At 37.7% G+C, this 132,515-nt stretch overlaps 12 protein-coding genes and 10 non-coding genes across 24 annotated transcripts; 7 read left to right on the top strand and 15 right to left on the bottom strand.

The window, feature by feature from the left end:
- The first annotated feature begins 32,237 nt into the window (after positions 1-32,237).
- Positions 32,238-34,899, top strand: LOC141656646 (small ribosomal subunit protein eS10z-like). The gene is made up of 5 exons (XM_074463607.1): positions 32,238-32,347; positions 32,443-32,491; positions 33,495-33,771; positions 33,899-34,031; positions 34,531-34,899. Exons 1-5 carry the CDS (start codon positions 32,345-32,347, stop codon positions 34,630-34,632), a joined length of 564 nt encoding a protein of 187 aa, XP_074319708.1. The 5' UTR covers positions 32,238-32,344; the 3' UTR covers positions 34,633-34,899.
- Positions 34,900-36,729: 1,830 nt separating this feature from the next.
- On the top strand, positions 36,730-39,559 carry LOC141654772 (F-box/kelch-repeat protein At3g06240-like). Its single transcript, XM_074461888.1, has 3 exons — positions 36,730-37,524; positions 38,281-38,356; positions 39,266-39,559. The coding sequence occupies exons 1-2, from the start codon at positions 36,730-36,732 to the stop codon at positions 38,314-38,316; spliced, it is 831 nt and encodes a 276-aa protein (XP_074317989.1). The 3' UTR covers positions 38,317-38,356; positions 39,266-39,559.
- Positions 39,560-41,033: 1,474 nt separating this feature from the next.
- Positions 41,034-44,524, bottom strand: LOC141654771 (putative polygalacturonase). Its single transcript, XM_074461887.1, has 5 exons — positions 44,507-44,524; positions 43,527-43,847; positions 42,398-42,518; positions 42,123-42,297; positions 41,034-41,906 (listed from the first exon to the last, which is right to left on the bottom strand). The coding sequence occupies exons 1-5, from the start codon at positions 44,522-44,524 to the stop codon at positions 41,120-41,122; spliced, it is 1,422 nt and encodes a 473-aa protein (XP_074317988.1). The 3' UTR covers positions 41,034-41,119.
- A 2,197-nt stretch (positions 44,525-46,721) lies between these two features.
- On the bottom strand, positions 46,722-46,806 carry LOC141658346 (small nucleolar RNA Z122). Its single transcript, XR_012549237.1, has one exon. It is a non-coding gene; the product is annotated as a small nucleolar RNA Z122 (small nucleolar RNA).
- Positions 46,807-46,939: 133 nt separating this feature from the next.
- LOC141658144 (small nucleolar RNA SNORD14) lies at positions 46,940-47,062 on the bottom strand. Its single transcript, XR_012549047.1, has one exon. It is a non-coding gene; the product is annotated as a small nucleolar RNA SNORD14 (small nucleolar RNA).
- Positions 47,063-47,159: 97 nt separating this feature from the next.
- On the bottom strand, positions 47,160-47,282 carry LOC141658133 (small nucleolar RNA SNORD14). Its single transcript, XR_012549037.1, has one exon. It is a non-coding gene; the product is annotated as a small nucleolar RNA SNORD14 (small nucleolar RNA).
- A 32-nt stretch (positions 47,283-47,314) lies between these two features.
- On the bottom strand, positions 47,315-47,397 carry LOC141658354 (small nucleolar RNA snoR77Y). Its single transcript, XR_012549245.1, has one exon. It is a non-coding gene; the product is annotated as a small nucleolar RNA snoR77Y (small nucleolar RNA).
- Positions 47,398-47,423: 26 nt separating this feature from the next.
- LOC141658356 (small nucleolar RNA snoR80) lies at positions 47,424-47,560 on the bottom strand. Its single transcript, XR_012549247.1, has one exon. It is a non-coding gene; the product is annotated as a small nucleolar RNA snoR80 (small nucleolar RNA).
- Positions 47,561-47,630: 70 nt separating this feature from the next.
- LOC141658348 (small nucleolar RNA Z152/R70/R12) lies at positions 47,631-47,738 on the bottom strand. The gene has a single exon (XR_012549239.1). It is a non-coding gene; the product is annotated as a small nucleolar RNA Z152/R70/R12 (small nucleolar RNA).
- Positions 47,739-47,802: 64 nt separating this feature from the next.
- On the bottom strand, positions 47,803-47,888 carry LOC141658347 (small nucleolar RNA R11/Z151). Its single transcript, XR_012549238.1, has one exon. It is a non-coding gene; the product is annotated as a small nucleolar RNA R11/Z151 (small nucleolar RNA).
- Positions 47,889-47,934: 46 nt separating this feature from the next.
- Positions 47,935-48,017, bottom strand: LOC141658343 (small nucleolar RNA Z157/R69/R10). The gene has a single exon (XR_012549234.1). It is a non-coding gene; the product is annotated as a small nucleolar RNA Z157/R69/R10 (small nucleolar RNA).
- Positions 48,018-56,334: 8,317 nt separating this feature from the next.
- On the top strand, positions 56,335-59,289 carry LOC141656645 (uncharacterized). The gene is made up of 2 exons (XM_074463606.1): positions 56,335-56,480; positions 58,028-59,289. The coding sequence occupies exon 2, from the start codon at positions 58,517-58,519 to the stop codon at positions 59,114-59,116; it is 600 nt and encodes a 199-aa protein (XP_074319707.1). The 5' UTR covers positions 56,335-56,480; positions 58,028-58,516; the 3' UTR covers positions 59,117-59,289.
- A 466-nt stretch (positions 59,290-59,755) lies between these two features.
- LOC141656643 (deSI-like protein At4g17486) lies at positions 59,756-64,652 on the bottom strand. Its single transcript, XM_074463605.1, has 4 exons — positions 64,190-64,652; positions 62,151-62,412; positions 60,778-60,845; positions 59,756-60,339 (listed from the first exon to the last, which is right to left on the bottom strand). The coding sequence occupies exons 1-4, from the start codon at positions 64,322-64,324 to the stop codon at positions 60,046-60,048; spliced, it is 759 nt and encodes a 252-aa protein (XP_074319706.1). The 5' UTR covers positions 64,325-64,652; the 3' UTR covers positions 59,756-60,045.
- Positions 64,653-66,638: 1,986 nt separating this feature from the next.
- On the bottom strand, positions 66,639-66,710 carry TRNAG-UCC (transfer RNA glycine (anticodon UCC)). Its single transcript has one exon. It is a non-coding gene; the product is annotated as a tRNA-Gly (tRNA).
- Positions 66,711-67,759: 1,049 nt separating this feature from the next.
- On the bottom strand, positions 67,760-70,606 carry LOC141656642 (putative receptor-like protein kinase At5g24010). The gene has a single exon (XM_074463604.1). It carries the CDS (start codon positions 70,426-70,428, stop codon positions 67,930-67,932), a length of 2,499 nt encoding a protein of 832 aa, XP_074319705.1. The 5' UTR covers positions 70,429-70,606; the 3' UTR covers positions 67,760-67,929.
- A 16,552-nt stretch (positions 70,607-87,158) lies between these two features.
- Positions 87,159-87,265, top strand: LOC141658126 (small nucleolar RNA R71). The gene has a single exon (XR_012549030.1). It is a non-coding gene; the product is annotated as a small nucleolar RNA R71 (small nucleolar RNA).
- A 10,892-nt stretch (positions 87,266-98,157) lies between these two features.
- Positions 98,158-103,618, top strand: LOC141656641 (uncharacterized). Its single transcript, XM_074463603.1, has 6 exons — positions 98,158-98,636; positions 99,936-100,162; positions 101,192-101,302; positions 101,612-101,767; positions 102,010-102,251; positions 102,999-103,618. The coding sequence occupies exons 1-6, from the start codon at positions 98,302-98,304 to the stop codon at positions 103,320-103,322; spliced, it is 1,395 nt and encodes a 464-aa protein (XP_074319704.1). The 5' UTR covers positions 98,158-98,301; the 3' UTR covers positions 103,323-103,618.
- Positions 103,619-104,067: 449 nt separating this feature from the next.
- LOC141656639 (uncharacterized) lies at positions 104,068-107,534 on the top strand. Of its 2 annotated transcripts, none has more exons than XM_074463600.1 (6): positions 104,068-104,452; positions 105,707-105,933; positions 106,039-106,149; positions 106,242-106,397; positions 106,696-106,937; positions 107,139-107,534. In XM_074463600.1, the coding sequence occupies exons 1-6, from the start codon at positions 104,160-104,162 to the stop codon at positions 107,460-107,462; spliced, it is 1,353 nt and encodes a 450-aa protein (XP_074319701.1). In that variant the 5' UTR covers positions 104,068-104,159; the 3' UTR covers positions 107,463-107,534. The 2 variants fall into 2 exon arrangements, with proteins under 2 accessions (XP_074319701.1, XP_074319702.1); XM_074463601.1 differs by having other exon boundaries at positions 104,122-104,452; positions 105,641-105,933.
- Positions 107,535-107,886: 352 nt separating this feature from the next.
- LOC141656640 (uncharacterized) lies at positions 107,887-110,100 on the bottom strand. Its single transcript, XM_074463602.1, has 4 exons — positions 109,854-110,100; positions 108,653-109,091; positions 108,495-108,556; positions 107,887-108,296 (listed from the first exon to the last, which is right to left on the bottom strand). Exons 2-4 carry the CDS (start codon positions 109,044-109,046, stop codon positions 108,135-108,137), a joined length of 618 nt encoding a protein of 205 aa, XP_074319703.1. The 5' UTR covers positions 109,047-109,091; positions 109,854-110,100; the 3' UTR covers positions 107,887-108,134.
- Positions 110,101-112,047: 1,947 nt separating this feature from the next.
- Positions 112,048-115,298, top strand: LOC141656638 (uncharacterized). The gene is made up of 2 exons (XM_074463599.1): positions 112,048-114,219; positions 114,970-115,298. The coding sequence occupies exon 1, from the start codon at positions 112,472-112,474 to the stop codon at positions 113,957-113,959; it is 1,488 nt and encodes a 495-aa protein (XP_074319700.1). The 5' UTR covers positions 112,048-112,471; the 3' UTR covers positions 113,960-114,219; positions 114,970-115,298.
- Positions 115,299-117,434: 2,136 nt separating this feature from the next.
- LOC141656637 (heavy metal-associated isoprenylated plant protein 39) lies at positions 117,435-119,489 on the bottom strand. Its single transcript, XM_074463598.1, has 3 exons — positions 119,396-119,489; positions 119,049-119,127; positions 117,435-118,044 (listed from the first exon to the last, which is right to left on the bottom strand). Exons 1-3 carry the CDS (start codon positions 119,402-119,404, stop codon positions 117,827-117,829), a joined length of 306 nt encoding a protein of 101 aa, XP_074319699.1. The 5' UTR covers positions 119,405-119,489; the 3' UTR covers positions 117,435-117,826.
- A 3,971-nt stretch (positions 119,490-123,460) lies between these two features.
- LOC141656636 (heavy metal-associated isoprenylated plant protein 31) lies at positions 123,461-128,980 on the bottom strand. Of its 2 annotated transcripts, none has more exons than XM_074463596.1 (3): positions 128,870-128,980; positions 128,070-128,148; positions 123,461-123,846 (listed from the first exon to the last, which is right to left on the bottom strand). In XM_074463596.1, exons 1-3 carry the CDS (start codon positions 128,873-128,875, stop codon positions 123,524-123,526), a joined length of 408 nt encoding a protein of 135 aa, XP_074319697.1. In that variant the 5' UTR covers positions 128,876-128,980; the 3' UTR covers positions 123,461-123,523. The 2 variants fall into 2 exon arrangements, with proteins under 2 accessions (XP_074319697.1, XP_074319698.1); XM_074463597.1 differs by lacking the exon at positions 128,870-128,980 and adding an exon at positions 128,699-128,844 and having other exon boundaries at positions 128,070-128,641.
- Positions 128,981-132,515: the final 3,535 nt, after the last annotated feature.

Here is a 132,515-nt window from a genome sequence, read left to right as displayed (position 1 = left end):
AGATGGAAACGGTTTGTATGAGTTGCGACTTGCTATTCACCAATTATTGTTTAAGATGATTATTATATTATACGAGTTTCTCTTATAAATTTAAAACGGGTGAAATAAGATTAGATGAAATAAAAATAAAGTTCTAGTAATTTTTAAAAAAAATGAACATCTATTAAATTGTGGTTTTATTACGCTCGTTTTAATAGTGAAGCAGATATAATCGTTTTAACAAGATTAAGGGTGGCTCATCAATATTCTCAAAAAATATCATGCATACTCCCGTATAATAATGTGTTACAAATATATACAGTATTATACAACTCTTTCATACAAAGGCACTAAGAAATTTGTGATTTCCGTTTTGAGATGCGAACTTGTAATGTCACCCACCTATAATAGGGAATAGAATCCTCTCTATTTTCTAAAAAAAATGGAGAAATGATTTCCTCTCAACGGCTTTATATATATATATATATATATATATATATATATATATATATATATATATATATATATATATATGCATAAAAATAAAAGAATAATGAAGTATAAAAGACAATATACTCAATATTATTATTATATGATTGTTAGATGGGAAATGAACCGTGAAACGTAGAGAATCCTGTTTACTATAATAAAATATGTTTTAAATAAGGCCAACTAAATAACAAACAAATTACGCGTTTTCTGCCCGTCTTACTTTTTTGCAATCTTTTTTTACTTTTTGATTTTTATACGTGCTTGGATAAAAAATCATGTTTTTCGTGTTTGAACTTTGGAAGGACCAAATTATATTAGTGACAAAGCATGACAAGTGAAAGTGATTTAGTGATGAAGGTAAACGCAGATTAGTGTCCGAATATTTGAGTGTAGCAAAACATGCGTGTAATGTGAGTATATGTCACATAAGAAGGCGTACAAGTGTCCATTGTCCAACCAATACGGCAATACACATTATAAACTTTCTTTAATATGACAAATTTTTAACAAATGTTCACATACTTTCTGTATTAGGACAATTTTTTAACAAATGTTCATAATTCAATTGGGTAGGAGTTCAACATTATAAACTAGGTTTGTGAATCCTAGTGTGGGAGCATAGATGTTCTAAATCTTAACAGTATTTCACTTTCAAAATCAATATCATAGTGCTAGAGAATAAAAAAAAATTGAGAGGTGGAGGGATAATAAGGTGAATTTATAAAAAACTAGTTTAGATCTCGCGTAATAAATGCGCGATATTTATAGAGTTTTTATTTTTTATTACTTTATCATGCTAAATTAACACCTCATTAATTTTTCATATTTCATATCATTTTATTTTGATATGAGGAAAAAAAAACATGAACTGTAAAATTATTCAAAAAACTGAGTAAAATTGAACTATAAGATAATAATGGTATCTCATTAATTGTTCATTTTTCTCATTATTGTATTTTGTTTCAGGCAAAAAAAAAAATTAACTAAAACTGAAAATTAATCCAAGAGAATTGAATAATGTGCTAAAATGTATTTTTATTAAATTATTTTTTATACCACAAAGCTAATGATAATTTATAAATTCTCTCAATTTTTTTTGTAATGAAAGTAATGAAAACGATTTATAGTTTATAGTCTTATACTTCGTATTATTTATACTTTAGTTAAAATATTATAGTTAGTATTTAGTGAAAATTATATAGTTAAAAAAAACTCATTTTTCTTTAAAAAAAACTTGCTCTGAGCTAGAGATGCCACGGACAGTTAGGTTGGGCTCATCCTGATCGATTATGATTTATGAACTGGTGCTTACGGTGGGGCCGGCTGGTCGAGTCGTGTTGGTTCTAGGATAGCGGACCTTGCACCGACCTTTTTGCGGGGCATGACCACGAGTCTAGTCCAATATTATTTTTTTGGCTCGGTTTGTAAACATCGTCGACATTTTCTGTGACACCCTTAAAAATAGCGTTAATTAAACACGTAAAATCTACGGAAAAACTGACAGGATATGTTTGTAATTGGTTCAACTAGACAAAACCTGTAATTTTTTAAATTTTTTCCTAAACCATTCACAAACATCTCCAACTTAAGAGTGCCAAAAACCTGCAAAAGCTAATAAACTAATTTACATAATCACGCTAAAGACACGGGGATATAATGATACAAACCAAAATAGAAGAGGGAGACATATGTCCCTTCAAAATATATACAAAACCAAAAGTTAAAGGTTTCTACAAAATAAAAATCAAACTAAGTCCAAGGTTCTCTTGCTCACTAGCTCGTCCGTGAACCCCAACTAAGCATCATCAACCTGTCAATCGCATTTTATACAAACACGAAAGCCACAATTTTTCTAAAACAAAGTGAGTACCCTAAGGAGTCCACCAAAGGGTTGGCTAGTACTTAAGCTGACCACTTACTATCAAAATAAGTAACGAGGTCATGCCCCAACTTGGATATAATCCCACCAAGTCGAAACAAAAGGCTATTAAGCGGTGAACATATACTCGTCAAAGACTATAAAGACCTATCTATGACAAACACAACAACCTGCAAGAAGTATTCAATACCAATTCTAACAATATTAACAATATTAAAGGCTTCAGGGAATCTAGGGCCGTTTCTACAATATAAGAAACTATTAAATTCAACCAACTATACATGTGAACTTAAAAACTTGATAAATGGCCTAAAACAAGAAAAAGGCTGATTATCCAATTCATATAAAATTTCATCCAACCGAATTTTTACCCGCAACCCTGACCTGCGGCAGTGCACGTTAAATTGCGGTGACCAATCACTCAATTAATCGACATCGAATCGATCAAAGGGACTAAGGCTCGATTTTTCGACAATCATCAAAACATTACAATTATCGCTATAAAATTCATTTTGAGCCTAATCATTACAATTTCATTTTATAATCTACCCTAACATGTGCAACTACCAATATAAACATAATTTTACCAAACTCATTATCTTTACTACTAACCTTATTCATTTCAAAGGTTTAACCATATGTTACTTATTCTAACTATAACATTAATGAACCTAAAACGATGAACAAAGCATGAAAAACCGCGAAACAAGCGACGGACCAACCCGGGCCAACCCCACGGCAGCCGTGGGCTGCCGCCCCTGCTGGCCGCCACTCCCACACCTCCATTTCTCCATTTTTGTTCGATAACACCGTCTCAAACATAATTAATCGTTCCCATACTAATATGTTAACTTAAACTAACCAAAAGACATGAATTAGCCATGCATGCAACCATATTATCATGTGGAATTAACTACTTAAATAAAAATCACAAAAACATACAAAAACAACAAAGAATGTGATTTATTATTCGTCGAAAGTAACTCGAAATATGTTACCTTAAGCTAGAAAATGAGCAATTAGCACCTTGAAAATCAAACCCTAACAAGCAACTAGCCACTATCTTCGACAATATACGAGTCCCCAAACTCGTCCTCCAATTCTTCACCTAAATAAACAATAAAAACACAATAATAAGTAAAAAAAACCGAAACTACCCAAAATTCGTCTTAAAATAACTTAATGAAAACTGAAATTAAAACATACTAGGTTGTAGATCTCGACGAGAGGATTCCGGAAATATAAATTTTGTGAAAATCCGACAAGAAATGAGGAAGTTACGGCGAATTTTGCTTAGAAAAGCTTAAGTTGGTATAAAAATGGTGTTTTTCTTTTGATAGAATGCTTTAGAGTAGATGGGAAAAGAAAAATCAGAAAAAGGAAGGGGAAAGGGGAGGTGTCCGCGGGAAAGGAAAGGAAGAAAGGAAGGAGCGGGTTTAAGTCGGGATTTTAAATAGGTTTTGCTTCGTTTCGATAATAATTAAACCGCCACAATCAAATTCGACAAGACCAAAGTTCTTAAACACGAGATTACAAGAAAATTGAATACTCATACGACCCATTTCCAAAATCGTTTACCCAATTTTCAAAAGAGTTGTAATTTTTTTCCCGATATGCCCATTTTTCGAAATAAAAAGTTTTTACACGGTTTAAACTATTTTTAAACGTTTCGAAACTATCAAAATAAATACTTTACTTCAAAATATAATAAAATTATATTTCTTTGAATTATTTTTACTTGAAATACATTAATATCAAATTTTATTTGATTAATAAATTATTTCCGCAAAATAATAATGGTTCGAAATTACGGGGTGTTACAATCACCCCTCCTTTTAAAAAGTTTCGTCCTCGAAACTTAGAAGGAGAAATTATAGTAAACAACATCTTAATAATATAGTTATAAGAAAATATAGGTATCTTTTCAATGAAACGGTGATACTCGTTGATCGACAAGAACATCCACATTCATATCAAGATATAAAAATATTTCTACACCAATAAATGAGAAAACCCATTATTGGGACGTCTCCAACAACGAGATTTAACACTCATTAATGTTAAAACCATTAAAAATCATAAAAGCATTTTCAAATTTTAGTTTAAAGTTCTATAATAAGAATAATATCTTTACTAATTATAATTAAACACGGCTTAGTAACTCGGAAAAAGAGTAAGAAAAGGAATACCTTACGAGAATAATTCAGGATATTTAGCTAACATAGAAGCTTGATCTCCCAAGTCTCCTCTTTGACATTTCCACAACGCCAAAGAACACGGACTAAAGGTACAACTTTGCTCCTAAGTTGCTTGTTGGCTTTTTCAAGAATCCGAATTGGCCTTTCTTCAACCGCCAAGTTAGGCTCCAATTCAAGAATCTCTTCTTGGATGATATGGCTAGGGTCACTAATGTACTTCCTCAATTGAGAAACATGGAAAACATTGTGAACCTTGCTCGATTGGGGGCAATTCTAAACGATAAGCGATGGACCAATCTTTTCAATCACCCGGAAAGGTCCAATATATTTAGGGCTCAGCTTCCCTTTTACGCCAAACCGTTTCACCCCTTTCATAGGTGACACTTTAAGGAATACTTGATCATCAACCTCAAAAGAAAGGGGTCGACGTCGGACATCAGCATATGATTTTTGACGGTCCTGAGCGGCCTTCATCCGCTCCCGAATGATCTTAACTTGTTCAATGGAGTCGGTCACCAAATCAGGTCCTAACATTGGAACATTTTGGGTTTGATCCCAACAGACTGGAGTACGGCATTTTCTACCGTACAGAGCTTCATACGGTGCCATTTTAATGGAGGCTTGATAGCTGTTGTTGTAAGAGAATTCAACCAGAGGTAAACATTTCTCCCAAGAAGTTTGGAAATCTAAGGCACAGGCACGAAGAAGATCCTCTAAAGTTTGAATTGTCCTCTCGGTTTGACCATCAGTGGCGGCGTGAAAAGCAGTGCTCATCAGTAGTTTACTACCCAAGGCTCTCTGTAATGCAGTCCAGAAACGAGAACAAAATCGAGGGTCTCGATCTGAAACTATATCTTTAGGAACCCCATGATAGCGCACTACTTCATTCACATAGGCACCAGCTAGAACTTCTAAACCCCAGGTCTCTCTAATGGGAATAAACCGAGCACACTTAGTCAATCGGTCCACAACCACCCAAACAGCATTCTTCCCAAAGGGAAGTTCTGGTAAAGCCATCACAAAATCCATGGAAATAGACTCCCATTTCAAAGAGGAACATCCAAGGGTTGAAGCAAACCCCGGCTTCGATGCTCTATCTTTACTTTCTGGCAGGTGAGGCATTTACTGACATATTCTATAACTTCAATCTTCATCCTAGGCCACCAGAATTGCAATCTCAAATCTTTATACATTTTGGTACCTCCCGGATGAACGGAGTAAGGAGAGAGGTGTGCTTCATCAAGAATTCTTTTTCTCAAATCAAATTTTCGAACATAGATTCTACCATGATAACGAAGATACCCATCATCATCAATCTTACAATCCTTAGCTTGCCCAAGTTGAATTTTAGCTCGAATGGATTTGAAAGTAGGATCATCGGGAAGACAAGCACGGATCTCACGGTAGAAGTCGAGTTGGTGACATGGCATCAAGATGATGAGAGCCCCTTTTTACAAGGCTTATTCCTAATTTTTGAAGTTCTAAAGCAAGTTCGGAGGTAATTCCTGAAAAGAATTCAAAGAATGACAGATTTTCTACGCTAAGAGCATCAGCCACCACATTAGATTTTCCTTCGTGATAAATTAGATCGGCATCATAGTCATTCACCAATTCTAACCATCTTCTTTGTCTCATGTTCAGCTCTTTTTGAGTAAAGAGATATTTCAGGCTTTTGTGGTCGGTGTAGATGTTGCAATGGACTCCAATGAGGTAGTGTCTCCAAATTTTCAAAGCATGCACCACCGCAGCTAATTCAAGATCATGAGTCGGGTAGTTAACTTCATGAACTCTAAGCTGTCGAGAGGCATACGCAATGACTTTCCCTTTTTGCATCAAGACACAACCTATACCATGCTTAGAAGCATCACAGTAAACATCAAAGTCCACTCCTTCTTCAGGTAAGGTCAACACCGGAGCGGTAGTCAACCTCTTTTTCAATTTCTGGAAGGCATTTTCACACTCCTCAGACCACACAAACTTAGACTCTTTCTTCAGCAATTGAGTCATTGGCCTAGCAATCTTTGAAAAATCCTTCACAAATCGCCGATAGTAACCCGCCAAGCCAAGGAAACTACGGATTTCAGAAACATTGGTCGGACTTTTCCAATCAACAACGGCTTCAATTTTGGCAGGATCTACCATAACGCCCTCTTTTGAAATGACGTGCCCAAGGAAGGTCACTTTAGGTAACCAGAATTCACATTTAGAGAATTTAGCATACCATTTTTCACGGCGTAGAATCTCTAAAATAGCACGAAGGTGTTGGACATGTTCTTCTTCAGATTTAGAATAGATCAGGATGTCATCAATGAACACTACAACGCATTTGTCGAGGTGTTCTCTGAAAGTGCGGTTCATCTGATCCATGAATACTGCTGGAGCATTGGTCAATCCGAATGGCATCACTGTAAACTCGAAATGACCATATCTCGTACTGAAGGCGGTTTTAGGAATGTCAGCTTCTCGGACTGGAATTTGATGATAGCCCGAACGAAGGTCAATTTTAGAAAAAGTAGAAGCACCACGGAGTTGGTCGAAAAGATCATCAATTCTAGGAAGAGGATATTTATTCTTAATAGTAACCCGGTTAAGTTCACGATAATCTATGCATAATCGCATAGATCCATCCTTCTTTCTTACAAAGAGAACAGGAGCACCCCAAGGTGAAGAGCTAGGTCGGATAAAACCTTTGGCAATCAAATCATCCAAATTGAGCCTTGACTCTTTTCATTCAGACGGTGCCAGCCTATAAGGAGCTTTAGCAATAGGGCCGGTACCAGGAATAAGGTCAATAGTAAATTCAACTTCCCTTTCAGGAGGAATTCTCGGTAGCTCATCAGGAAAAACATCGAGAAATTCACATATTACAGGAATGTTCTCTTTAGGAGGCAGAGAGGAAGAATTTGAAGGAGTCACCATACACAAAAAGGCTTGATGACCCTTTTTCATCGCATTGACAAACTTCATAGCAGAAATTAATTTAGTACCGGTTTGTCTTTTAACCATTTGATAAGACACACGGTGACCTGAAGGGCTTGTAAGAATTATTTTCTGATCTCGACATTCAAATCGGGCATGATAAGTATGTAACCAATCCATGCCCAAAATGACATCAAATTCTTCAAGCGGAAATTGGAAAAGATTTGCTGGAAATATAGATCCCACAATAGAAATAGGGACTTCCGGATAGATTTTAGAACAGGAAAAGACATCACCAGAGGGTAAGGATATAGATGTGCTTTCTTCATGTGATGATTCAAGTGATAATTTATCGGAGAGTTTCATTGAAATAAAAGATAAAGAGGCACCCGTATCAAATAGTACCAAACAAGGAACATCAAAAATAGAAAATGTACTAGTAATGATATCAGGATGTGTCTCAGCTTCTGCTCGGCTCATGACAAAAATCCGACCCTTCGGCCTCACTTTAGCCTCACTGGGCGGGGGAGTAGTAGGAGCCGTCACCTTCCTCTCCGGGCAAACATTGGCCTTGTGGCCCGGTTTGTTACATGAAAAGCATATGATAGGATCAACGAAGCATTTACCAGGGTGTGCTGGTTTCTTGCAGTTATAGCACACTCGGTCTTTAGTACCTTTATTGTCATTAAAAGTCAAGATTGACCACCCCTAATTAACTTGCACAAGTAGAAACAAATCTCCTCTTGTTTGGGTCAGAGGGAGAAGAGATGAACCTAGGTGAAGGAGTAAAGGGCCTAGAAGATGGATATAAAGGCCTCTTGCCAAGATTAGAACTGGTTGCACGAGCTTCATTTTCAATCTCTTTCAGAGAATTCTCAGCCCATAAAGCATCATTGTAAATTGAAACAAAGCTAGTGGAGTCTCGGCGGACCATGCTTTTGATTTTAGGAGAGAGCTTTTCAAGATAAAAGAAGGCTTTTTCATTGTCATCCTTCACCAATCTAGTTGCATAATGAGCCAACTCGTTGAATTTATCGGTGAAGGTCCGAGCAGGGAAGGCTTCCTTGCTTTAATTCCATGAATCCCTTCAACTTGCCGCTTAAGTTCTTGCGGATAGAATCGGGCCTCCACTAACTCCTTGAAACGTTCCCGGTCAAATCCGGTTCGGATGAAACGGTAGGCCCGATCATGGACCACCATCGATCTGCTTCTCGTACTAGGAAGTGAGATGCCAGCTTCACCTTATGTTCCTTCTTGACATCATACAACGTAAAGCTTTTCTCCAACTCCAAAACCACCCCATGAGAGCAAATGGATCAATCTCTCCACCATAAGTGGGAGTGTTGATTCGGGTTAATTGATTAGCCACCCAAGTATAGGTGTCTGGAGTACCCTCAGGAGGCGGAGGAGGAGGAGGAGCTTGTTGATTCTGCTGATTTTGTTGGTTTTGGAGAATTTGAGTAAGAACTAGTATGATAGCATCATCAATTCTTCTTGGCGGAGCCATCTTACAAAAGAGAAAATTAATTAGTACCTAACAATTAGCAATCACAAACAGACTATCACATAAAATCCTAAATCTACCCATCCTACCCATCTCTCTAGTTTATTATTTAAAGGTCAAGTGATTTTAAGTGGGGTGCACAAACGTGCGTCGGGAGCAACAAGCTCTGATACCAACTGTGACACCCTTAAAAATAGCGTTAATTAAACACGTAAAATCTACGGAAAAACTGACAGGATATGTTTGTAATTGGTTCAACTAGACAAAACCTGTAATTTTTTAAAATTTTTCCTAAACCATTCACAAACATCTCCAACTTAAGAGTGCCAAAAATCTGCAAAAGCTAATAAACTAATTTACATAACCACGCTAAAGACACGGGGATATAATGATACAAATCAAAATAGAAGAGGGAGACATATGTCCCTTCAAAATATATACAAAACCAAAAGTTAAAGGTTTCTACAAAATAAAAATCAAACTAAGTCCAAGGTTCTCTTGCTCACTAGCTCGTCCGTGAACCCCAACTAAGCATCATCAACCTGTCAATCGCATTTTATACAAACACGAAAGCCACAATTTTTCTAAAACAAAGTGAGTACCTGTGGACAGCGGGCCGCCCACGGGGGCGCTTGGGAGTGAAGGGGCTCGAAAACAAGCGTTTGCATTTTGTATGGAGTCGCCACCAATTTTTATGGGAAATTGGAACCGTTCGAATACCTCGTGTCATGTCAAGACACAAAGTAGTGACATGAACACTAAGAAATCGTTACCCTTAGCATTCTATGTCTAGAATGACTCTCGTGGATGCCAATGAACACGGGTGCTCACGGAGATCTGGAGTAAGGGGTGAGGGTACGTATTAGGAAGCTCTTTTGATCGAACACCTAATCCCGCCCGCCTCGATAGCGGCCTCTACTAATGATTAGGGAAGTTATTCGTACTTGATATATCGTCGGCTATATGCATGCAATGCAACATCCAATAGATTAATCCTAACATGTGAGAATTAGACTAAGTCGGTGAAACACGTAATTAGCATACAATTAGGGTCGAAGTAGGATTTAATATTGAATTACATGTGGAAGCATACAAAACAATGAAATAAATAAAATAAATTACAATAATGGAAATTACATTAATTACATTGGATTAGGCGGTTTATGTCGAAAATACCTTTAAAACGGATAATTTGATAAAAAGGAACAAAAGAATAAAATAACAAATTAACGAACAGGAATTAGCGATATTACGAATATTAGTTAATTGATACGTAAACTAATTAATCTAGGTCAAGGCGAAAAAGGAGTTCGGGGACGAAGTCGTCCTGGACAAAGCGGCCCAGAACATCGCCCCTTTGGAAGAGGCGCAGCAATCGCTGCGTCTGTTCCAAGGACGAACTCTGACTGTGAAGCCGGAACTGCAATTGTTAACGTTAATTGGTGAATTTAATGGATTGATTTAGATTATGTACTCGGATGAAAGTGATTTACAGATTATTTACATATGATTGAGGTCATAAAAACAATAAACATGGTTAAGACGGAATTAAAGACAGATTAAACATGTGAAGGGTCGATGTTAATGAACGAACCAAACAAGCGAATAATTAACTAAACATGATGAATTGATGGCGGATTAACAATGAACACGATGAAAAATATATCAACAATGAATCCCAGAAACTCAACATGAACGAATTGAATCCCTAGAACTCGAATTGAATATTAGTGACGAAAACCCGCAAATATGAATTACTTGGGATTTAAGTCAGATTAGGTGAATTAAACATGTGAATGAATGATGAAATATATGATACAATATACATGCTAATTATTATGATTTTATGACGGAGAATTAACAGACGAACAAACAAAACAAATAAATTTGATACGAATGCGAGAGGACGGAGGAAGAAGAAAAGAAGCGAGAATCTGCGGCGGCCTCAAAAGAGGCGCGGCGTGTCTTTGCGCTCCTTTGAAGAGCGCAGCGATTCTGCGTCTTTTCTCGATTGTCATCTCATCGAAATCCGCAAAAGCAGTTTTAAAGACGGTTTTAGAAATCGGTTTTAATGAGATACTTTCGACATAAACCTTACAATTGTTATACTGATAATTAAATGCATAAATAAAAGAGAGATTTACACCTCGGACTTACATGTTGACGGAACTAGAAGAACTAAGAAGATCGATTAGTGAATGCTCGACGCGAATGCAAGGAAAGAGTGCCCTCGAAAGAGGAAAACGATTTAACAAGTTGATTAATTAGATTGATTGAGTGTAGTGGTCAAATTGGTCGGTCATGCAACGGAGAGGCTGGTACCCGGAAAGATCCGAGCTTACGTGGTCGGAAGTCCAAGCACGTAGGCGCCAATTAGTAAGAACGAAGTCTAGAATGCAAAGGGAGAAGAGAAGGGCGGACACTCGCGTGAGAAATATGAGGAACGAAAGCTCCTATTTATACTAATCACGTGAAGGAATAGGGTTTCGGAGACTCTTTGGAAGTGAATCTCGGAAAGATATAAAAAGATACGTAAATCATGCAAAGAAGGGCACTGGGAAGAGCGCAGCAGCCCACTGCGTCTCTTGGAAGAGCGCAGACTGCTTTGCGTCTGTTCCCAGGAGGTTTCCTCCTGCTTAAGAAAGATTTCCGTGTTTTAGTTATGGTAGGACGGATTTAATTTGATTATCTTTTGAATATTACGGGATATTATTTGCCAAAAGATAAAATTTGATGAATAAGGAATAGAAATATCCGGAACTTTCCAGAACATTCCGACTCGGGATTTAACAGCTATCAGAAAATGGAGACGGTTTTTGACCCGGACTCCGAATGTACTCTAATTACTGCCAAAACGACCGTATCGGCACGTAGATGACAACTAAGAGGTTGACATTTATATTTGAGCAATCACTTGACGATAAACTTACGAATCATCACTAATCGTTCCGCGAATCAAACATGCGGCCCAATCATCACTTTGGGTGGCTTGCGAGGGTGCGAAACGAGGTGTCTCTGAGCCCCCACTTTGACGAGGCTTGGACAAGGCGAAAGTCAAAGTATAGCCATCAGGTCAATCGAAGATTACAACTCGACGACTATGGCGACGCGAGGCGCTCAAGGGTGCAGAGCCAAGGACTGTCGTCGGGAACATTTTAGAGTCTGTCGACTATCGGGGAGGGTCGTTTAAAGTCCATTAGACTACGTAAGGAGGCTCGCCACCATAAGAAGAGACCATACCGAGACTTAATCGAACTTCGCGGGGAATAAGAGATATTGAAAACAGCAGGACGTCGGTAGAAAGCTGGGGAAAATCCGCTTGCGTCGATCTCTCGAGCGAATTCTCAAAATTTGGAAGTTGAATCTGCTTGCGTCGGTCTCAAGCGAACTCTTGTTGGGGACATATCGACGACGAGGAACATCTTGATCGTCGTAGGGAAACTTCGAATGAGCAGCGATCGCAAAATACTACTGCGTCGGATAAAATGATTTGACGACTAGGAACATCGAATCGTCATGAAAGAAAGTCTCGAGTGAGCGATCTTTTGCAAAATACTCTGCGCCCATACAAAATGGTTGAGCAATATGCGAAATCTGCTGTGCGGGGATAAAATGAACTCGGACAATCTGCGAAATATTGTCGCCTTTGGATAAAATGCGGGTCGGAACGAAAGGAAATCGTCGAAACGGACCAAAGTGATAAAATGTCATCGAGGAAGAGGCGCACCAAAGATGGGCCCACGAGTAACGAACTCATAACGGATTTTTGAAAATCCATCAGGAGGGAAACAAAGGAAGAGGCGCAGCAAGAGCTGCGTCCCTTGGAAGAGGCGCGGCGCTGCTGCGTCTGTTCCCATTCAAACAATTCCGCGTAAAAACGCGAAATCGAAAAAGGTTTTATTTCATTTCATTTGAAACACAAATCCTTCAATTTCTCTCTCAAATCTTCACCATTTCTATCAAGGTTGGATTTAAAAGCTTGCTTAAAAAAATGACTAATCGAGGTATGTGCTTTAATCTTGCATTAATCTTCCATATTTGTCGAATTTTGAGCTGCAAACATTAGGGTTTTCGACCCAATTGATCGAAAATTTGGGGCTTTTCCCCCAAATGAATTTTTCATGCCAAATTGATACTAGAAATGAGTAGTAGGCAATGTTAGGAACATAACCACGTATTTACTTCGAATTTTCATCAAGTTTTGAGCCCTTGAGCGAATTTTGAGACTAGTTTCACGACTAGATCGAAAATTGCTTCGAAAATGGCCTTAGGATTGCCCATTTGTGATGAAATTTGATAGTAGGGACCCTTGGATGATGGGTAAACTTCCCGTCATCTCGGAAGTTTGGTTTGTGACAACTTTTGCAGGACACCTTTTAGGGCATAATCGTCGTTATAGCGAAATGCTGTCGAATTTTCGACTCGAACTCGGAACTAGGTTTTGACTTGGGCTTGACTTGACCCTATCCATCACATGAGTGATTGATTTGGTGGGAACATGGCCAAGGATGGCCGGAAAGGGGCGATTTCTGGGCCTTGAAGGCTCGAAAACTACTTAACAAGGGCTTGTCGTCATGTGACGCGGCCTGGATTTGCTTTAATCGTTGCAGGTGACGATGCTTCTACTTCCGGGCGAGATCCTATGGACGTAGACGCCGCTGTTGTTGAGGAGGCTTTAGAGCAAGCCTTCACCGCCGCGGTGATGGCTCTGCTGGAGAGGTCCCCGAGGAGGAGGTGGCGCGACGAGGAGGAGATTCCGAGACGGGCCCACCTCGGACGAGGGGGTCGCCAGCTGAGAGGTGCTCCTGCGTGGGCTGAGACTTGGGAGAGTAGGCACCTTGTGTGGGCTGCAGAGAGTCACTTGTCCTACAGGACGGTGAAGAGCTTGGTAAATAGGAATTCCCTAACTCATTACCTATCCTTTTCCATTTTTGTTCAAATCTCTTCTAAACTTATTCCAAAACTAAAGATAGCTTTGTTTCAAATTTTAATAGGAGGCCGGGAACATCCGGTCGTTCTCGGGGTATACGACGGCGATGGAGCATTACGAGCGGCTGTCGGAGGAGGAGAGGGCCATGATTGAGCGCGGAGCGTTTGGTCCTTTGGTTCAGGTTTGGAGGGATATCGTGAAGAGGAAGTTGCGGGCCAACCTTAGCTTGGTCCGCGCTTTCTTGGATCGATTCTGGGATACGACTTCCACATTTCACCTGCCTTTTGGTGAGGTGGGAGTCACCTTGGAGGACTACGACATGATTTCTGGTCTGCCGTGCGGGACTGAGAAGATGGTGTGGCCGGAGGCTGGCATGAGGGCGGACTCGGCCGAGGCGAGGAGGTTGATCGGCTGGAACTTGTCGCCGAAGGCTGTTGCGGTGCCGGGTTTGGTACCCAGTACCTATGTTCGAGATTACTTTGCGGGGAAGACCCCGGCATCGGTGGTGATCGATGGGAGGGAGACGGCTCCTCCTCCTTGCAGTAGAGCGGAGGGCTCGTCGTGGCTTTGGTGGTTCTTGTCTTGATTTACCTCGGAGACAAGGGTGAGAGGTCATTCGACGAAGCTTCTCCCCTTTCTTTCGACACGAGTTCCTTAGGGCGTTGGGGCTGGGTCATCTGCTGGTTTGCGGTCCTCATCCGCTTTATGAGGGCCATGGTTCGCCCGGAGTCGATGGAGAAGGGGACTTCTCCTGGCGCCGCGGACTGGACTCTGTTGGAGGTATGAACCTTCCTTTAGATCAACGTAAATTCCTTTCTTTTATCAAAGATCGTCATTGACCATTTCGCTTTACGGGCGTGGGTGTACTCCTACTTTCCGACCTCGCGCCCAAAGAGGACGGAGCCGTTGGAGAGGGCCTACCCGTGGTGAGGATTGGGTCATGTGCCGGACGAAGAGCAAGCGTTCTTCTCACAACGTTTCTGGCGGGATGTGAACGCCCTTCACCGAAAGCGCGTGAGTATCCCATTTGTATTCATTCACACCTTCTCATATTTTGTTTTCAATTGATCATAGGAATGACCTTTGCCTTCATATTGTCACGGTGGGTGCCCGGACCTTGGGCGGAGTATCTTTGGAGCGCCTCCCTTTGTTCTTGAGACCCTTCGTCCTAGGAGCTCGAGTCGGCTGCTGCTTTGTGGACGTCGATGGGTCTGTATGGTATCTGGGCGAGCGGTTAGCTCGTCGGTGCTTTCGGGGTGCGTTGACGGTTCCGTCGATCCTCCTAGGACGATGTTCGAGGGAGCCCTCCGAGGCCGAGAGGGGAGGCGGACTTGGCCGGTGTCGGTGGCGACGACCTTCTTCTCCCCGAGGAGGATTACTCGGCGTTCCTTTACGGGAGGTTGGCCTATTGGCCGGTAGTGGTGAGTATCGTTTGTTTTCTTGTTGATTTGATTTTCGAGACTTGCGACGAAAGATCGTCGATTGATGAGCTATTTGTCTTTTCGGGAGGTTGAGGCGGCGGGCATCGAGCCCCCGCAGTACCCCGAGACCCTCGAGTACACACCGACGCCACCGGGAGGACGACGATCTCCGAGCCGCGTGATTTTGACGTAGGCGTGACGGATCTTGGCCTAGATGACTGGCGATCGATTCGGAGGGTGAGCTCCCATTTTGCATGGTTTTCGTGTAAGAACACGTTTGATCGAATTTGTTTAATTTGCTGAGAATTTCCTTTTGAAATGCAGGTCGCGCCATCTCGGTTCGTGGCACTATGGAGGGTGGCCAACCGGCTACGAGCTACGGCCATTGAGGCACTCGTCGGCGGTCGAGGTCGTCAGGTATGAACCTTTATATCCATTTTTCGATCTTCTTTTTTTTGATTTTTGATTTTCCAATTGGGTTGATTGACATGAGCCAATTCGTTCTTTTTTGCGGGGTGACCGCGAGTCGGGGCGAGAGTTGGCCCCAGCTCGGGAGGAGACGGCTCGCTTGTCGAGGGAGCTCGAGTTTCGGGATGCCGAGATCGCCGCTCTACGATGGCGAGAGTTCTTTGAGTTGGAGGGTGCCAATGATGGCCGTGTAGTTTTGTAGATTTGTACATTTTGATTTTGAAACATTTTTGGACTTGGTTCGGGGCGCGAGCCCCCAGCCTTCTTGGATTTTGGATTTGGTCGGGGCGCAAGCCCCCAGTTTGCTTGTGCATCTGGACTCGTTCGGGGCGCGAGCCCCCAGTTTGCTTGTATATTTGCTTTTTGTTGTACATATGATGGCCTGAGTGCCTTTCTTTCTTTGGGTTGTTTGTTTGTACTGCGAGTTAGTTCTTTGAACAGGTTTTGGTAGATAACGGTTTATGCCGTTATGCTGCCGAAATTTACATGGAAAATCACGCGATTCATACATTTTATATACATATAAGGCCTTAATTAGCGCACAATGAGACTCAAAAGAAACGCAAAAATGCAAAAATTTTGCCGGAAATGAACGGAAATGACCGGACGGTAGGGAGGGTTACCCCCGAAAAAAAAAAAGAAAAATAGAAATTTATAAGTTAGAAAATGTAGAAAAAGAATTTAAGAAAATGAAATAAATATATAAATTTTTGAATAAAAAGAATTAAATGGACAATTAAATACACAAATGTGATAAAATGGCGAAAATGTCAATGTCGCCTCGAAATGCGTGCCCGCGAAATTAGGAAATTCCAAAACATGGTAAACTTCCGTAGTTTACCAAAATAAAATCCCATAGGAATAGGAAATCACGCGTGTTATAGAATTAGGAAAGATCCAAACGCGGAAATCTCAGGAGTGAGCATGGGGAAGAGGCGCAGCACCAGCTGCGTCCCTTTGAAGAGGCGCAGTGCCGCGCTTTGTTCCCGAGAGGGGTTTGTTCGACGGATTTTGGAAACAAACAAATTAGTATAAATAGAAAAGCGCTGCGAAGCTTTGAATCATATAATTCTTCCGTCTTTTCTTCGTCGCTTCTCCTAAAACTCCTAAAATAAATTTTCAAGAGAAAATTATCATCATGAATACCTTGGAGGTTCGCTTGAAGGAATGGACTAATGAGTTTTCGAACACGGAAAAGCACGACATGGGTGCTTATAATCTTGGGTCTTTATTGAGTTTGAAACTCATCAAGGTGGTGAAACCGTTCTTGGATGCTTGCCTTGATTATTGGGATCCAAATTATCATGTATTCGCCTTTCCAGGAGGTGATATTTGTCCTTTTCCGGAGGAAATTGCTGCTATTGGCGGGTGGGACCCCGAACACTTACCTGCCATCCCTTCTACTGCTCAAGGGTATAAGAGCAAGTTTAGAGATTTGCTTGGACTGACTAGACTCGAGGTAGATCGTCTTGTTACCCCGAAAGGCGTGCGGATGTTGGATTTTATAGACCGATTCATCAACAGGGCCGACCCTACTGTCTCTTATGTTGCTAGAAGGAGAGCATTTGGCTTCTGTTTGTTGCATGTGTATGTCTTTCAGGGACATGTTGATGAGGACTTGAGAGGTGATCCTCGCCTTTTGAGCCTTATTGAGCAAATGGAGTCAGCAGAGCCCGGCTTGTTTGTGCTTAGGGAGATCATTTTGGGTTTGGATAATAGGAAATCCAACCGCGATCTGCCGTTCTTGGGAAGTCCGTTATCCTACGGGTAAGAGACACCTTTTTTTTTTTTTTTTTTTTTTTTTTTTTTTTTTTTTTTTTTTTTTTTTTTTTTTTTTTTTTCTTTTTTTTTTTTTTTTTTTTTTTTTTTTTTTTTTTTTTTTTTTTTTTGGTGTCTAATACTGTCTTGGTAGGTTTGGCTCATGGAACAGCTCCGGTGCTTGAGCCCCGGTTCATGCACTTTCCTATCATGCCCGTATGATTTCGATGAGGACGCTACTGTACATGGTGGACTTCACCCGGTCTGCGACTATTGGAAGAACAAGCTAAAGACGATGATGACCCTTTGATCGGGTGGGTTGTACCGTGGTGGCACCTCAAGTCATCGCAGGGTGTCTTCTTTAGATCCCACTAGGTCCGTGCGCATCCCCGGATTGGAGTTTATGGTGTGCATCTTCCCCCGAGAGAGATTGATGAGGCAAGTTGGGTTGAAGCAGATGATCCCTAGGCTTGACACCGTCCCGCAGACTGCTATGGCGTTGACTACCGAGAGCCGAAGAGAGTGGGCTATGAAATGGGCCCAGAGAAACATGTGGTTCCTGAGCTTCTCCTCCAATGCCTTGTGGGTGTCGGACTCTTATCTGAAGTGGAGGAAGGCTGCAACTTCGGAAGAGCGCGAAAGACTGAGGAAGCGCGAGCCCGTTGATTACAAGGTGCGCGAGGGAGAAAAGAGAAAGAGAAGCATCGTAGAAGGAGAAGAAGAAGCCGGCTTTCAAGTCATTCCTCCTTCGAAGAAATCAAAGACTACTCTGCCGAGATGGTGGTTGACAAGAACGGAGAGTCAGGCCTCGAGAAAGACCGTTGGTGATTAGGTCTGAAGTGGTGCAAGAGCGCCCGGCTCGAGGTCGTGACAAGAAATATGACAAGAACGACAAGGGCAAGGGAAAGATGGAGGAATAGCCCAAGTCTTAGTTATTTTTATTTGATTATTATTATTATTGTTGTAATAAAAAGGAGGGATTTTTAGAATCCTAGCATATCTATTTTTATTATTTGTCGTACTATTATTATTAGAAAGTGGATGGATAAATAAAAAAGGTTAAATGGTTTATGAAACCGTTGGCATTTTCATTAATTATTCTTGTCGAATTTCAAATGCAATGCAAATGTCCTTCTATTTACATTTATTTTATATATAATGGCGGGTTGAATCCCGTGAAGGATTGCCTACGTATTCACTGAAAGAAAGCGAAATCAAACCCTTGCGCGTAGTTCGAGTAAATGTAAAAGAATAATTGTTCGAAGCAAGAGCTTGTAATGAACATAGAAAACAAGCATGAGCTTTACTTACTCTGGAGGTGCGAATTCAGTTTGTTTGATGATATGAGGATGACAAGTTTGCCAAGATGCAAGAGCATAGTGACATTCAAATAGGCCAGGGGCCGTTTATTTAGTGCCACAATAGCGACACGTGGGTTTACGCGAGGCGCGCGTTTATTCTATCTTAGGCATAGTACCGTTTGATTGGTCGAGATTTGTGGGGTTTGAAAACTCATTTCCATCCAGTGTGTGATTCTAACCGCACCCCACAGGAGTATGGATTTGACTAGATATGGTCCGGCCCAATTAGGTTTGAATTTCCCTCTCGGGTCGACAGGTAAAAGAGCTCTAACCGATTTGAGTACTAAGTCTCCTTCTTTGATGTTTCTTGGCCTAACCCTCTTGTTGAAAGCTCGTTTGATACGTGCTTGATATGTTTGGACATTATGTAAGGCACGTAGCCTACGTTCATCCAAGAGGATGAGTTCTTCGTATCTATCCCTTTTCCAATCGGCCTCCGGGATTTGACTTTCTAGCAGAATACGCAAGGATGGTATTTCTAGCTCAACTGGTTGTACGGCTTCCATGCCGTAGGTCAAATAGAAAGGAGTAGCCCCGGTGGGCGTCTGATGATGTACGATACCCCCACAAAGCGAAGGGTATTTTGCTTGGCCAATCTCTATAATTGTCGGTCATTTTCTTGAGGATCGTGACGACATTTTTGTTAGCCGCCTCTACCGCGCCGTTAGTCTGTGGTCGATAGGGCGAGGAGTGATGATGCTTGATCTTGTACTTGGCTAGCAATTGTTCGGTTTCGGCTTGGAAGTGGGACCCATTATCGCTGATGATCTCATGCGGGCAACCATACCGACAGATGATGTTGTTTTGTATGAAATTTGCCACATTTTTAGCCGTAAGAGCGGTGTAGGAAGCCGCTTCTACCCACTTGGTGAAGTAGTCAATCGCTACTAGGATGAAACAGTGACCTCTGTTCCGGTGGGGTTATTTTCCCAATTATATCAATTCCCCATGCGGAGAATGGCCAAGGAGATGTCATTGTATAGAGCAACGAAGGAGGGACGTGTTGTACGTTCCCGAAGATTTGACAGTTGTGGCAATGCCTCACATATTTGATGCAATCGGATTCCATTGTGGTCCAATAGTACCCTAGACGTGTGATTTTCTTTGCCATCATAGGTCCACTCATGTGAGGACCGCATTCTCCGTCGTGGACTTCTTCCATTACTTTTCGTGCCTGTGAATGATCAAGGCAACGTAGGACTACACCAAGAGGTGTTCTTTTGTACAATTCTCCTTGCATTAGGATGTATTGGGAAGCTAGTAGGCGTATAGCTCGTTGTCCCCTTTTGTCCATTTCTGGCGGATAGGTACCGTTAAGCTTGAAGTTTAGGATTGCTTGGAACCAGGGGTTCTTGTGCGATTTCTTCTTCATCGGTAATCGATGGACATACGCCGCTCCGACCGTCGTTCGATACACAAAGGCATTTCCATCATGTAATCCGGCATGTTTATCAAAGATGCAAGTTTCGCAAGAGCGTCTGCAAATTGATTTTCCTCTCGAGGTAGGTGTAAGTAGGTTACATGATCAAAGAATTGAGCCACTTGGTCTATCCTGGCCGATAGGGTGCAAGGCTTTCACTTCGGGTTTTCCAGGATCCCGTAACTTGGTTGATGATCAGTGACGAATCCCCATGCACTCGTAGGTTTTTGATACCTAAGCTAACTGCCGCTTGTAGTCCAATGAGACAAGCTTCATACTCTGCAGCGTTGTTTGTCACCTCGAAGTCGAGTTTGACAAAGAATCGGTGTATGCTCACCTTCAGGAGAAATGAGCAACACTCCTATCCCAAATCCTCTTAGGTTTGATGCTCCATCAAAGTATAGATCCCAAGAGTCCACATCTGTTTGAAGTATATCCTCGTCTGGAAATGACCAAGTATCTATGGTTTGTGCGTCGTTGATGGGATTTTCTGCGAAGAATTCGGCGACGGCGCGACCCTTTATTACTTTCAGTGGCACGTATTTGAGGTCAAATTCGGAGAGCATCATGGTCCATCTTGCCAGGCGTCCGTTGAGAACGGGTTTCTCGAAGAGGTATTTGGATGGATCCATTTTGGAGAATATCTTGTGAGTAGCTAAGCATGTAATGACGTAGCTTCTTTGTTGCCCACACAAGAGCGAGGCATGTCTTTTCGAGTTGTGAATATTTGCACTCATATTCCAAGAACTTCTTACTTAGATAGTAAATAGCTCTTTCTTCACTTCCTACAGATTTGAGCTAGCATAGCACCCATGGCGTTTTCGATTCTTGTGAGATATAAACCAAGAGGTTGATCTCGTTGTGGTGGCATGAGCACCGGTGGTTTAGCCAATATCTCCTTGATTCTGTCGAATGCCTTTTGACAATCGTCGTCCCACATGGTGTGATCTGTTTTCTTGAGCTTCTTGAAGATAGGCTCGCAAATCATCGTAAGTTTCGATATGAATCGACTTATGTATTGCACTTTTCCCAGGAATCCTCGACTTCTTTTTCTGTTTGAGGTTGTGGCATTTCGATCAGAGCTTTGATTTTGGAAGGATCTATTTCTATGCCTCGTTGGCTAACGACGTACCCTAGGAGTTTGCCGGATGTCACCCCGAATGTGCATTTTTGAGGTTGAGTCTCATATTGTACTTAGTAGCCTTGCGAAGAACTTGCGAAGGTTCGCAATATGTCCCTCTCTTTCCTTGGATTTGACAATCATGTCGTCTACATATACCTCGACTTCTTTATGCATCATGTCATGTAGGAGTGTAGTCGCGGTGCGTTGGTATGTAGCTCGGCGTTGATCAATCCGAACGGCATTCTTGTATAGCAATAGGTTCCCGTTGGGTGACGAACGCGGTTTTATGCATGTCTTCCATGGCCATTTTGATTTGGTTGTAACCCGCATATCCATCCATGAAGGATAGTAATGCGTGGTCTGCATTATTGTCTACCAATATGTCGATGTGAGGTAGAGGGAAGTCGTCTTTTGGGCTTGCTTTGTTCAAATCCCTAAAGTCAACACAAACTCGGATTCTCCCATCCTTTTTGGGCACGGGTACTATGTTAGCTACCCAGTCAGAATACTCGGAAACTTTGATGAACCCGGCTTTGAATTGTTTGTCAACTTCTTCCTTAATCTTGAGCCCACTCTCTGTTCTCATTAAATCGTCGAAGCTTACATTTCACGAGTTTGAAACACAGCTTAATCGGAATCCTATGTTCGGCGATATCCCCGTCGATCCCTGGCATGTCTTTGTAGGACCAAGCGAAAACGTCTTTGAATTCATTTAGGAGGTCTATGAAATCGGTTCTTTCGGTTGAGCTCAAGGTAGTCCCTATCCTAAGTTCTTTGGGTTCTATTTCGGTTCCCACGTTGATGGGTTCGGTGTCCTCAATTACAGGTCCCATTTCCCCTTCCTGTAGTATTTCTTTGGCTACGTAGGGAGGTATTTCGGTCAAGTCTGGGTCTTGGTCATCCTCGGTATCATCATAAACAAATGCACTCAAGATAACGCAAAGAGTAAGCGAAACTCGATTTATTCATATTAAGATTTGAGTAAAGTTGAAACAAAGAAGCCAACCGATCCAAGGATAGTGGCGGCAAAGGGACGATAATTGGGGCATTTCCCGAACTACGTGACTACTCGAAAATAAGCTAGGAGAAACAGAGGGAGTGGGGATGACGACAGGAGTAGACTCTCTAATGACTCCTCTGAGACTCGACTCGACTCCGACTCCGACTCTGATTCGAATTCGTCGTCTTCTGGTTCTTCTTTGAACATCTCTCCTTCTCCAGTGGTGAGCTTGAAGAGTCTTCCTTGACTGTTGGTCCATTTGATTGATTTTCTCCACCCTTTCTGCTGCTTGGTGTCGATTTCTGTGATCAATGCGGTGGGGTTGAAGCGATCGTCTTGAAGTATCGTAGTAATGATCTCATCCTGCGCGGCCCTAACAAATCGGTCCTCTCCAAACAGGAGGCTAACAGCTTGTTCGTCTAAGCAAGGTGCTTGACGGGCTTTGACGGTAGGAACCGTTTCTGGAGGGATGAAGTAGCAATCGTGAAAGATCTCGATTCCGGCTAACTTCCTTTCGAGGTAATGCCAAGGTTCGGGAAATCCATGAAAGAGTTCCGAACTTCCTTCTTGAACGAAGTATCCATTGAGGGTAGGAAGATATGGCCTCATTTGGACTCCTACATACTTGCGGTTTTGGACTTGGGCGAGCATTTCGAGAACTTCTACATTGTGGGTTTGTACCTAGTCCAAGTGGTATTCTCGATGAGTTGCCTTTCTTGTATGGCGCGAAGGTGTTTTTCCGAACTGGGTTCAAAGGCATTCCAGGGAAGTATCCCTGGTTTTTGAGAATGTGGTTGACCACCAAGTTGGAGTAGGGATTATAGTATAAGGGTGCCAACTCACTTTCTATGACATTTATACTTTGGAAGCCTCCAAGTTCGTATATGGGATCCGCAAGGACTTGATTATTTGATTGCTTCTCGATTATGGCCTTAATGGGTGACGAAGTGATTGTCACAACTTTGCCATTTAGTGGGATCTTGATCTTTTGATGAAGGGTGGATATTCTTGCTTTAGAAGCATGAATCCAAGGCCTTCCCATAAGTATGTTGAATGAAGCTTCGATGTCCACTATTTGGAAGTTAACCTTTCGTTCGATTGGTCCCGTTGCTATGGTTAGGTTAGCAAGTCCTACCACTTTTCGTCGTGTACCGTCATATGCACGTACACCTTGATTTGTAGGAGTCCAGTCCGACTCTATCATGCCTAGTTTGCGTGCCGTTTTGAGGGGTATGACGTTGACCGCGGAGCCATCATCTACCAAGGTCATTGGCACATTCTTCTTTAGACAGGATGACGGTGATGTATAGAGCAAGGTTGTGGATCGGCGCCAAAAGGTGGCAAGTCTTCATCCGAAAAAAAGTAACTGGGATTACTTAGTTTCGGGGATTCTTGGAAGACCAAGTTGACTACATCTTCGGGAGTAGAGTTATGTGCCACATTCAATTTGGCCAAAGCTTGCGATAAAGCTTGGCGGTGTGGAAATGAGCTTGTCACTAGTTGCCAGACCGAAAGATCAGCCTTGGTTTTTTGTAATTGCTTGAGCAAATGATCGGTGGGGAAGGGTGCGTCTTCGTTGTCATTTGGTGTGATGACATTGGTGGGACCGTTTTGAGTAGTGCTTTGGTATGGACGACCCGAGCGAGTTAGGTGATCCACATCTTGGTCTTCGCCATTTTGGACTATTTCTTTGACTAAAGAGTTTTCAATGAGATATTCGTCTTCATCGTCATCGGCCCAAACTCCATTGATCGCGGCTAGTTCCCTCATCCTCATGATGTCACTTTCTAGTTGTATGATTTGATCGACTAGTTTATCGACCATGGTGATGACTTCTTGCATAGTAGCATTTTGAGAGAAGATCAATGGTACGCGTTCTTTAGGTGTTGCATTGGGATCGCGCAAGATCATTACCATGCTTTCTAATTCCCACACTTGTCTATCTACACTCCTTGCCCAGGCGATGAAGTCGGAAATGGTAGGGGAGATGGTAGAGTAGAGTCTTTCTTTCTCAATTGCATGAATTTCATCCTCGGCGGGAGAAATGAGATGTGAGCAATCTAAGGTAGATTCATCACTTGTAATCACTAGAACTCCAAGAGGATTATGAGTGTTATTAGGCTTACCTCCTGGTGGAATTGGAAGTCGACCATCTTCGATCATATCTTGAAGCACGTGTTTCAACTTGTAGCATTTTTCGGTGTCGTGCCCCTTACCCCTATGGTATTCACAGTAGGAATTTTCGTCCCAGAATTTGGACTTCCTTTCGGGCTCGGGAGTAGGTCCAATGGGTTGGAGCTTGCCTTGCTTCACTAGCCTTTTTAGAGCATTGGAGTATGTATCCCCAAGGTTTGTGAACTTCCTTGGTGGGCTAGTTTTCTTGGATGGTTCGAGAAGGTTAACTTCGTCGGTCTTGCTAGTAGAGCCGTATGAACGACTTGTGGACCCTTGATATCCTCGACCTACCGTTTTGGACAAGAGTCCTTTGCGGATGTCATCTTCAATTCGTGTCCCTAACACGGTTAAGTCTTTGAAAGTCTTGATGTTTTGATATCTCAAATGGTTGGCATATATGGGCTTGAGATTGTCCACGAATTTCTCCACAAGAGTGGCCTCATCCGGGCGTTCTACTAGTTGAGTACTAGTCTTCCTCCACCTACTTAGAAAGTCGGTGAATCCTTCTTTGTCATTCTGGGTAAGAACCTCTAGAGTGCGCATATTGACTTGGATCTCGGCATTATCCGCGTATTGTTTTGAGAATTCGATCGCGGCGTCCTCCCAAGTAGCGACCTTTTTGTGATCTAAAGTGTAGAACCATTGCTTTGGGATGGTGTCGAGAGATGAAGGAAAGATCCTTAAGAACATCTCGGGTTTGATGCCTTTGATAGACATGTAATCCTTGAAGGCACGGATGTGGTTCAAAGGGTTCTCATGTCCCTTGAACTTAGGGATATCCGTCATGCTAAAGTTAGTGGGCAATTTGGAATTGACGGCTTCATACTTACGATTGTTCTCCCTATAAATGTCATCTCCTTTAAGGTACATCAATTGCTCCTCTAGGTATTGGAGCCTTTTCTCAGCTGCGGTCGTCCCCATGAGAGGATTCTCATCCTTAGACTCGTCATCGGAAAATTGTAGTACTTCACCTTTAATGGGAGGCAACCTTCCCTCTACGTCAAAGATACGGCCTTCGATGAGCTCGAGGCGGTCATAGGTTTGGTTTTGGGTAACTTGCATTTGGGCTAGCGCGGCTAGGATTCGATCATTACTTTCTTGAATTTGCTGGAGGTTCGTATCATCACTTGACCCAGGCATCTTGAAAACTGAGTAAGAGATCGGCGACGAATCAAAACACAATCGACCATTCTATCACACTTGCTAAAAGAGGAAAAGTTTTGACTCGTGAAGTGGGTGTGTGCCACTTGTGTTGAGTGAGTTTTGAAGAAAGACAAGGTCTTTGAAAATGTGTGTCCTAGCCAACTGTAGTGTAGTTGTAGGAGTGGACTCGAAGTGAGGTTTTGAAATGGGCTTGTGGCCCGAATTTTGACACGACAAACGGACAGAGTTTTGACCGGATTTTGCGCTAATTGAAGGCCTTTATTTCGAAATTCTTGATTTGAAATTGGGTTTTGATTTTTGAAAATTTGTCATGGTTTTGTTTAGAAATGGTGATCATGTAGAGTTTTACACATTTATACAAGCATTATAACGGGATCTTTGAGTGCTTTTAGAAGGGTTTTGGTTTAAAGGGTGGGTTGCCATACCGAACCATCAAACCCGAAGTCCGTGGAGAGGCTCGTGCCAAACAAGAGTAAGGCCGATTCCTAGTCCATTTCCTCAAGTAGTGAAGGCCCTTGATACAAACAAGAGTAAGCACCATGGTATGGATGACGTCAACCGCTATCCATCCTTAGCCCCAAATAAGAATTAGGACCGTTTAGACGGGACGATTGGTCGAATAGGTTGGGTTGGGCCTAGGAAGGCCGAATTAAACGGTCTAGGAAGACCGAGTTATGAAAACCGACAATTGTCTTGCACAAATTTATTCCCTAACCTTGTTCAAGTTTCACCCTAGCTACACGTAAGTGTATGATCCCCAGCAGAGTCGCCAAACTGTGGACAGCGGGCCGCCCACGGGGGCGCTTGGGAGTGAAGGGGCTCGAAAACAAGCGTTTGCATTTTGTATGGAGTCGCCACCAATTTTTATGGGAAATTGGAACCGTTCGAATACCTCGTGTCATGTCAAGACACAAAGTAGTGACATGAACACTAAGCAATCGTTACCCTTAGCATTCTATGTCTAGAATGACTCTCGTGGATGCCAATGAACACGGGTGCTCACGGAGATCTGGAGTAAGGGGTGAGGGTACGTATTAGGAAGCTCTTTTGATCGAACACCTAATCCCGCCCGCCTCGATAGCGGCCTCTACTAATGATTAGGGAAGTTATTCGTACTTGATATATCGTCGGCTATATGCATGCAATGCAACATCCAATAGATTAATCCTAACATGTGAGAATTAGACTAAGTCGGTGAAACACGTAATTAGCATACAATTAGGGTCGAAGTAGGATTTAATATTGAATTACATGTGGAAGCATACAAAACAATGAAATAAATAAAATAAATTACAATAATGGAAATTACATTAATTACATTGGATTAGGCGGTTTATGTCGAAAATACCTTTAAAACGGATAATTTGATAAAAAGGAACAAAAGAATAAAATAACAAATTAACGAACAGGAATTAGCGATATTACGAATATTAGTTAATTGATACGTAAACTAATTAATCTAGGTCAAGGCAGAAAAGGAGTTCGGGGACGAAGTCGTCCTGGAACAGCGCGGAAGACATTTGCGCCCTTTGGAAGAGGCGCGAGCAATCGGCTGCGTCATTCCAAGGACGAACTCTCCGACCGTGAAGCCGAACGCAATTGTTAACGTTAATTGGTGAATTTAATGGATTGATTTAGATTATGTACTCGGATGAAAGTGATTTACAGATTATTTACATATGATTGAGGTCATAAAAACAATAAACATGGTTAAGACGGAATTAAAGACAGATTAAACATGTGAAGGGTCGATGTTAATGAACGAACCAAACAAGCGAATAATTAACTAAACATGATGAATTGATGGCGGATTAACAATGAACACGATGAAAAATATATCAACAATGAATCCCAGAAACTCAACATGAACGAATTGAATCCCTAGAACTCGAATTGAATATTAGTGACGAAAACCCGCAAATATGAATTACTTGGGATTTAAGTCAGATTAGGTGAATTAAACATGTGAATGAATGATGAAATATATGATACAATATACATGCTAATTATTATGATTTTATGACGGAGAATTAACAGACGAACAAACAAAACAAATAAATTTGATACGAATTGCAGAGGACGGAGGAAGAAGAAAAGAAGCGAGAATCTGCGCGGCCTCACAAAGAGGCGCGGCAGTCTTCTGCGCTCCTTTGAAGAGGCGCGGCGATTCTTTGCGTCTTTTCTCGATCGTCTCTCTCACTGGAAATCCATAAAACGTTTTTAAAGACGGTTTTAGAAATCGGTTTTAATGAGATACTTTCGACATAAACCTTACAATTGTTATACAGTAATTAAATGCAATAAATAAAAGAGAGATTTACACCCTCAGACTTACATGTTGACGGAACGAGAAGAACTAAGAAGATCGATTAGTGAATGCTCGACGCGAATGCAAGGAAAGAGTGCCCTCGAAAGAGGAAAACGATTTAACAAGTTGATTAATTAGATTGATTGAGTGTAGTGGTCAAATTGGTCGGTCATGCAACGGAGAGGCTGGTACCCGGAAAGATCCGAGCTTACGTGGTCGGAAGTCCAAGCACGTAGGCGCCAATTAGTAAGAACGAAGTCTAGAATGCAAAGGGAGAAGAGAAGGGCGGACACTCGCGTGAGAAATATGAGGAACGAAAGCTCCTATTTATACTAATCACGTGAAGGAATAGGGTTTCGGAGACTCTTTGGAAGTGAATCTCGGAAAGATATAAAAAGATACGTAAATCATGCAAAGAAGGGCACTGGGAAGAGGCGCAGCGAGCCACCGCGTCTCTTGGAAGAGGCGCAAAGACTGCTTTGCGTCTGTTCCCCTGTGGAGGTTTCCTCCTGCTTAAGAAAGATTTCCGTGTTTTAGTTATGGTAGGACGGATTTAATTTGATTATCTTTTGAATATTACGGGATATTATTTGCCAAAAGATAAAATTTGATGAATAAGGAATAGAAATATCCGGAACTTTCCAGAACATTCCGACTCGGGATTTAACAAACATCGAGAAAATGGAGACGGTTTTTGACCCGGACTCCGAATGTACTCTAATTACTGCCAAAACGACCGTATCGGCACGTAGATGACAACTAAGAGGTTGACATTTATATTTGAGCAATCACTTGACGATAAACTTACGAACTGTCACTAATCGTTCCGCGAATCAAACATGCGGCCCAATCATCACTGGGTGGCTTGCGAGGGGTGCAGAAACGAGGTGTCTACAGTACCCTAAGGAGTCCACCAAAGGGTTGACTAGTACTTAAGCTGACCACTTACTATCAAAATAAGTAACGAGGTCATGCCCCAACTTGGATATAATCCCACCAAGTCAGGAACACAAAGGCTATTAAGCAGTGAACATATACTCGTCAAAGACTATAAAGACCTATCTATGACAAACACAACAACCTGCAAGAAGTATTCAATACCAATTCTAACAATATTAACAATATTAAAGGCTTCAGGGAATCTAGGGCCGTTTCTACAATATAAGAAACTATTAAATTCAACCAACTATACATGTGAACTTAAAAACTTGATAAATGGCCTAAAACAAGAAAAAGGCCGATTATCCAATTCATATAAAATTTCATCCAACCGAATTTTTACCCGCAACCCCACCTGCGGCAGTGCGGGTTAAATTGCGGTGACCAATCACTCAATTAATCGACATCGAATCGATCAAAGGGACTAAGGCTCGGTTTTTCGACAATCATCAAAACATTACAATTATCGCTATAAAATTCATTTTGAGCCTAATCATTACAATTTCATTTTATAATCTACCCTAACATGTGCAACTACCAATATAAACATAATTTTACCAAACTCATTATCTTTACTACTAACCTTATTCATTTCAAAGGTTTAACCATATGTTACTTATTCTAACTATAACATTAATGAACCTAAAACGATGAACAAAGCATGAAAAACCGCGAAACAAGCGACAGACCAACCCGGGCCAACCCCACGGCAAGCGCGTGGGCTGCTGTGGCGCCACTCCCACACCTCCATTTCTCCATTTTTGTTCAAGATAACACCGTCTCGAAACATAATTAATCGTTCCCATACTAATATGTTAACTTAAACTAACCAAAAGACATGAATTAGCCATGCATGCAACCATATTATCATGTGGAATTAACTACTTAAATAAAAATCACAAAAACATACAAAAACAACAAAGAATGTGACGATTATTCGTCGAGTAACTCGAAATATGTTACCTTAAGCTAGAAAATGAGCAATTAGCACCTTGAAAATCAAACCCTAACAAGCAACTAGCCACTATCTTCGACAATATACGAGTCCCCAAACTCGTCCTCCAATTCTTCACCTAAATAAACAATAAAAACACAATAATAAGTAAAAAAAACCGAAACTACCCAAAATTCGTCTTAAAACAACTTAATGAAAACTGAAATTAAAACATACTAGGTTGTAGATCTCGACGAGAGGATTCCGGAAATATAAATTTTGTGAAAATCCGACAAGAAATGAGGAAGTTACGGCGAAATTTGCTTAGAAAAGCTTAAGTTGGTATAAAAATGGTGTTTTTCTTTTGATAGAATGCTTTAGAGTAGATGGGAAAAGAAAAATCAGAAAAAAGGAAGGGGAAAGGGGAGGTGTCCGCGGGAAAGGAAAGGAAGAAAGGAAGGAGCGGGTTTAAGTCGGGATTTTACGAGTCGGTTTTGGCTCGTTTCGATAATAATTAGAACCATTTGTCAATCGAAATTCGAAAGACCAAAATTCTTAAACACGAGATTACAAGAAAATTGAATACTCATACGACCCATTTCCAAAATCGTTTACCCAATTTTCAAAAGAGTTGTAATTTTTTTCCCGATATGCCCATTTTTCGAAATAAAAAGTTTTTACACGGTTTAAACTATTTTTAAACGTTTCGAAACTATCAAAATAAATACTTTACTTCAAAATATAATAAAATTATATTTCTTTGAATTATTTTTACTTGAAATACATTAATATCAAATTTTATTTGATTAATAAATTATTTCCGCAAAATAATAATGGTTCGAAATTACGGGGTGTTACATTTTCATTCCAAAAGACGATAATGCCCTTTGCACATTTACACGCATTTATCTCTCTAGACACTTTTCTCTCAAATTTTACTAAAAAACAACTACATTTTGATCTCCCATTTGCATTAAACCACTTAAAAAATGTTAGAAATTAACGTACATCGACTAGAAAACTTAAATAATTTTAAAAAATCGGCAAATAAACGTATTAAACACGGTTTTTTTTTAAAAAAATGAACTGACTCATGGACCAAATGTTGAGATTCAACAATCGACCATGGACCAAACGTGGGAACCCAACGCGAGCCATGGTCCAAACGTGGGAATCCAATGTTTGGCCACGGTGAACGTTTTTTTTTTTTCACCATGGCAAACGTTGGATTCCCACGTTTGGACCATGGTAAACGTTGGTTTCCAACGTTTGGTCCATGGCTGAACGTTGGATCTCAACGTTTGGTTCATGGTTCAACCTTGGGGGCACAAATCTCAGATTTCATAGAAAAATCGCAATGTTTGCTACTACTAAGTCAATAAGTAAATCAATTATCGAATATATTTAACGGTGCGCAAAAAAAAAAAAAAATTAACCAAATAATAAAGCGATTAAGTTGTTTAAGTACCGGTGATTCGGGATCCGTCATGTTAATTAAACTTGTTAATTGTTGTTTTTTTTTTTTTTTTTTTTAATTTAGTTGATTTTTAGTAGAATTTGAGAGGAAATTTTTTAGAGAGAGAAAGTGGTGTGTGAGTGCAAGGGTAGTTATCGTATTTTTTTTTTTTAAAAAAACGTCGTCGATGAAAATCAGCCCCCTTTTTTGGGGGGGTGAGAGGCGGTTTTTTAAGCGGATTTGAATTTGATTTCTAGGCCTACTCGATCAGATAAACAAAACAGGCTATTACGGGGCTAAGGCGGTCTAGTCTTGCTTGGGCCGACTCAAGAGTGACCAACTCAAAACAACTCAATCCAAGCTAACACATACTTAAGGAGTTAAGGTGACCTATGTGGATATGGTAAACGGGTCAATCAGGTTGGATTGAGTCGGGTCGGGTCGGGTCGGGTCATTCAGGTTTGTAGAGTTCGGGTCGGGTCATTTCGGGTTCAGGGCATTTTCGGGTCAACTACTATCATGTTATTCATGGATAGTAATCAATCTGCAACAATAAACATTCAAGTCAGGTTATACAGGGTTGAGTCAACTCGGGCTCGAATCTAGTTCAGATCTTGAATTCAGATGTCGAGTTGGGTTCGAATCTACATGTTAAATAACAACCTGATCCGTAACGACCCGACTCGAAATGCTCAAAATGGAAGACACAATCCAAAGAAACGGCAATTCAAAACAATAGCCAATACTCAATAGGCCCATACAAAAGAGCCCAATGTAAGAACCGGAGATTCACGGATTCAGCATATAAACCTCCATTCATTTTAGGGTTTCTCCACCTCTCTCTATTTCTCTATCACACTAGCAGCAGCAGCTTCTTCTTCATTTTTGTGCGCATCAATCACCTTAAGCCGCAACCATGGTATTTCTTCTCCTCTCTTTAATCAATCATTTTTTCACCTCCATTGATGACATCATCAATGTCTAATTCTTTTCGTCGTCGTTGTTTTATCACAGATTATGACTGAGAAGAACCGCAAGGAGATTTGCAAGTACATCTTCAAAGGTTCTTTTCTCTTCAATTTTTTTAAATTGATTTCGTTTTAGTTTGTTAGATTACAATTATCTGACATTTTAGATGTAAAGTTTACGATTTAGCCAATTTGTAGGTCTTATGTTTAAGAATTTTGCCTATGAAATGCTAATAGAAATGTATATTTATTGGCGTGGGTTAATTTTGTAAAGATCGTATTATCCGTCCGTCTCAATCAATTGTTTACCTCATTGAGATGTATTTTAATCAAAAGAAATAATTGGGGTAAAGGAACTATTTATTACTGTAGTTGTCGTTATTACTGTAGTTGTCGAAACGGAGAAATGTATCCTTCATCCATTCGTCTCAATCATTTGTTTGCAATTGATTAAATACTCTTCAAAAGGGATTAAAAAGTAAACAAATTATTGGGACGGAGGAAGTATATTTTTTGTGAGGTTTTTTGTAATGTTGTGGTGGAATGAAGAATTGTAAACTTTCGTAAATACTGTATTCATGTTAATATAGGGGTCGAAATTGAGAATCGGACGTTGTGTTGCGTTCAAATTCATTTCTGTGTTGCTTGAGTTAGTGTCATACTCCCTTTTATCTGAAAAATGGTGAAATATCGGGAACATTTCCTGAACCTCGTATTTTTGCCTGAAATTGAATCAACTGTGTATTGCAACTATATAATCTAGTTTTTGGGATTGGTTGAAATAATAGAATATCATATTTTTTTCTAACAAAAGCTTATTATGAATTTGTTCTGTTCTCCTCTTTTTATTTATCTACAAAAACCAAAGCATATTTAATTTTCATTTCACACTTGCGACTTTATTAAACTAGTCTTTAAACTTATTTAGCAAACCCAAATCTATCTAGAATTGCGAATTGTGACAATGCTGTATTATGTTGCTTTGTATGCTCTTCTGCGAAGGAAGCACCTAATCATGTTTTGTTTGTTGTTGTGAATGTATGTGATTGGTGCATCATTTGACCTAATCCGTAACTCTTTGTAATGTCTTTATTGCAGAGGGTGTATGCTATGCCAAGAAGGATTACAACCTTGCAAAGCACCCCGATATTGATGTCCCAAACTTGCAAGTGATCAAGCTCATGCAGAGCTTCAAGTCAAAGGAGTATGTCCGTGAGACCTTTGCATGGATGCACTACTACTGGTACCTGACCAATGATGGTATCGAGTTCCTAAGGACTTACCTCAATCTGCCATCTGAGATTGTCCCTGCTACCCTCAAGAAGCAAATGAAGCCAGGTGGTCGCCCAATGGGTCCCTCTGGTGATCGCCCACGGTATATTATTCTTCTCATTTTCTAATCCTCTAAATTCTATTATATGTTTCATTATCATTTGATTAAATTGTTGTTCTGTATTGTTCTCATGCTGAGTAATTCGTATTTGCCTACGTGATCATTACAGTGGTCCACCCAGAGATGGCGATAGGCCAAGATACGGTGACAGAGATTCATACCGTGGTGGTCCTCGTGCACCAACTGGTGAATTTGGGGGAGAGAAGGGTGGAGCTCCAGCTGACTACCAGCCTTCATTCAGCGTAAGTTCCTATTGCCTGCCAGTATTGATAGTGATCTGGATAAATAGAGTCTTATTGCCACCATTAGATGTTTCTGGTGTGGTCAAGTGATAGTTCTCGGTTTAATTAGAATCCATTGCTTTTGCTGTGATATACTACCTCCTTCGCCGTTTATGTTCCCATTTCACTTTAAAGGGAAAATGATCTATATTTTCTCACAACCTACATTTTCCGTATATGTTGGAACATTACGAATATTGTGTTTTGGTTGTATATCTCCCGTATATTTAGAGAAATAACTAGTCGAGATTGGCATGGAAGTAGTAAAACAAACCATCTGTAGTTACATACTGTGGCACCCACTACCCAGATGCTCTAGGCTGTTGATCAGGATCATGCTATATCTTTATGTTTTTCACATGAGTGCTACAAAGTTGTTTAGATGTTGGCACACCGCTGTGACTGAGAGTCCTGTACATTTTATGTCCTGTTAATGATGAATTCACCTGTGATTATGCAGAGCCGAAGGGGTGGATTTGGTCGTGGTTCTGGAGGTTATGGTGGCGGTGCTGCTCCCGGTGATGCACCTGGTGCTCCTGCTGCCTCAGGATCTTTTGCTTAAGTGTCTAATTTCACAATGAGTACAACAAGGCATGTAGTGGCACAAAAAGACTTTATTGTTATAGTAGCTTCGTAGCAAAGCAACAATCCCGGGCCGTTTCTTGGGTTCAAGACTCGTGTTTTGTATCGTGTTTTTGAAATTGTAGTGGACAGGAAGAGCAGCTACAAGTAGTTTTGGGAGTTTCTCATGAACTCATCGACTCTTCTGTGTTATTTTTATATTGTTGTGCAATTAACGCTATTAATCAGATTGTTTTCTTTGTCTCAACCCTCAACGCAGCGTCCTTTTACTCTCTTATCTAAACATCGTAGGATTATAATGTCGTGTTGTACTTGAAGACGGTACTTGCTGAATTTTATGTTCAGTTAAAAATGATCCCACTTATACACCAGGAGTGAAATATTTGGTTGCGGAGGGAAATTTCTTGTTAGATCTGACAATGTTAATGATAATCTGCAGCAGGTTGATCTCTGGTTGGAACGACAATGTTTCTGTGTTGCCCATTAATTTGTCCCTCATTGATGTTGATCATGAAAGGGAATCCTAGATCAAAATTGAAGAGAGGTAAATTTGAAGATTGCAGTGGTTTGCGTTTATAATTGACATGGTAAATTTGTCTTGAATTTGTGATCGATCAAAGAAATTTTGACTATTGAACTATTGTGTTCAATAAAAGAATGAGTTAGTCTTGCTGAAGACGGGTCGGAGCAAGTGACAGGTAATGCCACTCACAAAACGGATAGAGGGGATAAGGTGGGGGCACCCCCATGTGCTTCCCTCTCTCCTCTATTTGGGTCATTTGTGAGAGGAAATGGTATCCGTCACTCTAAAGTGAAAGGGACACTTGGAAACTAGAACTGGTTGCGGGGCTTGGGAAACTATACACACATTCTCATTGTAGACGACACTATCCGTCACAAAATGTTCCTCTCACAAAATGTAATAGAATATTGCAAGTGGAGCGAAATGGATACCCCCATTTGTCCATCCACTTCCATTTTGTGAGAAAGTCACTATCCGTCTTCAGCTTGTGACGGATAGTGACCGTCTTCAATGAGACGGACTGAGCTATAAAAGTTTCATGTTAAGATAAATTGTTTTTCTTAAAAATATTATTTAAGAAACATTGTAGGCCTACTCAATTCGGTTCAATCGGTTAGATCCGCCCAATATGTCCGGATTTTTGGACCGGAATTTGAAAAAGTAGTAATGTAAAAATAATCCTGGTTCGATCTTGGATCGGAATTTTTTAACCCGATCCGGGTTTTTTGTCGATTTCGGTCCCGGCCGATTTTGGACCGGTGCAGAGGCACGACCCCTGGATCAAATCAGTTCGGGTCGGGTCACTTTTGGATTTGCAAGTATTTGGGTCAAATCGAGATAATAGAGGATGTGCAACAATAAACTTTTGGCTTAGGTCATACTGTATTAATCAAGACAATTCAGGTTACGAGTTAAACTCGAGTCCCGGGTAGAGTTAGTTAGGTCGGGTTATTTGAGCCGAGTCGATTTAACCCGGTCTATGCTCTTAACACCATTTTCTAATTTGCTCTGAAGATAATTTAGAGAACTTGTTGCCGTCTCTCATTCGTACTTCCCCTGAATTGCGCTCATTCTCCATCTCAGTCTCAATCAGTAGCTACTTTTCCAAGCAGTAAGTTTTCTTCAATCTTTAATTTACTGCAAAAATGTGGGATAATTTACCGATTGAAATCAGCACTAGTATATTACACAGATTGCCAGTCAAAACCCTAATTAAATGCACAATTTTGTCAAAATCATTCCTGTCTTTAATCACTAGTCAGCCATTTATCTCCGATCACATTACACAACATGCCAATTCTAATTCTCACTTATTACTTCGTTATTTCACACACGGCAAACAAGAAATGTATCATTTTGAACCTGACGATCACAATTTTACCGGTTTCCAAACTGACGGATTGCTTGTCCCTTTCTCTAATAATAAGGAAGAATGTTTTAATGTTGTGGGTTGCGTAAACGGTGTTATTTGCTTATGATTTTAGCACTTGGGATACTCTTATTATACTTTGGAACCCCTCTATAAGGAAGTTTGTTCACGTTCCGCGACCTATAATGGTTTTACCAACTTATTTTCCGTTTAATTCTGTTTGTGGGTTCGGGTTTGATCCTATTTCGGATGATTACAAGGTGGTTCGCCTCATAGAATTGGATATTTGTTATGAGGCTAGCTCGGAAGTGCAAGTTGAGGTCTTTAGTTTGAAATCTGGGTGCTGGAGGGTTATCGGTGTTGGTCCTTGCTTCGGAATTAAACCGTACTACAACGGGTATACCCCTCGTTTCTTTAATGGTTCTGTTTATTGGGTTGTTTCTTCTTATAGTCCAGATGAATATGTGCTCAGATTTGATATGTCTACAGAGATTTTTGAGACCATACAACTCCCGGAAGTCTTAAAATTGAGCGAGTCAGGATATATACAAGGTTTATATATTCAGGCGAGTGAGCGAATGTTGACCTTGATTAAGAGTAACTACAGTGATTATGAAAGCAGGATTTGTAGCACATGTAGCGCATGGATTCTGAAAGAAGATGGGGTTGGTAAATCTTGGACGAAGATTTTTGATTTTGATATTGCTAAGTTACGTCCACGTGGCATGCCAATGGCTTTTAGTTTTAGAAAAAATGGTGAAATTATCATGGTGAAGAGTAATCATCAAAGTTATGTCGAAGAGGAGAATGTGGTTTTTTCAATTGATCCAGTAACACAAAGTGAGGCAACATTAAGGAACGTAAACGCAAAACATCATTCATTTTACTTGTCTACTTATGTAGAGAGCATGGTGTTGTTTAAGGAAGGAAAAGGAATTGAAGAACAAAACACGCCGTTGAAGTTCTTTCCAATTGAGAAGGTAATGAACGATTTAATGTGGGAAAAAGAAATCCTGGATTGGACATGCTAAGTTACTGGAAATCGTTTACTATACTGTTAGCTTCAGTTTTTCATAAGTTATCGTTTTTCATAAGTTCTCCTCGTGCTCGTCAGCTTTTCATGTGCTTACTTTCTCGAAGTTGTTTACTATGGTGTTCCGGGTCCTAATTGTCATAAGTTGTTTAATCCTTTTGAAGACTTAACCGTAATCAAACTATCTAAAATTCTGCTTTTACCATACCCTCTTACGTGTCACTCGTATGTGCTTTTTTGTAAGTTCTTCTTATTGATTGTCTTACTAGCAAACTTATGCATTTACTCTATCTTCAACCCCTGGCATTGTCAACTCAACAGTTTTCTAACAACTTCTAGTTTAGCATCTGTTTGAATTCGAGGTCGTAACTATTGTAGCCTATCATTAGAAGCCTAGGTTGTGCATTGTGTGGTACATGCATGTTTGTTTGGAACACAACCACAACAATATCTCTGTCATTTAGGAGTGTAGAACCCCGCTAAAATATGTTAGTCAACCTGGCTCTCAAAAGTATCGAGTAGTTGTCTTTTGTATCATAGATTCATAGTGAAGAACTGTTGTCGCTCATGATTTTAAGTGATGATATTGCTCATTATTGGTCTTCAGTGTCTTCCGTTAGCTTCTTTCCGCTAGCATTTTAGTAAGATTATCTGTGTTTAAAGCAGACGTTTGGTATATCATTCGGTTGATATATCTGTGCAGAGATTCAGATTTCGTAGAGGAACTTGTCGAACTTGACGCAATTCTCTTGGAAACACAATGCTAATGTCATGTTCATGTGAGTCCCTTATTTCACCCATTGACAGGCTCCTTTTAAGAAATTGGGTTAATATTATAGTATGTTGTTGCTGAAATTGCGGAAATGAAGTGATTCAAGATTTGTGTTATACCTTTTTGAAAACTACAACTAAATAAATCGAGAACCGAACTCTTCCGGATCTCCTTTTATTCTTCATTGAAGTTGTTCAACCACTCTGGTGTTTTTTTTTTGTCGATTTGTGATTTTTTTCTTACCTAAAATTTTTCCGAGACGAATGTGCTTCTGCTAGTGCAGTAGAGTGGTTTTTTCATGGGTCATGGGTGAAGGAGAGAATATTGATTATGGGTGAAGGACACATAACTTCTCATTTCTCAGTCATCTAAATTAAGACAAATTGTGTTAAGACTTATAGCAGATTATAATAGTTCTCTGTTTAATTAGGATCCATTGCTTTTGCTGTGATATTAATACCTCCTTCCCCGTTTATGTTTTTTTTTTTTTTTTTTTTTTTTTTTGATGACGAGGAGGTTGGATCCTCCCCGGATACAGGACCCCACCCTGCTAGGCGCCTGTACCATGTGAGTTCTTTCCCGCGGGGATTATTCCCTCTCCGGGCGTCAGGTCCCCAGGAAAGTGTTCATCTAGGGAATCGAACCCAGGACCTCGCAATTCCTCCTTAGGAGGCTTTGAGGTTACCCTGGAATTCCACTAGACTCACACATCTTGGGTCCGTTTATGTTGTTTCCTTTTCACTTTAAAGCGAAAATTACGTATAGTTTATTGCAACCTACATTTTCCAGATATGTAAAATATTCCGATTATTTAGTGTTGGTTGTTTACATTTAAAAAAAAGTTGGCTCACCAGCATATCCGAGTGTCCTTTACATTTTATGTGTGTTAATGATGTATTCAACTTTGATTGTGCAGACCAGAAGAGGTGGTTTTGGTCGTGGTGCTGGAGGTTATGATGGTGGTGCTGCTCCCGGCGATGCACCTGGTGCTCCTGGTGCCTCAGCATCTTTTGCTTAAGTTGTCATATCTTGTGAGAATGTAAACCACGCCTAGTCTGTTTTTAAGTGCAGTTTACACACTGTTTTTGGTACATTTAGTTTTACTCTGTTAAGAGTAAAAGGCTGTGTAATACGGTGACATAAATTTCGTTATGAAAATGTACGTCAGGAGTTAATTAAGTTTTGTTTGCAGAAGAAAATTTTCATGTCAGATCGACAGTGTTGATAATGAGACTTCGCAACTAGTTGATCTCAGGTTGATCGTAAAGGCAATCCTAGATCGAAAGCGAAGAGAGGAAAATGTGGAGATTTTGATTGGTTTGTGTTGATGATGGGCATGGGGAATCCGTTGTGATTGATCAAAGAAGTTGGTGACTATTGTGTTCAATAAAAGAAATTGGAAGGGAAACTTGGAAACTAGATCTGTTTGAGGGACTAGGGAAAACTATAAAAGTTTACATGTCAAGATCACAAAATTTGACATTTTGGACTTACTAAATGTGAACTAAAATGAATAAAGATATACTTATAAAATTGAACTGATGTAAAAATAAACATGAATTCTCATTGAATATGGAGATATTCGTCATAAGCTGAAGACGGGTCAAGTAATACCCAAGTCGGTAGATAAGACAAAAAGAGAATGTTACTCCCTAGGCATTCTGCTTTTGTCTTATCTACCACCCACTTGGTATTACTTGACTCGTCTTCAGCTTGTGACGGATATCTCTGTCTTCAATGAGACTTGCTGAAAAATAAAATAGAACTCAAGTTTGTAATGTATCAAGTACTATCCGTGTGGGTAGATAAGACAAAAACAGAGTGACATTCTGTTTTGTTACACTGTTTTTGTTTTATCTACCCAGAGTAGGATTTGACCTGTCGCAAACTTGCGACAGAAATGTCTGTCACAAATAAAAATTTGTGAAATATAAAAGAACAGGGTCTAAATGTATGGAGACCAAAATTTCTACAATAAAAGTTTACTCTTTCATCATAACAAAAGCACTGCTAAAAACTACGACTAGAGAAGGCAATGGGTTGTGCCGTCCCGACCCGTTGTGCCTAGCCATAATTTTGGTCGGGCCCAGGCACGGGTAATTGTGCTTTCGGGCTGTGCCGTGCCGGCCCTCTTTTCCCACCCCCACCGCGGCCCACCCCTTGGCCCGGGAAAGTCATGCCGAACTCGTGCCGCCATCGTGCTTGGGGTATTTTTATTGATTTTTTAATTATTTACCCCTAAAACCGTCGTGTATGGCCCATAATGCCTCGTGCCGGCCGTGCCTAGGCACGAGTTTTTTGAAATTTTGGCGTCGCGGCCCGCCTTTTACCCGATCATGCCAGACCCGCGCCACCTCGTTTTCTTCACCGTGCCGGAATCATGCCAACGTCGTACAGCCCGCCTTAGCCTGGCCCAAAATGCCTACTCTAACTACAACAAACAAATGGATCAAAATGCTCCAGCAAAAAATATGGGTACTATGTCTTAACAAAGAATTTTGATTTTGATCAAAAATCAAAATGCTCCAGCAAATAAAATTATGACAAAACCAAATAGAGTCGAGTTCGAGTTGAGCTCGAGCTTTTACCAGCCGGTTTCTATCTTCAACATTCAATGGTCAACGAGACTCGAGCCAAGCCCAAGCTGTATCCCAAATTCCAATAAAATATTAAGTCCATCCAAGCTCAAATTATTATAAAAAGGCATTTTACTTGACACAATGGAAACACAATTCCAAATTAATTTCACATTGATTACAATTCTCTTGACCTAATACATAGGAGGCTCAGGCCTAATAGAGCAAATCTTAAGAGGAACATCCTCAATTGATAGCTTATCAGAAGGATAAGGACAAGGAACAATTTTCCCTGGTTGCTTATCAGGCAACTTATCACATGCTTGAGGTTTAATTCCACTACTTATCCCTTCAATGTTACTACAATTCCACTGTACCTTCTTATGTTTCTCAGCTAACTCAATTGTCACATTTGATAAACAAATACCAGTAAACTTATCATTATCGAGTCCGACCAAATCACCAGCCATACTAACGTTCTCCGCTTTAACATTTTGATAGTTGATCCCGCTTATGATAGGCAGGGCTTTCGGATCCCACCCTTGATCAGGGTGGGATCCGTAATTTCCTGACATCCAGAAGACATATTTCATTGTCTTGAGGGACATGCCTTTTACGAATATGTTTTTAACGTACGCCCCACGGCCTATAGCGGTCTTGATTCGGACACCTGACTCGGTGTTGATGGCTGTTATGTCCTCTGCTCGTAGGTCTTCGATTCCTCCTGACATTTCACTGCCTAATGCAATTGTAGCACTGTAGGGTGAGATGCAAGTTAGTCTCTTTATGGTTACGTGCTTTGTTGGAATTCCGACTTTGATACCGTATTGGTCCCAACCGCTTTTTACTGCTATGCAATCGTCTCCTGAGACTATGAAGTTGTCGATTATTCGAACGTTTGTGCATGAGTCGGGGTTGATTCCGTCTGTGTTCGGAGATTTGATGGGTGCCAAGATGGTTAGATTTTCGACTATGACATTGCTGCAATGACAAAAGACAGGCACTATCCATCAGAAGCTGAAGACCAAAAATATGTGGTTACCAAAAATAGGATAGTACTCTGTATGTGTTTTTGAAGTAATACATATTTATAAGGCGGTTTCACAGAAGTACTGAAATCATGAAGCCTTAGTATGAAAAGTATGTAGTCCGTATTTGGGATAAACTGACATGAATGAGATCGTCATAGTAACTTGCCTGGAGTAAATAGGATGAACATTCCAAGAAGGTGAATTAAGCAAAGTGAGGTTAAAAATCTGAACTTGATCAGAGTACATAATCTCGATTAGGTAGGGTCGGGTTAAAACGAGTTGTTTTGCCTTGAACTTGTCCCACCAGTATTGTCCTTGTCCGTCAATCGTGCCATTTCCTCCTGTAAATAAGGTGCATAAGCTATTATAAGTCGTTCAGTCATTGTACGACTTAGTTCCTACATGAGACCGAGTATATATAACCTATGTTGGAGAAATTACCAGTAATAACGACGTCAGTAAGATTGGTGCCGAAGATTAGGCTAGAGTATCTCCCATTTGTCACATCCCTGCCCTTACCATAGGAAGGTAAAGGGGGTAAAACAGGCCATTCCGATTCATCCTGTTACACCATTTACAACTTAATAAATAGACCGATTCAAAAGCAATTGGGATATGAGTAGGTCTCCTGAGAGACGGTCTCTTAATAAGCTTTATTGAGAGATCATTGTACAATTTTAAGAAAAGGTGGTACTAAAGGTAATAAAATAGGTACAAATCATGATTAATGATTAAATTGGTACATTTATTATGTAAATAGGTACGAAATTACTATGTCACGGTCAACAATAAAAGAGGTACGAAATACAAATAAAAGAGTACGAAAAATTGGTCTCTCAATAACTTAGTGAGAGACGTCTCTCACAAGTTTTAGTGTTGAGATATTATCTTGTGTACCCCTCAACTTTTTCATTTTCTATGATGTACCCTCTTTTCTTGCAAAAAAAACTTTGACCGTCAATAATTCTTGGCTACAAGTTCAGAATACCATAAACTTTTTTACAAATTAACCGTCTTTAAGAGGTCTTCAGTTTGAAAAAGAATCCATCAACCTCTCAACTCGTAGTCGGGAATTATGGTCGGTCAAGGTTTATTCGTTAAAAAAGGTTTGACCAACCATAACTACCGACTACGAGTTTAAAAAGTGATGATTTTTTTTTTTTTTCAAATTCAAGCTCTTGACGAGATAATTGATTTGAAAAACAAAATTACTGTTTTCTGAACTGAGAATTATTTCGGTCAATTTTTTTGTGAAAAACGAGGATAAAATTTTTAAGGGTACACGAGAGAATATCCAAAACGATTCTAACACAAGTAAGAAAGGCTTCTACGCTATGAACTCTATTAGAATTATTCTCGCAACTTTTCCTGGTATCATAACTTTACCCATGCATCATTACTTGTACACTAGAGCTTATACTTGCCATGACGAAATCTCCGATTCAATTGTTAAAAAAGTTTTTTCAGCTTGTGACGGGATTAGCCCGTCACAAGCAAGACGCTTTGAATTAATTATCCCTTTCCGAGTTTAGTAGTTAACCAAATTCAAAAGCGACTAAGTTTTAATTACCTGAGAGGCGAGGAGAACAGCGTCTTTGTGAAGGTAAAGAGTGAAATGACTAGTAAGATTGAAGCTACCGGTTAGCCACCTCCCGGGTGGAACGATAAGTTCAGCACCACCCTGTGACGCGTACTTGCTGAGTTCTGCTATGGCAGACCTAAAAGCTTTGGTATTGGACGTCTTTCCATCGCCAACTCCTCCGAAATCTGTCAAAAATGCTCCATGTGCCCTGCACCCTGAAGGAAGTCCATCTTCCAAAACTCTGCCTTGTACTAAACTGAGGCTTATTAGGCTTAGAATTGCGGCTAATGCTAAGACCAGACCGCGAACCTGTTACAGTCCAAAACATCGCGATTACTGCTTATATGAGACGGTTTCACACTAAAATAATTTGCTTATAATATTCTCTTTTTGCAATATTTACTATTTTGCTTTGTATAATTTGTAAATGAGAGATATCTTTCAAATATTAAACGATTTTAAAGAAGACCAGCTGAAAAGGTAACAAAGGATTTATGCTACAAATTTCTGTTTGCAATAAAAATGATCAAACTTTAACGTAAATTATAGAATAATATCGTTTCAAAATGTGAGATTATATTTTATTGGACACCCAAAAATCAGTAAAACCGTAAAACAATTATGGCTTAACTCACAGTCGAATAATTCGGATTTCAATTTGCTAATATTAGTAAGTAAATGCATAGAAATTGAGAATAAAGTAAATGCCTAGAAAATTAGAATTTGTAGAATTTCTTTTTCGCTTGATCATACCGATATCTGAGTCAATTTCCTTCAACTAGGTAAAACAAAGTTAGTGATTGAACCCTAATCAAATTTTTATAATTCAACAACAATCGAGAATCCAATATTTGACCATTCGTGTAAGAAATGAAAGCCCTTAACGTTCATATCGACTGGTTTTGAAAGCTTGAAGATTAGAAGTTGTGATAAAGAATTATGAAAAAGGAGGAGGATTATGGACTTACATTGTGTACTCTAGCCATTGTAGTATTCGATGGAGAGAAACCGTGAAAACGTGGGATTTTATAGGTAGGTGAAATAAAAAGACAAAATAAAAGTTTATGGAATTAAAGAATTTGATAGTTAGAGAAATAAATATTTAGAGTAATTCCATTTTTTTTTTATGGAAAGGTATTAAAAAGTATTGGTCAGATTTCGTAACGTTATAAAATTGTTTATGCAAAGAATGGGATCATAAAAGAGCTAATATAGGTAACGTTAGCTTTGCATGGTACTAATTATCATTCCAAAATTGATTTTTTTTTTTTCTGTGATTACAAAAAAAAAAAAAAAAAAACTAAAAAGGATAAACAATTAGATACTATAAAATTATAATCCATTTAGATTCTGTTATGGAGGGTGTTGTTTATTTTCTACCCTATTTCGTAGATACACAAGATACGTAATTATAATACTTTTCTAATCAAGTTTATTATAATGAGCTCGAATTGCACTCGTTATCTTGAAATACTTCCCCTTATGATTAACAATTCCTAAGCTCGAATGCTATGGATGTTCAATTGTTCATATATTTTGTCTAATAATTTGTGATAGCCGATGATAGTAAATTGCCTAAATACTCTCATACATCATGCAAGTCTTTTTTAAAATAAAAGAATTGTTATCAGTTACTATGAACAAAAGATGTCAAGAAATTACGTAAAAATTAAATCAAACGAGTTTTTTGGATAACAAAATTCAAACTATAATATGATGTTATTGTTTTTCAATACAATTTTCTGCTAGAGTTTTTCCGTTCTAATCATTTCTTTACATTTGATTAAAATATATTTCACGGTATAAGAATTATAACAAATTTACGAGGGGTCTCAAGATATGGAATGGGATGAAATAATAGTGGTGTTTTTACAAGAGGTCTCAAGATATTGAAAATAGTTTAACAAATTTGTATCATGCGATTATTGAAATATTTCGACTTTTCTTTTATCGTTTTTTCGTTCCTTCTTTTTTTTACCTTTACTGCGGATAGTATCATGCTTGTCAGTTGTCGCTGACCATTAAAATTGTATGGGAAATATGGTTGTTGAAATATGATGAGTGCTATGGACCTTCTCCTTCCAACCTTCTCTTCTACCTTCTCCATTTTCCTTTCACAATTGGGTAATTTAGTAAGAGAGGGTAGAAAAGAGAGGTAGATAGAAATTCTCAAATATGATTAGCCGTGTGCTTGTTATTTCTATAAAATTGTATGTATCGGAATTCTTACACCCGGATGAAAAGTTCGGAAATAAAATGTCGAAACAAGATCACGGTCCTATTAAAACTTTAGTGCAATTGACGATGTCGTGAATATTATCAAACCTTTCAAATGGATATTTCCATTAAATCAAGACATTGTAGCCGTTTAATTAACAAAAGAAGTCAAGAGTCGAGACCCTATTCGATTTGCCTAGCTATCATTGTTAGGCTTCGGTAAAAACATACTCCTACTTTAGTGTTGAACTTGTTGAATGGGAAAGTTTAGATTGTGTTCAGGTGGATTTTATGCGCGCTGCTAAATTCGGTGCCTTCCCTTCCAAAGGGGGTAGTACAGTACGTAGAGTGACATGGATGAAGCATTTGAGTTCTTAGCAAACGGGGGAAGAAGAGATTCGCCCAATGCCTGGTTCTGCAAGAGACTGAAACTACACAACTCAAATGCTTCAACCACATTGGGCAAATCTCTACATCGGAAATATTCAACAATGATTTCCTTAAAAAGGAGGATCTCATATTTATTCAATCAGTTTCAAACTACATGATGGTATTTATACAACAAAAACAAATACTTCGAATGAAACATACACCGGAATTATATAATAATGAAGTACAAGGTGTACAACGGAGAGAACAATTCCTGGAATGCTAAAATCCTGTAAACGGAGCTAGTAGTTAAAATCTTTCGATGAGCATAGTATGAACGGTCTTCCAACCAAAAAAACCATGCCTCCAAACGGTTTGGCCATACCAAATGAATGCACTATGCATTTAGAAAGCCAGTAAAGATGGGGTATACCCCTCGCCAACAATTCGTCATCTCAAACCCCATGTGGATCCACTACTGCTATAATCATCATAATCAACGCGCTATCAAACTCAGTAGAAAATTAAATTTAAAATTGATTTTGTGAAAATATTACAGATTTCTTTCTATTAGAAAACTAAAAAGAAAGTGAGATTAGGATGATCAGACTGACGTGCAAGTATAATCAACAAAGCAAATGCTCTTCATTAGTAATCGAAATTTGTGTCCTCATATCATCCAAAGACAATTTCACGCAATCTAAATTCTAAAATCAACAAACAACACAACTGCAAGATCAACACAAATTGATATCTAAGACGGACATATTGATCTTTAACAAAAAAAACCATATTGTTGAAAAGTTAACAAGAGAGGTTTCAGACATCCAAGGAAGGATAAGAGCAGCACAAGCTCTCAACCCTGCGCAGGGGAAAGCTCTCAGGCGGCAACTGCGAATGTTCTTGAGAAACAAGCCTTAAGATTATCATCATTAACCTCCCCTATAATACGGAGTAATAAATTAGAACAAAATTAATGAAAAATAAAAGACATCAAACTAAAGTACATGAAAAGAATAAATGAAATTGAAGAGAAGTCTCAGACATCCAAGGAAGGATAAAAACAGCATAAGCTCTCAACCCTGCGCAGGGGAAAGCTCTTAGGCGGCAACTGCGAATGTTCTTGAGAAACAAGCCTTTATTTTATCATCGTCGACTTCCAAAAATAATTACATAAAAACAATTTTGAAATAAAGCCTCAGGAAGAGAGTCAAAATCTTCAGAATTTATCAGACGGTAATTCCAACTTTGATTTTAATTTCATCATCGGCTTTTATAATAATAATTGTAATAAATTAAAAATATATGTGGCGTTTCCAGGATGAATTGACACTAAATTAAAGTCAACAATCAGGATATACCACACCAGCCAATATATTAATTTAGCGACCCAAGCCATTATACCAAAAGAAACTGATTTATCTCCCAGAATTGGTAATGGGCGCAAACAAAGAATATAATAAAAGATAAACAAATAACCAAGACAAAAAGAATATTATTTATTATTATGCTCAGTGGAAGGAGAAGTCGTTTTAACAAAGCTCACGGCAAAACCCATACGAATTTTGTCCACTGCCTATGAACACCATTGGTGCTTTATCTCATCATTGCATAACTAACATTAAATTAAAACAAAAAAATTAAAAATTAAATTAAAATTAATAGGAAATTTAGAAAAGGGCTTCAGTGTGTGTAACAATCAGATCATTAGTCATAAGACTTCACTGAAATCCGCTAAGATAAAAATGTTATCATCATTAGACCTTCATAAATTAAGAAAAATATTAAAAATTAAACAATTAAAGAAAGTATTAGTGCTCAGACAGCCAAGGGTTTGTCTTCAAACAAAAGATCAGAAACTCTAGTCCACAAGAGTATCATCACCGCACAAAATACCAATTTTTTAAAAAATAAAACAATTAGAGTAAATAAAAAGAAGAAGAAAAAAGTTGAGATTTGAAATACCATTGATAAACTTGTGTTTGGGATTTGAGGGGGAGATGGAGGAATTGTTGTTAAGCGGCGAAGATGTGATGGGTAAACGGAAGAGAGAAGGGTTTAAGTAGTTGTGTTATGTGTAGAATTTTAGGGTTTTTAGAGTTATTGATTGAGGAGGGAGTCGAGAATTGCGGCTCAATCTGGGCTTTGTGTGTGGGTTGGTGGACTTTTGTGATGCATATCATTATGCAAGTAAATCCAGTTGAGTTGGAATTAGTTTCTACACATTGGGCTCCTATGTTACCTAGTTTATGGCAAACCTCCTTCTCATACACAAAATCTTATTGAAGACGGCGATATCTGTCACAAGCTAAAATCTTATTGAAGACGGCGATATCTGTCACAAGCTAAAATCTTATTGAAGACGGCGATATCTGTCACAAGCTAAAATCTTATTGAAGACGGCGATATCCATCACAAGTTTGTGACGGATATCGTTACATCTCACAAAATACCCATGAGAGGTGAGTGGGGAAGCACATGGGGAACGAATACCCCACCTTATCCCCTCTCCCTTTTTGTGAAAGGTCTTCAGCTTGTGACGAGATTAGCTTGTCACAAGCAAGACGCTTTGATTCTTATATTGGACTATTTTTTGAACCCGTACACTACACGAGTGGTAACGGAAAATATTATTAAAAGTAAAACTTACATTTTTTATATTGTATATTACTAAATTTTATAAAGTTCTATTTGTCTAACCATACACTTTTGATAAGTTTATGTTGTTTAAATATTTTTTTTTCCTGACTTTTTAATTTATGAGAGGTAAAATCTAAAAAGTTGATATAAAATTATTTTAGATTTCATAATTTGTTTATTTACATGAAATACATTTAGTTTTGCTCATTGTTGTATGCTTTTTTTTAATCATAATACCTCTTTTGTGTTGTTCTTATCTCAATTTTTTACCTTCTCTCTCATTTCCACTCTCACCCACCATCCCACCCGCCATCGCTTGTACATCTAGAAGAAGCATTCACCATCACTAACCGACCACCTCGAGCTCACCAAATAACCCTCCACCACAATGGTGACCGCATCCATATCCTACGTCTTCCAACTACCTACTCCCTCTTGTTACCACCATCCCCTATATCCCCGTCATACCTCAAGCATAAGCATCATCCCGCCATACCTCATGCATGAACTATTGACAATGCTTGACATTTAATGTCATTTTACTCTCATATTTTAGTTGGCATGTTAAATTAAGATATTCTCATTTTTAAAATTTTAGATATTATATAGCCATTTTCCTAGGTGTGACACGTGACAACAAAATAAGCACCTGATATCTATTTTAACATAATATAAATATAATATGATATTGATGTGAATACGGTACGGTGTCCTTAACGAAAATTCTACGAGAAAATTACCGTATCAAGGGACGCGAAAAATAAAACAAAAACAGTCCGAATAAGGCTTGGGGGGCCGTGCAAACCGTGAAGAAAGGGATGAAGAACCTCGGGAAAGACCAAGGCCAAGTGCATGGAACTACCTAGTTTTTATACCACCTAGTTTTCTTAATCGCCTAGTTTTCTTCCTAGTCTTTTCTAGTTTTCTTCTAAAGTCTTTCCTAGTTTTTCTACACTAGTCAAAACTAATAACTAGGCACCTAGAACTCATGCAAACATTGAAAGCTTGCCTTGGAGCCCAAGCATCATTCGGCATATATAAGGCTTGGCTCTCTTTATTTGTAGGTATGATATTTTGAGTAAAAAGGTTCACCATGTGTGGGAAACTTGTCTTCTTATTTGTGTTGTTACACGAGTAAAAGGCTCAAGAGGTCGAAACGAGTTTTTCGTACCTTGCTTAGACCGAGGACGCGATCCAAAGTTTAAGTCGGATTGTTTGACGCGTATCAAAAAATTCACCCATTGACGTAACTATAGGTCTAGTTACGGCAAATATCCCATTGTTTTCGAGGTCTTCATTGATCTTGAAACAAATATCCCCTTTATTCAAAAACACAAAAACAAATATCCCCTTTATTGATGTGAATACGGTACGGTGTCCTTAACGAAAATTCTACGAGAAAATTACCGTATCAAGGGACGCGAAAAATAAAACAAAAACAGTCCGAATAAGGCTTGGGGGGCCGTGCAAACCGTGAAGAAAGGGATGAAGAACCTCGGAAAAGACCAAGGCCAAGTGCATGGAACTACCTAGTTTTTATACCACCTAGTTTTCTTAATCGCCTAGTTTTCTTCCTAGTCTTTTCTAGTTTTCTTCTAAAGTCTTTCCTAGTTTTTCTACACTAGTCAAAACTAATAACTAGGCACCTAGAACTCATGCAAACATTGAAAGCTTGCCTTGGAGCCCAAGCATCATTCGGCCTATATAAGGCTTGGCTCTCTTTATTTGTAGGTATGATATTTTGAGTAAAAAGGTTCACCATGTGTGGGAAACTTGTCTTCTTATTTGTGTTGTTACACGAGTAAAAGGCTCAAGAGGTCGAAACGAGTTTTTCGTACCTTGCTTAGACCGAGGACGCGATCCAAAGTTTAAGTCGGATTGTTTGACGCGTATCAAAAAATTCACCCATTGACGTAACTATAGGTCTAGTTACGGCAAATATCCCATTGTTTTCGAGGTCTTCATTGATCTTGAAACAAATATCCCCTTTATTCAAAAACACAAAAACAACCTTACAAAAAATGTCTTCCGCTTCCGCCAAATTCACATCAGATATGAACCGGGCAACAATTTAAATTAACCAAACCCAGCTCATATTGACCCAAACTTTGTTGCATCAATATTGTACCAATAAATATTCAAATGAACATTTAAATTCAAAATTAAACACATTACAAATTGCATGATCAAAACAATCTTATATAAATCTAATTTAATTTGTTCTCGACGTAAATCTTTTATATGTTAAAGACTTAAGCTTTGAATAACGAAGTGGTTTAATTTATTAAGGTTGAAATAAGGTCTTAAATCTTTCTTTTACAATTATTAATAGTAAATGAGATGAATATAAATGATACAACTTGCGAGGCTGCGAGCAAAATTGAATTGTGGATATGTCTTACATATACTTCCAAATGGTAAAAAAAAGTTATGGAGAATTGAATAGTTCACTTAAGTAATCTTATGGTTTAGCCCAAAAATTTTGAAGAGACAGTCTCTCATTAACGCTCCGTTTGGCAAGGCATTTCAGGTACCTAATTTTGTCAAAGTAGCTTATTTGACCAAAATTTCAGGTACCTTATTTTTTTGTACGCGTTTGGCAAGTAGCTTATTTAACCAAATAAGCTACCTGAAATGAAATACTACCTAGAGTAGCATTTGAGATTTCAGGTACCTGTTTTGATTTAATTTTTCGTTTTTACCCTTTAAATTTATACTATTAAATAATTATCATATCTTTTTACGTCATTTTATCAAAATCAGTTACCTTTCCAGTTAGTTTGCCAAACACTTTTTTATATAATCAGTCACCTTATCAGTTCCTAATTTTCAGCTACCTAATCAGTTACCTTTTCAGTTTCCAGTTAGTTTTTCAGTTTTCAGCTACCTGTTCAAGTTTCAGTTACCTTTTTAGTTAGTTTTAGTAAACAGAGCCTAATCCAATTCCGTGCCTCTCGACTTATAGAATGAATTAACAAACTTAATCAACGAATAAGGCCTTTAAACATAGATTAAACGTGACGATGCAAATATGTGATAGAAACAATTTATCAATTTAACTTAGCCTCATTTTAACATTTATAATTTACTTAGTCATGCATGGTTTCCCTTACTCCTTATACAAATGCAACTACTCTAACATGGTGGAAATGTAAATTAAACTAATGTTAAATGAAAAGATAAATAACATAATTAAAATAAAGATAGAATTACCTTGAATGGAAATAGAAGAACAATTGCAAATGGAAATAACTTGGAAATAACTTGGAATAAATCTTGAACTTGATAATAGAAATGTTGTAAAAAACTAAAATAAGCTAAACTAAATTAAACGAAACTACTAATATTTAGAGAGAATTTTGGAATAAAAATATATGTAAGAATGCGTCTTGAAGTCGTAGCATAAGGCTCCTATTTATAGGAAAACAAGGAGGTAACGGATGTGACTAAAAGGTGCCAACCCCGATCGGGGACGTGATGTCATAGCTCGGGCAACTTTAATCCTCTAGTTAATGCTCTAGGTATTTTGGCATTCTAAGCTCTTCTTTAGCATCCAAATTTTCTAGCACATTTTGGACTTGAATTCTTGGGCTTTGACTTGCACATTGACTTTGCTTGCATTTTCATTTTGATCCAACACTTTCTTCATGCAAAATTCATGCACTTCCAACACTTAGTCCAATCTTGCTCTCATACTTAGCCTTGCTTCTAGTGTTAGCACAATTTATAGTACTTTAGCTCATTTAGCTCATTTTCCTACAAAACACACTTGAACACACAATTGCACTAGAAACACAATATTAGCTTAAAAACACTTTGATAAGTGCTAAATGATATGTAAAATCAAATTAATATAAGAGGTTAAAATGTATAAAATATGCACTTATCATTCATACTACTCTCTCTACAAAACAATCCTTAAACAATTGAACTGTCAGTTTGATTTTAATGCCAGCACTAATCGCGTCCAACGCATGTTATCATTGCTTATGAATTATGTAATAAATTTTGTTGATGCGAGGAATTGAATTAAACCTTAACCATCTATGCGAGTTGGCCAAAGCTCTAACTATGGTCCTCATGGATTTGAGGTGTTATAGTTTTTACGAATGTGCGTTAGATTAAACTTAGAAGCAAGGATGGAGTTATTAGTGACAACTAATCGAGATTGGTTCATATGGGATGGTTTTGGCCCCCGTGTACTTAACACTTGAACTCTTGTACAAGAAAGAAGTCTGCGTTAAATATATTAAAAGGGCGTTTGGATCGGGAAAGAGTAAGGGAATGAAATTAAGAAAGGGAAATAGGGGATAAGAAATAGGATTACTCTTTTCATTCCTACTTGTTTGATTCGTTCTTAAAAGGAAATGAGACAAATTACAACCACCACTTAATAAATCCTTAACCACCGAACGTCGGCAACTTTGCCCACATCGCCGACAACACCACTCCTATCACCAACGTCCACCTAGGCTGCCACACTCTACTCTGTCGTTCAACCTTTTTCTACCATCCTAACCACCACAACTAACCTCTAAAAATCCTCCCCCACCATCGAAATCCCCTCTCCCACTGCTAAAAACACCGGATATTGTGTCCTTATGAGTGGAAAAAAGGATTTTGATGGTGGGAGGATATTTTGTAGGGGTTCGTTCTGGTGGTTACTGGTTAGGGTGGTAGAGTAGGAGTTAACTGAGGGTGTCTCCGGCGTCTCACCTTTCGCAAGGTGGTAGTTACGACGGTTAATAGGTGGTAATGGATGTGTGGGTGGTTGTAGCGGTGGGATGGCTGTGTTGGTGGTGGTGACGTCTTGGTGGCAAGTGTGGTGGTGGTCACAAGTATGGTGGCAATGTGTAAGGAGCCGCGCTTTAGCCGCATAATCCTTGAGAATTGCGCGCGTAGTCATTTTATTTCGAGTCGTTAGATTTCTTATTTGTAATCATGTATTTTCATTTATGTTTTTAGTTTCATTTAGTACTTTAAGACTACTTCCTGCGTGTCGAATCTTGAAGTCTCGTTTTTAGTTTAAGATATGTTTTTAGGCGTTTAGAAAACATATTGCTATTCTACACATTCAATGTATCCTGCTACCAGGAGCAAACTATCAAATTTGCCTCTATAAGAGGTGCTAGTCTATATAAACCGCTTCTCGTCTTTAAGCTTGATATTACTTGTCTCTTGCTTTCAATAATCGTATTGCTTAATTTTATTACTTTCGTGTGCCGGACTTTGATAATCGTGACTAGGATTCCCGACACACACCCCGAGTCCCGAGAAACGTGCTAGTGGGCGATCCCTCACTAGTACGAGACCCTTGTTACTTGCATTCTGTTCCGGGTGTAATTCCGAAGCAGTTATTTGTTACCACTCGTGGCTTGTAGAATGACGTCTTTGGTTGAATCCTTCTTTCGGCCTCTCCTGAAACAATGAACAAACTGAGGGCTCGGCTTTGGCCGAGCGTACTCACTCCGACGCTCAAGTCAGTGAACTTAAAGAGATAAGTTGTGTGTTACTTGGCGAAGTACGTATTGTAGAGAGATAAGGAAGATATTACCAGATTATGAGGTGTTTAGGTTAAATTGTGGATCCTTTCCTCAACGAGAGTTGAGGAGTATTTATAGACTTTCACCTTTTGTCACGTAGTGGCCAAGTGGCTAGCAGGTGGAAAGACTGATATACCCTCGGCCGAGGGATCCATGGCAGGTCGGCGGGCCCTGTTGACTCGCCGCCGAGGGGTCTTGGATATGAGTACGCGGATATGTGCCCCTACTGCTAGTTGTCCCAGTAGAGGCACAAGAGACAATGCCGACAGTGCGTCGGTTAAGTTTGTCTAAGTCGTTGACTTGCTGTGGATATCTTTGACCTTGCTCAATATGTTGACTCGGTCAGCGGGTGCAGAATATGCCCCATCAATTTCTTTCCCTAGAGTTGGACAAGGGTGCGCACCACGATCCGGCAAAAGTACCGGACCCTGACACAATGGTAGTACTTGATGAGTGAGGTGATTGAAGGAATGAGGAAAGAAATCTCATTCACTAGGGGGTGAGGGGTGAGGGGTGAGGGGTGAGGGGTGAGGGGTAAGGGTTAAGAGGGTAAGAGAGGGGCAAAGGGTATGATTGAATGAGCCAAAACAAACAGCAACATAATGAATCCTTCATTTTAATTCCCTTTCCCTTTCCCTTTCCCTTTATTGAATCACAAATTCTTGTTTCAGACGGACAATTTTCGTCTTATTTTTCAGACGGGCATATGTGACCATTTTATAGTTAAATGTAACCACAATGTTATAGGCAGTGTTACTGCTTATGGTAACTGGTTTTTCAATAGTGGTCACATTTAACTGTAAAATGGTTACAAAATTCCGTCTTATTATTTCAGACAAAAAACGCCTGTCTGAAATAAGACGCACTGTTCTTGAATACCCCGAATCAAACGCCCTCTAAGTTCCTCATAAATAAAAGTGGATGAACATCGATTATACAAAGCATTCAAAATAGTTGTGAGCCCTGCATATATGCCATACGATAGTACCCACACTTATCTTTCATGTTAGACATAGTTTACCATAGTTATTATCCAACACGAACTTAAGTACATAAAAAAAAGTTCGTGAGATGTATGTATATAATATCTTTGAACTTGAACTAGGCAGATGATCACATATCGATAAGTAAACTCAAACATACCAAATATAGATAACGCTTATCTGATATCATCCTCTTTCCTCCACCTTCAAAAATTAACTAGTTTAACTAAATCCTTTATAAATTTGATGTTATCAAAAAACTGCAAAATAAAAATTTTATCGTACAAGTATACGTTATCGTTGAACTTCTAATTCATGTCTATACATGTCTATGGTCTCAACTCTCAAAGTCAATCAACGCGTAAAAATACCTCTAATCCTTAAGCTTAATTCTCATCCTACCAAATTTGAACACCAAAACCCTAATCCAATTTGTAAACCTCAACTAACATCACATTAAACCACAAATCTATTCCAATTACCTAATATAAAGCCTTCCAAATCACAATAGGTCTTGGTATAAACGGGTGAGGCGAACAGACGGGTAAAGACCTCTAATAAAATGGGTAGGGGGGACAAGGTGGGGCACCCTCATGTGCTTCCCACTTTTATAACAAATGGATATTTTGTGAGGGAAAATGATATCCGTCTATAAACGAATAGTTCCGTCTATAATGAAAATTTGTGTCCAAATCAACATCAAAAACCAAAAATGTGGCAAACCACCAACAACCCTACACACATCTAACACCATTCAACATTCATCACCTTATCTCACCATCACAATTTTCCACAATATGAATGGTCAAGATGTCCTTAATCAAGTAGCAAATTAGCAAAATGTTTCCACCATGGGTCCCACTTACCTTGCCTTAAAATCTTGCCTTAGTTGGATGGTTGGCACACCAACAACATGACACGTGTGAATTTAGATCCAACTTTCACATCACCCAATCATCACATACCACGTGTCCCCTCATAAAGTTTGAAATTACTAAATTACCCATCAATTATTCATGTGATCGTCAGTTTATATCATCTTTTGTCTCACGATTTATGACTTTTTCTTTCTCTCTCTCCATTTTTTTTCTTCTCTCTCTTAATTTAATCTCCTGAATTGGGTGGTTTTTAGATCAGATGTAATTAAATTATAATTGGGATTTAAATCAAATCTTTGGATTCAATCAAAGGTACAATCTTTATCCAGATTTAATTTTGTTTTATGATGATTTATGTCATTTAATTGCTTTTTTGGATTGAATTGTTGGAATTTTGATGATTTAGCTTGATGGGTATTTTTTATTTGATGTTAATTTGTGAAATTGAGCATTTTTTTGGTGTAATTGTTGATTATTTGTATATGGGTATGTTAGATCTCATCAATTAGGGGCATGATTGGGCTGGAATTGAGGGTTTGTGTTAGTTTTGGGATGAATCTTGTGATTTATATGTTGATAATTGGATATAGAACTCAATTTCTATCATAATTTAGTGTTTCTAGCTATTTGTAGAGTGGAAGTGTAATAGTAATTTGGTGTTTGTTGAAAGTTGTAGCATTTTGGAGATATTGAAATGAAATTTAAGTGAAATACACTCGGATATGAGGAGGAAATCGGATAATCCCTCCGCTTGATTCATTTGTTTATCTTTGATTAAAATACCCCTAACGGAGAATAAGAAAGGCAAACAAATGAATGGGACGGATGGAGTACTATGATTGTTAAGCAAATTTAGTATGATCAGAAAACCCTTTTTTTTCTCAGGCTTAATTTGAAGGGGATTTTCGGTTAATCCTTAGTATGTTAGTCTCGGCTACGCGTATCTTAGGCTATTGTCTGAACTTGTATATGTGTTTGTTCGACATTCTTGGTGTCAACTGTCAAGTATGGAGTCTGAGCTATATAGAAAAGTAGAAAACCTGATCAGTCAAATGTGTCGACATTGATTTGCAGAAGATCTTTGCTACTGTAGTGAACTAATTAGAGTCCAAACTCCAAAATCATTATAGCGCGTGATCCTTCGAATAAGCGGCTTCCTTAGGGTTCTAGTTCTATTTAATTAGGATTTCTGACATTGTGACCTGATTTGAGGGTTGAAGCCATTGATAAGTTTGTGATAAGTTTGTTTAGAGTCATGGCATTTCTGGTTCCAAGGATCCATTGTTTACTATTATCTGATAAGTAAGTGGGAAGGTCTTATAATTCAAAAGATGTGGTCTGTGTCGTGTTGTCTGGATAAGTGTTGTAATTGTTATGTTGCCTTCAGCAATTATGTAAATGTCATACTTAAGGTGATGCCTTTACAGTAATGCTGTAGCCAACGTTTAAGCTTGTGATGTAAATCAATGACTACTACTGTATCGCTGCGATTGTTTAGTGGGTTTAGACGAGTTCTTATCTTTATCATTATCGAAGCCAATGACATTTTCGTTTTTGAATTGTTCAAGGTCTATTAAATGCCCTTCGTTTGTGGGTTTTTTCTCTGTCAGTGCATCTATTATCGTCTATCCTCATTACGTGTTCTAGGTATTATTTATTTACAATACTTGACCCAAAAAAATGAATTACGTGTCCACTGGAAAGTGGAAACTGTATTTATAGTTAAGGTTGGTGGACCTGTGGTTTGTTATTGTTCCTGATTCTATATTTATGTTGCCTTCTTCTTGCAAGTATTATAAGCTTCAGTTGCTCGTGGTCCTGAATCTCCTGACTTTCGATGTTTCTTTTGGTAACTGTAGTGATTCGGTCATGTAACTGCTCTTTGACCCAGACTGCCATCAGTTGAAATTCAAACAGCCTATAAACTTGGTGTCACACAGCAAATGGGTAAATGCAATGGTTGTGGAAAATCGGGGACAATGTTGCCAAGAAATGAATTGGTTGGTTCTTATCAGTTTGCTCTTTGTCTTTCCCTCATTATCTCTGTCTGGGACTGCACCGTGCGTACAATAAGGTATAATTACGGACCTGAGTGGGTGTAGCGCATTACAGTGAACCGCCAATAGTTACATATAGATAAACTAAAGCGAGTACTTAGACATATATAGAAAAAAAAAAAAAAAGCGATACTTAGGAAAGGAAAGGTAAAGGAAGAAACTTTCCCAAAATGATGAAATAAGGAGAGACAGTCCGACATTACATACATACTTCATATTTTAGTTATTTGTGAAAGAAGTCAAGCTAGCATACTTAACAGTGCAGAGAGTTATTATCACTAGGGGGTAATCATGGATTCCGTGAAAAGCCCTCAAGTTAAAAAGGTGAAAAAGAAGCAGGTCAAGGATGAGTTAGATCGCATCAAGCAGGCCGAGAAAAAGAGGAGGCGGCTGGAGAAAGCATTGGCCACGTCAGCAGCGATTCGTTCTGAACTAGAGAAGAAAAAACAACAAAAGAAAGAAGAGCAAGAGCGGCTGGATGAAGAGGGGGCTGCCATTGCTGAAGCAGTTGCTCTTCATGTATTGATAGGAGAAGATTCCGATGATCCTAGGATTGTCTTGAAAGAAGGCCGTAACCTTGGTGATTGGCATCATGCCCCAAATATTGGACTTTTCATGGACGGACCTGCCTTTCCCCGTCAAAACTTGAAGAGATGTTCTGTTGAGAATATGGGTTGGTTTCCTGACGCGTATGGACATGGCTGTGAATGGACCCATGTTGGAGAGTTCAATCATCCATTTAAGAAAAACATGCAGTTAACACGTTTCGAGGATGGAAGTTGGAGTTGCGATGACTTTTCAGCTGGCCTTGTTGCAGCTCAGGCTGTTGCAGCCCTCCAGATCAGAGAAGAGACGCAGGTTGACGTCCCTGTTTACTTCAACCGATACTGAGATCCCAGACAGTAATGCTCATAGACTGTTAAAGTTGCACTTAGTATGTTCCTGTATTTCCCGTTGATTCTGTAAGTTGTGTTGTGTGAGATTTGGCCGGACTATAATGCTCAGACTGTTAATGTTATTGTTCTTGTGCTGCAGAATTTATCTGCGTTGAACTGATCGTTTCATATCGTCTTTGTTATATTAGTCTCTCAAAATTTACTTTCTGCTAAATTGTGTGTAATGTATGAGACGGTCTTACATGTCAAATTAACTTGAATCCTTGTAAGATAGTCCAGGATTCCTCAAGGCTGTTATTAATTGTATTATCTTGTGCTTTGTTTGGCAGCAACACACTAGGAATTCGTCAAAATTCTTCTCAATTTAGTCAAACTGATCATCGCCTTATAGTGCTCCGTTTAGCAGAGATGACTCTTTTTCAGCTGCTTCTAGTAGTTGCTCTACTTCTAGTGGAGACCCTGATAAATTGTATTCACGAGTCATGGCCCGTGGGCATCAATGCTGGCTACCTTTCCTTCGCCATCTCGTGCAACAATAATTTCTTGAATATTAAGTATAATCCTCGTCACAATCCAGCAATGTATCCCGATAACTAGAAATACTCGTTGATGGCTATACACTTGTACATGTGTATTTTTCTTTGAAATTTAATGATTACTCCACGTATCGCAAATGTATTGAATAGAAAATTTATAGAGTAGAACATACGAGTTGTTACTCGTGACAGCGTGTCAAAAATCGCTACATTCAACTAAACAACAAACGGCACATACAGAGAAGGAACAGTTCAATTACCATCTCGACATTGTACTTGATACAGTTGAGGCCTATGATAGAACAGTACAGAAAAGAGATCAATATCTCAAGGATACGAACCTGTTCCTCTACCCTCCTCTTTTCACTCCGACAATATAATACGCTAATCAACTACCATGATGACCGTTCTGCCTAAGAAGAGTTGCACCATCGTCATCATCATCATCTCGGTGCTGTTGCCGAATCACCTCCTGGTTTGGGCCTTCGAGTACTGAGCTACTGGATGGTTTATCGCCTGCTGGAATTATATTCTTAAACCAGGACATCTGAAATCTCGGCGATGTTCCGTTGGGGCTGGGGCTTTCTGTTGATACTTGTGAGTTGGAATTGGTGGCAATGCCTTGCAGGAACCGGTATGCAACCTTGCTCGCTGATACTATCTCCGTTTTAGCTTGTTTTAACTGCAACCACATCAAAGATCCACCAAGTTATGAAAAGATAGCAGGTAATCATATATGGAGATTGCCAAGTATTAGCTTCGAAGAAGTTTGATACTACAAGCATGAAAATGATCTTGAAATCAGTCATTGCAATACAAACACAGACAATATCAACTCGAAGAGCGGTCTCGATATCCTTCAAAACCTAACTTGGCTGCAATGTAGGCTATCCTTCCAGAAAATCTCCCTAGTTAAACCTTCATTATTCTGCGGAATCTCCTCTTGATTCAACCTTTACCATATACGCATGTTACTGTTTTCACTTGCTGAGGTAAGCATGGTCCATCACCCATCAGAAGCGTAAAGCTAAAGCCACATACGTGAACATATGAGGACCAGCTATGCATGCAACTGATCCCAAAACATAAAAATCATGGCAACTTAAAGCAGACATCTTACACGATATGCCGTGTTTCCTGCTATCTCCACAGCTGCATCACCTGCATTGGCAAATCGGTTTACCCAACCTGCATAACCAAGCCCATGTGTACTTAGTAGTTTGCATTGCAAATCAGTGTCTTGTTATACTAATCCTACCCTACAAAGGCAGTAGCATGCTGATCCAATCCCTAGGCCGTCCTAGGAAAGGACAACAAAAGCCATAGAATAGAGAATAAAACGGGAAGAAATGAAACACATAATCCGGAAAGCCTCATTCGATACAGAAACTATGATACCAATGCAATGTTCTTTGAAGGTGTTGCAAAAAAAAATTTAAAATTTGCCACAAACTAGTACGGAGTATATAATAATCATACTATATGTACACATGCTACATAAAAGTAACATAACAACCACCATAAATCTCCACACACAAGAAATTCGGCAAGATTAGAAAGCTAATGGCGATACACAAGCAGCAGACACGATGCAGCATCCCAAAGAAGAGGCTTAGATATGTTAAAACTTGCTCCCACTATACTTAATTACTTATGCATGAGCAGTTCAGTATCAAATAAGTGACAGATTACTAAACAATGGACTCCCTCCAAATCTGCACCAACCACTGCCCTACAAATATGTGAGGGAAAAAGATTCCTTGTGGGTAGTAGCCTAGTAGAGTAGTAGGCTGTGGATTGGAGGGAGTACAACTTAGCAAACCAACTATATGTGTTTATCCTATTTTGTAGGGTGATTATGTTTTGTAAATATAAAAGGCATAGGTAAGACAACGGGCATAAACCAACAAAAATAATCTTTTTTCAGAAAAAAAGGAAAAAAAAAAAAAAACAGATGCTAGGGCAGCTAATTCAAATATCAACTCCCTTCCCATCTGACAAAACATTATTTAAATAGGTGAATAATCCTTGCAAGCGAAGACGGGAGATAAGGGGATTCCTCCCTGCAACGGATGAGCTCGGAACAAATTTTACTAAACAGGGGAAAAGAGCTTAAATCAGCTGAGCTCCCTTGAATCTTCTCCGTGACAAGAAAGAACAAGAAGATTTGCTGTGCAAGCAAGCACATCAACACCCATGCGTGCACGCAGAGGGTAGCAGAAAGAAGGACTTGAACCATCCACCTAGACGTTAAAACATACTCCGTACACGTTAAAACATACTCCGTACCCTTCATCATGTAGCATTTACACTAGATCTTACACGATGGGACTGCGGATGGCATAATTGTTTCCACTCACACAAAGATGTATATATCAACTTCACGAGCCCATACAAGAGAAGAACAAGATCCACTTATATAAGCAACCACATATTCGCATTCACTTAAAAAAAAAAAAAAAAAAAAAGAAACAAGGAGTAGCGATGTTATACCTGGAAGTTTTGGGACACCCAGCCTTTCACATAACTCGTCACAGAAATGATTACAGTTTCTTGATAGCAAATCGTAAGAAAATCCAGGCCATTCTCTGCTAAGCTCTCTCAAAATCTGATTTACCTTGAAAATAGATAGATTAGTTTGTCCAAGAACGATCTTCTCACGGTATGTATACATGGGATTTTTAGTAATAGGGCAGCTAAAGACGCCAGTTCCTTCTTCACAGAACCCAAAGGACCATTCATCATCTCCAAACACCTATCAACATGAAGATCTCCATTCTGTCACAGACTTGACCATTTATAAACATATGATATAAAGCATATACAGTATGAATTCCTTAGTATTAAAACATTTAAATTTTTATTTCCTAGGCGTTAATACATGTTAGCACAAGAATTATCTTAAAATGGACCTATTTTCTTGAACATAGAATTAAAAAAAAGTACTCTGTAGTATTTGGAGATATTTAGGTCAATTCCTACCAGAAGAAGTATTTACAATTTAATAAGTAGCATAACACCATCAATGCAGCATCTTCAAATTTTTAATGCAAATATGGAAATGGCCATATTAATATCCCTTGTGCTCTTTCAGCTCATAAGTCATTGCAAGTTCGTGGATGTTAGGAGCAATGGTTACATGCAATTGTCAAATCATGAAAATTGTAAAGGGGGCTCTCGTAAAGCAAATGAAAACATTTGACACCATGTACCAACATACATAATAGGTTACCCATGATAAACAGCATGAAAAGTATTTCAAATATAAATGTTCCGAACACAGTAGTTAGTACTTCCTCCATCTCAATTTTAATTGCCTCTTTCACTCCAAAATATATCCCAAAAATATTGTTCTGTTTCTAAATTTAGTAAGAAAAAAATTTGATAATACAATATTGCCTCTAGATAATTAACTACTACCATCTCCACCAGAATGACATTATCTCAACTGTCTTTATTCAAGAGCAAGGGTGGGTAGTTAATCACTTTCCCCTTAAATCCTCCAAAAATAGAAAGACGGATAATACAAATGGGATGGAGGGAGTGCTTAATAGTTAGGTCTATGTCTCTCTGATGAGCTAAACAGCAAAGCTTCTTCGCTAACTTTACATATCATATCCTACACATCGCATCAACACCCTCATTTCCCTTGTTTTCTCTTCTGGACTAATCAAGTATTCTACTTGAACATCTCATCAATGAATATTCTCTTTGCACCATCACAATAAGTTCATGTAAGTAACAGGCAATAGAGCAATACTCTAATCTGCTGATTCATCATGGTCCTACATATCTACTCACTAATTACCGCGATACTGCGATTCAACTAGCAAAACTTATGATCCCTAACATATCACATCGAAATAGTCATAAACCACCGTCATTGTCTTTCTACTTAAAATCTTGCAATTCGATAAGCACTTTTACTACTGCAGAAGGCTTCTCCATGGTGCACCAATACAAATTCCAAGAATAAACGACTTTAAATGGTGAAAGATTTCAGCAAACACTTCGCATCTTACAGGTCCCAAAGTCACCAACTCACAAACACGACTTCCGGAAATCAACCATTCCATTGAACTACTACTACTACAACTACTGCTGCTGTGGTAAGGTCATTACCACAGATCACCCACATGTCAATCACATGTACTTCCGGAAATCAACCATTCAATTGAACTACTACTACTACTACAACTACTGCTGCTGTGGTAAGGTCATTACCACAGATCACCCACATGTCAATCACACATACTTCCGGAAATCAACCATTCAATCCCCTCACATAATTCGATAAACGTATACAATCAAATGGAACCGAGGAAGTATACACTACAAAGTACAAAAGCAATTAATAAATAATCTAAAGGAACTAAAACACGAGATCTCTATCTCCGTACACATTAATCATACATCATTAACAATATAAATGCAATTAAATCAGTAAAAACCCAAATCAACCAACTAAAACCCTAGATCTAAAACACACAAAAAAAACTTGAAATTAAACACAAAAAGGGGGGAAATTTAACCTGAACAGCACTATGAAAGATACCACCTAAACCAATACCATCTTTGAAGAACTTATTGATGTTGGTAATCGTATTGTTCGTCTTTTCAGAACCACTATTTGTAACATCATATATGTGTAGTATTACATCCGTCATAATTATTTATCTACTCTTGAGTCTTGAAATCCCTAAATTGTCTTGTAACAAAATCAATTTATCGAGATTTATGAAAACCCTAATTAGTGACAGTTTATCTCTCTAAAAATGTACCAAAAAAGTGACAGTTAGTTCTGTCGTAGGTTTAGTGTGTAGCTGAGGTTTGTGGTGAATGGTGATTGAGTGAATGATTTGCAGTAAATTTTGTGGGGATAGGAAATGAAGATAATCAAGACAACAAGGAGAAAGGAGATATTTGTGAACGTCTCTCGTGAAACCGATTGTAAATTTATACGGAATAATACGATTTTTATTTTTCAATGAGTATGAGTATTTTCTACCGACTTAGGGGTGGTAATGAGATGAGACAGCTCGCGAGTAATTCGAGCTTGGTATAAGCTTGGCTCGAAAGTTTAACGAGTCAATCCGAGTTAATGTTTGCTCGGTTCAAAAAGCTCGTGAGCGGCTCGAACTTGTGTAATTAGATAAGATATAAACTCATATTTTATAAAAATATTTTGTCATGATTATATATTTGTATCACACATCAAAAATGTCTCATTGGTTTCTAATATTTGTATATGAAACATTCGAGCCTTGTTATTGAAAATATCAAGAGAAAAAAAAAACGAAAATTCAATAATTATATATAGGCTCGAGTTTGGCTTGAGCTCGAGTTAAAGCTCGCAAGCTTGATAACGAGCACACTTTTTTCAAGCTCGGGTAAGTTCTAGATCGGCTCGAGCTCGAGTTTTACTTTATGAGCACAAGTCGAGCAAAGCCAAGCTCGAGCTCGTTAACACCTCTAGATTAACTCATATCGAATTCATGACCACTTGTTTAAGAGATGATAGACCTTACCACTCACACTAGTCAACTTTAGTATACGGAATAATACGATACGGAGTATTACTCCCTCTATTTTTCTGTTTTCTTACCATTTCATTAGAATATTCCTCACATATACTAGATATTAGAGAAATGAGAAGAAAACAGAAAAATAGGAGTATTTTACATTCTAAAGTCATTTTAGAAAAAGTAACAAAAAAAAAGAAAGTTATATACTCCCTCTGTCCCGGTCATTTGTTGTCCTTTTCTATATTGGGGTGTCTCAGTCATTTATTACCCTTTTTATTTTAAGAATGAATTTGATGAGCAATTTGATCACTCACACTCAATTTATTCCACTTGTCATTTTATAATTTGTCCCTTCCTCTTTTCTTGGTCTTTGTGCCAAAACCAAAGGACAACCATTGACTGCGACGGAGGAAGTATTATTTTACATTTTTTTCATATTACATTCTCATTATGTTTTTAAACATTGTTACTCAAGAAAGGATAAAATTTTAACTTTTGGATTGGTGGAAATGTTTTTTTACTTTTTATTTTTATATTACCTTGTGTAATTTCAAAAACAATTTATTAAAAAGAACGGAGGGAGGATTCATTTGTCACTTGATCATATTTGATTAACAAACGATCATTTACAAACATTTTTTTAGGGGTAATGGATGAATAAGTATATACTCCCTCCCATTCACAATAAACCTCTCATTTCATTTTGGCACAAAAATTAAGGAAAGATACTACCCCACCATATAATTAAATTTGGACCACACAAATACACTACCCCACCATACAATTAAATTTGGACCACACAAACACTTACCAAAAAAGAAAATAGGGAGGTTATTGTGAATAACCGAAAAAGGAAATAGAGAGGTTTATTTTGAATGGGAGGGAGTATCTCACTAATAGGTCTTGGTATAGACGGGTGTGGCGAATAGACGGGTAAAGACCTCTAATAAAATGGGTAGGGGGGCAAGGTGGGGCACACCCCATGTGCTTTCCACTTTATGGCAAATGAATATTTTGTGAGGGGAAATGGTATCCGCCTATACGTATAGACGGATAGTGTCCGTTTATAATAAGAATTTGTGATATCTCACCGCTTTGTTGTAACTTTTGCTATTTTCTATTTATCTCCTATGGGAAGATGCTCTCCTATGTATGATGTATCCCGTTGTTATTGTTGCGAGGTCACTGTGGTCCAAGATATGTACTAATTAAGCACGTTGTTTTAAGGCCTCTTTACTTTAATATTTTATAGTATATGAATTTTTATATAATGCCAGTGGTTAATTTTTTAACAATATTCATGGACGGTCAAACCTAAACTTCCGACAAAGAATTGTGCACCTACTTTCTTAGAATAAAATATAAGTCAGAAATCATAAAGAGAGATTTAAAAAAAAAAAAAAGAAAAAAAACTCAACAGCCAAATAATTGTAGTACAGTACTTATAAAATAAAAATGCGTCTGCCGGGAGTCGAACCCGGGTCTATTGCTTGGAAGGCAATTATCCTAACCGTTGGACTACAGACGCTATTGTTGTTCAAGATTGAAATCCAATAATTATTAACGGAGTCTTTAACAGTCACACTACAAAATGTCAAAATTACAATTTACAAATACAGCCAATCAGAAAAGATATTCTTACTCAGTCTCTCACGATAAGGTTCGTAACTCTTATTATTGATGTATGTTTTTTTGTAGCGTTTTTGGCTATATTATGCGCGATCCTGTTAAGACTAATAGGACAGTGACTCAGTGACTGAGCAAAACAGTGGCACAAATGGATGTGACGAGTGACGACCAATGTTCAGAATAATGGTCTTCGCCTCCTGAGCTAAATCTCCAATGCCATTAACTTGAAAGACCGGATTCATTCAGTCTGTAGTTGCATCAATGTGTCTGAATCCCAGGGAAAAAGCATGAGAGATGGCATCTTCGAGTGCAGTAGCTTCTGCTTGAAGTACTGTTTTCGTCAAGAAGCTTACTGCCTAGAATGAATCCTAATGCCACAATCATTAATAATGATCCAACCAGCAGATGCTTTGATCTCAATATATTTTCAAAGCTCGACAGGAGACGGGATTAGCTTCCAAAAAGAAAATCGAATCATCTGCAAAAAAAATATAGAAATAGCAGGTGCCCTCCTATAAATTTTAATACCGTTCAGGAGTCTCCTTTCTTGGGCAGTTGGGCGTCACACATCATTTGAGACAGAACTTCGGTACACAGTGTGAATAGAAAATGTGATAAAGGATCACCTTGACGGAGACCACTCTTGGTTTGAATTATTATGGGAGTACCAATACATACATAAAAAAAGCACGATCAATTACATTTACTGGCGATTAGCCATACAACAACAACAACAACATCAGAGCCTTAATCCCAAAATGATTTGGGGTCGGCTGACATGAATCATTCTTTAGAACCGTCCAGGGGTGAATGCACATCTAAAAATGCGAAAAAATAGAAAATAAAAATTGAAAAACAAAAGGGAAGTGAAACATAATACAAAAGTCAGGTAAACTTGTATGGCGATCAGCCATATATGATGTTTTTAAGGAAGGATGGTTAAAAGACTTAAAGATCAACTGAACAGTTGTATTATCAATTAGAATCTAAAAGTAGTACAGTTGTAAAGGAACAAAATGAGTAAATGAAATTTGAGATTCTTTCACCTATAACTTACAACCTGAAGAACTTCCAGGTCTTATAAAGTGAACTGTAATGTACATTTTCGAGCTAATAAACTACCTGCCTTTACGGGTTATCAACTGAGAGAAAAGCTCACTTGTTGATCTTCCTAAATTCTCATCACTTGTGTCTGCAACTGCACTAATATTGATCGCATCACCAGGAACAACAACACTTGTGGTTGACTGCTCTGTCGTCATTGTGTTGATCGAATCATTTCTGTCGGACATAATTTGACCCTCTTGGAGTTGCAATGCATACTCCAAGTTCCACAGAACGTCGCCTATAGTCGGTCTATCCACACCATATTCTGATAAGCATTTTTGTGCTGTGTCTCCGAATTTCTTCAAAGATGCTGGCTTTATTTCATCCCTGAGATGGGGGTCAATAATATCCTCGAGATGACCTGCCTTTTGAAACTCCAATGCCCATTCAGCTAAATTGACTTGTTCCCGAGCAAGTAAGGGGTCCACGGCCGGTCTAGCGCAAAGAACCTCGAGCAAAACAACCCCAAATGAATACACATCGGATTTATCAGTAAGCTGCTGCCTTCGGAAGTATTCTGGGTCCAGATAACCGAAACTACCCTTTACACCTGTGCTTACATGGGTCTGATCAATGAGCGGCCCGGATCTTGACAGACCAAAATCAGCCACTTTGGCAACATAACTATCATCAAGTAGTATGTTGGTGGATTTCACGTCTCGGTGAATGATTCCCTGGGTGAAGCCTGTATGCAAGTAATGAAGGCCTCTAGCTGAGCCAATACAAATATCCAGCCTTTGCTTCCAAGATAATGGCGGGAATGCGCCACCATATAGGTGTTTCTTCAATGGGCCCTTTTCCATGTATTCATAGGCTAGGATCATTTCCGACTGGTCCTCACAATAGCCTACCATTGAGACTAGGTGACGATGTCTTATTTTCGATAAAATGGATATTTCAGCTTGGAACTCGGGAAGACCTTGCCTAGATCCCGGCATGGCACGTTTCACAGCCACCGTAGTCCCATTTCTAAGAACCCCTTTGTATACCATTCCGAATCCACCAGAACCAATAATCAAACTTCTATCAAAATTATTTGTCGCAAATTGTACTTCCTCAAAAGGGATCTTCAACACTCCATATCCCGTCCCATGTGGAGAATTGCTGGTATCAGTCCCCCTACTGTTGGCACTTCCTGTGATTGCACGCAAGGGGATCCACCCGACACTTTCAACAGACTTCGTATTCTTCTTGCATTTGAAAGCAACAAAAATGGCAAAAATAATAAAACCGAAAAGAATAACACCCCCAACGACTGAACTCAAGACAACCAACACATGATTTCGCCTGGTATTACCCGAACCTCCAGGCTTACTATTCAATATCTTCATAATCTCTACTCCATTCAAGATAGCGTTTTTCATCGAACTACTACTCAATACAGAAGGACCTACACTGATCTGAATCGGCCCTGAATGCTGCATCCCCACAGCAAAATCCATATAATAAGGGGATGCAAGCTTATGGATGGTAAGCAACGACAAATCAACATCAGGTTTCGCTATCATCCCGTTAATGTACACATCAAAGAAGAGCTCATTAAGAGCATGACTAACAATATCACAAAAATGCAACCTCACAAAATACAGAACATGATCAACCACAGGAAAGTTCCATGTTATGTTAAACTCAGCCAACTCCGTCACATTCTCCTTATTCATCTCTTGTGCAGACATGTAAACACTATCCGGCGCTACTTCCTTAGTAGCACCACCAGGTCTATAGTTAGGAGGATTCGGTGTATTAACCCTTTTAGCAGCCGATTTCAAAGCCAAATACTGGTAATCAGGAATCCAAGTTCTCCAAAGCGTATCATTAAAAGGGGTAATCTTTGAACCACCCACATTAACCCTATAAACAGTCTCTAATATTTCTGATGTGACATTCACATACCTTAAAATTCCGCCATCAGAACCAAACAAAGGCACACCAACATCAATAAATAAGCTATCAGGAGCTGAAATAACCTCAATAGCATTAACAAAACCAAAACTGTTTTCATTCTCAGGGGTAAAAACAATCTGAAGCTTTTTAGTATTTACCCTCAGTATAAACTCCCTCAACAGTAAAGAACCAACAGTAAATCCTTGAAACAGTAAATACCCATTTACAGTAACACCAAAAACTGCAGTACTAAGATTATAACTCTGATAATTAAAAGGCCTAAAATGCAGACGTACCAAATGAATCCCTGCAATGTTCTTGATGTTGAACACATATGTAGTGGGCCCACCTGTAAAAACCCTAGCAGTATAGTAAATTGGGGGTAAATTCTCAGGTGGGTTACTGTCAAAAACAGTAATTAATGATGGATTAGTAGCAGAATTAACAGTAACAAAACCTGGTTTAGTTAAATCACCCACAAAAACACGATTATCAATTACTGTATTATTATTTGAACCACAATCTATAAGGTAATTATCAACTGGTGTAAAACAAGTTACTGAAAATAAGCTCAAATAACATAAAATTACCAAAAAGTAAATAAATTTGACATTTTTTGTGTACATTTTTTTCTGGGGTTTTAAAATTATGCTCAATTTTTTGTCTTAATTAGCTTAAACATCACTTCAATGACAAAACTTTAAAAGTAGGTGCAAAATTAATGAAAGTTAGCAACTTTATTTGTATTTTTTTGATATTTTATTACATGATGGGAAAATGGGGTAGTGTGCTTTTTCTATGAAGTGGGATTAATAAAGGAAAGATTTTGAAATAATTTAAGGAATTAAGTTTAGAATAATCGGTAAGTCTTATTTAAAACGGAGTATCTCTCTTAAGTCTTAAAATGAATTAAATACTAACATATGCAGACATGGGATTAATTTTTTTTTTGGTGTAAACCGGGTGTCCACCGTCGACAACAGTGTATAATCCCCTTGCCGCGCGTGCTCTAAAGAGTGTGCTCAATTTTAAGATGGATAATGTCTATTTTTGATGATAATTTGGGTTGAATGACGCGTGTTTAAGTAGGGTCCAAAAAAACGGTGACTTTCGTCAAATGGGTATTTACACGAGTGGGATTTGTTGCATATTTTAAATTCTGTGTGTGTGAAATGTGAATAGATGGGTCCAATTTTGTGGACTTTTTATGGGAACAAAATGAGAAATTATTCATTGAGTAATCTGTAATTCAGTGGACTAATTTAATTACTGTAATTGAGATGACAAGCTAAGAGTAGGTTGTAATGCTGTATGCCTCCTCGTTTATTTTTCTAGAATTGTTTAGTGTGTTGAAATTTTAACAATTTATTGTTAGGGGTAGAGGTGGTAAATGGGTTGTTCGGGTCGGGTATGAGTTAGGTCAGTTTAAATCGCGTTATTTAAGTTCTATCATACATTTCGGGTTGGGTCATTTTGTGTTCCAGTGGCCTTTTATCGAGTCACTTCAGGTCGGGTCACTTTCGGGTATGGCTCATTTTGGTCCAGGACCGCTTTCGAGTTAACGACTAAAACACTTTAGTTAATAGGGTAAATTAAAAACTACTCCCTTTTAAAATACGGTTTTTTAAAATTATTCCCTTATATAATTTTTTCCTAAAATTACTCTATTAAGATGTACTTTTATCAAAAATTGCTTCAAAATTCCAATTTAGGTGACTTATTACGTTTGTTTTTGAACATATTCTCCATTGTTATAGGTTTCAAAGTGAAAATTGGCTAAATCACAAACGAAATAAGTTTATAAACTGATGGAATAAATAATTTAAGTTGAGGTTTTGAAACAATTTTTTTATAAAAGACCATTTTAAGGGAGTAATTTTAGGAAAAAAATTATATAAGGGAGTAATTTTAGAAAACTAGATTTTAAAAGGGAGTAATTTTTAATTTACTCTAGGTAATACTATTTTGATGAAGAAATATTATTTTGTAAATTTAACTATTTATCAGGGATAGTTATAACAAATGAAACTTTATTTGATGTACATAACATTAATTTTGTTATAAAATATGTATAGTGGATGACCATTATACCCTTACATCCCCAACCATTGTAACATTTCATCTCCTTATCCTTTAGGAACCATCGTTACCTTTCATCAAAATGTCTTTTTGTATTCTCTATATATATGCACATGTACATGGAATAATATAATATAACAATGCTCACTTTCTCTTATATTGTTCTCTCTCTTTATATTATCTTCTCTTATCAAATTAGAATTATAACACGTTATCAGCACGATTCTCTATTCAAGATTGATAACAAATTTGGGAGAACCATCAAATTTAGGTTTGTTGCAAACTTATATTTATTCAACTTTGATTTCGATTCATACTTAACAATTCTACCAAATTAATTTGTAAGTATTTCTATCTATACTAAATTTATATTATTATGATTATGATACATTTTTTTGTATGCATTCACTTGTATATTTGAATTCATTTGTTCACATAATCATTTCATGCACATAATTATAATGTTTAAACGTAGTTAAACATTTTATATTCCATAGTAGATGTGCGAGGTATATATATTTTTCTTATGCATGAGTCAATATTTTATTGCCCCAAGATTGTTGATGATCGAATGCTTAGGAGCACTATGTGATTGTTTATTTGTTTGGAGAATATTAGAACCTCTATATACTTGGCATGTGTGAATTATAACATATACGATATTTTAAGATCATGTCTCAGTGATATTGTTCATTTGCATCTTTGAATCTATATTCAAAAATGTTAGTAATTTGGCAATCTTTGATTATTTTTTTTTCGGATTTCGGTATAATTATTAATGATATTTATAAATTTGCAAGTTAATTCATATATGTGATCATGTTAGTTTTTTGCATTAACATTGTTAATTCATTGAGGGGGTTTTTTTTGTTCAACGATAATTTGGGTTTTGATAATAAATATTGGTCACTATTTCCCAATCTTTAATTATTTTATAAATTCCTCCGATTTTTATTGTTACATTATTCTTATATATCTTTATTAATGACTTGTTATATTGACCAAATCATTTTGTCCATTTGGTTCATATGTTAAATTATAATGCGGTTTGTGTAAGTAAATTAGCATCTGCTTTCACATGATTTCATCGCTGCGACATATTTATCCTCTTCTTTGCTAATTGTGTTCATGGAACATATTGCATTTGTTTGATAAAGGGTTTTAATCATTAATCATGAGAATTAATTATGTGACTTGCAGTATGTTATATTAGTAACAACATGATTTCATTCGTAAAATTTTATGTGAGGCGCCTCCTTGGTATCCGTGGAAATTATGACTACACATTTTGATAACGTTATATGAATTTTGTTTAATTGTAAGTGGCCAGAACTTCACATGTAAATGGTAGTGGCCAAAAGTTCACGACTGTGATTGTATGAACTATATTTGAGTTTTAAATGGCTAAAGCGGTCTTTATTAAAGATTTTTTTTTTTCGGAATTGATTTCGTGTTCGCCTATGTTCGCCTTTAGTTGAACAAATTAATGAAATCTGATTGAAAAGTCATAAATCCTATTCAACTAAATCTTAATCCATTCCCAATAGTAAATGTGATATCTCATAAAGACTCTACCTGAAGTATAGATAGAAGATGTGGCTTAAGAATGAGCCTAATTAATGATGCGGCCTTAATTGAGCCTAATATTGTGGCATTTGGTGAGCAAAATAAGAAAGCCTTAATTAAGCCTAATGATGCGACATTTATTGAGCTAATTTCGTCCACCATTGAAAGAAAATATCTCATGAAAAGTCATGTGAGACTCATATATGTTAGAAGTTCGGTATGAGAAATACTATGTACGAGTTAAAATTTGAAATTCATACGATGACCTAAAATTCATGGAATTTACAAATATTCAAACTATGATCAGAAGTTCATTGTGTTTATAGATATATATTGAAATTGTGACCTGGAGTTCATAGTGTGTACAAATTTTTCACTTTTCATGTAATTAATATATTTTGAGCAATATTAACTCGGGATTATACATGGATATTTGCAAAATATGAGATACTCATAAAACTTGAAAATCATATCAAATCAATTCATCATTATTCCTTGAAGTGAATATGAAATTGCACACATAATAGATTTGATTGGACGAAATATACCAACAACGACAGTGGTTAAGTATGAGCATGTAGATATTTTCACGAGCTATGTGTTCATTTGAAAACACTGCTTTTTCCCACCAGAAGTGGATATTACTTCACTCTTGGAATAAAAGTGATAATTTGATCAACTTATGATATATTATAAAGTAATTGGCTGAATAATACAATTAATTTGAAAGTAGTTGAATATTGCATCACCCCTGAAGGGAATAATTGATTCGTAAGTTTGATTCTAATCAATTTACATGAATGTGTATGTCATCATTATATGTTGATGATTATAATTGTTGATCTTATGATAAAATTATATATAAAAAAAATACTCAAAGAGTAATATAGTCATGTTCTCTAAAGGAATATTGATGAGTCTTGCCTACTGATGGTATCAAGCTATACCTCGCAAGTGCACGATTTTATCGTTGTACACTATTAAGGGTCGATCCCACAAGGAGTTGAAAAGATTACTAATTGTTCTAATCCGATCGTTTAGCTAAGTCGAAAATAAAAGATGATGGTTGTTATACTAATGCTACCTAAAACAAAATGAAATGCAAACTTAACAAAAGTAAGGAAAATAAGCAAGAATGAAGGATAAATTGTAATTCAAATGATTAAACGGCCTAAGACTCGGTTCTTCCCAAACAATTCGCAATTCCACATAGTTAAATCTCTAGGCTAATCACAAGGGTAGTTAGGTGAGGAGGTGACAGCTCTAATTCGCCTAAGACCCCCCTCTCGGGTTCGAAATAGGACACTAGCACTACCCACCAACCCCCCTCTCGGGTTCGAAGGTCGGAATCCCTAACTCAATACCCGACTACCCCAAAAACATGCATTATTCCCAAGGTAGTCCAATATTTGCTAAGGTCATTAAGCCCCGTCAATTCCCGGGTCATCCCACTCCCTATCTCGAGGGTCGATTTCAAACGCTAGATTAGAGGTGTCCTACCCCGGTTCTCCCTTTCGGTCTCAACCGAGGTCAACAATAGGGTCAAATCTCGGGTATCCAAATCACAACCTAACCAACTCTCGTTGGTGGTCAAGGGTCGTAAGTCGACACTACCCAAAAGTCAACCCATAAACCAAGTCATTCCTCTAAACTACCCTCACCAATTTCCCCAAATAATTAGCCTTTATGAAATTCAACTAATGAAATTACTCATGTTGGGTCAAACCGAGCCCTAGTGGAAGTCTACTCACTAATCATGGTCCTAATTGCAAAATAAACAATAAAGATGGAAACTTTGGTCACAAACATGGTGAGAAGATGAAATTCACTACTAAACATGCAACAATCTAACAATGGGTGAAGGGAAAGATGATTTAATCTAATAGCAAGAGTGATTAAACCTAAAGACACAATCTTTAACCAAATCAACCCAAAGATTAAGTCTTTGAGGACAACCACCCAAGGATGAACAAATGAAAGAGAAACAAAGGAAAGATCAACAATAAAAAGATGAACAATGATGGGAATAACAACAACAAACAAACAACAACAACAATTTTAACATAAACAATCAAACAAACATAAAAGAAGAACAAAATGTAAACAAATGAAAATAGGGAGAGAATTAATACCAACAAAATAGTGAAAGAGGAATTTGGATAGAAATAGTAAAGAAGGAAACCCTTCAATCTTCTTACAAACCCAAATTCAATCACTAATTGATTGAAGAACTTCTCTAATTAAAGAAAGATTAACAAAGAGATTAAGAAAGTTTAAAGCTTGAAAGGGTAAAAATTCTGGATCTAGGGTTGTGTGTTAAAAAGGGTTTAAGAGGGGTATTTATAGGCTTTTACAAGATTAGGAAGAAAAGAGAAGAAAAGCCCAAATTCGCGTGCATTGCGTCTTAATGCGGTGCACCGGCAAATTGGTGCTCCTACCGGCAAAACCGTGCAAGGATTTAAAATTGCTTTGGCATCCGTGTTTTGCCGGTGGGCGGCTGCTTGCCTGCCCGCAAAAAACACCTTCTTCAGGACTTCCTCTTCCTTGTTGATGTGTGAAATGCCGGTTGACCGGCTGCCGGTGCTCCTACCGGCAGCGAGGCCAAGCTCGTTTTTCCTTCAATTCTTCTTTTAATTCCACTTGTTGTGCTTTACCGGTGGGCCGGTCGCCGGCCTGCCGGCAAAGCACCTTCTTCAGCTTTTCTTCAAATTTCTTGAGTGATTCTCTGGGGTGTGTTTTGCCGGCGGCTAGACCGGCTGCCGGTCTGCCGGCAAAACACACAGTCTTCATTTCTTCACCTCTTCTTCATGTAAAGGCAATGGGGTGCCTTTCTTGCCCCAATTTCTCCATACTCGGGTCGTTTCCTACAAAAGGATGCACAAGGTAACAAGTACGGGCATTGGGCACAAAAAGCAAAGAAAAACACCCGAAACCGACTCGTTATGAGTCGGTATGCATAAAAGAAAGAGGGAATTAGAAGTAAATTAACCGTATATCAAACCTCCCCACACTTAAACCTTACTCGTCCCCGAGTAAGTCCCTAAACCAAATGTACAAAGCATTATTATGATAGCTATGGAGAGTGAATGCACAATATAAGCATCACTCAACTAAACTACTACTTAAGCCGAACGAGTATTAGCGCACTCAACGCCCCTTCAACTCACAATTTGACACCCATGAGGGGAGAGTGCCCTATTGCAAGGCAAGTTGGGTCTTGCTACAAAACTTTCGACACATTCATCATGAAAGCACGTGATCAACAAGTAGAATGCATCTAACAAAATGACCCACTTTCCTCATCTAAGTGGTCGGATTTTTCAAACAACAAAACATGGTCTCGGTCGGGGAGTACCGTCTCAGAGTGCCAATTGAGGTGCCAACCCCCTAAATGTGACAAAAGCAACCCTTGTGTGACCAATGCTCAAGAAACAAATTCAAGAGCGGGGAAAGGGAAGAGAGGCGAGTCCGCCGAGAATTACAAAACCGACACAAGATTCAACCAAAGGACCCATGACTAAGGAGACCAAGGCAACGACATCCTCACGGTTTTCACTCGTCACTCAATGAAAGAACAAGGTGATTTTTGTGACAAAAAGTAACCAAAATCACTCAACTAACTCGACTAGCGAAAACGTGCCCGCAATCTAATGTGTAACACCGTCCTATGTCCAATGAAATGCAAACAAAGGGAAAAATGCACAAAACATGAAGCAAGGGTTACAATGGGGCTAAGGAGAAGGTCAAAACGGGATTGGTGCAAGCACCGTTTGGACATGTGGGGTTCAAATCAAGAATCGTCGACACATCACATCCCATCTCTTATTGCAACACATGAGACACGTCTATGCCTTAACATAGCATTGATGACCAAAACCATGCAAAAATTGCATAAACCCAACTCAAGTAGGAAAAATTTGATAAAACTCCTTTTATTTCAACAAATGGTAACGTCTACACCGTAACAACGACTCGGTTTCCCAAGTTATGCAAAAATTGTGTAAACCCGACTCATTTTGGAAAAACATCAATTTGCCCCTTTTTATTTAGCAACGGCTTTTTCTACCCCTTTAAATGATGAGTAGGGGTGTTGCTTGCCTTTTTCTTTTTCTTGACAACAAACAAATATATACAACACAACTAACTCATTTTTTTTGGATTTTTCATGACCTTTTTTTTCTCACTTTTCTATTTTGTTTTTTTTTCTTCTCTTTTTTTTTTTTTTTTTTTTTTTTTTTTTTTTTTCAAAACCTCTTATTTATATATATAATGCCAAATCATACCAAGTTCCGACCCAAATGGATATGTGTACTATCCATCACTATGCCCCAAATCACCTCCTACAACACAACTACAAAACCCGACCAATTCTTGATTAAGGAAGGGTGGTTATGGGAATGTAGCTATTTAGGTGGTTTGCCAAATGGGAAGGCTAAGCTCAAAGGGGTGAATCAAAAAGGGAAACAATGTAGGGAATAAAACAAGGCTATTTGGCTATGTGAGGTTCATAAAAACTGATTTTTGCTTCATATCATATGCACAAAAATGTAATGCAATTTCATGGTCTAAGGACGATGCGACACACTTATGCGTAATGATGTGACACGCCTCGCGAGGAGACCTACTCTCGAACCTAGATGAGGGCGGGGTATGAATGTACCCACCCTAGGAGGCTCTACCCTTACCTTTGAGTAGCTAAGTCAAGCCAAAGGTCTAGTCTATGGCCCTAGGTCTCACAAGATCGGTCCAAACTCATTGGTCAAGCCCTCCTTCCTCGGCTAACTAAGAGGCCACGGGCGCGAGTCACGAGGAGGGGAAAGGCACAATTGGGCACATTAGTTCATCATGGGGGTACTTGGTTCCCTTCCTTTGACCATGCTCTTCCTTAAAAACTTATTTACAAACTCAATGCAAAAGAAAGAAATGCAACAAGTATTTACATGTGAACAAATGCATGCGGAAATTTAAACAAACATGAAATGAAACGTGCAACAAATTGGCTAAACCTAGCAGCACATCAACACCAAAATTCCAAACGGTCTCCCAAGGAGACACCCAAGGCAACAAAATTCCCATTCTCCTTCAAAATATGCAAGATACCAAAAAGAAAGAATAGTAAAAGGAGCAAGAGATAGGAAGGATTATACCAAGCGGTCTTCTAGCTCCTTTTTGCCTCAAGTGGTCAATGTGCCATGCCAAAGGTTAGACAAAACATATATATACAATGCAAAATTTTTTTTGAATTTTTCAGAAATTTTTCAATTTTTAGGCATTTCATCTAATTTATAAACATTTACAATTATAAACAAATATTCACAAGAGTGGATATTTCCCTCCCCACACTTGAGATGTACATTGTCCTCAATGGACAAAAGCATAGGGAGTGAATAAGAAAAAGAAACGAACATATTTTTTTGATTTTTCAAAGGGAAAATAACATATTTTTGTGATTTTTGGTTTTGAAAAATTAAAAGGACATATTTTTGGGTTTTTGATATGAGAACTCCCTCCCCACACTTATTTATATACATTACTTCCAAATGGAAATAAATGTGTGGAGGGAGTACAAATTTAAAGACATGTTTTTGTTTTTTTTTTTTAGGCCCTCCCCACACTTATTTATAGACATGGGAGGGCATATTAGTGAAATAAATTAACATGTTTTTGGTTTTTTGGTCATTTTTTCAATTTTTAGTTGGTTTTTATTTTGAAAATGCAATGCATGCTCTATTCTATATGCTAAATTGAAATGACAATGCAAATTATGCTAAGTGAATGCAATTACTAAATGTGACAATATATTACAAAATTGAAATCTAATGCAATCCTATATGATGCAACTAAATGATTTATCAACTAAATGCATGCGAAAAAATTTAAACATGAATGAGAAATTTGGATAAAAGGGAGAAATCATACTTGTCATTTGGATTGATTGGGAGGATAGAAAGCCATCAATTCGGGGACTAAGACCCCATCTCATCATCAAAATCTTCATCATTGATATCATCTCCGGTGTTTAAATCGGAGCCTTGGATTAAATCCTCGGGGTTGAAGGTGAAGTTACCTCCACTACCGCCGGCACCCGGGAAACCACCCGTGAAATCGCCACTCATATTCATGACACCGCCATCTCCTCCCGTGAAACCACCACCGGAACCCGACGCACCCGCATCACTAGCAAAATAGGGTCGAATTCCCCCAAACCATTGGGCCTCATGCCCCTCCGGTCTAGACTCGGGCATAGGCGGGAAAACGGGTCGCGCAAAGTAGTCCGGTTGGAGGTTAAGACCTCCCGCGGACCATACTCCCATCCTCTCTCGAGTAGTTCCCATCGGGCCAAGTGAAGTAGGAGGGGTGAGGGTGCTCATAACCCACGTATTCCCGACGACAAAAATCATCATAGATGGGATAAGTACCGGTAGCTTGATCATAATATATCCGGTCCAACTTTCTCCCCAAAACGTCCCTCTCACTAGCGGCTTTTGCCGTGGCAATGTCCATCCTCTCCATCCACTCGGTGAGGGAAGGTGGCAAGGGAGGAGGGGTCGAGGAGGACGCCTCACCTTGTTGAAATTGCCACGGGGGAGGTTGATGAGTTTGAGGTGCGGCGTATCGTAGGGAGGAGGGAGTGTCGCGTCTACGGTCCCTAGAATAAACCCGTGGAATATTGGGAGGAGGTTGGTCGGCGGGAGGGTCTTCTTCAATATCAAGGAGATAAGACTCCTTGTCCTTTTCAATTTTTACCGCGGTAACATTTGGAAGCCGGATGGAGTTCTTGTGATTGATTTGCCAATATTCAAGGCCGTCGTTGGGGTTCTCTTTGAGCCACTCAAGCTTTGTAGTCAAGTAGTGCTTTGTCAAGTAAGTGTCCCCGGGTATCCAATTCATCGTGGAAAGGTCAACCGGACGGTCCATGTTGCGGGCAATTCGGGTGATCATGCCACCCACATGTATCGGGGTTCTATGCCCCGGAGAACTAGCAATCTTGGATAGATTAAGGGCTAGGTAGTGAGCCACATTAATTCGGAAGGGGGTGGGTTTCGTGAACAAGTGGGACCCCAAAATTTCAAGCTCGTGGGTCCTAAACACCCATGGCTCATCTACCGCAAGAACGGTGCACCCCATACATCTATGCCACACCCGAATGACGGGATTGTGGCAACTCATCGCGGGCCTTTTTACCCCAGGTTGATCATCAAGGCCCGAAATCGCCTTCCATACACGGGAATAGTGAAAGTCAATGGGCGGGGTGTGCGATGTCGCATTTTCCAGCCCAAAAATTTGAGCCAACCGACCCAAAGTGATGTTATGTTCCCGGTTCATGAGTCTAAAGCTAAGGGTAGCCACCATCCCCGTTTGCCGGTGCTTGGTAATCTTAAGACTACTCAAAAATTCCCATGTAATCCGGGGGTAAGTGTATTCATGCATGGAAAATATGCCCCTCATACCACACCCCGTAAACAAAGCTTCCGTCTCCCCAGCAATCCCAAGGGTACACAAAGACGGATGATGAAGAAATTTAGTAGGGGTGAGGGGACGATTTTTAAAGAGAATAAACTTACCCTTCTGCGTAGGTGTGGTAAACTCGACAGTGGGAAAGTCCGGATCGGGGTATGTATCGGTTGCGGCCCGAGCAATCAATGCCTCTTGGTCCCTTGCTATGTCGGCTCTTGTCCTTCTTCCGGCCATCTTGATGATTGGGGTTGATTGGTGAAGGTAGGAGGAAGTTTGATTGAGTTTTAATGGAGTTAGGGTTAGAAAGGAGGAAAAATTATGGAGGAGTGATGAAGGAGAAGTGAAGAAATGAATTGGAAAAAGGGGGATATCGGGTTAATAATTGTGGTCTGCGGGTGTGTTTTGCCGGTTGGCGAACCGGCAGCCGGTCTGCCGGTAAAACACACTCTCCTCTTTTTTTAATTTTCGAATTTCTCCTTCAAAAATTTGACCTCGCTGCCGGTGGACCAACCGGCTGCCGGTCCACCGGCAAAGCACTCTCCTCAATTGATTTTTTTCAAATACCAGTGTGTTACGCGGTGAGCCGGCTTGCGCCTCCGGCAAAACACGCTCCATACTCAAATTTCGACTTCCCGGCTTCAATACATGAGTGTTTTACCGGTGAGCGGTTTCTTGCGAACCTCCGGCAAAACACTCCTCTTCACCAATTTCCAAAATTTTCCAAGTCTTCAGGTGTGTCATGCCGGTGGGCGGTTCTTGCCGCCTGCCGCAAAACACACTCCCAATCATCAATTCTTCGTGTTTTTACTGCTGCCCGGTGTGTTGTGTGCGGTGAGCGTGCCGCCTCACCAAAAAACACACCACTTCTTTAATTTCCAAAAATCTTGTTTGGTCTCATTGCCGGTGGACCAACCGGCTGCCGGTCCACCGGCAAAACACAACACACAGCCATTTTTCGTTGTATTCTTCAAATTTGCTCAATTTTTCTTCAACTCAACTTTGAGCTTTTTCATTGACCCGGGATTCTTGTTTTCCGCAACTACTCCGACGCATGATCTTGCCGGATTTGGTCAACGAAAATAAATACTTGTGTTCTTCAAAAGTGACCTCCGTCACCAATCCAAATAGACAAAATACGATTCAAAATTTCTCACTACTAGTCTAGGATGCAAATTATATACAAAGATGCATGGGTTGCCTCCCATGAAGCGCCCTTGTTTTATGTCGTAGGCTCGACGGAGTTATGAATGACAATCAATAATTTTGAAGGTAGGTAGCAATGGAGCTCACACTCTTGATGATAGGGGTTCCGGCAATGTAGTGCTTTAGCCGTTGTCCATTTACCTTGAATGTTTGGTCTCCATCGGATGCCTCAACCGACCCCGTAGGGAAAGCTCGGACCACGGTGAAAGGCCCCGACCACTTTGACTTTAGTTTTCCCGAAAATAGCTTGAACCTTGAGTTAAAGAGGAGAACCAAGTCCCCCTCCTTGAATTCCCTCCTTATAATAGCTTTGTCATGGAATCGCTTGGTCTTTTCCTTGTACAACCTAGAGCTCTCATAAGCCTCTAGTCGAAATTCTTCAAGCTCATTGAGGTCAAGTAGCCGCTTCTGCCCGGCGCTCTTCAAGTCAAAGTTAAGTCGTCGGATGGCCCAATGTGCCTTGTGCTCCAACTCAACCGGTAAATGACAAGGCTTACCGTACACCAACCGGAACGGTGAAGTTCCTATTGGTGTTTTGAAAGCGGTCCGGTAAGCCCACAATGCATCATTGAGCTTGGTAGACCAATCTTTTCTTGACCGGCTCACGGTCTTTTCAAGGATCATCTTGATTTCACGGTTAGAGATTTCGGCTTGGCCGTTAGCTTGTGGGTGATAGGCAAGGCTCCGCCTATGTTGCACCCCATGCTTCTTGAGTAAAGCATCAAGAGTCCTCTCCCGGAAATGAGTTCCACGGTCACTTATCACAATTCGTGGAACTCCAAACCGTGGGAATATGATTGTCTCCATGAGTTTGGTTACTGATTTTGCGTCACAAGTCTTTGTTGGAATTGCTTCAACCCATTTGCTCACGTAGTCCACCGCAACAAGAATATACTCATTCCCATTTGATGAGGGAAAAGGGCCTTGATAGTCAATGCCCCATACATCGAATAACTCCACCTCAAGTATGTAGTTCATTGGCATTTCATGCCTCTTTGAAATGTTACCACTTCTTTGACACTTGTCACACTTCTTGACGTAGGTGGCCACATCGTGAAATAGGGAAGGCCAAAAGAATCCACATTGGAGCACCCTCGCGGCGGTTTTTCGTGAACTACCATGCCCTCCACTTGGCATGTCATGGCAATGAGAGATTATGGGTTGGACTTCTTCATTGGGGATGCATCTTCTAATTATCCCGTCGGCACAAGCTTTGTAGAGACACGGTTCTTCCCAAAAATATTGCTTAAGGTCATGGAAGAATTTCTTTCTCTTATGGGAATCATAACCGTGTGGGATGACCCCGGATACCAAATAGTTTACATAGTCCGCGTACCACGGGGTATCCATCAAAGCTAGTGCGAATAGTTGATCATCCGGTAATGTGTCATCAATTGGTAATCCATCCTTATCCTTGACATGGAGTAGCCGAGAAAGATGATCGGCTACCACATTTTCTACACCTTTCTTGTCTCTAATCTCGATATCGAACTCTTGCAACAATAGTATCCACCGAATCAAGCGGGGCTTTGACTCCTTCTTGATTAGCAAGTGTCTCAACGCCGTGTGATCGGTGTGCACAACTACCTTAGAGCCCACCAAATAAGAACGAAACTTGTTCATGGCATATATGACCGCCAAAAGCTCCTTTTCGGTGGTGGTGTAATGTGATTGAGCTTCATCCAAAGTCTTGCTTGCATAATATATGGCATGGAGTTTACCATTCTTCTTTTGTCCTAGCACCGCTCCCACCGCCACATCACTAGCATCGCACATCAACTCAAAAGGTTCTCCCCAAGTGGGAGGTTGCATGATTGGAGCGGTGATGAGAGCTTCCTTCAACCTATTGAATGCATCCAAACACTCATTAGTAAATTCAAATGGCACATCTTTTCCAAGCAACAAAGTTAAAGGTCGGGCAATCAAAGAAAAATCCTTAATGAATCTCCGGTAAAAACCGGCATGCCCAAGAAAACTCCTAATTCCTTTTACATTAGTGGGAGGGGGTAGAGTTTTGATCACTTCAATCTTGGCTTGATCAACTTCCAAGCCCTTACTTGACACTACATGACCCAAAACAACCCCGGATGTCACCATGAAGTGACATTTCTCCCAATTCAAGACTAGACCACTCTCTTGACATCTTTTCAAGACCTTACCCAAATTAGCTAGACATCCATCAAATGAGGTGCCTACGACCGAGAAGTCGTCCATAAACACCTCCATGATATTCTCAACATATTCGGAAAATATAGCTAGCATGCATCTTTGAAATGTGGCCGGCGCATTGCAAAGCCCAAAGGGCATGCGCCTATAAGCAAAGGTGCCGAATGGGCACGTGAATGTGGTCTTTTCTTGGTCATTAGGGTGAATCGGGATTTGGAAAAACCCCGAAAACCCATCAAGGTAGCAAAAATGAGAATGTTGGGCAAGTCTTTCCAACATTTGGTCAAGGAAAGGGAGGGGGAAATGGTCTTTCCTAGTTGCCTTGTTGAGGCGCCTATAGTCTATACACATTCTCCACCCGGTTGTGACTCTTGTTGGAATTAGTTCATTCTTATCATTGGTGACTACCGTGACCCCGCCCTTCTTCGGCACAACATGCACCGGGCTCACCCATGCACTATCGGAGATAGGGTAAATTATGCTTGCATCATAGAGCTTCAACACCTCCTTCCTAACCACTTCTTTCATGGCGGGGTTAAGGCGGCGTTGAGGCTCAATGGAAGATGCACTCTCATCCTCCAAATGAATGCGATGGGTGCAAAAAGAAGGGCTAATCCCCTTGATATCATCAATTGAGTACCCAATGACATCTTTGTATTTTCTCACAACATCAAGTAATTTTTGAAGTTCGGTGTCATTGAGTGCACTATTGACAATAATAGGGTAAGTATCATTAGGGCCAAGGAAAGCATGTTTAAGAGTAGAAGGAAGAGGTTTCAACTCCACTTGAGGAGGCGTAGATCTCTCCTCCTTTTTACCATCTCCTCTCAAGCTTTCAAATTCTTTGTCCGGGTCTTCTTCAATTGTTGCTTCCATAGCTAAAGCATACTCCCGGTGCTCCTTGCAATCCTTTACCTTGCCCTCAAGGAACCCTTGCAAACCCTTGTCTTCATCAAATTTCTTCATATCAACCCATTCTTCTACCACATCAATCATATAACAAGACTTTTCTTCCGAAGGCTCTTTCATAGCCTTGTTCAAGGAGAATTCAACCTTATCTTCACCCACTTGCAAAGAAAGCTTCCCATTCTTCACATCAATCATAGCACCCCCCGTAGCAAGGCAAGGGCGCCCCAATATGATGGGAATATTTGAGTCTTCGGGGATGTCCATTACATAGAAATCACATGGAAATGCAAGTTTCCCCACCTTGAGTGGGACATCCTCCACAAGACCAATCGGGTATCTTACCGACCTATCCGCAAGTTGGAGAGAAACCCTTGTTGGTGAAAGCTCATAACCCTTCAACTTCTTGAAAATTTTGAGGGGCATAAGACTAATGCTTGCCCCCAAATCGCACAAAGCCCTCTCAATGTGCACGGTCCCAATCTTACAAGGTATGGAAAAACTCCCCGGGTCTTCAAGCTTTTGAGGAGCTTCATTCATGAGAATTGCACTACACTCCTTGGATAAGCTCACCGTAGTTGTTGGGCTCAAAGAGCTTTTGTTTGAGATAAGCTCCTTCAAGAACTTGCCATAACTTGGAATCTCCTTTACGGCATCAATGAAAGGCATAGTAATGTTGATACCCTTCATCATATCCATGAACTTCCCATACTTTTGTTCAAGTTTGGCTCTTGCCAATCTTTGTGGAAAGGGAACCGGTGGTACATAAGTTCTTACCACTTGTTGTTGAGGCTCTTCAACCACCCTTGTCGGTTCATCAATCACCTTTGGAGTTTCCACAACAATTTCCACGAGTTCCTCTTCTCCCTCCTTTTCTTCAATTACCTTTGGAGGTTCAACCACAACTTGAGGTTCAATGACATTACCCGGTCTACTACTCTTCCTTTTCTTGACAAATTCCCGGTCTTCCAAATCCCTACCACTCCTCAAGTGGATAGCATTCATGGTTTTCGGATTTTCCTCGGTTTTACCCGGGAATTTCCCTTGGGAGGCTTGAAGTTGGCTCATTTGAGTAGCCAATTGGGAGATTTGGTTGTCCGTCATCCGTTGAGAAGCTTGCATTTGGGTCCTAAGTTGGTTGATGGATGAGGTTGTCTCGTCATGTTTTTGAGTGGAATGGTTGATGAATTGTGTTTGAGTATTGACAAGTTGGTTTTGTGAAGTCATCAATTGTTCCATCATGAGTTCCAAGCTTGACTTTGGTTGGGTGTTTTGTTGGAAAGGTTGGGTGGTTTGTTGGAAAGGTTGGGTGGTTTGTTGGAAAGGCGGGTTGGTTGGTGGGTTGAGTGGTTGAAATTGTTGTTGCCTTGGTTGGAAGGTTCTCCCTTGGAAACCCGGTGGACCTTGATTAAATGTTGTGTTTTGTTTTTGAGTTTGGAAGTTTGGTTGTTGTGACTTTTGTTGGAAGTTTGGGTTTTGGACATTTTGAGAGCCATAGGAGAAGTTTGGGTGGGCTCTCAATCCCGGGTGATATTGGTTGTTGTTAAATGCTTGCTTGGCCGGACTAGACTCCCATATCCCGTTCACTTGCTCCATACAACTTCCATATCCAACCACCAAGGGACACTCATTGGGTGGGTGTCCTTGGTCTCCACAAAGCTCACAACTATAGACTTGGTTCCTCATAGAAGAATTGCTAGATGTTTTGCTTGAGCTCATCAAGGCAACTTATTGCTTAAGCTCTTCTATCATCTCTTTCACTTCCACATTGTTGGCCGATTCGACCGTTGACTTCCCTTTCCTTTTGTGCCTATCATTGTTCCAATGAAAGGTACGAGAAGCCATTTCTTCAATAAGTTCTTTTGCCGTCTTGTGATCTATCTTATCCAAAGCTCCCTTCCCCGAGCCGGAATCAAGGTTCATTTTCATATCATTGTTTAACCCTTCATAGAAATTGTTGATGAGCTCATCATCTCCAATACCGTGGTGAGGACATAGCCTTTGGAGGCCCTTGTACCTCTCCCATGCTTCATAAAGGGTCTCATCTTCTTGTTGGGTGAACCCTTGGAGCTCACTCTTAATTCTTGCGGTTCGTTGGGGTGGGAAATACTTGTTGAGAAAAGCCTTAGAGACATCGTCCCAAGTCCGAAGAGAGTCGGGTTCACAACTTTTAAGCCATTCCTTGGCACTTCCCCTCAAAGAGTAAGGGAAAAGCCTAAGGCGTACGGCATCTTCCGTGACTCCATTGGCCTTGAACATGTCACAACTATCCAAGAACTCGTTGAGATGCTCGTTGGGGTTTTCGGTGGCTCCCCCTCCGAATTGGTTCCCTTGGACAAGTTGTAGCAAGGTGGCTTTCACATCAAAATTATTGGCTTGAATAGGTGGCTTCACAATACTCGGATTCACCACCTTTTTCGGAGCCAAGTTATCTCTCATAGGGACCGCGGCCATTGTTACTTCCGTTTCCGGTGTTGCAAAAGGATTTTCGAAAGTTTCAAAGACCCGTGGTTCCCCTTGAAGGTTCTCAATTACTGGATTTTCTTGAGGAATCGGTGTTTCTATAAGTCCTCTTCTACGGAGCGAATTTAGTCTTCTCGCGGTTGCTTCGATCTCGTGGTCAATCGGACGTATTGGTTGACCTCGTCGAGCTCTCCTAACCATGCAAGAAATCCTACACACTCAAGAGAGGGATTAGAAACAAAAGACTTAGTCTAAACAAGAACGAAAACAATTAATATCTAGCCGAACTCCCCGGCAACGGCGCCAAAAACTTGATGGTATCAAGCTATACCTCGCAAGTGCACGATTTTATCGTTGTACACTATTAAGGGTCGATCCCACAAGGAGTTGAAAAGATTACTAATTGTTCTAATCCGATCGTTTAGCTAAGTCGAAAATAAAAGATGATGGTTGTTATACTAATGCTACCTAAAACAAAATGAAATGCAAACTTAACAAAAGTAAGGAAAATAAGCAAGAATGAAGGATAAATTGTAATTCAAATGATTAAACGGCCTAAGACTCGGTTCTTCCCAAACAATTCGCAATTCCACATAGTTAAATCTCTAGGCTAATCACAAGGGTAGTTAGGTGAGGAGGTGACGGCTCTAATTCGCCTAAGACCCCCCTCTCGGGTTCGAAATAGGACACTAGCACTACCCACCAACCCCCCTCTCGGGTTCGAAGGTCGGAATCCCTAACTCAATACCCGACTACCCCAAAAACATGCATTATTCCCAAGGTAGTCCAATATTTGCTAAGGTCATTAAGCCCCGTCAATTCCCGGGTCATCCCACTCCCTCTCTCGAGGGTCGATTTCAAACGCTAGATTAGAGGTGTCCTACCCCGGTTCTCCCTTTCGGTCTCAACCGAGGTCAACAATAGGGTCAAATCTCGGGTATCCAAATCACAACCTAACCAACTCTCGTTGGTGGTCAAGGGTCGTAAGTCGACACTACCCAAAAGTCAACCCATAAACCAAGTCATTCCTCTAAACTACCCTCACCAATTTCCCCAAATAATTAGCCTTTATGAAATTCAACTAATGAAATTACTCATGTTGGGTCAAACCGAGCCCTAGTGGAAGACTACTCACTAATCATGGTCCTAATTGCAAAATAAACAATAAAGATGGAAACTTTGGTCACAAACATGGTGAGAAGATGAAATTCACTACTAAACATGCAACAATCTAACAATGGGTGAAGGGAAAGATGATTTAATCTAATAGCAAGAGTGATTAAACCTAAAGACACAATCTTTAACCAAATCAACCCAAAGATTAAGTCTTTGAGGACAACCACCCAAGGATGAACAAATGAAAGAGAAACAAAGGAAAGATCAACAATAAAAAGATGAACAATGATGGGAATAACAACAACAAACAAACAACAACAACAATTTTAACATAAACAATCAAACAAACATAAAAGAAGAACAAAATGTAAACAAATGAAAATAGGGAGAGAATTAATACCAACAAAATAGTGAAAGAGGAATTTGGATAGAAATAGTAAAGAAGGAAACCCTTCAATCTTCTTACAAACCCAAATTCAATCACTAATTGATTGAAGAACTTCTCTAATTAAAGAAAGATTAACAAAGAGATTAAGAAAGTTTAAAGCTTGAAAGGGTAAAAATTCTGGATCTAGGGTTGTGTGTTAAAAAGGGTTTAAGAGGGGTATTTATAGGCTTTTACAAGATTAGGAAGAAAAGAGGAAGAAAAGCCCAAATTCGCGTCTGTTGCGTAATGCCAGGTGCCGTGAATGGTGTGCTCTACCGCAAAACCGTGCAAGGATTTAAAATTGCTTTGGCATCCGTGTTTTGCCGGTGGGCGGCTTCTTACCTGCCGGCAAAACACCTTCTTCAGGACTTCCTCTTCCTTGTTGATGTGTGAAATGCTTAGGTTGGCCGGCCGCGGTCTCTCTGGCGCAGCGAGGCCAAGCTCGTTTTTCCTTCAATTCTTCTTTTAATTCCACTTGTTGTGCTTTACCGGTGGGCCGGTCGCCGGCCTGCCGGCAAAGCACCTTCTTCAGCTTTTCTTCAAATTTCTTGAGTGATTCTCTGGGGTGTGTTTTGCTTGGCGGCTAGGACCACGCCTGCCGTCTGTATGCAAAACACACAGTCTTCATTTCTTCACCTCTTCTTCATGTAAAGGCAATGGGGTGCCTTTCTTGCCCCAATTTCTCCATACTCGGGTCGTTTCCTACAAAAGGATGCACAAGGTAACAAGTACGGGCATTGGGCACAAAAAGCAAAGAAAAACACCCGAAACCGACTCGTTATGAGTCGGTATGCATAAAAGAAAGAGGGAATTAGAAGTAAATTAATCGTATATCACCTACATATATGAGACACTTGTTGTGTCCTATGTCACATCATTTATCTGGCCAGATATGAAATTTTTAATTTGAGTTTATATGATACGAATATTGCTAACTTGATGATTAGCATGAGAAATTATAGCAACTTAAAATGCGGCGTGTGATAAGTGAAGTTTTCGAAACACGACCAATGCTTATGAAAGATTGACACGGATTAAAGCAAACTGATAAAAGTCGACATGAAATGGTTAAATGTGACAATTGAGGCCATCCGGGTTCATATTATACCCGTTTTCATAAACCTGGAGTTTATCATAAAGAAAAGATAAGTGCTGAAATTCTCTCGTGTAGAAATTTTATTAAAGGCAAGCCAATGCACTGAGATTGAGTATATGTGATGTTGGAGATCTAAACACTACTCGGAGTTGAATATAGAACTTAAATGTTCATGTATGGATTGGTGTTATATTCAAGTGGCTTATAGCTACATATTGAATTTTCTGAGTAATTTTCGTGATTAAAAATCACATTTTGATTATTATATGTAATCGGTGATCTCCTGAGTTGGGCATTGTGATTCAACATATATAAAATCCAACCAACTGCATTATATGTTACTCCCCGAAATATTTTGTTATTGTACAAAAATGCCCATGTAAAATCTCATCGGTGATATGAGAAATTGATGTCTATGGTGGTTATGATAAATTTTTGACTATATATTGGTTATAGTTTTTACCATCTTAGGGGGAGAAAAGTGAGTTAAAAGCTGGTAAAAACAAATATGGAATGATCCCTTACTGAACCAGAAGTTCAAATAATGTTATACATCAAATTCACTGAGTAAAGGTTTTGAATTTGATATAACAAAAAAATATTTTTTTACCAGATTGATACATATACACCTGAAGTGTAATTCAATAAAAGTCAAGATGAATTGACGGTTCCACTATGAAAATGAAATAGATGATAAATAGCAAGATGAAGCGATTGGTATGAAATAAGAATGCTATATTTGGAGTGTTCCCGTGACACGGATATATGAATGATAATAGATGGCCTAGATAAATATAATGGTACCAAATATATATTCAGATTCAGATATCATTGAACAGTACTGATATTATCAAAAGATGATAAATTATATCGATATGTTTATGGAACCTATATATATATTTGCGCGCGATATCTTATGGACTCGTAATGGGGATCTTCTACTTAAGTCCATTTTAATTGTCGACATATAATCATTTATTAAATGAGCTCATGGACATGAAGTCCATACATTGACCTGAAGTCAATATATGTTATGAATCTTGGAAAATAAACTGTACAGTTGCATTATTGAGTCATCACCATGTGCATTTAGAGATAAGTACATTATTTGTATATTAGATTTTATATGTATCCATCATTGCATTATTTTATAAATATTATTTAAAAAATAGGTTTCATGTCATATGAATGCATGTACATATTTCATAATATTGTTTTAACTTGTTATATTATTAAAAGGAGAAATGTTATCTTATAAGACACTCCAACGAGGATAATCCCTGTAGGAACCTCTTATAAACGATCATCAAATGATGATGATGCTTGATCAATTGAGTTTTGAAAACTCTTGGTTATAAATATAAACCTCTACCATACGATTGAAAGATTATCGTGATTAGTTCCAAAAGGGAATATTCAAAATACTAAAGAGTTTATTTGAATAAATTGTGTTGTCTCAACCTATAGTTGAGCATATGGAAATTCATATATGAATGAATTTCAGTAGCGAAAATCTATAATAAGGATGTCAATCCATACAGTAATAAGATTTGGCAAGAAAGATCGATGATTTTTCAAAGATGAGTTGTTAATCAGATTGATTCTCCGGAGAGAATGAATTGAAATGATAGTTGCACTCTTTTTCCTTCGACTAGGTTTTTTATCCCAATGGGTTTTTCCTAGCAAGGTTTTTAACGAGGTAGCACTATAAGCGCATTAATACGCTATAGTCATGATGATCATCATGATTGTTAAGGTGAAAATTGGTACGTTTAGACATGCATATAATATTATGTCATCCATTGAGAAGAATTAAAATTATTTTCTCTCAAAATTGCAGTGGTATTTTTTGAAATGAAAATCAAAGAGTTATCATGAAATGATGACCATATCCAGATTATGAGTTCCGAAGAAATATGATACTGAAACTATCAAGGATTTCTATTGATTGAAGATAACAAGTTTATTATCAACCACGATGGGTTCTATTTCAACGATCGAGAAATTACGTCAAAGCATGGATTATTTCAAGATATATCAAGTTGTTTAATCATCAGGGGGAGTTAATACGCGTTGTACTCTTTTTCCTTATCCATGATTTTGTCCCACTGAGTTTTCCAAGGAAAGGTTTTAATGAGGCAGCTTGTTATGCGTGTTAGGAGAATATTGTCATCGTGAGACATTGTATTTTTTTAGGTAATGGTCATCCAAGGGGGAGTGTTATAAAATATGTATAGTGGATGACCATTATACCCTTACATCCCCAACCATTGTAACATTTCATCTCCTTATCCTTTAGGAACCATCGTTACCTTTCATCAAAAGGTCTTTTTGTATTCTCTATATATATGCACATGTACATGGAATAATATAATATAACAATGCTCACTTTCTCTTATATTGTTCTCTCTCTTTATATTATATTCTCTTATCAAATTAGAATTATAACAAATTTACCTTAGTACTTGTCATTTTAGGCCACTTTAAGTCATCTTAGATAAGGTCAATTATTGGTCGGGTCTTTTAGGTCGGGTTATATTGGGTCGGGTGAATATTGGATCAATCAAGTCTCATGTCGGGTATGGGTCGGATCAGGTCAATTTGGGTATCGGGTCCAACAAATTCGTGTTGATTTGGATTCTCGGGTCAGCCTTATCGAGTCGGGTCATTCGGGTCGGGCAGTTTGTCTGATCTAGTTAGGGGGTGACTGCCTAACTGGTGAGCAAGTTTAAATTTGATGTTAAAATAGATTGGACAGGATTATTTTGGCTTGAACCCAATTTGGACCGAATTTATTTAGGTCCGGTCCTCGTTCCTTATTTTTTTTATTTTCGGTATTTAGTTCGGTTCAAACCCGGTTAATTTAGGTCCTCACCGAATAAAACGAATTTAGGGGGTGTTCGGTTGTCTCTCTTGGAATGGATTGGAATGGATTTGCTCCATTCCAATGTTTGGTTGGAGTATTTTGGAATGGAGTTAGATACCCAATGGATTCTAACTCCATTCCAACCCCCTAGAATCTCATACCCAACTTCTACCCTTGGTATCAAACTTCATTCCACCCTTGTACAATTTTAAGATGAACCAAACAAGTTTATGAAGGAATGGATTTAGAACCCCATACCATTATGGATTCATATTCCAATCCATTTCATTCCATGCTAATGAACCAAACGCCCCCTTAAAGTTTTCAAGACTAATCATTATAAGGTCATGAAAGAAATGAGCAAATAATCCTCAAAAGATACTATAAACTCGATATTAGCGATCATTTAAAACTAATATTAATTTGAGTATTTATCATACTAAATCTAGTGAAATTTATATTTATGTGTTGTATATGTAATAGTGGAAAATCATAATATTCCGGCTATTTCTGTCTAATATCTATTGGACCAAATTAATATTTAGGAATAATTCTCATGTTACCCATGAAGTTTGCAGTTTTCCCCCCAAATTCCCCCACTTTTCTGAAAAATTACTTTAATTGCTCAGATCTCTTAATCACGATTTCGTAAAGATGCAATTCTTTTTGTAAAGTTGTAGATCGCGGAAAAACAAAAATTCATTGTATGCATATGTGATCGTGTAACGCCCCGAAAATCAAGCAAGCAGCTCAAAATGGCTCTTTTAAAAATAAGACAACAGCGGAAAAATAGGGCGTCACCGCCGTAGTCCCCCTCCGGAGAATACAAGGCTTACAATAAAAATAAATAAACTATACATCTTATAGGTCTTATGTTCTACATGGAATCCTCACACTTGACCTTCCCGAATACTTGTACCTGAAAAAGAGTGAAAGTAACGAAATCAGTCAACCACAGGCTGAGTATGACTCCAGTTGCCTCCACCGGCCTTGTGTCATATCCTTTATTCATCAGAATTCTTCTTATTACCATATATAAGCCAATACAATAACTTAACAGAATACAGAAATTCCGTACCAGAGACCAACCCGCTATCTAAAAAACATTAAATGACTACCATACCAACATGATATATATTCCTATCACATTTATGTCGGTCTACCATTATTGAATTAGAGAAACATTATGGAGATCCGCACTCACAACGGGTCTAAGACCCACCTCCATGTACACAGAAATAGAATTATTTCACTCGGGCCAACGCCCCATAGTTCTCATGGGCCAACGCCCCTTTTGTTTATATATGGAGTACTCCCGGAGCCAACGTCTCCTTCTGTGTACACAGGTTACGACATAATGTCACCTCAAACCAATAATCGTATCCCGAATGCTACAATTGGTCAATGATGCATTATAACGACAACACTATTATCACAGCATACATTCATAAGACGGTAATTAATATAACATGTGAGCAGTATAACAATCATAAGACGAAATTAACAATAAAACTAATATATAACAGTTTATTTCTAATCTCTTATTTCAAAGGTAAACAATTACTTATATCGACAAAGGGTCCCGAAATCATACCTTAATTCGGTACATGAGATCTTATTAGCTCACTAATACGTATTACCCAAATTTTCAACCTTCATCATTTAGCTAATCTTGCGTTTTTTCCCTTTTTCTTCTATGTATTTATATGAAGGGTTATGCTCATTCATGGACATGATTACCCTCCTATATAAGTTTTCTAAATGAAGTGAATGAAACGTAGTATACTAGCCTTCATGAAAACATGAGTCACCACTAAGGCCTCGGTGGAGTTAGTGTAGATTTTTTTTTCTTTTTTTTTTATAATTATCTAATAGAGTAGTAAAAATCGTAACGGGTCCCACTCATATACTCTTAGACAAATTACTAAAATGGAGCCGTCTTCATATATACAGAAAAATATACGAGTTTAGTCTATAAAGTCTCTAATGGTCCTATTATTATACATATCTTAAAATTAATTTTATTCGGGGTATTACATTCTACCCTCCTTAAAATAAATTTCGTCCCGAAACTTGAAAATGGGAAAATAGAAAAGTTCAAAACTTCGGTTTTCCAATACACAAGAGTGTTACAAGAATTTTATTTCACAAAAGTCTTTTAATCACAAGAGTGATAAAACTAATGGAACGCAGGAATTCCTATCGCAAACAAGAATTCAAGTGGCCATTTCAAATACGACCTTTTATATCCTAATTAAGGTATGATTTTCGGGGCGTTACAGATCGAAAATAAAAATCGGTCAAAGTTTCTTGAACGAATAAACTTTGACAAGTCATAAGATGTCAGAAAAACACGATTTTTTCTCAAATTAAAGATCACGTAATTCATAAAGGTGGGGAGTATTTTTATTGTTTCTAGAAATTGTAATTTTGTAAAATATTAAACCACATAGTAAGATCGCCTCATGAATAATTGATGATAGATCGTGTACTTAAATAACGGGCATTGACATGTTAACGTAAAGATCAAAATCGATAAATTAAATAAGTCAAGTAGGTGAAAAGTGTTATTTTTTCAAAGGTTAATTGATGAAAAAACCCAACAAATACCAAAATAAATGATACATTTGAAAAAACAAAAAAGAAATTATTAGCCATTCACGTTAATGTCGTCAATCTTGTAGTTAGTCTCCAATATATATTTGTTTAATCAATTCTATTATTTCACTTCTACATATAATCTTCGTTCTCCAGTGAATCGTCCCTGTGAAAACAAATAACTCAGTAATTAGTACGAATTAACCAACGAAATAATTATGTTTTATTAGAACTTTGACGTTTATTTTTAAACGTAAAATTGAACACCAATGTTTAACTTTGAGTATAAATGTGTAACAAATTCTTGCACAAATTACGATATATAGTACAAGACAATTACGTCTTTTTTAAAAAATATAGTTTGAATTACGAAGACAAATATTTCAATTTTTTGTATCAATTACGAAAATAAATATGAGACTATGAAATAAATTATCGTTATTTGAACAAAATTGATATCCAAAATTTGTTCCAGAAACTTTCCAACTCGTTGACATTTGAGACAAAATATGTGCTCTTTTATTTGAGATTATCTACTAATAAACAATACATTCATAACTTATGAGTTTATACCTTACATTTTCTTTACCTTTGATTTGCCTTTTGTATTTCCTCCCTCTTCAAATTACCCACATGATGTTTTTGCTTATCTGCAGACTGTAGCCACATACATTTCATGATACTTTAAAATTTATATAATAAAAATAAACTTGACAAACGAATAATAACATTGTCACATGTAAATCATTTAAAAACTAAATGGAAAACATGAGTTCTGATATAAAGTAAACAATTCATAAAAACCAAAAACATAAAAATTAAAATATACTTTATAGGACTACACTACCACTACCACTACCACCACCACCACAACAACAACAACAACAACAACTACAACAACAACAACAACATAAAAATATATGTTCTCATCATAATCAAATAAATAAATTAAACCATAAAATATATAGCCCACAACTTAGAAACTGATGGGTAAATGGAAAATAGGTATTAAATAAATAAATGAAGTGAATATAAATCATTATAGGTATTATTATTATAGCTTTTATAGCCATTACACAACCATATATTCCAATATTTAAATTTTATTTTTAATTTATTTTGTGTTATTGTTGAATAAGATAATTGAATGCCGATAAACTCAAGAGGAGAATTAAATAAGAAAAAATATTAATGAAAATGATGGAGGTTAAGCAATATGAAGAGTTTTAATAAATTTATTAACATATTTTATTATAAAAATTAATTAAATAGAAAAAAGTATTAATTAATTTGGTGGGTGTTAAGTATTATGAAGAGTTTTAATTAATTTATTAACATGTTTTATTAAAAAAATGAATTAAATGGGGAAAAAACACTTAATAAAAATGATGGGTGTTAAATAATATGAAAAATTTTAATTACTCTATTAACATGTTTTATTACACAAATTTCAATTAAAATGTCAATTTTAAGTATAAATTATGAAACTTTGATGTAAATTTGTAAGGGTTACATAAATTTTGGAAAATAATATATTTACATTAATGTCATGTAATAAAAAGTTGATAATTCATGTCATATTTATTCGGCATGTCACATTAAAATTTGCCATGTCATGTGTAGTAAGTGACACGACTTTTTGTTAATGTTAGGTGACATTGTATACGTGGCATTTTAAATTTCCTTTTAATAATACTGTATAGATCTATAACTTTATTGACCCAACAAGGTTTTATAACTCATTTAACCAATAACAATGAATGTTAATTCTTATTTTTAAGAGCGAATCCAACATAATTATGACCTATTTAAATAAATAAGTTATTCGTATCGAGCTAATGTCAACAAACCCAATACATAAATATATTAATACAAGAAACTACCTATTTTAAAAAAATGGATTTTCAGGACGGAACAATGATTGACAAATTTGTTGTATACTTGTATTCAGATCGATATATTTCCAGAACTACGATTTGAAGTTTTTTTTTTATTGTATTTGGATCCCGGAGTGTTAGATTTTTTGACCGAATAAACTTTGAATGACCATATCTTGATTACGAGTTCCAATCTCGAAAAATATTCGCTTCAAGTCATAGTTCTCGGAAAGATGATCGATTGGAAAAAAGAAAAACGTCACTTCTCGAACTCATAACACGCGTTATGACCTCTTAAAGTTTCCCAGATAAAAAAATTGGGTATTTCGAGTAAAATGTCAAAGTAAAGGTAACGCGTTTATTTTCCGTTGATAATATTCACCTCATTATCTTACATATTAAATTTAAATAATGTATTTTGTATCTTAAATTTTATAAAATGCCGTATCATGTGTCTATTTCGTGTCCCTATTCGTTTCGGTGTTACCTAGATCAACTACTCGACTACTTCCATGAGTTCCACCGTACATCTAGACATGTGGGTGCCTTAACATGATTGAGTACTAGTGTACTATAGACACACAACTACGGAGGAGAAAAAGGAGTAACTGATTTCTCTCTCTCAGGTGAAATGCTCTGCTAAGCTGCTCTTTCCCACCTCCCGCCGCGCCACCGTCAATGTTGTTAAATTTCTCGACACCTCTGCCGTGTGCGGCGGCGCCACGGTGTCGATTTCCGCGTTCGTCTTCCTATTCGCCGACATTTAACTCCGCAATTTCATCGTCCTTCGCCTCCGTTCGACATGACCAGAAGATTAATCGCATTATTCAGCATGAATTCCTTAATTTACCTACATTTTCGACGACGGTGAAGAAATCGCGGAAATTGGAGAAGGCGTTGACCACCGTGAGATCGTCAATGTTGAACTTGAGCTCATCGTCGCCGTTGATTTCGGCGAATGATCATTGGGGTACTTGGACTGCTCTTTTCGCCTCCGCCGCCTTGGGTTTCTGGTATTTCATTTACTTATAGCTCTCTTTATTCTACTCTTTCCGTATCAATCATTTGTTTAACTTCAATTAAACCGCTAGTATCTCGTATAATCTCCGTCCCGTCGCCAGTCATTTGTTTACCTTTACTTTCGCACAAATACAAGGTAAGAGACCATTTTTTGTTGTGGTTATTGGATGCAATTCGACAATAATCCATTAGAAACATTCCTAAAATAGAAAGCTAAATAAATGATTGCCGTCCAAAAATAGAATATGTAAACAAATGAGCTGTACGGAGGAAGAACAGCATTGTATGGCCGTACAATACCATTTAATTTAATGATAATGATTAATGAATAACGCAAATTCTTGTTTCAGACGGCTACTTTTCGTTAGACGGGGTATGTGACCATTTTATTGTTAAATGTAACCACAATGGTACACGTTACAACTTATGGTAACTTATTTTTCAATAGTGGTCACATGGTTACAAAAACCCGTCTTATTGCTTCAGACCAAAATGGCCCGGGTGAAGCAAGACCAACTGAATAAATGGGTTGTTTTAGCACAAGTCTTGGATTGAAGCCATAATGTAGTAGTGTTAAAACTCGTGAGGGAGAGTTTTTCCGCCCTAGTGAACGTTCCTGAATACATCGAGTCTTTAATTCTAATAATCAACAATAACATTGTTGATAACTGGCCTAATTTGACTTCTGTGCGGTTAAATACAAGATTAGATGGTAACTTTGGCCACAAACGTTGGTTCATTGTTTTTTTTTTTGGCGGATGTCGTCAAATGAATGCAATGTATTTGTAAGATACTTTGGAATTTAGGAGCGGAAAAATGACATTACAAGCTGGAGTTGTATATAATATTGATTTGATTGTGAAGATACAGGAGTTTGCAGGAGAACATTATTTCTTGTCTTCATAGTTCAACTTAAACTCATTGATTTCCGTTTTCCTTGGAAATAATTTCTTCTCATTCTTCACCACAACTCCATGTCATGGATCTCTGGAGACCAAGTTGTAGTCATGTTACACCTAACTACTATTATCATCCCATCAGCTTTGATCATAGAACACTAGTTTGTTCCGACCCTGTCAAATTAAACTCAACACCAAATTTGTGAAGTGGAAGACGTTATGCTTAGAATAAGAATGATTTGGAGATAATAATACAGTACATATATAGTGAAGCTCATGTAGAGGCGTGGGTTGTTTGGAGACAAAGCTGGAAGCTATGCTTGTTTTGGAGAATTAACGGTTGCATTGCTGGTGGTAATGGTGGTTGATTTTGAATTGTTTCTGTGGCTCCAGGTCTGAGAAGACGAAGGTAGGGAGTGCATTGAGTGGTTCACTAGTTGCAACTCTTATTGGGCTTGCAGCGAGTAACATGGGAATTATTGCTTCTGAGGCAAAAGCATACTCGGTCGTCATGGAGTTTCTGCTCCCTTTGGCTGTTCCATTGCTGTTGTTTAGAGCAGATATAAGACGAGTCGTAAAATCCACCGGCAAACTACTCCTGGCATTCTTGATTGGTTCTGGTAGGTATCTTCATAGATGTAGAAACAGTGACTTGTCTGGCCATGTTTTGAGAAATGTCGTCTATTTTCAGTCTTATTTTTGTGTTCATTTATTCTGTTAGGAACCTGTACCTTAACTCCTTAAGCATGTCCTCTTTCTATAATCGCTTTCACCACTCAGGAGTTGAAGGTTTTATTAGTAGCCCTAACCTTTTTTGTATTGGTGTGAAATTTCTTAAAAATACAAAAAAGGTACAAATTACTATGGATGACTTTCATTTTGGATAAGTTTGAATGGCTTGTAACAGAGATAATAAATCTTCAAGAATGAGGCCTAAGGCTGTAAGTGAAATTTGACAAGAAGTAGGTGCGCTCCCCAGTCCCCACTAAGCAGCCAATGAATGGTAGCGCTCAACTCATAATTGGGAAATATGTAGATTCAATTGCCCATTGTTTGGTGGTGGAGACATACTCGGTACCAGTCACAATCTGAATGTTTAAGCAAATCCCAGCTAACAAACCGAATCCCCACCAATAACTGATATTGGTCGGGGTTGGATAATGTATCAAATGCTGATAAAGTGTGGAGATGAGAATATGTTGTTGCCACCCATGAGGTTTCGGTCACAAGTAGAAGTTTCAGCGATATTAACTGTAGAAGAGTGCTCTTTACCTTGCTAGTATGGCCATTGAGTTTGTATCAGATTCCTAGAAGTGAGTATTCATTTTTGTGACAGATTTTAAAGTGTTCTCCGTTTGCACAATGTTTGGTAAAGGAGTGAAGGTATAAATTGGGTTCTCACTTCTCAACATGGGCTAGGCGCTTTTAATGCTAGATTCAGTCAGAGTATTTATGCCTTTAATTTAGTGCATTTGTGATGGAGAAATTTCTGCTTTGTTTTAACGATAAAAAGGCGGGCCTTTGTACATTCTTCCTTGTTTTGTTCCGGCTTCTGGTTTCCTCAAGAATCAAACAAGTACAATTACAAGTACTTGTTTCAGATGCTGGTCTCTGAAAATCAGTCTAATATTCTAATTAATTATTTGCAGTGGCAACTACTATTGGAACTGCAGTGGCATTCTTTTTGGTCCCAATGCGAGCTCTTGGTGCAGATGCATGGAAGATAGCTGCAGCCTTGATGGGCAGACATATTGGTGGAGGTACTGGCTCTTGAAACTTTAAGAGCTCTTACGACTGTTTTTCTAGGAGATTTGAATTCAACTTTGAATGACGCTTATAACCTTGAATGATTTTGTTAATTTGTGGCTAATAGAGCATATAGCTAAGCCCATTTCTGAATGCTATATTGCTAACCAATTTCTTGGCTGCTGGTAATCTTTTTAAATTTCTTGCTCTGATGAATAATAATTGGCATTGATTATGTGCTTAACTGATTAATTTCTGAAGCTTGTCCTTGATAATGAACACTTGTAATGTGCTTTATGTTACTTTGTTTCTTTTATCTGCAGCTGTCAACTACGTGGCAATTGCAGAAGCTCTGGAGGTCTCTCCCTCAGTGTTAACTGCTGGACTCGCTGCTGATAATGTGCTTTGTGCAGTATATTTTACGACTTTATTTGCACTAGCTTCAAGAATACCTCCAGAGACTGAAGCTTCAACTAATGGTATTGCAGGACTAATTTCTTTGTTTGAATACTAAATGCAACTATATGCTTTAATTCGCAGAAGCTTTTATTTCTTCTGGATGAGGTATTATTCCTTTTCATCCATCGCCACTTGCCTAGAGCATCTATGTATGCAATTGCAAAATCTTAGGATACACCTTTTTTGACATCATAAGATCCATATTGAATTGATTTCCTCTCCAAAGCTTACCTCTCAATTGAGTTAATTCCACCCTGAACAGAGAACTTGGTGAACAAGGGATCTGAGACGAGTGACAAGCTTCCTGTTCAACAAATGGTTACTGCCGTTGCGGTGTCATTCCTAATATGCAAAGCTGGAAATTTCATCACCAAATATTATGGTATTCAGGGTGGTATGCTTCCTTTAGTAACAGCAATAGCAGTTCTCGTGGCGACTCTATTTCCAAAACCGTTCTATGAGCTAGCACCTTCAGGTGAAGCCATGGCCATGATCTTGATGCAGGTACATGTATTCAGATCAAATTCAATATGTTTAGTTGCTACGGAGTAGTATTTTCTTGGTCTGGTCTTTTTTTTTTTGAAATCTTCTTGGTCTGGTCATTGTATGATCTTCATTGGTAAGACTTAAGAGACAAATCTTCTCATTCAATGATAAAAAAGTATGTTGGTCGTTCGTCTGTTACATGCCACCCTGTCTTCAGAAAACAAGTTGGATGCCATTGAATTTGTTGAAATGCAATGTACTTGTGAAACTTGTCGACGGCCATTGTTTTTTTTAGCCGATTCATGATGTCAATTTCTAAGACATGGTCCTTTTAACTAATTAGGTAAATAAAATATTGGCTTTATCGAATAATAAAAGTGTAAATAAGTTGTAGTAGTCCATATAATATTTGAAAGGATTACTTACATGTACATGCCCATTCCAAAAATATGTTAAACATTCCAAACTTTACCTCGATAACTTTGTCTGGCATGTTTGATGAGTCGGATCTATCCGACCTATTAATATTTTACCTATTGCGTCTCGAGGAAATGTTACTTACTGTGTCTCTATTGAAAATATGAAGGGTAAGTTTATATAGCAAAGAAAACAGCAAAATGGCCCAAAAATTTTAGTTTACTTCCTTGTAAATAGATCCTGCTAATGGACAAGCCTTATCTCACATGTTTAATAAGATGGATTTCCTGGAATCGCTAGTTTTAAATGGAACCTGAACCCAGTGTTTTGCCTATCTTTTCGACACAGGTATTCTTTGCTGTGGTAGGGGCCAGTGGTAATATTTGGAATGTCATTAGTACTGCACCCAGTATATTCTTGTTTTGCCTCGTCCAAATTTCTGTCCATCTTGGCGTGATTCTTGGATTAGGAAAATTGTTTGGCTTCGACCTGAAGCTTTTGCTAATTGCATCAAACGCCAATGTTGGGGGTCCCACGACGGCCTGTGGGATGGCAACCACAAAAGGATGGAGCTCCATGATTATTCCTGGTATCCTTGCTGGAATTTTTGGTATCGCCATTGCAACTTTCCTCGGCTATGCTTTTGGAACTAAGGTTCTTCAGTTCATGTGATTGACTCAAATCTTAGATCATTCAAAATGCAAATGATAGCTGTAAACTATCCTTGATATTGCATTTAGAGCTAGATGGCATGTAATTTGTTCCTGTAATCCCCAAATGTTCTATTATTTAACTTCGATTAGAAAGATTAGAAAGAATTAACCTGTTTAAGACAGTTTCGACTTGAATTATGTTATAAATAATTAGGGTTGATGAATAGAATGTTATTTACATTCTTGCATGATTTGTCTAAGATGCTTGCTTAAGCTATAATTCAAGCCACAACTCCTTACGGTTCCCTTTGCTAATACAATGTCCAAGCTTTTCATTGAACACTATTGTTCATTGAATTAAGGTTAAATTTTTTGTTGTAATTTAGCAAAATGAAAAAGTTGAAAGGAAAGAAAAATAGTTATTAATAGATAGAAAATAACACACACGTGTAAACCCAATAAAAAGTCCGTTGCATGTCTATATCCCTACATTTGAGTTGAAAACTGAATCATTTTAGAATGGTCATTTTTTTAACCAAATCAATTTCTAATAAGATCGTCTTTTAGAGTTAAAATCAATTTTTAACACGTCTAAACTATACAGTATCTTTTTTTACGTAAAGGGAGCAACAAAAGTATATTTGATGCTGACACAATATGTACACAGATTATGAGTACCACTATACCAATACTCGTAATTTTATCAGTTGAGCTAACTGACATCTGTATATACTAGTGTGGTTATCAATGAACATCACAATCTCTTTACCTTTCATGTCATTATCTGTAATGTAAGCAGTTAGCAAGTTACTATCAGTGACCTCATTTCATTTTGGCCTCTCAACCTTGTACCACCATGTCTCCAACTCCATTAAAGTTTATGTCATCTACCTTCATCACCACCACCACCAGAATTCCAACTTCACTTTCAGCTTTCCCTCCTCATAATTGTACCTCCATTAATGGGGTGGTGCTGTCTCACAGTAAAAAAGTCAATTTTTCTGCTGGTTTGTACAGTAAAAAGCTTGTTTATAGACAATCTTTTATACCAGTAAAATCCCAGTTAAAATGCAACACTCCTTTAATTTCACCTGATGATCACTGGGGTTTGTGGTCTGCACTGCTTGCCACTGGAGCTTTTGGCATTTGGTAAAGTCTATTTTTTCACAAATACTCGTGTAAGGCGGTTTTACACAAATATTACTGTATAATCATCTGTTAGTTACTAGAATAACCTTATAGGAGGTATTATCAAGAAGTTTTTATAGGTTACTCCCTCCGCCCCCATCATTTGTTTACCTTTGTTTTGGCACAAAGACCAATGAAAGGGCAGGGGACCATTTATGGTGGTTGTTAGTGAATGACAAGTAGATCAAGTGAATGTGTTTGATCAAATTTCCCAAAAAAAACCTTAACCTTTCTAATATAGAAAGGTAAACAACAGAATGAGATACCCTAAGATGGAATAGGTAAACAAATGACCGAGACAGAGGGAGTACTTTGTGTAAAATAATACAGACTTACGGAGGAAAAATTCTTATGTCCTCCAGAAGGACCATACTCCTTACACCTGAAGGCAATCCACCAACTGAAATATTATAAAGACTTTGGTTAAGGAGTACGGTCCTCCTGGAGGACACAAGAATTTTTCCTTACGGGGTAGGTCATAGGTTGTTTTACAACAGTCTTGTGTAAAACCGCCTTACACAAGACCAGTCCTAATTTTTTGTCCTCTTTGTTTAGTCTCCTTGTTAGGTAATTAAGAGCAAGTTGATATTATAAAGTAACTTTGATTTGCATGTTTTGGGGTCTTTCTGATTGTGTAAACTTACCCTTTTTTCTAGTGTTGTGGTGTGAATGGAATTGTGCTTGAAATATTTGTGATCCAAAAGATCAGAAAATGTTTGAATTGTATTTTTTGACTATGGTGGAATTGAACTAGGCAGATGCGTGATAGCTTGAAAACCACGCACACCAAATTAGCCACCCTTTTTAACGAGGTGACAAATTCCAACTTACGAAGTCATAAAGACAACCTGAGGCCTAATTGCTTCCATAGGGACTTGAACCTGTGATCCGTAGGTTAATTCAGCCGTGATTTGACCACATGATCAACTATTTGGGATTCTCTGGCAATGATGTCTTATTTTCTTATCGTCTTATTATGAAGTTTTCGTGGTATCCATGAGAATCTTGCCTCCATTAAACTGTAAAGTTTTCGACATCCCACCAATTAGACATCTCAGAACATCTTTGAATGCAATGAATGCTTTCATTGAATTTGGTGGATTCTTAAACAAGTTGCCAATATAGATAATGTAGACACTATTATCTCAGCACATCTATGCATCATTATCTTACGCGCTATCAAATGGACATAAACGAGTACTTTGGAGATTGAAGGTCAGAGAAGACAAAGGTTGGAAGCGTGGTTAGTGCTGCACTCGTCAGCATTTTGGTCGGCTTAGCAGCAAGTAATCTCAGGATTCTACCTTATGAAGCACCTGCATATTCAATAGTGATGGAATATTTACTGCCCTTGACCATTCCGTTGCTCTTGTTTAGAGCTAATATGCGTCAGCTTATATCGTCAACTGGAAGATTACTTCTGGCATTCTTGATTGGTTCAGGTTCTACCTTCTGTTCATCTTGCAGTAAAAAAATTCATGATATGTCATAGTTGGCTATTTGATGAACATGAGTCAGTTTACGGTTTTGCTTTGATGGTATTGCAGTGGCGACAATGATTGGGACATTAGTTGCTTTTTCGATAGTGCCTATGCGATCACTTGGTGCTGATGGTTGGAAAATAGCTGCCGCTCTCATGGGTAGCTACATTGGTGGAGGTAAATATCAATTCTGAATTTCTGACGGATACTAAGTTATGTTAGGATCTGCAGGTGCTGTCAGTAATTATCCTGTTCATTGTTTCGTGCAGCTGTCAATTATATTGCAGTTTCAGAAGCTCTTGGTGTCTCACCATCAATCGTAGCTGCTGGCGTAGCAGCAGATAACCTCATTTGTGCTATTTACTTCATGGCATTGTTTGCCTTAGCTTCAAGAATACCTCCTGAGGCCGCAAAGTCCACTACTGGTAGGTGCCCTAGGAGATTTCTTGTTCTCTGTTAATAAATTTTTACAAGGCCGGCTTGGTTTATCAATTGCACCTTTGGATGCATCGGGTTCAGATTGGTTGCATACCGGACTTGGACTTGGTCCATGTCCAAGTATCATACCTAACTACGATACCCATGTCCAAGTGTCTAGTACCGTACTTAAGTAGTCACGATAAAGTTAAGATTTTGAATTTGTCCCTTTTGGTCTATGTTCAGGAAATACAGAAAAACTCAGATGAAAGTGCTGATCAAGTTATGTTTTTTTTTTCTTGACAGATTTAGAGGAATGTTCTCGATTAAAATCTACAGACAAGCTTCCTGTGCTACCTACAGCCACTGGCATTGCAGTATCTTTTGCTATATGCAAACTATCTTCTTTCTTTACTACACGTTTTGGATTGCAAGGAGGAGTTTTACCTATAGCCACGGCAGTTGTCGTTGCCCTAGCTACTGCCCTGCCCCAAGTGTTCACCTACCTTGCGCCTTCTGGTGATGCTATATCACTGATATTGATGCAGGTACGAAACCCACCTTCTGCTACTTTTTTTTTTTGAAATCTGACAGAATAATTTTTCTCAGTGTCTCTGCTTCTTTTAGTCTGAAGTAGCAGTCTGTCGATGTAAATCTCGGCACAATGTCCATTCAGTCATTCGAAAATACATTTTCTGTTCGAGTCTTTGAGATCTCGGAGTTGAACTTCTTTGTTGTTTTGGTAATAGGTATTTTTCGCAGTGATTGGTGCGAGTGGCAGTGTGTGGAATGTTATAAACACAGCACCAAGTATCTTTTTGTTTGCGCTGATACAAGTTACTGTCCATCTGGCTGTCATTCTTGGATTAGGGAAGTTATTTCGGATAGAACTTAAGCTCTTGCTTTTAGCCTCCAACGCCAATGTTGGAGGCCCTACAACCGCTTGTGGAATGGCCACCGCCAAAGGCTGGGATAGTTTGATTGTTCCTGGAATTCTTGCAGGCATTTTTGGGATATCAATTGCCACTTTCCTCGCCATAGGTTTTGCTGTAACTGTTCTTAAATACATGTAGTTCTTGCAAACGTATTGTACGCCTCTAAGATGAATAAAGCACTCTTTTTATCTAGTTGACCGACTTCTTAAACTCGTGTTATTTGAGACCAGCAAAAAAGAACTTCTGATTGATATACAAAAGGGCTACAAAATCCGTAGCATATGCTGTTGCTGCGACTTCTGAGACATTACTAGCCTTTTTACTCGAGTTGAGAATGCTACTATTTTCAGTGTAGTTTTATCATATACAGAGAATGTACCAGGCTACCAGCAGACATGAATGTCCCGAGATGCATCATAAACGGACCATACAGCATCTCAGGGCTGATCACACGTATCAGACGTATGCCACCATGTCCTGATGTATCAGGGTAAGAGTGCGAAGGTACGTGACAAAGCGTGTGCACTAAAATCGCAGTTTAACCAAGATAACGATAAAAATAGGCAGGCAAATCATGTCTGTATCACATTCTGAAATAAACAGGAAACACAGATGGTCTTATTTATAATAGAATTAAGAGAGGAGACAACACACAAGAAAGTATTCATCTCCCTCTCCAGCACAAAAGAGTAGCGTAAGCCGTCTCCCCTTAGAAACACACAAAAGTACGACTTAGCCTTAACCTACTACAGTACTACTGTTTGTGAAACTGAGAACCAACAACTACAAAGCGCATTTTCAAATTGAAATCTAGTTTCTGACAGGTGACTCCTTGAGCTTCACAGGCGAAAAATTCAGATTCGTCCAATCGAAATCCCTACATGGAGATGCAGGTGCCTTTGGTGTTGGAGGACTTGCTGGGGCACAAATATCCAGAATCTCAAACTCCGCAAGCTCCATACGAGTCTCAACCTGAAATCGGAAGACAATCGCTTAAGGTCAGCAGAAAGCCACAGTGACAATAGGGAGATGAATACTTTCTTGTGTCAGACAAATAAAACGTGTGAGACAAACCCATTTTCCGAACAATTAACACTTATTGACTGATATGATATACAGAGGATAAACGGACCCGTCTCACAAAAAATAATTGAAATTATTACTACAAACCTCATAGTCTGAATCAGTAAACATGCTCATGCTCTTGGTCTGTGAAGTGGGAATTGAAGAATCTGAAAATGAACAAGATGCAATTCAGACTTAAAACAGTTCGGAATACTACTGTAATGAATTATACGCAAATTAAACTTTTCACTTTCGGGTCTCACCTTTCTTAAGGCCAACAGTTTCCAGGAAATAATCCAGGCTCAAATTCATCGACTGTCTCTGCGCCTTAACGCATTCATCATGGTTATGAATGTTTCTCTCCTCTTTCACCCAGTCATAAACCCCGACACACTTCTTGTTTGACAACTTTTCCTGTGCGCGTGGCCTTTGTGAATTTGTTAAATCCCCAAGAGGTTTCCGAACCTTAGGAGGTTGCACTTTCTCCGGACCCTTAAATTCAGTAAAAGTTTTCCCAGGAGCCGCTTTGTTCTTTCCAAGAGGCTTGCTAGAGTTAGTCACATCGCCAAGGGGCTTCCTCCCCGCCTTTGATTTCATCTTCTCGGGACCTCTAAAGACGTTGTCATTCATCCGAATAATTGGATCAAATGAAGCCATTGATTACAGAAAATCGATAAGTTCAGGTTCGCCTTTATATCAAATCTGCAAGAAATGGCAGACAACTGAAAATGTCATTTACCCAAAATACACAATGCTGTTAACCAAGAAAAAGGGTTTTTCTTGGCTCATCAAACAAACAACACATCAAAGCGTACGAGGTAGAGACGGTCAGATATACAAAAAACCGTTCCAAATCCCAACCCGAAAACCTTCAATTCCAAAGTTTTCGCAATTAAATTACAAGAACAAAGAGATATTCCATTTATCTGAACAGGGAAGAAATCTATTGTTTACGCAATGATAACGAATTCGAAACAGTACACTTTAAATTACTATACACAGGATTCAGGAGGTTATGAAGGGTAAACCCTAATTACAAAATTTCTTCAAACTAATGGAGCAAATCAAATTATCAAAGAATAACCCAGAAATTACAAGAACAACCTAATCAAATTTATTTCACAAAGAGATCTTCCATTTATCTGAACAGGGAAGAAATCAATTGTTTACGCAATGATATGAATTCGAAATATTACAATTTAAATTAAATTACTATACACAGGAACCTATGAAGAGTAAACCCTAATCACAAAATTTCTTCAAACTAATGGAGCAAATCAAAGAATAACCCAGAAATTAAAAAAATAACTTAATTCATATAATCGCGACAAAATACCCAAATCATTCATATTAATAACAAAAGATTGAATCCAGATACAATTTGAAGATTAGTAAATAAATCAAATTGATAACAGGAATTAAACACAAGAATTAGTAAATAAATCAAATTGTTAAAAGACTTACTTGAAGGAAATACAGTAGTTTTTCGGTGTCGAAAACTTGTTTCCGTTAATTAGCTTGTTGTTAATCACTTTTGTTATTGATCTGAAGATTGGGGGATGTAGAAATAAATGGATGTTTGAGAAGTTTGTGTTATTTTTTATTTAAAAGATGAAAAGAGCGGTTTATGCAATCAAGAATTGCAACGGTAACATTGGAGGAGGGGTTGCAACTCCCAAAATTTACAATTAAGCCCTTTTTGCCTTTTAATGATGATGGAATCATCGGGTTGTTATGGCCTTATGGGCCTATAGCCCTATAGGTCCAAAATAATTAAAGGGGCGTTTGGCTGACTTTTATAAGTACGGGAAAGGGAAATAAAGTTATTGATTTCCTTTCGAATGAAATTCTCTTTCTTACCCCTCAATCCATCTAATTCCTTACCCTCACCCTTAAGGTAGAAATTTTATTACCCTTACTACCCTTCAACCACCTTATTTACCTATCACTACACTTGCGACTCCCACCACACCAGTAACCATCAAAACGCCGCCACCATTGCCACCAAAATCACAACCACAACCACAGTCACCCCACATAAACCACCACCACAACCACTATGACACCACCACAATGCCACTGCCACCATCACAACCACCCCACCTAAACCACCACATGCACACCAAAACAAACCACAACCCACCACACTTCATTTTCTTGATGTAATCAAATAACTAGTTAAGTTTTAAGTAATCTCTTACCTTCCCCCTTCTTACCCTTTTTAATTTTTTTTCCCTTTCTCTTTCTCTAACCAAACGCCTCCTAAAGGTGCTACTGATCTTGATTTTTTTTTATTCTTTCATAATTTTTCGCTCAACTTTCTCTCTCATCTCTTTTTACATGTAATTAGCATAAAAATTAAACAAAAACGGCTTTTATCATGTACGACAACATAATCAAACAAATCGTAATGACATAATAACGTAAATAAACAAGCGTTTAACGCGGCCAACTCCTCCTGTTGTATTTGTGCCTTGAATCTATTACTCTATTAGTCGCCACTTTAAACAACTATCACGAGGGTCTCACAGATAATTATATTGGTGACTTTTACATCGACACGTTTTACATCGATTAGTCTAACGTTGATTCACTTAGTAATTCATTTTTTTGACTTTAGAAAAATCAATTCGATTTACGTCGATTAGTTTAACATTGTTTCACTTAGTAGTTCGTTCTTTTCATTTTAGAAAAATCAATTCGTTTTACGTCGAATAGTTTAACGTTTTTTAATTTGTGGATCAAATACTAGGTACTTCAATTGTTTGTTATTCAATATTAGTTGTTAGTTTCAATTTGTCGATAGTTTGATTGAAACAAAACTCGAACTCAAGCTTATACGAGATTGAAAAAATTGAATTCTTTATCAAGTTTGGGAGTTTAAACCCCGAATTCAAGCTTTCTCGAGATCATATATAATTCTTAAAATTACGTTTATTTCCTTACATATTTTTCAATAACTTGGGATTCAAATTTATACGAAAACATTGCGCATTATTTGATGTGATGAAACCAATATACAATTATGATAAATATGTTTATAAAATCACACAACTTTCAACCATCTCGAACTTTTTAAACCGAACTAACGGTTAACTCGACTTAACTCGTTAGATCTTCAAGCTGAGTTCAAACTTGAGTCGAGCTCGCATTAGCTGAGATGTTCGCAAGATGTCTGGTCTCATTATCACCCTAAATTCTACTCCGTATTTAACATAATTTAAATCCATACTTGACGACCATTTACTAATAACTACTCCCTCCTATTCAACATGTTGGCTGGTGTGAGTGGTAAGGACTCTCATCTCTTAAACAAGTGGTCAGGGGTTAGATTCCTGACTCTTGCGAATGAAAAAACCAAACTTGGGAGGGGTCAACCCATTAAATCGCTTCCGATCTCGAAGGAGATTCTTTTCACGTTGGTGATCTCCCAGTCAACACCCAAAAAAAAAAAAAAAAAAATAAAAAAAATTAACTAGTCCCTCCTATTCAACATCTTATTTATGTTTTTTTAGATTTGTGAAGCAAAATGTAAAGAATATTTTTTTAGATTTGTGAGAGGTACTTTAGCGAAATGTAAAGAATCCGCTAAGAAAGAGGGGGAGTAAAAAAACAAAAAATTAAGAGGAGAGAATAAACCCAAAAAAAAAACAAAGGCAAGAGCAAGAAGGAGATGAGCACTTGACTATAGCAAATAAGCAGTGCCGCCATTTCAATATCTTCAACTTCTTCACCGCTTCATTTACCACAAATTTGTTCGTAGATCTTCATACATCATATAATTCCTGCAAATTCAATTTATTCCAACAATCCAATTGCAGTATTATAGTGTAAGTTTATCATTTTCTATATCTTATTTCTCTGAACCCTTAAACCCTAGCTATTTTAAATTTGTTGTATCATATTGTTTAGATTAATATCCAATGAAAGGTTCAATTTTATGAGGTGGGTAGTTCTTAATTTTGATGGGATCAAGTTATTTGGTGGAAAGATTCAATCTTTTTCTGGGTTTATTAGATTCATTCAAATCTTTCAAGTTATTGAGATAATGGGATTTGCTGGATTGTTGTGTTTTCTTGAGTATGAACTTTGTAGCTCAGCTTGGTCGGAGGGCATTTTTGAGGCCCTTGTGTTGTTTTCGTTTCGGTTTCGTTTCGCCGATTATCATTTGCAGTTATAGTAGCTCTTGTGATGATAGTGATGATAATACTAGTTGTGTTAGTGGGTTTGATCATATTGAGAAATTGATTAGAGAAAATTGGAAGGTTCCGGATTTCGATAGAAATATGGGGATTGATGATGATGATGATGAAAAGGAAACGGAAAATGTGGGTGCTTTCTCGAGAAATAAGTATTATGAGACTACTCGGAGAGATGTCGATAGGTTATTTGATATATTGAGGCAAGATGGTCCAGGGTTTGACGTGAAATCGGCTCTGGATGAATTGAATGTAAGGATTTCAGGGTTTATTGTTAGGCAAGTGTTTTTGAAGATTTTGAAAATTGTGGATAGTGAAAATAAGACTGTGTGCGCGAGATTGGCGTACAAGTTTTTTGTGTGGTGTGGCGATCAGGAGTATTATTCACATACAGTCAATGCATACCATTTGGTGATGCAAATTTTTGTTGCTGCCGAGGAGTTTAAGGCAATGTGGCGATTAGTTGATGAGATGATGGAGAAGGGTTACCCGGCTACCGCCAGGACTTTTAACATTTTGATATGTTGTTGTCGTGAGGTGGGATTGCAAAGAACGGTTGTTGAGAGGTTTATTAGATCAAAGACATTCAATTATCGTCCTTTCAAGCATTCCTACAATGCTATTTTACTCTGCCTTCTCAATGTGAACCAACATCGATTAGTTGAGTGGGTTTATCAACTAATGCTGTCGGATGGCTATTCGCCTGACACTCTAACTTATAATATACTCATATGTGCGGAATATAGGTTGGGAAAGTTGACTCATGTTCACCGTTTACTTGATGAAATGGGTAAGGCGGGATTTTCTCCAGATTTTCATACCTATAATATCCTTCTTCATATTCTTGGTAAAGGGCACCGGCCTCTTGCTGCACTCCATCTTCTGAACCACATGAGGGAAGTTGGAATTCATCCTAGTTCTCTCCACTTCACAACCTTAATTGATGGTTTAAGCCGGTACGGGGATATGGATGCTTGCAAGTATTTCTTTGATGAGATGATTAAAAGCGAGATTAAGCCTGATGTCGCTTGTTATACAGTTTTAATAAATGGATATATAGCATCGGGGAAGCTTGAGAAGGCCCAAGAGCTTTTTGATGATATGTTTGCACAAGGGCAACTACCAAATGTTTTTACATACAACTCTATGATTCGGGGACTTTGTATGGCTGAGAAATTTAAGGAGGCATGCTCTATGTTGAAGGAAATGGAAAAAAAAGGTTGTGCCCCAAACTTTCTTGTGTACAGTTCCTTGATTTATAATCTTCGGAATGCTGGAAAACTTTCTGAAGCACGTAAAATCATGAAACACATGATTGGGAAAGGACAGTATGCCCATCGCGCCTCAAGAGTTTGGAGTTACAGGAAATGATAGTCATAGGAATAAAAACATTGTATTGGAGACAATGTTACTCGGACTTTGTTCAAAGTATCCGACACATGTACGTATGCCTTAAATGAAGGGTCAAGTGTGATACACATGTCTGAATGTTGAGTGTCAGACATTAGTATTCGAGGTTATTTGAAGAGTGAAAGTAACATAGATTGAAGAACAATGTATCAAATCTTTACACTCGACAGTTTGTCAGTTGGTCTCTGCTGCTTGTGTCAGATGTCATCTGAATTCTTATGGTATGAAAAACTTAACATTTTCTCAATTCTTTATATAGTCCAAGTTAATGCATGTGCTTCCCAAATAGCGATTAGGAGTAGTTAATCATGCTTTTGTAGGGGAAAGATGTCATCTTGATGATTGTTAACTGTTTACATTTGAGAATTGATAATATTTGCTGATCAAATTTAGTTTTCTTTGCCATTACTTCAGTTTTTACCTAGGTTTTGAATTTTTTTCCTCGTGTTCTTCTCACCTGCCAAGAGACTGTAACGAATTTGGAATAAGAAGTGGACAACACTAGAGATTTTTTTTTCCTGCATGTGTGTCCATGATTGGTAGACACTTACTGTTGTTGTAAAGCTTGCAAGGCTTTGCGACTAGATTTTTGCTGATGTGGTCTCTGGACTTGATGGTTTTTGCTTCTATTTCGGGGGAGAAAAAGCATTGTCATTAGCTGTGCTCATCAACGAAAGAACATATCATAATTTAAGACTTTTGCCAAGTTTTTTAAACTCGTACTTGAGAATAATTGCTGTGTAGTGTAGAAACTATTGTCTCTGGACTTGATGGTTTTTGCTTCTATTTCGGGGGAGAAAAAGCATTTTCATAGCTGTGCTCATCAAGGAAAGAACATATCATAATTTAAGACTTTTGCCAAGCTTTTTAAACTCGTACAGTCGTATTTGAGAATAATTGCTGTGTAGTGTAGAAACTATTGTCTCTTTTCTCGATCGTCATTGGTTTCCTCTCTGTTGATGTTCATTCAGCTTTTTAAGCTATTATGGAAGTATTCTCTGAAGCAACTCTGAATCTTTTGCTGCTTTTGTATTCCTAAAAGTCGGTGGCATTGACAAAGACCTTGTAGACGCGTGGTAAGTACCCGTTCTCGACTTTCTATTTGCTGCACCTCCCACTGTATATCTGTTTTCTGGTGCAAATATATGTTTGTAAATTGGATACAAACGTCGCCTAGACCCGTCTTGTTATATAGGCCTTTATGTGAGCAAGAGGTCACAACTTTTACCTTTTATGGTCCTATTTTGTCGAAATTGGACCAGTATGGCCGATACAATGTGTCTTGTTTGAGATCGTTGTACTAGGTTTTAACCTTTTTATTGTAGGAGGAATACAATATTTAGGGTTTTGCTCTATGCATACATGTGTCCCATATAAGTTTTTGTTGCGCCGATATAATTATGATTAAACCAATATTAGACTGATGGCAGTATGGCACATACATTTTTTACACCCTTTAGAAAAACAAGCCCTGAAAAACCACACCGATCTCAACGACACTGTGTTATAGTATGCTACCGTGATTCGTGACCATGAATGCAACATATGAAGATGGACTGTGCATCATTATGATCTCTAGTGCTATCAAAAAGTTGTTTGTGGTGTGTTGGGTGTTAGTGTCCAAAGATAGTGCTATGGAGTCAATGTTGGGGTCCAAAGGAAAACAAAGGTCTACATTTGACCCTCAAACAATGATTGTGATCAAGTTCAGGTTTTGTTAGTCTCGAGTCGGGATTTTTGCTGTTTGAGAAGATGATATATATACCAGCAGAAGAATTAGGATTTTACAACCTAGCGGTTGAGAGTGATAGTTTTTGCGGTATGAATTCTATTCGAGGGACTTGGAAGATCACATGGAAATATTATTCGTTTATTGCAGATCGTAAATTTGCATATTCCATTTTTAAGGAGGTGAGTTATAAGTTTATAACCATTGATTTTGTAAGACCAATAAGGTTGTCAACTTTAAGACCAAATTTGGGATATTCATGTCTTCTTGAGGTGGTTGATAGTCATTTACTTTCAAAGAGTCAACATAATCGAGGAGCGCGATTTTTGTATCTCCTTGGGATTCGAGCCTTTTTTTCATTTGTATCTAGATACAAAATCGACAAAATTGCGTTGAGATTTGCATTAACATCACAATTGATTTATTTTGTTTTAGTCTAAAGCCAAAGCTAGCGTTGTTCGACTCCCTTGCTTAAAACTGTTTTAACTTAAGATCTCTTATACAACCTTCTTTAATTCCACTTCTAATTAAATTGGTGTGAGAGCCGTTTTTAGTTAAGACGGTGTTAAACAAGAATTGGTGATCGATCCTTGGTAGGTTGCACTATTGGCAGCATGAAACTAGCATGATGCTTGCTTGAGTCATGAACCTATAGTTTATATGTGTTTGATGAATCATTGCGCATATATATATTCTGGATACCTTAAAATATGAATAATCGCCATCTTTCATATTGTTAAATGTTTTACTTTATTTGGTTTTGGTAGTCTACTTTAGTGGGCGTTTGCTCATCATACTCCTTTGAATTTATACTTCGTTTGTCTCGATTATTTCTTTATCTTTTATATTACCCGTGACGAGTATTTTAGTCAAAGGTAAACAAATATGTAAAATGGTTCAACCCTGGTGATGCATTTATAGTTTTCCTTTAGCCAACTTGTGTTGTGTATGTGTGAAAATGGTTTAAATATGTACAAATCGAAAACAAGAAGTCAAGAAGGATGTAGTTAGTATTGCGCACTCTATGTGGTGTTTATCTCGTTGTCACACTCACATTATCACATACAATGAAAAATACTTGTCATTAATGCCATTAGGTGGCATCATCTTGATGTATACTCTGTATAAACCAAAATTTCTAACCTTCGCCATTAAGCTGCCTTATACTCGTAAAACTTAGGTCTTATTCTTATCTGTTGAGCTGAACTGATGGAGTTGAACTGCTGAAGTAAGAGTTAATTTGAATAAAAGTGAATTGAACTCAAATGAGCTTAAATTAAGCCAAAAAGAAGAGGACTTAACTATTAGTATACAATCCGACTCCTTGATTTTGAACTAAATATAATAGTGTAATATGTTGGGGTGTGAATAACATTGTCTCGATTGAATCGATCAATATATTAATTCAGCTTATTCTGTTTGTGAAGGTCACAAGCTTGTGACCTCTAAAAGTCCTCCCCCACTTGCTCCTCCCATTTGCCCCTTTGTCTCACATCACAAACTTATCACAAATGACAATTTGTGATATTAAGATCGTTTTTCCCCTAAACATGAGTTGATTTTTTTTTTTGGAGGGTGTATAGAGGCCCTTGAAAAATATCTAGATGGGGGTATACGCATAACAATTGTCATAAGATTGCTGAGTTGATATTGGCATTGTATTATTCAGCAAATGAAGACAAGATGTCCCCATAGATATAGTAAGCCTTTTGACAAAACAGAAATAGTTTATTCACCGATCAACCATATTGCCATAATAGTAGGCCTTAACCATATCAATAATTCTTGCATTGCATGGCAAATTCCTACAACAACTATCCCCATACGCAATTACGCATACGGCATACCACATCTTTGTCATTATTTTAGCTCACATATTAAAAAATACATTTAATTCAACTAAACCTCTATTTATAGAAGTTTGATCAGACCTCTTAGATCAGCCAATAAGCAGAGGTCTTGAATTCGAGCCTTAAGAATATAGCAGTGCTTGGCTCAAATTTAGCCTAAACCGTTTGGTATACACGAAAAAATAGAATTTGGTTATAAGAATATATTATACTCATCAATTAATTGAGATGAATTAATAAAAGGCAAGATTATTTTTTCTCTTCTTTCTTTTCTTCTTTCTTCTCTTCTTTCTTTTCATCCTTTTTCTCTTCTTTCTTTTCTTCTTTTTTTTCTTCTTTAGCAGGACCAACAGAGACTATATCAACCTTACCAACTTTCTTCAATTTCTTCACAACTGCAACTGTATCCATTTGCCCTATCACTGTCAACTTTTGCTCTTTTAGATCTGCTGCTATTGAATCCACCCCTGTTATTAGTTCATCCACACTTTATTTAATATTCATCATATCGTGATTTTATTGTAAAACATCGGTTTCTTGTAAGATCGTTGTATGACGTATAATGTTCTCTTAGTAAACGCCATCTAATAATAGCAGTAAGTGGATTATACATCTGATGTATTACAGATTGTATAGTTTTTGAGCATTAAAATAAAAGTTTTTGAGTTTTCATTTAAAGTTTTTGAGTTTTATTATAAAGTTTTTGAGTTTATTTACTTAAACATTAATCTCAAAATCTCAAAAGTTACATTATAACTCAAAAAAAATTACATATAAGCTTAGAAAATTTTAATTTTTGACGTCATAAACCTAAAATGTAATTTATAAACTTTATAGAACTAAAAAAAAAATACACAAAAACTTATAAAGTGTGAGATAGTACATCCGATGTACAATCCTTTTTCTCTAATAATAGCGATAATAGAGGAGTATAAGCCCTTGTATAGTTACTCCCTTCATCTCAATCATTTGCTTACCTTTTTCTATTATGGGAATTTCGTATATATATATGAGACTTACTGATTAATCATATAATTAACCAAAGAATACGTAAATATTTGAGTTGGTGCAATCTAACACGCAAGATTGTTTCATACAAGACTCACTAGATAATCTGACTAAGCCGTAACTTATTTTGCTACCTAGGATTCTAAATTCTAGCTTCGTCCCTAAATATAATCATTTATGTAAACGTGTAGTTTATGTTACTCCGACGCTTCTTATTCCCTCGCGTACCAGACTACCAGTGTCCTACACTCAACACTCAAACACGGGTATGACATTTGAACACTTCATTTTAAGCCACAACATGTAGATATTTCATTAAAATAGCAAAGTTCGACACTTAGACATGCCACATAAGCCACATGCATCCATATTGGATCACTTTTAAACGAGTTTAAGTAACATAGCGCGTAGTAAATGGTTTATATACTGTATGAGGTAGAAAAGTAGAAATGTTTGCAAGTACCAAAGATATCAGCTGCAGCTTCAATGGCCTTCTGCTTTGTTTTTTCATCAGTCATGGTCAAGACCTTGAGCACAACTTTCTGCCCATGTGAAAACAATGACAGAATTAATTTAACAAAATCAACAAATTCATAACAAAATAAAATTAGTACACAAATTCTTGTTTAAGACGAACATATCCGTCTTATACAAACTCACATGTCTCATCTATCTATAGGGTTATACTTAAAACCCGTTTTACACTTAAGAGGTATATGATCGTCTTAAGGTAGATCAACTACGATTAGTAATTTAGGATGAATTTATAGAATTTTTGAATTAAGAAAAGAATAATGAAGAAGAATATACCTGAGCCATAATGATCTTAGAACAAGAAATTAAAGTGAAAAAGAATAGTGTGACATTAAATGGAAAAAGGAGGAGAATGGAGAATGGTTGTGTTGAATTTAAAGGAGTGCAAAATGTGAGGTTGGTGTTTCATTGACCAATTGGCCTCCCTTGTGACGGGTTACCATTTGTGGCGGATATTTTGTGAGATAAAATGGTAACAAAATGGGTTAGTGGAGAAAGGGGACCACATGAATAGTGTTGCAGAGAGAGAAAAAGTGGGTACTTTGTGAGGTAAAATAGTATCCGTCACTCAAGAGTGACGGATAGGTGCCGTCACAAACAAGAATTTGTGTTCATTGACATGGATGTGGGGTCCATTTAATGGTATTTTTGCAGCCTACTACTTAAAAGTCGGCACAAATAATGCTACCTTTTGTGCCTAAGCCATGTTGCAAAAAAGTAACGTAAGTAATCTCTACTCTCTAGCAACAAGATTGAAATCGATGTTTAATCCCCAATTCTTATTTCAGACTAAGGTATCCGTCTTATTAATAAGACGGATACCATATTCTCTCACAAAATACCCATTTAGGGTAAGTGGAGAAGCACATGGGGGGTCCCACCTTTGTCCCCTCTACCCATTTCCTCTCACACAACGACCCGTCTTAAAATCCGACCCATTTTAAGCAAGACTTACTCATGTTTAATATTGTGAATTTGTGATAATGTCCGTTTAATTTATCGAGAGATGGGTTGAACTGTGCTGAACTAGGGGTGTTAACGAGCCGAACCGAGCCCGAGCTTGGCTTTGCTCGGCTTGTGCTCATAAAGTAAAACTCGAGTTCGAGCCGATCTCGAGCTTACCCGAGCTTGAAAAAATTGTGCTCGTTATCAAGCTTGCGAGCTTTAATGCGAGCTCGAGCCTATATATAATTGTTGAATTGTCGTTTTTTCTCTCTCGATATGTTCAATAACAAGGCTCGAAAGTTTTATATACCAATATTGGAAAATCAATAAGACATTTTTGATATGTGTGATACAAATATATAATCATGACAAAATATTTTTATAAAATATGAGTAATATCTCATCTAATTACACAAGTTCGAGCCGCTCACGAACTTTTCGAGCCGAGCCAAGGTTTGCTCGGCTTGACTCGTTAAGCTCTCGAGCCGAGCCCGAGCCCGAGCCGAGCTCACACGAGCCGAGTCTTGACCGAGCTTTGACCGAGCCGAGCTCGAGTTGCTCGCGAGCTGTCTCGTCTCATTAACAACCCTATGCTGAACATAGCCGAGCTAAACTGAATAGAGTTGAAATTAAGACAGAACCATGTTCTTTATCGTTTAATTTCAAGCTTCATTCAGTTCAGTTCAGCCCAACTCGGTTCAGCCCTATACAAATTAACTCTTACTTCAGCTTTGTTAAACTCATCTCAGCTCTATTCAGTTCAACTCCAAATCTACAGTTCAGACCAACTTTTTTCAACCGAAAAAAACATGATCTAAGTCCTGGAACTTTAGATAGGATGAAACAAGACACAAATTAGGTTTTGTGCTTGCACACCTTGGAATTAAGTCGACAGCACCATCGTGGTACTATCAAAATCGTAAATCTTAGAGAAGGAATCAAAAAAATACAAAAGCTATAACACACATTCTTTCTATAATAAAATACAAACGCTTATATTGTCATATACTCATATTGCTCTAGCTTCTTTAATTACGTACTTAAAATTGTACTCTCAAAGTGTTACTAATTGGCTACTGAGATCATATTGTTACTTTGTTACTACGGAGTCAAAATTGGCTACTTATCCTCATTCCAAAACTGTTTTCACCTTGACTAAACCAATAATTCTAGAAACAGGATTCAAAAGTCAATGCAAATCATGTTGTTTATTGACCCTTTTCTTGGGCCTCAATTCAAAGAAAACCTATATGTAAACCCATTTTCAAAATATTTAATCACCTATAAAACTATAGTAGGGATTACAATAATCTTATACGGAGAAGTATCTCATTTAAATGATAGAAATAAATTAGGTGCATAAATTATTTGTATTTGAAAACTTGTATCCTAAGGAAGAAGTTGGAAGAAGTTTGAATGCCTCTATTTGATTGACAATGAAATCTATTGTGTCTAGGGAGCGATCCTTACCAAAAACTCTCCCGATAAGCTTTCACTCTTACGACAAGACAAAACAAGAGTGTAAATCACATTTTAACTCGCAAAAACATACTCCCTCCTATTCCAAATAACTGTCCCATTGTGAAGATGGCACAAGAATTAAGAAAGTGAGTTTAGACCACATAAAACGGACAATGAGACAGTTATGTGAATAGACGGAAATAGAATTGAATTTGGACCACACAACACTTACCAAAAATGGACAATGGGACATTATTGTAAATAGACGGAAATGGACAATGGAACGGTTATCTGGAATAGGAGGGAGTATGAGTATTATGTTCGGCTACGCTTTAATCAACCGTGTTTTTTAAGTAGAAATAGTCATCCTTGTAGAAAGAGCGACAATTTAATGCATAAGACTATCTTAGCTAGATACACATTCAGTAATCTACTTGTGTGATCGTTTAATTTTCCTCCGCTTAAAAATGAAAAATCTTAAAACTTTAATTTAAATTTTCAACTTTTTTAAGTTTAACTTATGAGATTACTCGCTTCCCCGGTTGAATTTCGCCGCCCTAACGGTAAATCCTAGCCTCGCCACTATTAATGCAAGCAACATTCTTTATAAAATTAGGTCTAACAAGTAGATTTGTGTCAATGCGTTTTATCGTTTAACAGATCACATTAAGGAATCATGATAGATTTATCAGAAAAGTTAGAGTGAGCTTAAAGTCAACTCGACTTCCTAAATAGTTAAGTCAAGCTATTTACTCGATAAAACGACCAATATAACAATATAAGTACAATTATTGAAATAAACATATCACTTACTCGTATAGTCGTATTTGTTACTTCCTCTTATTCTCTAACATCTTCCACATTTACTAAAATGCCAAATTTACTAAGATCTTCCACTTTCCTTATTAGTCCATAATTTATGGTTCGTAGGACTTGTGATCCCACATTTCCTCTCTTACTTTCCATTTCCTTCATTTTTCTTCATTCCTCTTAAAAACTACCCAAAAAATAATGTGGAATATAATAGTGAATAGGAGGTAATAGTTAATAGTAAAGTCAAGCTTTATTAATGTGTTAATTTTCTAGGTATCATAATTCATTTGGGCAAATTTGGAATCACCTTTTAGCGTATGAGTTGTAGACCTCAAAAATCATAATAATACTCCGTAACAAGCATTCTAGTAAAAGACAAAGCTTGGTGATAAAGTTCCGCAATACTCGTATTTATGATGACCAAACAAAAAAAAGCTGCCTGTTTTTTTGTCACTTTCTTTTTTCTTTGGTTACAATTCCAAAAGATTCCCAATCCAACACTTAGCCCAATCAAATTTAGCCCACGTATCGAATGGAGGGTGCATACTGCATACAATGGTTGGCCCAAATAAGGTTATTACAACAAGTTTTAGGTTATAGAACGGTCCTAATTGCTGAACTTTTTTTTTTTAAAAAAAAATTCTTTGAGGAATACTTCTTTTTATTTGAGAAAATCATAATGAGTATTTAGTTATTATTATTACAACATGTTTTGTTAAAACCTATGACCATGTTCTTTTCGGCTGAAAAGAGCTGAATTGAACTGAAATAAGAGTTAATTTGTGGAAAGGTGAGCTGAATAAAACTGAATAAAACTGAATAGAGCTCAACTGAACTAAAATGAGCTAAAATAAAGTCCAAAAGAACAAGGCTTAAAGAATTTATTTGTAAAGAGATGAGTTGTACTGAGCTGAACTGAGTTAAATGAACCCGATCTGAACTGAAATTAAGTCAAAAATAATTAGTTTGATTTCAAAGACACCATGCTTCTCGAATTAGTTTTTAAACTCGTTCTCGAAAGAGATCTAGTAATTCAACAGAGATCTAGTAATTCCGAGTTGACAGACGATTGTACGAGACCATAAAAATACCACATTCACTAACCCATTATAAACCAACAAATTCACCAATGTTATTAAAATTACATGCAATAATAATAATGCATCTTGAAGAGACTAATACAAATCACATAATACTACAAGCATGAGGGTTTTCATCACTAAAGATAGAAGCCACAGCCTCGTCTGACGCTACGGCAACAGAGTAGACGGCCGGAGTGTGGAAGAAGGCGTGGACGTTGCGGGAGCCGCTAGACGTGTCGTAATAATGATCAGTAATGTAAGTAGGGTACTTGTAAAATGAGGTATAGTGAGAATGTGATGGGAAAGGCCATGGTTCAGCTGCTTTCCCTGCCCTTTTTATTGCCTTTATTACTTTCCTCTCTTCTAACCTAAACCCTCGCACTGTCACCTTTTGGGTTTCCATCTCTACCTCTATCTCCTCAACTCCTGCATAAAAAATTTGTAATTACCCCTTAAATTGTAAGAAAATGCATTATACATAGATTATGCATGGTACATAGGTGGAAGATCTTAGTTATGTTAGGAAAGGGTCTGACTTCATCCTAACAATTTAATTTTACGTATTTTTCACGGAATATATTAGCATTCGGCCCCGCTTGGCTTGGTAATTAAGGGAATGTGTTCCCCTAATGAGTAATGAGGTTAAGGATTCCAATCTTGGCTCCCCTTATTATTTGTTTCAAGATTCACCAATTACACAAAGAATTTTATAACTATTTTTATAAAGGTATTTACGTAAAATAGCCGACTGTTTTACAATAAATGTAAAGCCGTCATAAATAATTTTTTATGATATGTCTATACGTTACTCAGACTATGCTACATGTGTTAGACGTAGTTACTTGATTATTAAATTGTAATGCCACGGTCACGGTGACATGGTCAGCCTGTGTTTAGCTCCATCCTTGATGGTACGTATTGTAAAAAGTACAGTATCATATAAAATGAAGGCGGAATTTCAGAAATTGTACATATACATTGTCGTTACTCTTCAATTGTTGTCATTAGATTATGCTTAATTAACTAACTATATCCAATCAATAATTTGGCATATGAACAAAACGGAGTATCAATTTTCTTACACCATATGATTGAAAACAGTAGATTTAGGCAGTGTGTGCTCTATTATTGGCATACACTGTAGATAAAGATAATAATACGAAGAATATAATAAGGTATAATCATGCTAGTACCTTTTTTTAAAAATTCAAATTAGATTAAACAAATAATTAAAGAAGATAATAATGGGAAATAATTGGTTGTTTGACACTATAACAAATGAAGTGGGTTTATTGTAGGGTATTCACATAATGTGACATGTTGAATTAGGAGGGCACATCCACATTTGTAAAGGGATTGCATAAATTATTAAATTATGTAAGCATAGATATTCAGATTTGCATTTTAAGATTTCATTTAGTTAAATTGAGAATCGAGATACAATGAACAAATTCACTAATTCAATTGAAATAATAAATTATTATAAGGTGGCTGTATATTTGTACGCATGCAAACAAATACGTTAAATTTATATTTTTAATTTGTGTAGCAACTTAAAAAATTATTTATTGTCCATAATACGATAAAATCATTTCTCCGGTATAGGGAACTACCATTGCCATTGCGTATGGCGGGTGACCCGGGTGTATCCCTGGTATGTTAGTGATCAACTTTGTGGCGTTATGTCTTCTCTAATTATATGTTAAATAGTATTCTAATGCATTTATAGACTTTTTTACTTAAATGTCAACAAAAAAAATATATCAATTGTAACACTTCACGATATATATATATATATATAGAGTAAGGATCAAGTGAGTCCACCCTTTATCATTGTCCCATGTCTATTTAGAAATTTAAAAAGATGGGATGGAGGGTTGAGATTGAAAGGGAAAAAGGGAGGATTAATGCTAAAATTAGGGGTTCAATCCTAATTAATCACTTTCCCTCACTACTATCCCTAATCAAGCCCTAATTCCACTATAAAACCCTTCTTTTTCCACTCACTTCTCTCTCATCTCACAATTATCCACCTCCTCATCTCTCTACAAATCAGAAAAACTCAATTCCTCTCAAAAATCCAACAAAATTCTAAAACCAAATAATTCAAAAAAAAAAAATTTCCCCCCTTCCTCTTGCTCTTCCTCACCTACCCGACCCCACGACACCTCCACCAACCGCACCACCACCGATCCACCACCCTCCTCTCATCTTACCACCACCGACCCACCACCCTCACCACTCCAAATATGAGCCACACCCCAAGCCCGCCACCACCCACACCGACAACCACCCCACATCCCCCACAAAAACCTCCTTCACTCACCCCGACTCCCACAACGCCGCATATCCCCCTTCACCCCAGATCTGAAACCACCACCAACCGGCCCCACAACCTCCACCACCGAAAACATCCCCGACCTCCCTCAACTGGCCGCACCTCTCATGTCCGTTACCACCACCGCAACCCACGACCCACCACGCATCACCCCTCCCTCACCCTCACGCGCCACCGTCGTGCATCCTCCCCATTCTCTTCAACACCCACCGGCCACCACCCTCGACACCTCCCATGACCCGACATCACCACCACCTCAACCACGCCAGATCTGCAACACACGACCTCAACTCGACATCACCACCACCTCAACCACTGATTTGTTTTAAAAAAAAAAAAGTTAAATTGTTGATTTGTTGTTCGTTGCTTTTTGATGTTTTTGTTCTTTATCTTTATGATGTTCAGTGGACGTTGTTTGTTGTTTTGTTTCTTTTTTTTTTTTTTTTTTTTTTTTTTTTTTTTTTTTTTTATATATATATATATATAAAGATTGGTGGTTGCTTTTTAATGTATTGGTTCTTTATGTTGTTATGTTCAGTGTGTCGTTGTTTGTTGTCTTGTTTTTTTTTTTTTTTTTTTTTTTTTTTTTATATATATATAAAGATTGGTGGTAGGTGTTAATTTGTTGATTGGTTTGTTTTGTGTATACGGGTTTGTTTGTGACTTTGTGTCACGGTTTTTGTGTTGCTAATTTACACTTGTATTTTGTTAAATTTACATTGGTAGATCTAATAAATATATAGTAGATTTTGAAAAAAAAAACGCATTATCATGATTTTTATCCTTAGATCTCATAAATATATTTATTATGCTCATATTTAATTACATTTACACTCGTATTCCTTTACATTTACACTCATTTTTCTTTACATTTACACTCATTTTTCAGATTTACACTCGTATTTCTTTACATTTACACTTGTATTTCTTTACATTTACACTCATTTTTCAGATTTACACTCGTATTTCTTTACATTTACACTTATATTTCTTTACATTTACACTTATATTACTTTACATTTACACGCATTTCTCAGATTTACACTCGTATTTCTTTACATTTACACTCGTATTTCTTTACATTTACACGCATTTCTCAGATTTACACCCTTATTTCTTTACATTTACACTCGTATTTCTTTACATTTACACTCATATTTTTTACATTTACACTCGTATATCTTTACATTTACACTCGTTAAAATTATGTAGATTTGCACTCATATTTTTTGTGGATATGAGTTGGTGGTGGAGGACGACGGTGGTGGTGTTTTTTGGTAGTCGGACTAAAGTTTTACTCGTAAAGGACAAAAGTGACACTTATAAAGGACCAAAGTTACACTCAAAGGACCAATTTACTCTTAAATTACTACATTTACACTCTTAAAATATTACATTTACACTCGTAAAACTTCACATTTACACTTGTAAAATGTTAAAATTATATAAAATCAAAATTTCCGTCACAAAAAAATCAAATTTACACTCTTAAAATGTTACATTTACACTCGTAAAACTTCACATTTACACTTGAAAAATGTTAAATTTATGTAAATTCAAAATTTCCGTCACAAAAAATCAAATTTACACCCTTAAAATGTTACATTTACACTCGTAAAACTTCACATTTACACTTGTAAAATGTTAAAATTATATAAATTCAAAATTTCCGTCACAAAAAATTAAATTTACACTCTTAAAATGTTACATTTACACTCGTAAAACTTCACATTTACACTTGTAAAATGTTAAAATTATATAAATTCAAAATTTCCGTCACAAAAAATCAAATTTACACTCTTAAAATGTTTACATTTACACTCGTAAAACATCACATTTACACTTGTAAAATGTTAAAATTATATAAATTCAAAATTTCCGTCACAAAAAATTAAATTTACACTCTTAAAATGTTACATTTACACTCGTAAAACTTCACATTTACACTTGTAAAATGTTAAAAATATATAAATTCAAAATTTCCGTCACAAAAAATCAAATTTACACTCTTAAAATGTTACATTTACACTTGTAAAACATCACATTTACACTTGTAAAATGTTAAAATTATATTTCCGTCACATTTACACTTGTAAAACTCATACAACATTACATTTACACTTCTGAAATCTAAAAGTCAAAACTGATTAATAGGACTTATGGACTCAATGATAAAGGGTGGACTCACTTGATCCTTACTCTATATATATATATATATATATATATATATACACACGAAAATCTATAACTACATTAAAACTATAATATAACAATAACAAAAAAGAAAAAGAACTAAATTTGAAATTCAAACCTTTAAGCTTGAAGAGTGCCTTCTTTAACTTGGCAGCACACCCTTCACAGTCAAGGTTTGGCACTAAAACCTCAACCATCTGCGTCCAATAACACCCCAAGAAATTAAACCAACAAACAAAAGAAATAAAATTAAATACCACTCAAAATATAAAACATAAAAGGGAAAACCACACTTAGAAATCATGCAAAAAATTGTGCTTAAGATATACTCGAGACGGAAATGGGGCAATTCTAATAAATACAGAAAAAATGAAATAGAGGGCATTTCCAAAAACATTAGAGGAAGCAATCCGTAAATGCCTTCAAATAAGTGTGACAAATGTAATGAAAATAAACTTACTAGACATTTCACTTTGCCTAAAAATGTTTCATTCTAAAATTGCATTTTAATTTTTTTTAATGAAATTATTAGACAAAAATACGTGTCTAAGAGTCTGTCTCACATTAACATAACGTGAGACATAACTCACATAAGTACATATATAACCTATAATAAACTACGTAGAAATTAGAAAAGGGAAAAGAAAAAAATATGAAATAAGAAAAATAACCATCCGAAATTATGAGACCCTCTTATACAAGAAAAAAATATGAAATAAGAAAAATAACCATCCGAAATTATGAAACCCTCTTATACAAGAACTGATAGACAAATAGTACATATTTACAAACAAAAATGTTATAGTTTTCAATTTCGTGTATCAGTTCAATTCACTACATTTTTCAAAATATAATCGGACATGTCGAAAATGTAATGACTTGAAGGAATGAATGATAATAAGAGGAGAAGACACTTACAGACATAGTTATTAGGTTTTCTTTAAAAGATGGAGAAAATTAGAGAGCAATGAGAGGGTATCAAGGAGAAAGAGATTAAGAGAGAAGCAAGCTGAAAAATAATTAGTCGTATGTACTATGTAGCAAAGAAACAAACATGCACATACTCCATATTTATGGAAGTACTTAATTATGAAGGTAGTTGAGTTATTTAGACAAGAAAACCAAATAGGGAGTAACTACTTATTGCATTACAACTTTACATGCTTTGGGTTTTGAGCTATGCAATAAAGTTTTATCAATGTCACGCGTGTTTTCAAAATCCAGTTTTCCTTGAAATGGATGTATCCGTCTTAATATTAAAATGGTCGGGTTAAATATTATTCTACCTCTGTATATAAAACAACTTTGTTGCTTTTGCCTATATATTTGCTTTGTTTTATTCTAACTACTTGACTCATCTTAAGGTTAAGACGGATATATACCGTCTTAAATAAGAATTCTTGGTCATAATCCGTGATATACTACTACGACCATTTTTGTTTTTCGGTTGATCTCTCTTGATACGGTAATATCCGTTTTAATTCTTATAGGAAAATGGGATAAGAATTTATCATTTATTAAGTCGGAAGTCTGTTTTCTGTATGTATATCACTTTTCTATTTATTTCATTTCCATAATACTCCATATATATTAAATAAATATATGAAAATGAGATTAATGAAAAGATTTCGTGTTAAAGTTAAGTCAATGAAATATGTATTACAATTACATCAAGATTAATGCATTGCATGTTAAACCTTAAATATAAGGTTATTGTAAGGTTAATGTATTTTCTTAAATTCACTTTGACTAACGTGTTAAAATGTCGACATTGTAATCAAAGTAAAACAAACAAATTTTACAACGAGTTAGAATATGTTCAATTTTACTTCCTAATAGAGAGTTTAATGTTTAACATTGACATCATTCATTCTCTTAAATCAGAGATACTACAAATCGAAAAAGATAAAGAAATTTATACTGATTAGATAAATTTTAAAAAAGTCATAAATTTCAAACATTCAATTTAAGTTGTAGTGCTACCCATCTATTATAGATATGTAGATATTGATCAGATACATTTTACAGAGTACGGAGTATATAGGATGACAAATGTAAATTAACAACAATACTCACACTTACATAACTTAATTATATAATCTTAATTGATTTGTCCCATATACAAAATTGAAAAATTATCTTATAGGATAACTAAGTTTATGGGAAAACTCTCCATAGTCCATATGATAAGGTATCAAATTAAGCACAAGAGGTCCCCAAAGGTGAAGAATCCTTTTATAAATGTGTTTGTCTTTTGTCCCAACACAAAACCCCATTGTAAATGTTGGAATGGTGGTCGACAATTATGAGTAAAAAACTGTCAAATTGCTCCTCAAAATCCCAAAATTCATGCCTACAAATAATCATTTGCCCTCCTGTTTTTTTTCAAATAATCCAGCTATATTTCTTCACACATGCATCCTTTATTTGCGAAGGAACTATTCTAGTATTGTACATTTGTACGTTACGTAGTGACATCTCAGAATTTGATTTGTACTTTGAAGCATGTTGCGTCATTTCGTTATTTACTCTTTTAATAACAGCGATGTGTTAGCTGGTTTTCTTTACTTCTTTGCTTTGTCCTTTGATCATACAACTCTAAAACATTGATTCTTGGGCTTTGTAAGAATTGACTATGTTCCAAGTGTTGAGCTGTCACCTTGATTTGGTCAAAGTTACATTTATTGGATTAGTAATCGTAATTTGTGTTGTTATTTATGTTGGTCTCCTCTGAAACGGTTATCTCCGTCTTAAGTTTAAAATGAGTCAGGTTTTGGCTTATAATCTTATATAGATAGATGGAATAAGTTTATTGTCAAAGTTACATTGGATTAGCAATCGTAGTTTGTGTTGTTAAGTTGATCTCTCTTAAAACCAATTTGAGCGAGTAAATAGCGAGCATTGCTGGTTAGGAGGAGTCTTTCTGCAATTAAGGCCGAAATAGGGTAACTTAAAAATGAAATTCAAGCGATCGTTAGAGCACTTTCCCGTTCTCCGTTCACCTTTTATAGAAGGTCTCAACAGAAAAGATTATCCCCGATCGTTCTCCACTTTTCATTGTCCTATTGAGTAAGGGTCGCGATGTATTAAGACTGTTGTTAATCCCTTCACCTTGTAAAGTCGGTAAGTCAAAGACTATTGGATAGTGATCCAAAAGGTGAGGGTAAAGCTCCCCAAGGAAGAAAGCACGAAGTTTAAACGAGTCAAATACTACCCTAAATAAATATATGGGATAATTTTTATTGTCATTCCCTAAACACTACTAAAAACACAACCAACCTCCTGGAATTTGATCTTCAAAAGGGTTCAATCAGAAATTACCCTAAATGCAAAAAAAAAAAAAAAAAAAAAAAAAAAAAAAAAAAAAAAAAAAGGTTTAACATAATTTCACCTCGATTCTGGACCTCAACATATTCATAAGTCCATACGAGCTTTGAAGAGGTTAAATGACCACCAAATATTATTTGCAACTTAAAAATAGAAGTTGTATATATTTATCTATAGTGTGTCTTACTTCAGACGGACCTTTTTGGTCTGAAATAATAAGACGGGATTTTGTAACCATTTTACAGTTAAATGTGACCACTATTGAAAAACCAGTTACCATAAGCTGTAACACTGCATATACCATTGTGGTTACATTTAACTATAAAATGGTCACATATGCTCGTCTGAAAAATAAGATGAAAAGTGTCCGTCTGAAACAAGAATTTGTGATTTATCTAAAATCTTTCCGTTCATTTTGAAAACTTTCATATTAATGTACTTTTCTTAGGCATTGAACTATCGAAGAGAGTCCCTCGAACACCCCGGAAGCCCTATTTGTCACTTGTGGAGGCTGACTGAGGTCGAGGCCTTAAGAGGAGACTCGATGGAGGTCAAGTTACTTTGGAGAAGATCAGATTACTAATTTATTACCCGAAACATTACAAAAGCCTCAAAAACACATCAAACATTTATTTTTCTGAGGGTGACGCACGTCAGAACCGATATCCCCGCAAAAATCAAGTATGAGAGCACACATCTCACCAGTCACCATGTCCCAATTCTCCTATTCGAGCATGGACAAAAATCAACTCAGTTACATCATTAATTATATATTTTGTTCGAGTCAAAGCATCCGTAAACCACCATTTTGACTTAAAAGGTGTATATATATTAGAGAATATTGTTATAGTATGATAATATAGAACTAGTATAAATCCCGTTTAAATTTCATTTGAAATTTAATTGTAAAAGAAAATAATAATAATATAACTGATATTTAATTTCATTTGAAATTTAATTGTAAAATTTATTATTATTAATGTTTTGTATTTTGTATTAATCGGTGGAAAAGGGAGAGTTCACTATAATCCAATTGTAGATATAATATAATAAAAGTCTAATTACAGATATGATATAATATAATAAAAACCTAATTACAGATATGATATAATGAAAGTTCAATTATAGCCAAATTTATTTAGGCGGAAAAAATTTGAAGTTTTCTTATTCTTTTAGTATGAGGGAGAATTATTGAAAAATAATTATCTAGGATAGGAGTTTATATTATGCACATCTT

Source organism: Silene latifolia, chromosome 5, assembly GCF_048544455.1.
Source record: "Silene latifolia isolate original U9 population chromosome 5, ASM4854445v1, whole genome shotgun sequence".
Taxonomy (NCBI): Eukaryota; Viridiplantae; Streptophyta; class Magnoliopsida; order Caryophyllales; family Caryophyllaceae; genus Silene; species Silene latifolia.
Note: the sequence above shows the minus strand (reverse complement) of the source record. Positions and strands in the feature narration are given on the sequence as shown.

Coding starts and splice junctions, on each gene's coding strand:
- LOC141656646 (XM_074463607.1), top strand. Junction 33,772..33,898: donor CCCTCTGGTGATCGCCCACG/GTATATTATTCT, acceptor TGATCATTACAG/TGGTCCACCCAGAGATGGCG. Junction 34,032..34,530: donor ACTACCAGCCTTCATTCAGC/GTAAGTTCCTAT, acceptor GTGATTATGCAG/AGCCGAAGGGGTGGATTTGG.
- LOC141654772 (XM_074461888.1), top strand. CDS start 36,730: ATGGTTTTACCAACTTATTTTCCGTTTAATTCTGTTTGTGGGTTCGGG. Junction 37,525..38,280: donor AGTTCTTTCCAATTGAGAAG/GTAATGAACGAT, acceptor ATATCTGTGCAG/AGATTCAGATTTCGTAGAGG.
- LOC141654771 (XM_074461887.1), bottom strand. Junction 42,298..42,397: donor TACTGACGTCGTTATTACTG/GTAATTTCTCCA, acceptor CCTTATTTACAG/GAGGAAATGGCACGATTGAC. Junction 41,907..42,122: donor GTTCATCCTATTTACTCCAG/GCAAGTTACTAT, acceptor TTGTCATTGCAG/CAATGTCATAGTCGAAAATC.
- LOC141656645 (XM_074463606.1), top strand. CDS start 58,517: ATGGATTCCGTGAAAAGCCCTCAAGTTAAAAAGGTGAAAAAGAAGCAG.
- LOC141656643 (XM_074463605.1), bottom strand. CDS start 64,324: ATGACGGATGTAATACTACACATATATGATGTTACAAATAGTGGTTCT. Junction 62,413..64,189: donor TCTTTCATAGTGCTGTTCAG/GTTAAATTTCCC, acceptor TCATGTTGATAG/GTGTTTGGAGATGATGAATG. Junction 60,340..60,777: donor CAGGAAACACGGCATATCGT/GTAAGATGTCTG, acceptor ATGTGGTTGCAG/TTAAAACAAGCTAAAACGGA.
- LOC141656642 (XM_074463604.1), bottom strand. CDS start 70,428: ATGTACACAAAAAATGTCAAATTTATTTACTTTTTGGTAATTTTATGT.
- LOC141656641 (XM_074463603.1), top strand. CDS start 98,302: ATGTTGTTAAATTTCTCGACACCTCTGCCGTGTGCGGCGGCGCCACGG. Junction 98,637..99,935: donor TCCGCCGCCTTGGGTTTCTG/GTATTTCATTTA, acceptor CTGTGGCTCCAG/GTCTGAGAAGACGAAGGTAG. Junction 100,163..101,191: donor GGCATTCTTGATTGGTTCTG/GTAGGTATCTTC, acceptor AATTATTTGCAG/TGGCAACTACTATTGGAACT.
- LOC141656639 (XM_074463600.1), top strand. CDS start 104,160: ATGTCTCCAACTCCATTAAAGTTTATGTCATCTACCTTCATCACCACC. Junction 106,150..106,241: donor GGGTAGCTACATTGGTGGAG/GTAAATATCAAT, acceptor TGTTTCGTGCAG/CTGTCAATTATATTGCAGTT. Junction 106,398..106,695: donor GGCCGCAAAGTCCACTACTG/GTAGGTGCCCTA, acceptor TTTTCTTGACAG/ATTTAGAGGAATGTTCTCGA.
- LOC141656640 (XM_074463602.1), bottom strand. CDS start 109,046: ATGGCTTCATTTGATCCAATTATTCGGATGAATGACAACGTCTTTAGA. Junction 108,557..108,652: donor AACTGTTGGCCTTAAGAAAG/GTGAGACCCGAA, acceptor GTTCATTTTCAG/ATTCTTCAATTCCCACTTCA. Junction 108,297..108,494: donor TTACTGATTCAGACTATGAG/GTTTGTAGTAAT, acceptor TTCCGATTTCAG/GTTGAGACTCGTATGGAGCT.
- LOC141656638 (XM_074463599.1), top strand. CDS start 112,472: ATGAACTTTGTAGCTCAGCTTGGTCGGAGGGCATTTTTGAGGCCCTTG.
- LOC141656637 (XM_074463598.1), bottom strand. Junction 118,045..119,048: donor AGCTGCAGCTGATATCTTTG/GTACTTGCAAAC, acceptor AACTAATAACAG/GGGTGGATTCAATAGCAGCA.
- LOC141656636 (XM_074463596.1), bottom strand. Junction 123,847..128,069: donor GGCACTCTTCAAGCTTAAAG/GTTTGAATTTCA, acceptor TTTTTTATGCAG/GAGTTGAGGAGATAGAGGTA.